The 144,179-nt window shown below is 40.3% G+C and overlaps 1 protein-coding gene across 3 annotated transcripts; it reads left to right on the top strand.

Moving 5' to 3' along the window:
- Positions 1-54,705: 54,705 nt before the first annotated feature.
- On the top strand, positions 54,706-121,227 carry SPIN1 (spindlin 1). 3 transcript variants are annotated; one of them, XM_075211117.1, is made up of 6 exons: positions 54,707-55,084; positions 76,327-76,542; positions 93,576-93,624; positions 97,503-97,756; positions 108,030-108,263; positions 118,007-121,227. In XM_075211117.1, the coding sequence occupies exons 2-6, from the start codon at positions 76,491-76,493 to the stop codon at positions 118,204-118,206; spliced, it is 789 nt and encodes a 262-aa protein (XP_075067218.1). In that variant the 5' UTR covers positions 54,707-55,084; positions 76,327-76,490; the 3' UTR covers positions 118,207-121,227. The 3 variants fall into 3 exon arrangements, with proteins under 3 accessions (XP_075067221.1, XP_075067218.1, XP_075067219.1); XM_075211118.1 differs by lacking the exon at positions 54,707-55,084 and adding an exon at positions 55,435-55,868; XM_075211120.1 differs by lacking the exon at positions 76,327-76,542 and having other exon boundaries at positions 54,706-55,084.
- The last annotated feature ends 22,952 nt before the right edge of the window (positions 121,228-144,179 follow it).

Here is a 144,179-nt window from a genome sequence, read left to right as displayed (position 1 = left end):
GAGAACTTTGCATTTTTTACACTTACTATTTTTGAATCATTTCTGCTCTAACATTTTTGGAGGTGTCCACTGAGATTTATCTGTAAATAGCGATCAGCCAACACATCTGGAGGAGGGAGACGAACTATATATTCAACTGCGGCCACAAAGGTAATATATTTTTTATTTTTCTGACTATATACTTCTGTCTCCTACTCTCTGGGTTTGCTGAAAAGGTATTTATAGTTATCTATGTAAGTGTGAAATTGCAAACATATTTTTTTGAATTGTTTATATGTTTATATGTTTGTATAGATGTATAAGTATAGATTTGGAACCAATTAGAATTTCCATTTGCTTTTTATTGCTCAGAGACTGTTTTACCTTGTTAACCATAGTATGAAAGGTTTCATGTATGTGAGTGTGAAAGGGCTTTCGTCACAAGGCTAGAGTCCGGTCAGTTACCAAATTCAAGTATTACTTCTGGTTAACGCTTGAAGGAGGTAAAGATAGCTACTAGTCACATACTGTAAAATACAAAAAAAGTACACTATAAGGCTTAAGATAGCAGTGCGTGTAACGTGTGTGTGTGTGTGTGTGATAAGACCAGGATGTATCTGAGGAGATAAAGTGTGGTTTCCCTAATAACGGTTGTAGCCGGTAAACGGGGTGATACATATTAATAGTGGTTGTAGCCCTAATACCATAACGCAGATTGATTGGAGTATAAAAGCATAAGCTGCGTGATGGGGCAATATGCAGCCACACATGAAAAGCCTAATAATAGGTTGAATATTTCCCCTGGTAACCATTACGTTCTATAAATATAGAAAAAAGTCTGTTCAATATGTGCATAAATGGTTAACAAGGTGTCCTGAATTTACAGCAAAAGGAAATTTTGATTTAAACGTCTTAGGAGAGATAGGAAAGGGTGTTTCTAAAGGTAAAGAAGTGCAAGCCTTGCAATTATGGTTAAATGAGGCTACAATTCCGCCTCCGTATATTGATCAATATATGCCAGTCAAAACTCCTAGTGCACCAGGAGAGCAAGATGACCCAATATCTGATTTGTTACCTATTGTAATGGGGCACAAAGAAGGTTGTATCCACAAGTACCTCTCCATGTGGATCATCTAATAGATGAGGACAGTAAAGAAGAAGTAAGGGGAGCAGTAGGAGGTCTAGTTACAGAGGTTAAAAAGCCCCTTATGGGTAAAAATTATGCAAATATATCTGCAAATAACATTTCCAGTATTCCAATATGGCCTGGAAAATCCTCTGAGATCCACATGCTTACTTTAAGAACTATAACTACAGACCAAGGTGTACAGTGGGTAGCTCATGTCCCTTGGACACGAACTGAGTTGAATTAAATTGTTACAGAATGTAAAGATTATAGGACTAAACCTTCAGAGGTAATGATTAAATTGCAGAAATTATACAAAAAACATAGTCCCACATTTTCAGATATACTGCAATTGTTTCATGCTCTGTTAACCTCAGATGAACTTACTACTTTAAATATTCAGTGTAAGTGGAATGAGGCTAATGTGATATTGATACACAGTGGGAACTTGCAATGGCAAAATTTAAAGAAATGTTTCCCCTGAAAGTGGATTGGTCCAAAGTTTTTTTGATTAAACAGGGTGCAACTGAGGGGGTAAGAAAATATAATGCTAGATTCAGAAGAGAAGTTGTAAATTATTCAGGTGATTCTGATGTGCTTGCAAAAGCTGATTTTAAAAGTATTTTGACTAGTGCTTTTGTGGAGGGGTTAAAAAATAATTAAAAAGTTAGAATTTAAATTCATGACCCTCTCTGGGCTATAAAAGATATAGATGCTTTAGCTACAATTGCTGCACATCATGAGGATAATATGGTAATTAAAAAAGTTCAAGCAGAAACAAAATTGATGAATTTGCAAATGGAGGCAGCTAATGCTACAATTCACGGAGTAAGACCCAAAGCAAGGGTGAATAAATATCCTGCCAGGAGTTACAGATCACAAGTGATTTGCTATAATTTCCAGGAGAGGGGGCATTTTGCCAAGTATTGCAGGAAGCCTAGAAAGCAAAGAGATAATCGGGGGAGGCCAGATCAAGTAATCACTTCTCAAGATAATAATGATTGACGGTCTCCAGCAGCTCCTGTGCACATATGTGCAGTATTAAGAACAGATGTAAAGGACCCCACTGTAAACATGACAGTTAATGGTAATAAGCATGAGTTTCTGATTGATACGGGAGCTTCAAGATCAGTGTTAAAAATGAAATTTTATTACAAATTACTGACAGAATTGTAAATGCTGTAGGAGTCGCTGGTCAAGTCATTTCTTTAAAAGAAACAGAGCCAGTTAAAGTCACTTTAGGTCCTATCACAGATAAACATTCTTTTTTATTGGCAGCAAATACTCCCAATTTATTGGGCAGAGATTTGTTGTGTAAATTAGGGTGTTAAATATTTTGTACTCCTGATGGAGTGTTTTTAGACATTCCTGAGAGAAATAGACATGAAGTGCAGATAGCTCTTGACAGCTCTTCAGTATGTGGATGATTTGTTGCTATGTTCTGATTCTTTTGAAGCACCGCTTTCAGACACTGGTGAATTGTTAGCTCATTTGGCATATTCAGGACACAAGGTGTCAAAAGGTAAAATGCAGATGTGCAGTCCACAGTTCCTATACATAGGACACTGTTTAGCTAAAGGGAATAGACATTTATCCCCAGATCGCATACAAGCTATTCATGATTTAACTTTGCCATTAAATAAAAGGAAGTTACGTGGGTTTCTTGGTTGTTGTGGATTTTGTCGCCATTTCATATCAAACTATTCAAGTTTAACTGCCCCTTTGTATGAACTTACGACTGATGGTGTAAAAGAACCTCTCATTCATACTGATATTACCAAAAGTTGTTTTGAGCAGCTTAAACAAGAACTCTTGATGGCCCCTGCATTTGGTATACCGAATTAAGAGTTATCATTCATTTTGTTTTGCCATGAACATTTAGGTCATGCTGCTGGTGTTTTAACACAGCCCCATGGGAATATCCCCAGACCTGTTGCATACTACAGTAAGCAACTTGATCCCGTGGCTAGAGGGTTTCCAAATTGTTTAAAATCTGTAGCAGCTACTGCTTTGTTAGTAGACAAATGTGCTGATATAGTTTTGGGAAATCCAGTAACAGTACAAGTCCCACATGCAGTAGCTGCACTTTTAAATTGTCAGATGACTAGACATGTTAGAAATGCCAGACTAACGCAATGGGAATTGATTCTTCTTATGGCTCCAAATATTACAATCGTCAGATGCAATGTTTTTAACCCTGCTACTCTATTGCCTATTGCTTCTGATATTGAATTTTATCAGATTCAAAGGGAGGGGAATATAGGGTAGAGGTATATTTGAATAAAGATGGTAATGATTTGGCATTAAGTGAATCAGATGAGGAGAATACAAATAAAAGTGGACGTTAGAATTTTACACATTTTGCTCTAGAACCACATGATTGCGTTGTATGCATACAGCAAACTACTGCATCACAACCAGATTTAAAAGGAATACCATTGCAAAATCCTGATTTCATGTTATATGTAGATGGGAGTTGTCATAGGGAAAATGACACAGGAGCATTACAGTCAGGATTTGCAATAGTGGATGACATATTCTGAAAGTTTATCATCTCCACATTCTGCTCAGATTGCCAATTTAAAAGCATTAATTAAAGCTTGTCAATTGTCAGAGGGTAAAACAGTAAATATTTACACTGGTAGTAAATATGGGTTCGATGTCGTTCATGATCATGCTGAAATATGGCAAAGAAATTTCATCACAGCTAATGTTACATCAGTTGCTCATCATGAAATTGTAAATTAATTATTGCATGCTATTCAGTTACCAAAACAGGTAGAAGTTATTAAATGCCAAGCGCATATGACAGGACATGATGAGGTCACAAAAGGAAATGACTTAGCTGCTAAGAAAGCAGCAGAAAGAGACATTGCACGGATTGTTGAAAATACTGAAATTCTGAATGTTGTAATACCTGATCAAACTGAACTAACTGAGATGCAAAAAGGTTGTGTTTAACAGGAAAAGGCCTGATGGGAAATGGCAGGATGTCAAATTGGTAAAGATGGACTGTGGCGTGGGAAGGGAGGTAAGCCTGTAGCTCCCAAAGCACTCTTGCCAGCATTGGCACAAATGAGTCATGGATTAACCCATGCAGGTAAGACTGCTATGAAGAATATAGTCCAAATGTATTGGTATGCACCTGGATTTTCAGCCATAGCTGCTTCATGTATTATCTGTCTCCAGAGCAATTATTATTATTATTATCCTTTATTTGTTAGGCGCCACAAGGTTTCCGCGGCGCCGTACACCATACAAACAGTACACTATACAGGGTAAGACAGCACAAAACAATAAACAAAAATACCAGTACTTCAGAAACTCCAGGCAAGTTCAGCAATAAACATGGAGCAGAAGAACAGGTGAGGAGACAGGAGGGAAGACGGCCCTGCTCATTTGAGCTTACATCCTAAGGGAGGGAAAACAGAAAGACACAAGGGGAGCCAGAAGAGGCAGAGGGGAGAGCGAGTGGAGGTGAAGGGGTTAAGTGGATGGTTGGTAGGCTTTAAGGAAGAGGTGGGTTTTCAGTGCACGTTTGAAGGAGCACAGAGTAGGAGAGAGGCGGATGGAACGAGGGAGGTCATTCCAGTGAAGGGGGCGGCACGGGAAAAGTCTTGGATTCTGGAGTGGGAAGAGGTGATAAGAGTGGAGGAGAGTCGGCGATCATTGGCTGAGCGCAGGGAGCAAGCAGGAGTGTGAATGGAGAGGAGGTTAGAGATATAGGGGGCAGTAGAGTGGGAGAGAGCCTTGTAAGTGGTGGTGAGGAGTTTGAAAAGGATTCTGTAGGGGAAGGGGAGCCAGTGTAAGGCAAGGCAGAGAGGGGAGGCAGATGAGGAGCGGCGTGAGAGAAAGATGAGTCTAGCGGCCGCGTTGAGTACAGAGCGGAGGGGGGAGAGATGGGAGTAGGGGAGGCCAGTGAGGAGGAGTTTGCAGTAATCCAGGCGGGAGATGATGAGTGCGTGTATGATGGTCTTGGTGGCATCCTGAGAGAAAGGAACGGATGCGGGCAATGTTGCGTAGTTGGAAGCGACAGGCTTGGGCAAGTGAGTGAATGTGGGGGGCGAAAGAGAGAGAGGAGTCAAGGGTGACCCCCAGGCAGCGGAGTTGGGTGCAATGCAGGGAAGGCAGTAAAAACAATACCTAATCACCTGCCACCAACTGATGGCCCGTTTCAAATAATTCATATTGATTTTATCCACCTTCCCAAGTGTAGGATGTTAGAATATGTATTAGTATGTGTTGATCAATTTTCTAGCTGGGTTGAAGGTTACGCAGTTGCAAAAGCCACCGCTAATGTTACAGCTAAAAAGATTGTACAAGAATTTGTATGTAGATATGGCATACCACAGGTAATTTCTTCTGATTGAGGTCCTCATTTTATTGGATTTGTTTTTAAGCAAATATGTGAATTGCTAGGTATAAAACAACAGTTTCATGTACCGTACCATCCACAAAGTAGTGGGAAAGTTGAGAGATACAATGGAATTATTAAAAATAAACTCTCTAAGATATTCAAGGAAACAGGAATGCAATATCCTGAAGCATTACCAATAGTTTTCAAATTAACCCCTCGAGGTCTTCTCAATTTATCACCATATGAAATTCTGTTTGGAAAAATTCCTAATTTAACTCAGAACTACAATACCAGTCAAAGCCAAGTTAATGATGTGACTGTTAACTACATTCTATAGTTTACTAAACAGTTGAGACACATTCGAGCTGCTGTGATAGGCACACAAGCAATTCCGATTAACGGAGCCTGTCATAATTTGAATCCAGGAGATTGGGTGATGATAAGAAGTTTCTTAAGATCCGGTTCGTTGACTGATCGGTGGGAGGGTCCATATCTCGTGCTATTGAGACCATAATAATGTCTCAGCCCTTACAAAGGAAAGATGGTCTCCTCTTGATGGAGTCAGGGGGTGAAAATCTTGTGAAGAGGAGAAGACAAGAGACGGAAAGAAACTGGTATTCAGAGTTGACTGGTCCTCAACCAAATTTGAAATTATGGTCATTGCTATTTGTTTTAACATTAATCATGTTTGCAATTGGTATTTTTCTTGAAACGTATGTTTACAGCCCTGTAAATGGACAACAGAACAATAATGTAATGTTTTCAGAAAGGAGAGGTAAACAAGATACATCACATGACCATAGCAAAGATTTATCTCCAACACAAGCATGTAATTGTAAAAATTGTAAAAAAAAGCGCTACGGAATATGTTGGCGCTATATAAATAAATGATGATGATGATATTGTGAGCGTCATTTAGAAAAACAATGCGTACAATGGTGCTTAGATGATCCAAACTTTTTTAGTGATAAACATCCAATAGATGTCTTTTATCAATTTATAGGGAAAAAATTTAATACCACTGAGTGTTGGGTTTGTACTCAAGTACCTCTAGACATCATAATGTTGATCTTATACTATTTCCCATAAATGAAAGTAAATTAGATGAGAAGAAAAATGGTAACACAACAAAAGGAGAGTATAGTACTACAATGCCACCACATATAAAGTTGATAAAGTATTATAATGTGATACATGAAAATGTAATATGTTATAATAAAACTGCTAATCATACAGGTCAACAGAAAGGAGTGAATTATAATGTACCGAAAATATATTTAGGAGCAATAAAAAAATGTTTGAGGATTGTACAGTTTAACAACTTAAATTTAATTGAACTAATATTTGTAACATTGAGTGGAAATGTAACTAGGTGGACGATACATTCTGTTAATCAGACCACTTGTGAATTGGGCTATGAGGCAGCTCATAGTTTAATGTCTGATATACCATATACACTCCTGAGAATTTGTATTTCATATGTGGAAGGCGAGCATATAAATGGCTACCTCCAAATTCTGAAGGTATATGTTATATTGGAGAATTAATTCCTAGTACAATTATCATGGAACATCAGGATCTGATTGACATGATCACTCAGAACATAAACCGCAGGATGAGATCTGTAAAAACTGCAAGTACTAAATATAAACATCTTTTTAAAATAGAACATTCAAAGTAAGGGTAGGTTTTGAAAATTATTTCACTCATGGACATATAGGATATTTAAACAATATTGAAGCAATTGAACAATTAGCTGATCTGTTGGTTAACATCACAGAAATTTATGATGACACTTTTAGATATGTTTCAAAAGAGCTTCAAGCTTATAAAACTGAATTAATCCAACATAGATTAATATTAGATTATTTAACTGCACAAAGTAGTGAATATTGTCACACATTAGAAACTGTTTATGGTGTCCATTATTGTACGTATATTTCGAATGTCACAAACAACCCAGAGGAAGAAATAGATAAATATATGTTATATATTTCACAACTAAAAAATGAGTTCAGAATGAGTCATAATAATATAAATACTGAAAATGATGACTGGTGGGAAAGTTCCTGGTAGAATCCTTCTACTTGGTTTACAGGTATATTTTCGGGAATATCGGGATGGTGGAAAGGATTATTCTGGACATTAGGAAAATATGTTATTATCGTTTTAATAATATGTACATTAATTTATCTCCTTTTAAAATGTGTTCCAGGTATGTTAGGAAAGCTGTGCAAGGTTGGGACAAATGCTTTACAAATAAATGTTGTCTCAGAATCACAAGGGAATGTCTCAATTGCATTGAAAAATATGAAGGAAAATAGGATATTTGTACCACAACTTAAATGAACATTTCTCTCTTGATAGTTTTTATAATGAGGATATTAATATCCCTCAGTTTTGTTTAGATTTTTTTGTAGTTGAAAAGTTTTTTTAGTTAAAGGTTATAGTGTGTGAATAGCATTCACAAAGAGGGGAATGTCATGGAATAAATTATGGTACAAATATAAGTTGGATAAAATATTGTTAATGTATTATGTTTTTAAAATGAAGTAGGTATACTGCCTGCGTTCCTATGTATTCTGTGCAAGGGTTAAATTCTTTCTGTGTGTTTCACAATAAATAGGGGTCTCATTGATCCACAGGATGTTCAAATTGATGCCAGATGTACTCTGATGATATAAGCTTAGGAATGTAAGAGGTCACATATGCCCCTTGACCTTTTGAATATAGGTTTTCTGTTTGACAAAATATCTGTCAAAAACATTATATCCAAATGGTGTTTGACACCAGACTCACCTGAGCCTCACTACTCTGTAATATTAGGGATCCCAGCTCTTTCCGTGATCCAATGCTCAGTCTGTGGATTACATTTTCACCCCTTTGCCCATGTCACACTATGACATTGCCTCTGCCTGTTCTCACTAACATAAGCACAGGAGTAAACAAGTCACTGCTTCTTACAAAATCAGCACATTCATCCATTGCTACTATCAACATTCTGATGACCTGAGTGGCAACAGATTATTCTATCGCCATCCAAATAAAAACTCTATTTTAAATATTAATTTAAATATTCCCTATAACCAATTGGGTATATGTAAATTATATGGGTGCCACTCTATCAATGCTGCCCAAACAGTCGATTCCACACAATTCTATAAGTGTCACTCACCGGACTGTGAGTGCTTCTTCCCGGACATTTAGGAACCGTGGCCGTCCTCCATCCTGAGGGACTGCGCATGCGCAGCCCTTTCCATACCTCCAGTGTATGTTCCTTTAACTAAATTGGCAGATCAGGCAACCTCCCTATATTAAGCACCTGTGGTCAACACCACGTTGCCTGATCTTGGAGTCTCATTCCCCATGAGTCTCTGAAGGTGTTCCTGTGTTTCCTCGTTTATTCAGCCCAGCTGATCCCTGTGGTTTCCAAACCACTTCTACCTCTGTGGTTTCCAAACCACTTCTACTACTGTGGTTCCCATACCACTTCTACCATCTACTGTATCATCGTGACTGTGAGCTGATTCCTATCCGCTGCCTCCGTGCACTACAGTCTTCTAACCACTTCAACTCTACCATGTATCATTGGGACTGTTAGCTGATGCCTATCCGCTGCCTCCGTGCACTACAGTCTTTCATTCACATCCACTCACCTGTTCATGATTGTGACTGCCAGCTGATTCCTATCCGCTGCCTCCGTGCACTACAGGCTTCAACCTGCAACTCGTCTGTGTTTCATCATCGTGACTGTTTGGCTGATTCCTATCCGCTGCCTCCGTGCACTACAGTCTTCAACCTGCAACTCGTCTGTGTTTCATCATCGTGACTGCTAGCTGATTCCTATCCGCTGCCTCCGTGCACTACAGTCTTCAACCTGCAACCCGTCTGTGTTTCATCGTGACTGTTTGGCTGATTCCTATCCGCTGCCTCTGTGCGCTTCAGTCTTCAGCCCTTGTCAACTCTTCCGTGTTTCCTTGAGTCTGCTGCCACTATTGCTACCCGCTACTCTCCGTGACCAACTGTTCCAGTTCAACTCTGCTCCGGTGTCCCATCGTTACTGCACCTACTGGTTGCTATTGGCTACCTCCGTGTTCCCGCAGAGACCCGCTGCTGTTACTTCTCAGCGCTACTCATCCATCTACTACTGATCCGCTCTCCACGCCTTCCTGTGTTCCCTGCTGGTCTACCTACCTGTGCGCTGCACCTGCTAGACCACCGCTTCACCCATCCAGGGACTTTGGATCCTGCCGGCCTCCTGCCCTTCAGGTATCTCTGCACTCCTGTCTGACTGCCTTCTCCTGAACCACGGTATGCATACTTCCCATTGACTGTGCTGTGTATTGCATACCTTGCTGGACTGTGTTGGTTCTCCTCTGGAGTGTACTATCCGCTGAGTCTATTGCCATCATTGACTGTGTTATCTCATGCTGGATTACTTCAAGAGACTTTCTATATTGACAGTGTTGTTCAGTCATTTATACAGTTATATTGTGCATATTACTGTGGATCAAAGTCAAGGTGCCCGTGTATATATTGTGCATATTACTGTGGATCAAAGTCAAGGTGCCCGTGTATATATTGTGTTGCAGTCTCTCCCCGTGCACCTCCTCACATATATATTCAGTGGTACAACTTGCTAGTAGCAGACCACTGACTCCTGTTTACAGTTTCACCCGTTCCAGTATCCTCTCACATAGCAGTGGTACAACTTGCTAACGCAGACCACTGACTCCCCGGATACCTCCACTTGGATTCCATTCCTTCACTCAGACAGCGGTACAACTTGCTATCCGCAGACCGCTGACTCTCATCACCTCCTCGTTTCTGTTGGACATTCCTCCTCACTATAGCAGTGGTACAACTTGCTACCGCAGACCACTGACTACCTTCACGTGTCCTTTGTCCATACAGTTCCTCGTGTATTACTACTTCCATATTGCCAGTGCTGCTAGTCATAGACTTTCCTGAGCATCTCATCATCTGCTATTTCCTGTTCCGTGATCACCCTGCTACCAGAGTACCATATTACCACCTATACTGCTCTGGTAAGCCTATCACCTGGTGATCCCTGGGTAAAGACTCCTAGTGCCCGTGACAGTAAGATCAGGCCATGACAGACCCAGATACGGAACCTACCGCTAAAGAGATGCTGCAGCATCTGGTCAGCCGTGTGGAGCAACAGGATGCTCGCCAACAGCTGTTACTTCAATGTTACCAATCTTTAACCTCCCAAGGAACATCTGGACAGACTGTTACAGCTAATGTTGAAGCTCCTGTGCTTTCCTCCGTTTCCCCAGTGCCATCCCAGGTGTCTACAGTTCCTACGCTTCACCTGCCTACTCCGTCAAAATATGACGGGGACCCCAAAACTTGTAGAGGTTTCCTTAACCAATGTTCAGTCCATTTTGAACTTCAACCTCAAAATTTTTCTACCCATCGTTCCAGAGTGGCCTATCTTATCTCATTGTTTTCTGGACAAGCCCTGGCTTGGGCCTCCCCTCTGTGGGAGAGAAACGATCCAATTCTACAAGATAGTGCCAAATTCATTTCCACGTTCCGAAGTGTGTTCGATGAACCAGGTCGTGTGACCTCCGCTGCTTCCAGCATTCTTCGTTTGCGACAAGGCTCCCATACAGTAGGACAGTATGTCATTCAATTTAGGATCTTAGCCTCTGAACTTCAGTGGAACTCTGAAGCATTAGTTGCCGCCTTCTGGCAGGGGCTTTCCGATAAAATTAAGGATGTACTGACTACCCAAGAACTTCCTTCGTCACTAGAAGATTTGATCTCTCTTTGCCATCGTGTAGATATGAGATTTCGTGAAAGAGAGTCTGAGAAAACAACGGCTGTCAAAGCACCTCTTCGTTCTAACCCTCAATTTCGTCCAGCTCCATCCTCTGCGATTCCCATGGAGATAGGACGTTCCAAATTATCTTCAGAGGAGAGGAAACGAAGAGTAAAGAATAGACTCTGTATCTATTGTGCTGATTCCACGCATATGCTCAGCTCCTGCCCTAAGAGATCGGGAAATGCCAGGCCCTAACTAGTTCTGGAGAGGTGAAGTTAGGGTCCCTGGAGTCCTCTCCATTGTCTATGAAATCTAAAGTCTGCGCTTTCGATGTTACGATTTCCTTTGCTACCAAATCCTTTGAGTCACAGGCATTGATTGATTCCGGAGCAGCAGGAAATTTCATTTCTAAATCACTAGTGAATCAATGGTCCCTACCAGTGATCACTTTAAAAACACCCATTACTGTGACGGCTATAGATGGATCACGCCTCATCAATGGTCTCATCACCCAGAGTACGTCTCCAGTAACCCTTCAGATTGGTGTACTACACCATGAAGAAATTTCGTTTTTAATTCTTCCAGTTACAACAAGTCCGATTGTCTTAGGCCTTCCATGGCTTCAGTGTCACTCTCCCCAGATTGACTGGCGCACCCCTCAAGTTACGTCTTGGGGGTCTGAATGTCACCATCGTTGCCTCTCTCAAGTTATTCCTCTTAAAGTACAGCAATCTTCCATCTCATCTTCCTCCCCGGGACTCCCTCCTCAGTATGCTTCATATGCCGATGTGTTTGATAAAGCTCAGTCTGAACGTCTTCCTCCTCATCGTTCTTGGGATTGTCCGATCGACCTTCTACCTGGCAAGACTCCTCCCAGGGGTCGGGTCTATCCTCTCTCGTTACCTGAAACTCAAGCCACATCTGAGTACATACAGGAGAATCTCCAGCGTGGGTTCATTCGACCTTCCACCTCTCCCGCTGGAGCTGGGTTCTTCTTCGTCAAAAAGAAGGATGGATCATTACGCCCTTGTATAGATTTTCATGGACTCAACGCCATTACTATCAAGAATCGGTATCCCATTCCGCTGATCACTGAGCTATTTGATCGCATCAAGGGAGCTCGGATATTTACTAAGTTGGATCTTCGTGGTGCCTACAATTTAATTAGAATCCGTTCCGGTGACGAATGGAAGACCGCGTTTAACACCAGAGATGGGCATTACGAATATTTAGTAATGCCCTTCGGGCTGTGTAATGCCCCCGCGGTTTTCCAGGGTTTCATCAATGAGATCTTTCGGGACTTATTATATGTATGTGTCGTTGTCTACTTGGACGACATATTGATCTTCTCACAGGACCTGCCTTCTCATCACCAACATGTGGCAGAGGTCCTCTCCAGACTACGGAAAAACTCGTTGTTCTGTAAATTGGAGAAATGTTCATTCGACTTACCCCAGATTCCATTCTTGGGGTATATAGTTTCCGGAGTTGGCCTGAAGATGGATCCAGACAAAGTAAATGCTGTACTACATTGGCCTCAGCCAACTACTCTTCGTGCCATCCAGCGTTTTTTAGGTTTTGCCAATTACTATAGACGCTTCATTCAAGACTTTTCATCCATTGCATCTCCCATTGTGGCCCTAACTCGGAAAGGGGCTAATACTAAGCAATGGTCATCTGAGGCTCTCCAAGCCTTTCAAATCCTCAAAGAGTCCTTCTCGTCTGCTCCCATTCTGCTACAGCCTGATGTGACACTCCCCTTCTTCCTAGAAGTAGATGCCTCTAATGTGGGCTTAGGAGCTATTCTCTCCCAACGCTCGGAGCAACAAAAATTACATCCTTGTGCCTTCTACTCTCGGGGTCTTCTGCCCGCAGAGAAAAATTATACTATCGGGGACAAGGAGTTGCTGGCCATCAAAGCTGCATTAGAGGAATGGAGATACTTGTTGGAAGGAGCTCGCCACCCGGTGACGATCTTCACGGATCATAAGAACTTGTCATATTTGCAATCTGCTCAATGCTTGAACCCTCGTCAAGCAAGATGGTCTCTTTTCTTTTCCCGTTTTGAATTAATTATAACCTTCAAACCAGCCGCTAAGAACAAGAAAGCTGATGCTCTATCTCGAGCTTTTGTGACGTCCTCTGATGTAGAAGAGGTTCCCAACCATGCTATTCTAGACCCCAAATGTATTTCTCTGGCTGTTTCATCCACCAAAATGCTACCATTTGGGAAGACCCTTGTGCCTCCTACTCTGAGGAGGAAAATCCTTTCGTGGTTCCATGCCTCTCGTTTTTCTGGACACGCCGGTGAACACAAGACCTTTGAGATTCTCTCTCGTAGTTACTGGTGGCCTTCAATGAGGAGAGACGTCAAAGAGTTTATTGCTTCCTGTGATTTATGTTCTCAGTTTAAATCCTCCCGCAGAACTCCAGCAGGGTTGCTGCGACCACTACCCATTCCGTCCAAGCCTTGGACCCATATTAGTATGGATTTCGTTACTGATTTGCCACCAAGTAAGAATCACAATACTATTTGGGTAGTGGTAGACAGATTTTCGAAGATGGCCCATTTCGTCCCTCTGTCCGGTTTACCTTCCTCGTCTACTCTGGCTGAACATTTCATTAAAGAAATCTTCCGCATCCATGGATGTCCGTCTGAGATTGTGTTGGATAGAGGAGTACAATTCGTTTCCAGATTCTGGCGGGCCCTTTGTAAAACCTTGGGCATACGATTAGCACTCTCATCTTCTTACCATCCGCAATCTAACGGACAAACGGAACGAGTCAATCAAGATCTTGAGACCTTTATTAGGATGTTCTCTTCAGCCAACCAAGACAACTGGGTAGAATTGCTCCCTTGGGCTGAATTCGCCCATAACAACATGTACCATGAGTCATCATCCAAAACTCCATTCTTTGTGGTCTACGGTCACCATCCGTCTTTTCCGGAATTTCCTGTCCTCCTGCCCACCCAAGTTCCTGCTGTGGAGACTGCTTGTCAGACCTTCAAAAATATCTGGTCTCAGGTCAAAACCTGTTTAAAGAAGACATCTAACAAATATAAGTCTTTCGCAGATAAGAAGAGGCGGGCTATTCCACCACTAAAAATTGGAGATCGTGTCTGGTTATCTACCAAAAATATTCGTTTGAAGGTTCCATCTATGAAATTCGCCCCTCGTTTTATTGGTCCATATAGGATCATTCAAGTTATCAATCCAGTATGTGTTAAACTTCTTCTTCCTAAGAATCTTCGGATCTCCAATGCCTTCCATGTGTCCTTGCTCAAACCTCTCATCATCAACCGTTTCTCGACTCCTCCCTCAGCACCGCAGCCAGTTCAAGTTCATCAGGAGGAGGATTTCGAGATTACTGAGGTATTGGATGCAAAAATTTCGCGAGGAGTCCTCCGTTTCCTCGTTCATTGGAAGGGCTTTGGTCCTGAAGAGCGTTCATGGATCAAAGCTGAAGATCTTAATGCTCCTGCCCTTCTGAAGAAGTTTTATTCCAAAAATCCGGACAAGCCCGGTTCCAGGCGTTCTGTGCCCACCTTTAAAAGGGGGGGTACTGTCACTCACCGGACTGTGAGTGCTTCTTCCCGGACATTTAGGAACCGTGGCCGTCCTCCATCCTGAGGGACTGCGCATGCGCAGCCCTTTCCATACCTCCAGTGTATGTTCCTTTAACTAAATTGGCAGATCAGGCAACCTCCCTATATTAAGCACCTGTGGTCAACACCACGTTGCCTGATCTTGGAGTCTCATTCCCCATGAGTCTCTGAAGGTGTTCCTGTGTTTCCTCGTTTATTCAGCCCAGCTGATCCCTGTGGTTTCCAAACCACTTCTACCTCTGTGGTTTCCAAACCACTTCTACTACTGTGGTTCCCATACCACTTCTACCATCTACTGTATCATCGTGACTGTGAGCTGATTCCTATCCGCTGCCTCCGTGCACTACAGTCTTCTAACCACTTCAACTCTACCATGTATCATTGGGACTGTTAGCTGATGCCTATCCGCTGCCTCCGTGCACTACAGTCTTTCATTCACATCCACTCACCTGTTCATGATTGTGACTGCCAGCTGATTCCTATCCGCTGCCTCCGTGCACTACAGGCTTCAACCTGCAACTCGTCTGTGTTTCATCATCGTGACTGTTTGGCTGATTCCTATCCGCTGCCTCCGTGCACTACAGTCTTCAACCTGCAACTCGTCTGTGTTTCATCATCGTGACTGCTAGCTGATTCCTATCCGCTGCCTCCGTGCACTACAGTCTTCAACCTGCAACCCGTCTGTGTTTCATCGTGACTGTTTGGCTGATTCCTATCCGCTGCCTCTGTGCGCTTCAGTCTTCAGCCCTTGTCAACTCTCCCGTGTTTCCTTGAGTCTGCTGCCACTATTGCTACCCGCTACTCTCCGTGACCAACTGTTCCAGTTCAACTCTGCTCCGGTGTCCCATCGTTACTGCACCTACTGGTTGCTATTGGCTACCTCCGTGTTCCCGCAGAGACCCGCTGCTGTTACTTCTCAGCGCTACTCATCCATCTACTACTGATCCGCTCTCCACGCCTTCCTGTGTTCCCTGCTGGTCTACCTACCTGTGCGCTGCACCTGCTAGACCACCGCTTCACCCATCCAGGGACTTTGGATCCTGCCGGCCTCCTGCCCTTCAGGTATCTCTGCACTCCTGTCTGACTGCCTTCTCCTGAACCACGGTATGCATACTTCCCATTGACTGTGCTGTGTATTGCATACCTTGCTGGACTGTGTTGGTTCTCCTCTGGAGTGTACTATCCGCTGAGTCTATTGCCATCATTGACTGTGTTATCTCATGCTGGATTACTTCAAGAGACTTTCTATATTGACAGTGTTGTTCAGTCATTTATACAGTTATATTGTGCATATTACTGTGGATCAAAGTCAAGGTGCCCGTGTATATATTGTGCATATTACTGTGGATCAAAGTCAAGGTGCCCGTGTATATATTGTGTTGCAGTCTCTCCCCGTGCACCTCCTCACATATATATTCAGTGGTACAACTTGCTAGTAGCAGACCACTGACTCCTGTTTACAGTTTCACCCGTTCCAGTATCCTCTCACATAGCAGTGGTACAACTTGCTAACGCAGACCACTGACTCCCCGGATACCTCCACTTGGATTCCATTCCTTCACTCAGACAGCGGTACAACTTGCTATCCGCAGACCGCTGACTCTCATCACCTCCTCGTTTCTGTTGGACATTCCTCCTCACTATAGCAGTGGTACAACTTGCTACCGCAGACCACTGACTACCTTCACGTGTCCTTTGTCCATACAGTTCCTCGTGTATTACTACTTCCATATTGCCAGTGCTGCTAGTCATAGACTTTCCTGAGCATCTCATCATCTGCTATTTCCTGTTCCGTGATCACCCTGCTACCAGAGTACCATATTACCACCTATACTGCTCTGGTAAGCCTATCACCTGGTGATCCCTGGGTAAAGACTCCTAGTGCCCGTGACAGTAAGATCAGGCCATGACAGACCCAGATACGGAACCTACCGCTAAAGAGATGCTGCAGCATCTGGTCAGCCGTGTGGAGCAACAGGATGCTCGCCAACAGCTGTTACTTCAATGTTACCAATCTTTAACCTCCCAAGGAACATCTGGACAGACTGTTACAGCTAATGTTGAAGCTCCTGTGCTTTCCTCCGTTTCCCCAGTGCCATCCCAGGTGTCTACAGTTCCTACGCTTCACCTGCCTACTCCGTCAAAATATGACGGGGACCCCAAAACTTGTAGAGGTTTCCTTAACCAATGTTCAGTCCATTTTGAACTTCAACCTCAAAATTTTTCTACCCATCGTTCCAGAGTGGCCTATCTTATCTCATTGTTTTCTGGACAAGCCCTGGCTTGGGCCTCCCCTCTGTGGGAGAGAAACGATCCAATTCTACAAGATAGTGCCAAATTCATTTCCACGTTCCGAAGTGTGTTCGATGAACCAGGTCGTGTGACCTCCGCTGCTTCCAGCATTCTTCGTTTGCGACAAGGCTCCCATACAGTAGGACAGTATGTCATTCAATTTAGGATCTTAGCCTCTGAACTTCAGTGGAACTCTGAAGCATTAGTTGCCGCCTTCTGGCAGGGGCTTTCCGATAAAATTAAGGATGTACTGACTACCCAAGAACTTCCTTCGTCACTAGAAGTTTGATCTCTCTTTGCCATCGTGTAGATATGAGATTTCGTGAAAGAGAGTCTGAGAAAACAACGGCTGTCAAAGCACCTCTTCGTTCTAACCCTCAATTTCGTCCAGCTCCATCCTCTGCGATTCCCATGGAGATAGGACGTTCCAAATTATCTTCAGAGGAGAGGAAACGAAGAGTAAAGAATAGACTCTGTATCTATTGTGCTGATTCCACGCATATGCTCAGCTCTTGCCCTAAGAGATCGGGAAATGCCAGGCCCTAACTAGTTCTGGAGAGGTGAAGTTAGGGTCCCTGGAGTCCTCTCCATTGTCTATGAAATCTAAAGTCTGCGCTTTCGATGTTACGATTTCCTTTGCTACCAAATCCTTTGAGTCACAGGCATTGATTGATTCCGGAGCAGCAGGAAATTTCATTTCTAAATCACTAGTGAATCAATGGTCCCTACCAGTGATCACTTTAAAAACACCCATTACTGTGACGGCTATAGATGGATCACGCCTCATCAATGGTCTCATCACCCAGAGTACGTCTCCAGTAACCCTTCAGATTGGTGTACTACACCATGAAGAAATTTCGTTTTTAATTCTTCCAGTTACAACAAGTCCGATTGTCTTAGGCCTTCCATGGCTTCAGTGTCACTCTCCCCAGATTGACTGGCGCACCCCTCAAGTTACGTCTTGGGGGTCTGAATGTCACCATCGTTGCCTCTCTCAAGTTATTCCTCTTAAAGTACAGCAATCTTCCATCTCATCTTCCTCCCCGGGACTCCCTCCTCAGTATGCTTCATATGCCGATGTGTTTGATAAAGCTCAGTCTGAACGTCTTCCTCCTCATCGTTCTTGGGATTGTCCGATCGACCTTCTACCTGGCAAGACTCCTCCCAGGGGTCGGGTCTATCCTCTCTCGTTACCTGAAACTCAAGCCACATCTGAGTACATACAGGAGAATCTCCAGCGTGGGTTCATTCGACCTTCCACCTCTCCCGCTGGAGCTGGGTTCTTCTTCGTCAAAAAGAAGGATGGATCATTACGCCCTTGTATAGATTTTCATGGACTCAACGCCATTACTATCAAGAATCGGTATCCCATTCCGCTGATCACTGAGCTATTTGATCGCATCAAGGGAGCTCGGATATTTACTAAGTTGGATCTTCGTGGTGCCTACAATTTAATTAGAATCCGTTCCGGTGACGAATGGAAGACCGCGTTTAACACCAGAGATGGGCATTACGAATATTTAGTAATGCCCTTCGGGCTGTGTAATGCCCCCGCGGTTTTCCAGGGTTTCATCAATGAGATCTTTCGGGACTTATTATATGTATGTGTCGTTGTCTACTTGGACGACATATTGATCTTCTCACAGGACCTGCCTTCTCATCACCAACATGTGGCAGAGGTCCTCTCCAGACTACGGAAAAACTCGTTGTTCTGTAAATTGGAGAAATGTTCATTCGACTTACCCCAGATTCCATTCTTGGGGTATATAGTTTCCGGAGTTGGCCTGAAGATGGATCCAGACAAAGTAAATGCTGTACTACATTGGCCTCAGCCAACTACTCTTCGTGCCATCCAGCGTTTTTTAGGTTTTGCCAATTACTATAGACGCTTCATTCAAGACTTTTCATCCATTGCATCTCCCATTGTGGCCCTAACTTGGAAAGGGGCTAATACTAAGCAATGGTCATCTGAGGCTCTCCAAGCCTTTCAAATCCTCAAAGAGTCCTTCTCGTCTGCTCCCATTCTGCGACAGCCTGATGTGACACTCCCCTTCTTCCTAGAAGTAGATGCCTCTAATGTGGGCTTAGGAGCTATTCTCTCCCAACGCTCGGAGCAACAAAAATTACATCCTTGTGCCTTCTACTCTCGGGGTCTTCTGCCCGCAGAGAAAAATTATACTATCGGGGACAAGGAGTTGCTGGCCATCAAAGCTGCATTAGAGGAATGGAGATACTTGTTGGAAGGAGCTCGCCACCCGGTGACGATCTTCACGGATCATAAGAACTTGTCATATTTGCAATCTGCTCAATGCTTGAACCCTCGTCAAGCAAGATGGTCTCTTTTCTTTTCCCGTTTTGAATTAATTATAACCTTCAAACCAGCCGCTAAGAACAAGAAAGCTGATGCTCTATCTCGAGCTTTTGTGACGTCCTCTGATGTAGAAGAGGTTCCCAACCATGCTATTCTAGACCCCAAATGTATTTCTCTGGCTGTTTCATCCACCAAAATGCTACCATTTGGGAAGACCCTTGTGCCTCCTACTCTGAGGAGGAAAATCCTTTCGTGGTTCCATGCCTCTCGTTTTTCTGGACACGCCGGTGAACACAAGACCTTTGAGATTCTCTCTCGTAGTTACTGGTGGCCTTCAATGAGGAGAGACGTCAAAGAGTTTATTGCTTCCTGTGATTTATGTTCTCAGTTTAAATCCTCCCGCAGAACTCCAGCAGGGTTGCTGCGACCACTACCCATTCCGTCCAAGCCTTGGACCCATATTAGTATGGATTTCGTTACTGATTTGCCACCAAGTAAGAATCACAATACTATTTGGGTAGTGGTAGACAGATTTTCGAAGATGGCCCATTTCGTCCCTCTGTCCGGTTTACCTTCCTCGTCTACTCTGGCTGAACATTTCATTAAAGAAATCTTCCGCATCCATGGATGTCCGTCTGAGATTGTGTCTGATAGAGGAGTACAATTCGTTTCCAGATTCTGGCGGGCCCTTTGTAAAACCTTGGGCATACGATTAGCACTCTCATCTTCTTACCATCCGCAATCTAACGGACAAACGTAACGAGTCAATCAAGATCTTGAGACCTTTATTAGGATGTTCTCTTCAGCCAACCAAGACAACTGGGTAGAATTGCTCCCTTGGGCTGAATTCGCCCATAACAACATGTACCATGAGTCATCATCCAAAACTCCATTCTTTGTGGTCTACGGTCACCATCCGTCTTTTCCGGAATTTCCTGTCCTCCCGCCCACCCAAGTTCCTGCTGTGGAGACTGCTTGTCAGACCTTCAAAAATATCTGGTCTCAGGTCAAAACCTGTTTAAAGAAGACATCTAACAAATATAAGTCTTTCGCAGATAAGAAGAGGCGGGCTATTCCACCACTAAAAATTGGAGATCGTGTCTGGTTATCTACCAAAAATATTCGTTTGAAGGTTCCATCTATGAAATTCGCCCCTCGTTTTATTGGTCCATATAGGATCATTCAAGTTATCAATCCAGTATGTGTTAAACTTCTTCTTCCTAAGAATCTTCGGATCTCCAATGCCTTCCATGTGTCCTTGCTCAAACCTCTCATCATCAACCGTTTCTCGACTCCTCCCTCAGCACCGCAGCCAGTTCAAGTTCATCAGGAGGAGGATTTCGAGATTACTGAGGTATTGGATGCAAAAATTTCGCGAGGAGTCCTCCGTTTCCTCGTTCATTGGAAGGGCTTTGGTCCTGAAGAGCGTTCATGGATTAAAGCTGAAGATCTTAATGCTCCTGCCCTTCTGAAGAAGTTTTATTCCAAAAATCCGGACAAGCCCGGTTCCAGGCGTTCTGTGCCCACCTTTAAAAGGGGGGGTACTGTCACTCACCGGACTGTGAGTGCTTCTTCCCGGACATTTAGGAACCGTGGCCGTCCTCCATCCTGAGGGACTGCGCATGCGCAGCCCTTTCCATACCTCCAGTGTATGTTCCTTTAACTAAATTGGCAGATCAGGCAACCTCCCTATATTAAGCACCTGTGGTCAACACCACGTTGCCTGATCTTGGAGTCTCATTCCCCATGAGTCTCTGAAGGTGTTCCTGTGTTTCCTCGTTTATTCAGCCCAGCTGATCCCTGTGGTTTCCAAACCACTTCTACCTCTGTGGTTTCCAAACCACTTCTACTACTGTGGTTCCCATACCACTTCTACCATCTACTGTATCATCGTGACTGTGAGCTGATTCCTATCCGCTGCCTCCGTGCACTACAGTCTTCTAACCACTTCAACTCTACCATGTATCATTGGGACTGTTAGCTGATGCCTATCCGCTGCCTCCGTGCACTACAGTCTTTCATTCACATCCACTCACCTGTTCATGATTGTGACTGCCAGCTGATTCCTATCCGCTGCCTCCGTGCACTACAGGCTTCAACCTGCAACTCGTCTGTGTTTCATCATCGTGACTGTTTGGCTGATTCCTATCCGCTGCCTCCGTGCACTACAGTCTTCAACCTGCAACTCGTCTGTGTTTCATCATCGTGACTGCTAGCTGATTCCTATCCGCTGCCTCCGTGCACTACAGTCTTCAACCTGCAACCCGTCTGTGTTTCATCGTGACTGTTTGGCTGATTCCTATCCGCTGCCTCTGTGCGCTTCAGTCTTCAGCCCTTGTCAACTCTCCCGTGTTTCCTTGAGTCTGCTGCCACTATTGCTACCCGCTACTCTCCGTGACCAACTGTTCCAGTTCAACTCTGCTCCGGTGTCCCATCGTTACTGCACCTACTGGTTGCTATTGGCTACCTCCGTGTTCCCGCAGAGACCCGCTGCTGTTACTTCTCAGCGCTACTCATCCATCTACTACTGATCCGCTCTCCACGCCTTCCTGTGTTCCCTGCTGGTCTACCTACCTGTGCGCTGCACCTGCTAGACCACCGCTTCACCCATCCAGGGACTTTGGATCCTGCCGGCCTCCTGCCCTTCAGGTATCTCTGCACTCCTGTCTGACTGCCTTCTCCTGAACCACGGTATGCATACTTCCCATTGACTGTGCTGTGTATTGCATACCTTGCTGGACTGTGTTGGTTCTCCTCTGGAGTGTACTATCCGCTGAGTCTATTGCCATCATTGACTGTGTTATCTCATGCTGGATTACTTCAAGAGACTTTCTATATTGACAGTGTTGTTCAGTCATTTATACAGTTATATTGTGCATATTACTGTGGATCAAAGTCAAGGTGCCCGTGTATATATTGTGCATATTACTGTGGATCAAAGTCAAGGTGCCCGTGTATATATTGTGTTGCAGTCTCTCCCCGTGCACCTCCTCACATATATATTCAGTGGTACAACTTGCTAGTAGCAGACCACTGACTCCTGTTTACAGTTTCACCCGTTCCAGTATCCTCTCACATAGCAGTGGTACAACTTGCTAACGCAGACCACTGACTCCCCGGATACCTCCACTTGGATTCCATTCCTTCACTCAGACAGCGGTACAACTTGCTATCCGCAGACCGCTGACTCTCATCACCTCCTCGTTTCTGTTGGACATTCCTCCTCACTATAGCAGTGGTACAACTTGCTACCGCAGACCACTGACTACCTTCACGTGTCCTTTGTCCATACAGTTCCTCGTGTATTACTACTTCCATATTGCCAGTGCTGCTAGTCATAGACTTTCCTGAGCATCTCATCATCTGCTATTTCCTGTTCCGTGATCACCCTGCTACCAGAGTACCATATTACCACCTATACTGCTCTGGTAAGCCTATCACCTGGTGATCCCTGGGTAAAGACTCCTAGTGCCCGTGACAGTAAGATCAGGCCATGACAGACCCAGATACGGAACCTACCGCTAAAGAGATGCTGCAGCATCTGGTCAGCCGTGTGGAGCAACAGGATGCTCGCCAACAGCTGTTACTTCAATGTTACCAATCTTTAACCTCCCAAGGAACATCTGGACAGACTGTTACAGCTAATGTTGAAGCTCCTGTGCTTTCCTCCGTTTCCCCAGTGCCATCCCAGGTGTCTACAGTTCCTACGCTTCACCTGCCTACTCCGTCAAAATATGACGGGGACCCCAAAACTTGTAGAGGTTTCCTTAACCAATGTTCAGTCCATTTTGAACTTCAACCTCAAAATTTTTCTACCCATCGTTCCAGAGTGGCCTATCTTATCTCATTGTTTTCTGGACAAGCCCTGGCTTGGGCCTCCCCTCTGTGGGAGAGAAACGATCCAATTCTACAAGATAGTGCCAAATTCATTTCCACGTTCCGAAGTGTGTTCGATGAACCAGGTCGTGTGACCTCCGCTGCTTCCAGCATTCTTCGTTTGCGACAAGGCTCCCATACAGTAGGACAGTATGTCATTCAATTTAGGATCTTAGCCTCTGAACTTCAGTGGAACTCTGAAGCATTAGTTGCCGCCTTCTGGCAGGGGCTTTCCGATAAAATTAAGGATGTACTGACTACCCAAGAACTTCCTTCGTCACTAGAAGATTTGATCTCTCTTTGCCATCGTGTAGATATGAGATTTCGTGAAAGAGAGTCTGAGAAAACAACGGCTGTCAAAGCACCTCTTCGTTCTAACCCTCAATTTCGTCCAGCTCCATCCTCTGCGATTCCCATGGAGATAGGACGTTCCAAATTATCTTCAGAGGAGAGGAAACGAAGAGTAAAGAATAGACTCTGTATCTATTGTGCTGATTCCACGCATATGCTCAGCTCTTGCCCTAAGAGATCGGGAAATGCCAGGCCCTAACTAGTTCTGGAGAGGTGAAGTTAGGGTCCCTGGAGTCCTCTCCATTGTCTATGAAATCTAAAGTCTGCGCTTTCGATGTTACGATTTCCTTTGCTACCAAATCCTTTGAGTCACAGGCATTGATTGATTCCGGAGCAGCAGGAAATTTCATTTCTAAATCACTAGTGAATCAATGGTCCCTACCAGTGATCACTTTAAAAACACCCATTACTGTGACGGCTATAGATGGATCACGCCTCATCAATGGTCTCATCACCCAGAGTACGTCTCCAGTAACCCTTCAGATTGGTGTACTACACCATGAAGAAATTTCGTTTTTAATTCTTCCAGTTACGACAAGTCCGATTGTCTTAGGCCTTCCATGGCTTCAGTGTCACTCTCCCCAGATTGACTGGCGCACCCCTCAAGTTACGTCTTGGGGGTCTGAATGTCACCATCGTTGCCTCTCTCAAGTTATTCCTCTTAAAGTACAGCAATCTTCCATCTCATCTTCCTCCCCGGGACTCCCTCCTCAGTATGCTTCATATGCCGATGTGTTTGATAAAGCTCAGTCTGAACGTCTTCCTCCTCATCGTTCTTGGGATTGTCCGATCGACCTTCTACCTGGCAAGACTCCTCCCAGGGGTCGGGTCTATCCTCTCTCGTTACCTGAAACTCAAGCCACATCTGAGTACATACAGGAGAATCTCCAGCGTGGGTTCATTCGACCTTCCACCTCTCCCGCTGGAGCTGGGTTCTTCTTCGTCAAAAAGAAGGATGGATCATTACGCCCTTGTATAGATTTTCATGGACTCAACGCCATTACTATCAAGAATCGGTATCCCATTCCGCTGATCACTGAGCTATTTGATCGCATCAAGGGAGCTCGGATATTTACTAAGTTGGATCTTCGTGGTGCCTACAATTTAATTAGAATCCGTTCCGGTGACGAATGGAAGACCGCGTTTAACACCAGAGATGGGCATTACGAATATTTAGTAATGCCCTTCGGGCTGTGTAATGCCCCCGCGGTTTTCCAGGGTTTCATCAATGAGATCTTTCGGGACTTATTATATGTATGTGTCGTTGTCTACTTGGACGACATATTGATCTTCTCACAGGACCTGCCTTCTCATCACCAACATGTGGCAGAGGTCCTCTCCAGACTACGGAAAAACTCGTTGTTCTGTAAATTGGAGAAATGTTCATTCGACTTACCCCAGATTCCATTCTTGGGGTATATAGTTTCCGGAGTTGGCCTGAAGATGGATCCAGACAAAGTAAATGCTGTACTACATTGGCCTCAGCCAACTACTCTTCGTGCCATCCAGCGTTTTTTAGGTTTTGCCAATTACTATAGACGCTTCATTCAAGACTTTTCATCCATTGCATCTCCCATTGTGGCCCTAACTCGGAAAGGGGCTAATACTAAGCAATGGTCATCTGAGGCTCTCCAAGCCTTTCAAATCCTCAAAGAGTCCTTCTCGTCTGCTCCCATTCTGCGACAGCCTGATGTGACACTCCCCTTCTTCCTAGAAGTAGATGCCTCTAATGTGGGCTTAGGAGCTATTCTCTCCCAACGCTCGGAGCAACAAAAATTACATCCTTGTGCCTTCTACTCTCGGGGTCTTCTGCCCGCAGAGAAAAATTATACTATCGGGGACAAGGAGTTGCTGGCCATCAAAGCTGCATTAGAGGAATGGAGATACTTGTTGGAAGGAGCTCGCCACCCGGTGACGATCTTCACGGATCATAAGAACTTGTCATATTTGCAATCTGCTCAATGCTTGAACCCTCGTCAAGCAAGATGGTCTCTTTTCTTTTCCCGTTTTGAATTAATTATAACCTTCAAACCAGCCGCTAAGAACAAGAAAGCTGATGCTCTATCTCGAGCTTTTGTGACGTCCTCTGATGTAGAAGAGGTTCCCAACCATGCTATTCTAGACCCCAAATGTATTTCTCTGGCTGTTTCATCCACCAAAATGCTACCATTTGGGAAGACCCTTGTGCCTCCTACTCTGAGGAGGAAAATCCTTTCGTGGTTCCATGCCTCTCGTTTTTCTGGACACGCCGGTGAACACAAGACCTTTGAGATTCTCTCTCGTAGTTACTGGTGGCCTTCAATGAGGAGAGACGTCAAAGAGTTTATTGCTTCCTGTGATTTATGTTCTCAGTTTAAATCCTCCCGCAGAACTCCAGCAGGGTTGCTGCGACCACTACCCATTCCGTCCAAGCCTTGGACCCATATTAGTATGGATTTCGTTACTGATTTGCCACCAAGTAAGAATCACAATACTATTTGGGTAGTGGTAGACAGATTTTCGAAGATGGCCCATTTCGTCCCTCTGTCCGGTTTACCTTCCTCGTCTACTCTGGCTGAACATTTCATTAAAGAAATCTTCCGCATCCATGGATGTCCGTCTGAGATTGTGTCGGATAGAGGAGTACAATTCGTTTCCAGATTCTGGCGGGCCCTTTGTAAAACCTTGGGCATACGATTAGCACTCTCATCTTCTTACCATCCGCAATCTAACGGACAAACGGAACGAGTCAATCAAGATCTTGAGACCTTTATTAGGATGTTCTCTTCAGCCAACCAAGACAACTGGGTAGAATTGCTCCCTTGGGCTGAATTCGCCCATAACAACATGTACCATGAGTCATCATCCAAAACTCCATTCTTTGTGGTCTACGGTCACCATCCGTCTTTTCCGGAATTTCCTGTCCTCCTGCCCACCCAAGTTCCTGCTGTGGAGACTGCTTGTCAGACCTTCAAAAATATCTGGTCTCAGGTCAAAACCTGTTTAAAGAAGACATCTAACAAATATAAGTCTTTCGCAGATAAGAAGAGGCGGGCTATTCCACCACTAAAAATTGGAGATCGTGTCTGGTTATCTACCAAAAATATTCGTTTGAAGGTTCCATCTATGAAATTCGCCCCTCGTTTTATTGGTCCATATAGGATCATTCAAGTTATCAATCCAGTATGTGTTAAACTTCTTCTTCCTAAGAATCTTCGGATCTCCAATGCCTTCCATGTGTCCTTGCTCAAACCTCTCATCATCAACCGTTTCTCGACTCCTCCCTCAGCACCGCAGCCAGTTCAAGTTCATCAGGAGGAGGATTTCGAGATTACTGAGGTATTGGATGCAAAAATTTCGCGAGGAGTCCTCCGTTTCCTCGTTCATTGGAAGGGCTTTGGTCCTGAAGAGCGTTCATGGATCAAAGCTGAAGATCTTAATGCTCCTGCCCTTCTGAAGAAGTTTTATTCCAAAAATCCGGACAAGCCCGGTTCCAGGCGTTCTGTGCCCACCTTTAAAAGGGGGGGTACTGTCACTCACCGGACTGTGAGTGCTTCTTCCCGGACATTTAGGAACCGTGGCCGTCCTCCATCCTGAGGGACTGCGCATGCGCAGCCCTTTCCATACCTCCAGTGTATGTTCCTTTAACTAAATTGGCAGATCAGGCAACCTCCCTATATTAAGCACCTGTGGTCAACACCACGTTGCCTGATCTTGGAGTCTCATTCCCCATGAGTCTCTGAAGGTGTTCCTGTGTTTCCTCGTTTATTCAGCCCAGCTGATCCCTGTGGTTTCCAAACCACTTCTACCTCTGTGGTTTCCAAACCACTTCTACTACTGTGGTTCCCATACCACTTCTACCATCTACTGTATCATCGTGACTGTGAGCTGATTCCTATCCGCTGCCTCCGTGCACTACAGTCTTCTAACCACTTCAACTCTACCATGTATCATTGGGACTGTTAGCTGATGCCTATCCGCTGCCTCCGTGCACTACAGTCTTTCATTCACATCCACTCACCTGTTCATGATTGTGACTGCCAGCTGATTCCTATCCGCTGCCTCCGTGCACTACAGGCTTCAACCTGCAACTCGTCTGTGTTTCATCATCGTGACTGTTTGGCTGATTCCTATCCGCTGCCTCCGTGCACTACAGTCTTCAACCTGCAACTCGTCTGTGTTTCATCATCGTGACTGCTAGCTGATTCCTATCCGCTGCCTCCGTGCACTACAGTCTTCAACCTGCAACCCGTCTGTGTTTCATCGTGACTGTTTGGCTGATTCCTATCCGCTGCCTCTGTGCGCTTCAGTCTTCAGCCCTTGTCAACTCTCCCGTGTTTCCTTGAGTCTGCTGCCACTATTGCTACCCGCTACTCTCCGTGACCAACTGTTCCAGTTCAACTCTGCTCCGGTGTCCCATCGTTACTGCACCTACTGGTTGCTATTGGCTACCTCCGTGTTCCCGCAGAGACCCGCTGCTGTTACTTCTCAGCGCTACTCATCCATCTACTACTGATCCGCTCTCCACGCCTTCCTGTGTTCCCTGCTGGTCTACCTACCTGTGCGCTGCACCTGCTAGACCACCGCTTCACCCATCCAGGGACTTTGGATCCTGCCGGCCTCCTGCCCTTCAGGTATCTCTGCACTCCTGTCTGACTGCCTTCTCCTGAACCACGGTATGCATACTTCCCATTGACTGTGCTGTGTATTGCATACCTTGCTGGACTGTGTTGGTTCTCCTCTGGAGTGTACTATCCGCCGAGTCTATTGCCATCATTGACTGTGTTATCTCATGCTGGATTACTTCAAGAGACTTTCTATATTGACAGTGTTGTTCAGTCATTTATACAGTTATATTGTGCATATTACTGTGGATCAAAGTCAAGGTGCCCGTGTATATATTGTGCATATTACTGTGGATCAAAGTCAAGGTGCCCGTGTATATATTGTGTTGCAGTCTCTCCCCGTGCACCTCCTCACATATATATTCAGTGGTACAACTTGCTAGTAGCAGACCACTGACTCCTGTTTACAGTTTCACCCGTTCCAGTATCCTCTCACATAGCAGTGGTACAACTTGCTAACGCAGACCACTGACTCCCCGGATACCTCCACTTGGATTCCATTCCTTCACTCAGACAGCGGTACAACTTGCTATCCGCAGACCGCTGACTCTCATCACCTCCTCGTTTCTGTTGGACATTCCTCCTCACTATAGCAGTGGTACAACTTGCTACCGCAGACCACTGACTACCTTCACGTGTCCTTTGTCCATACAGTTCCTCGTGTATTACTACTTCCATATTGCCAGTGCTGCTAGTCATAGACTTTCCTGAGCATCTCATCATCTGCTATTTCCTGTTCCGTGATCACCCTGCTACCAGAGTACCATATTACCACCTATACTGCTCTGGTAAGCCTATCACCTGGTGATCCCTGGGTAAAGACTCCTAGTGCCCGTGACAATAAGCTTTTTGTTTAGATACATAAAATGAATATATTAGTGATTTACTATGTAACAATTTGTCTTCGGAAGTGCATATATCTCAAATAAGAGGAGGAACTTTGTATTTAACCCCAGGTAACCAATTAATGGTGTGACAGAATGGACATAACCATTCTTTCCCAGCAGTCAACCTGAACTATAGGATTGAGTGGTCAGCTATTGTTCTTAATAAGGGCCAGTTGTAATGTTTTACTCTGGGCCAGTCACTTCCTGTAAAGACTCTAAGGACACAGCTGGCAGCAGCTGGAGCCCCTCTGACATCACAAATGACTAGAAGAGGCTAGAACTGGGAGTGAATGGTGATACGTCAGTATGAATCATATGAAATAAAAATTCTCCATGCGATCACTGTTGTTCCAAAGCACAAGAGTTTAATTCACAAAATATATTACAGGGCAATGTATCGGATGCATACACCTGCGCAGTTGGCACCATCATCAAATTTCTATCAGAATGCTCTGGATTCCAAAGCCAGAGTGGAACAGTTTAGACACTGTACATTAAAAGCAGTAACATCACAGCTACACAGTTACAATATTAAGGTCTTCATTCATAGGTCGATGGGTCAAGAACTCGATGCCCCATTGGTTGATTGCTATGGTCATCGTTCCTTGAGGTAAGGGTCATCATTCCATGTGTGGCCAGGTGTCCTTCCTCAGGCTCCCACCTCTAGACATGTATAAACTGTTTTTTTTATGACATCTCTGGAGTTGCTAGTTGTCTGAAAAGTAATATTAGTTATAACTAGCGTCCGCAATGTGCGGACACTTCATAAATATTACTGGAAATGTTCTCATGTGAATTCAAGCAGGATGAGACCAAACTCGATGCAATTAACTTGTTGAAAAAATTAATTAGCTTATTCACCACAATATATTTTATATTAACAGAAATAAATATATTAAACCTATTTCATGTTATTTGCTAAAATAACTGTTCAATTGTGTACTAATCGTATTGCAACAGATATTAGTGTACATAAATTGCTGATAACCACTTTCATCCAATTATTAAACTTCAACACTGTCTATCACTCACCAACTCCAAGGAATTAATGACAAAGATCCCATTGTTCTCCCATAGGATTGAGTTAGGCATTGTGGCATGAAAACAGCAGGGTGGGAGCTCATTTGACCCTGAGATATGACTACTCTCTTGTACAACCTGATTGAACTCTACTAATCAGGGAAGACCTTTTTCCTAAGACCTGTGAATAAACCTGAAGGGAGGAATTCCCAGTGTGGGAAACTTTGGCCCTTAAAAAAGGCCTGCAGGAGAGGCTTGTGTGTGTGTGTGACACTGATGTTGGAGTCTTGGCTGTTGTCATTGTGCTAAGGATTACTCCTGGGAGTATCAGGATTACTGCACGACAGTACACACTTGCTGGCTCTGCTGAACTGTAGCTCCTGTGGTCCTATTCCATTATACCAGAACTGGATCGGTTGGACAGTACTTACGGAGTATGGGAAAGTTCTGGGAAGTCTAGCGGTAAACTGGTGTTCATTGCGACCGGTTAGTATGGTTTATATTTTTATGGTTCATCCTTCTGCTGATTTAGAGAACTTGTATTAGTCAACTCTCTAATAAAAATATTGTTGTACCTCTTGTGAGTTTAGCATCGAATACCCTGGGTCTTCACAAATTGTTCTTCTGAAAATCTCACAGTTAAAAGGTAAGTAAATACTTGTTACATTCACATTCTAAGTGTGGAATTCAATGAACTGCAAAGTGCCAACAGAGCCTCATGCAAAGTACTCCTGCTCGCTGTTCCGGTTACTACAGTAGAGGAGTTTTCACTAATTTTTGCTCGCACCTCTATAAAATGTCAGGCTGAACACCACAGCAGAGTCTCAATACACAAGGCAGCATTTTGCTTTGAATCGAATCTCTCTAAGCCTGGTATTAGAATAAAATGTGTAATAAAAACTGTATTTGTAAAATAAGGAATAAAATATGTAATATATCAACTATTTATTAAATATAATATTTATAGAGGTAATGGGAGATTTGAAGCAGTTCAATGGTGGAGCTTATACAAATATTTGCCATCTTCCATTAGTTTGAGGAGGCCTAGCTTTATCAGTCAATGCGATTAAGGTGGAGACTGGGATCCAGCAGTCGGAGGGTTAATGATGGAGGTAGGGCTTTTCCAGTCATGGTGTTAAAGGTGGAAGATGACTTTGACAGCTGGAGGGTTAACGAGAATGAAGTGATTCTTGTCTATGATGCATCCTGATTTGAATAGACTGCTTTTCAGTCAGCCTCTCAAGGTTAGTTTTTACAGCCACACAGGGATAGCCACTTCTCCCTTCTCTGTTAAGTTATCCAGGATCCCAGGCTCTGCTCCTTGTCTGCTGCCTCTGCCTTTGCACAGTTTTGAGTCACCTACAAAGCTACAGTAGCACGTAAAGTGAATCACAGTTGATTCAAAGCGGTTTTTATTTCTTCCACTGCTTCTGCAATGTGAGTTTTGAAGACAAGTTTGCAATTGTCTGCGGGGCTAGATAGTCAGCCAGTAGCACCCGTAAAAGTGCTTGTTATATGAAACATAAAGTTAATTACAATGCTGAAATCACAGCGAATGTGAGCCAGTCTGAAGAAGTAAATATTTAACCATTGCAAGCGGCACATTCAGTGAGCAACTGTGAAGAGAGAACGTCAGGGGCAGCAAGTCAAGAGAGTAGACTGAAAGATCAAGGAAGAAGGCTGCGGGATCAAGACAGAAGAAAGCAGCTGAGTGTTGAAGTGGCCAACAAGGCAAGCAAGAAGATGCTGGGATTAAGCAAGAAGATAGCAGAGGGAAGGCAAAGAGCTCATAATCATGGCTCCCACCTGCTGACGCCAAAAGTTGTCAGAGACAGGTATGGCCACTTTCACAAGGCACATTTTCTGGCACTAGGTCCATGGGAACAGTTGGTCGAACACAAGGGCCGTGGCTCTTAGGGTCCCTTATGGTATATTAATTTTCATTTTGACACAGTTATTCAGGCTAAAGCCTGGGGGGCTACAGTAAATTAAGGCCTGTCCTGCAATTTACTAGGCTTGGAGTTATTACATCAGTCATTAGGCCTGTGGTGACAGATCAGGAACTAGGCCTGTAGACATATAAGAGGTTAGCAATAGTATGTTGAGAAATCACGCCATGTCCATTCCTGACACTTTGTGCATTTCCAGCCATAATTTCCCGCTGCCATGTTGTGTCTTGTTTGTCAGGATTCCTAGCATGAAATCCAGAGAGATGATAATGTAAAAGTAAAATGTCTTTATTAGACAGATATCCAAAGGCAGAGAATGGTGTAGTAAATAATAATGGCAACACAATTAAAGGCAGCAAATACAACAGCAGGACTGGCGATATAGCTGAATAAATCAGGAAGTCACAATTGGTAAAATAGTTCATAGAGGCAGTACTAAGCAGCCGCATAGCAGACCTAGCAGATGTGAGTACTCATTGCTTGCGCATTGCTTTTCAGTGCTTTCCTGCAGTGTATATTATATTGTATTGCCTGCATTGCTAATGTATTGTTTTGTGCTCTTGTTGTTCTGTTGGGTGTCAAATTTAGGTGGGTACACTACACCTAGCCTAGTTATTAGTTGTACTACAGTGACCACATAGTTGTTGTTAGGGTTATTTTTCTTTTGTTGACAAGTGTGGGTGGCACACTCTACTGTTAATAATTTAGCAGACTGTGGGTGGGTTTGCTGTGTGTGTGTGTCATTGGCATGTGTATCAGTATAGAATAGTGATCTACAATCAAATGAACCCTGGTAACATCCGAGTTGTGACGCTCCGGCTTGCCCTCATACCCATGCAAGTAAGGTGTCTGTGTGGGATATTTCTGAGACTAGAGTAACTGAGATGGTAGCAGCAGGGTGTGGCAAAGTTGCCTTATCACAGCTAAACATCCCGAACTCATTCAGGCAGACCATCCCAGATTTTCATTTGGTTTTTTTTCTTTGAAAGGAGGTCTTGTGTCTGTGTTCCGGTACAGGTTGGTACGTCTCTGCAGTTCGGTGCATCGAGGAAGGTAGGACCTGCTACACCAGCACCTAGCATGCCAGTGGGATATATAAAAACAGCTTTAGCAGAGCTGAAAAAATTGTGTGAAGTCAGCTGTGGTGCCCGTATATTTACAAGTACCACCAATTGTACAAGCAAAGCTGTGTATTTATGGAGACACTAATGACCAAGACACATACAAACCAGATGTTCATACTTGGGAATTAAAGAGAATAATGGGGATATTTGTCAAAAGTTTAGTTATCACAAGTCATAAATTCGTTATCATGCAACCCAAAATTTTGATGGTTCCTCCTTTCAACACCCTTTCCTGCTTTACTTTGAATGGTACAGAAAACCATTCAAAAAATCCAAAGGAATATATCCATCAAAAAAGTAAAACTAATATATATGTGTGTGTGTGTGTTTGTGTATATATATATATTATAAATAATGTAAATTATTGAAGGAATATAATGCAATAATGCAATTACTAAAGGAAAAGAGGTATAGTTCCACTCTGGCCTACTTCTACCCCCCGCTGCTGCCCTCACCACAGCGCTATTTGCCCTTACCCTCTTCTTGCCCCTTCTCTCATTCCCAGTCCACCCCTGTCTCTCACCATGCCGCCCCGCTCCTTTCCTATACCCATCCTCTCCCCTAGCCCCTTTCTCTCGCCCAACTCTCACTGCCCCACCCCTCACCCTCCCTCTCGCTCCATCAACCCTGATAATCTCATCCGCATCTCCCCACTTCCCTCCCTCCCTTTCTCTTGTGCCCTCTGGAACTCCAGGTCCATCTGCAACAAACTTTCCTCCATCCATGACCTCTTCATCTCCAACTCTCTTAATCTTCTTGCCATCACTGAAACCTGGCTTACTTCTTCTGATACCGTTTCTCCCACCGCTCTCCTACGGGGGCCTCTCCTTCACCTACTCCACCAGACCAGACGAGCGTCCAGGAGGCGGAGTGGGCCTCCTCCTATCCCCTAACTGCACTTTTCGTGTCATTCCTACTTTACCTTCCCTCTCCTTCTCCTCCTTTGAAGTACACTCCATCCGTCTCTTCTCCCCCATCCACCTCCGTGTCTCCGTCATCAACCGTCCCCCAGGCCCCTCCTCCCTTTTCCTTGACAACTTCGCTGCCTGGCTCCCCCACTACCTTTCCTCTGACCTTCCCTCCATCATACTTGGTGACTTAATATCCCTATTGACAACTGTTCTGACCCCGCCACCATTAAACTTCTCGCCCTTTCCTCCTCCCTAGGCCTTACTCAGTGGACCTCTTCCCCAACCCACTGTCTTGGTCACTCCTTTGACCTTGTCTTCTCTCATCTCTGTGATCTCTCTGACTTCTCCAACTCTCCCTTCCCACTATCTGACCACCACCTCCTCTCCTTCACTCTGTCCTCCTCCCCTGCTCCTGTCTCGCCCAAAGCCGCCCTCACTAGATGTAACCTGGAGGCTATTGACTCCACCTCCTTCTCCTTCTCTCTCAAAACTCTCCTTTCACCCCTCCACTCCCTGGCCTGTCCCGACCAGGCCTCCTCTCTCTACAATCACTCCCTCACCACTGCCCTGGACGCTGTTGCCCCGGCCTCTTCTATCCGCCGACGCCGCATTATTCCCCAACCCTGGCACTCAAAACTCACCCGCTTCCTCCAAAGATGCTCTCGCACTGCTGAACGCTCCCTGGCTGACTTCCACCACTTTAAATTCATACTCTCACCCTCTCCCTCGCTAAACAATAATTCTTTAAGTCCCTCATTTCTTCTCAGTACTCCAATCCCCGCCACCTCTTTGCCACCTTCAGCTCACTCCTCTCCCCCCTCTGTCCCGCCTTCCCTCTCCGCTTCTGCCATCGCCACTTTCTTCTCTTCCAAAATTGAGGCCATCAGACTGAACATCTCCTCCTGCCCTTCTCCCGCCACCCTCATCGCTTCACCTCCCCCCATCACCCAACTCTGGTGCTCCTTCAGCCCTACAACCGGTGAAGTTCACTCCCTTATTCTTTCCTCTCCACCCTCTACCTGCCCTCTCGATCCCATTCCCTCTCACCTCCTTCGCTCTCTTTCTCCTACTGCCTGCTCTTACCTAGCACACCTTTTCAACCTATCACTCTCCTCTGGTGTAGTACCCTCCTCTTTTAAACACGCTCTTATCTCTCCTATCCTCAAAAAACCCAATCTTGACCCCACCTCTCTTGCTAATTATTCGCCCTATCTCTCTTCTCCCCTATGCCTCCAAATTACTTGAGCGGATTGTCTGCTGCCGCCTAACCAGGCACCTCACGGACAATTCCTTCCTTGACCCTCTCCAATTTTGTTACCGCCCCCTCCATTCTACCAAAACTGCCCTGGCCAAGGTTACTAATGATCTCCTATCAGCCAAATCCAAGGGTCACTTCTCCGTTCTCATCCTCCTTGACCTCTCTGCAGCCTTTGACACCGTGGACCACCCCCTCCTACTGCAAACTCTTCTCTCTCTCGGCCTCTCTGGTTCTGTCCATGCCTGGTTCGCCTCATATCTCGCTAATCGCTCCTTCTCTGTATCCACGTCTGGTTCTTCCCCCTCCCCCTAACCTCTCCCCGTAGGAGTCCCGCAGGGCTCTGTTCTTGGCCCTCTACTCTTTTCGCTCTACACTTCCTCCCGTGGTGCTCTCATCTCCTTCTTCGGTCTTCAGTATCACCTTTATGCTGACGACATTCAACTCTATATCTCCTCTCCTGATCTTTCCTCCACCCTCCTCGCTCGGGTATCCGACTGCCTCTCCGCCATCTCCTCCTGGATGTCCAAGCGCTTTCTCAAAATCAATATCTCTAAAACTGAACTCATTGTCTTTCCTCCGCCCAGACTCCCATCCCACCATGAACTCTCTATTGTCACCATCTCCTCTGTCACCCAACTTCGCTGCCTGGGTGTCATTCTCGACTCCTCTCTCTCTTTTGCCCCCCACATTCATTCCCTTGCCCAAGCCTGTCGCTTTCAACTACGCAACATCGCCCGCATCCGTTCTTTTCTCTCTCAGGATGCCGCCAAAACTATCATCCATGCACTCATCATCTCCCGCCTCGATTGTAACTTCCTCCTCACTGGCCTCCCTCACTCCCGTCTCTCCCCCCTCCGCTCTATACTCAATGCGGCTGCAAGACTCATCTTCCTTTCACGCCGCTCCTCCTCTGCCTCGCCTTACACTGGCTTCCCTTCCCCTACAGAATCCTTTTCAAACTCCTCACCACCACTTACAAGGCTCTCTCCAGCTTTACTGCCCCTTATATCTCTAACCTCCTCTCCATTCACACTCCTGCCCGCTCCCTGCGCTCAGCCAACGACCGCCGCCTCTCCTCCACTCTTATCACCTCTTCCCACTCCAGAATCCAAGACTTCTCCCGCGCTGCCCCCCTTCTCTGGAACGACCTCCCTCGTTCCATCCGTCTCTCTCCTACTCTGTGCTCCTTCAAACGTGCACTCAAAACTCACCTCTTCCTCAAAGCCTACCAACCATCCACTTAACCCCCATCTCCCCCCTTTAGCTCGTCCTCCCTTCTCTCCTCTTGCCTCAACTGGTTCCTCTTGTGCCTGGTCTGTTTACCCTCCCTTAGGATGTAAGCTCGTATGAGCAGGGCCCCCTCCCCTCCTGTCTCCATACCTGTTCTTCCGCTCCATCTTTACTGCATATGACTGGCCGGAGTTTCTGAAGTATTGGTACTTTTTGTTCATTGTTCTGTATGGTTTCACCCTGTATAGTCTACTGTTAGTACTCTGTGTGACGCTGCGAATACCTTGTGGCGCCTAACAAATAAATGATAATAATAATAATAATAATAATAATAATAGTAGGAGAACCAAAAGAAATATTCAGGATATTAATTTAGGTTTATGGAATTTACCTAACCCTGATTGGAGTACATTATAAGTCCAATATTTTAGATGATATAAGTTTTAGATCATATAGTTAAATACCTAAAGTAAAAAGTATTTTTAAAAGTGGGAGTTTGGTCATTCTGATGTAAAATCAGGTAGTGGTTAAAAACAAAATGAGTAGTGGATACATGGTTCTGACGCTAAGCAAGAATTGTATTGTAAAAAATTATTTTAAAAGGGGGTATGGCCTAGAAGCAGAACATGGTGGACGTGCTCTCTTTAGGCTCCATCCCTAGCACTTACCATCTCCTCTCATCTGGGGACAAAATCGAAGGGCAACTCTCCAGGTTGCTTCCCCAGCTAAAAAGCAGCCCTGACAGCCTTTCAATTGAAGATTACCCGCTGAATTTTTTTTGCGGCTTAACGTCTGACATCTTGTCTGTGAGCCCTGCTTGTCGGCACCAACAGACTTCTAGTTGCCTCTTTCCTTTCTGGTTCTAGTGGTGCTTTCCTGTGCCCAATCCACTGCGGACCAACGACAGTCACCCAGGAAGCATCACATGTGGCTTATCTCCATTATCAGAGCTGTGTTCTGTGTCTATCTAAGCTGTCACTTAAGTTGGCTATCCTGTGAAAGTAGGGCAGGATTTCAGAGTTTGCCTGGAGGCTGTGTATACCACTTTATTCCCACTAATTTGCCAATTCTTTTGGACTTCTATTTACTGCAAGCTGCTGCATCTTTTATCATGCTACTGGTGCTCTCTGGAAGTGATCTGCCACCTAGTGCCCACACTTCACTATTTCACTATCCACGCTAAACTTCACTATTTCTGATAACTAATATCATTACAGCAACCTGCACCTCTTTTACCATTACTCGAGCAGTCCCCCGGAGACGACTCACTCATCCAATTCTCCACCTCCTAAAGTTGCTATGAAAGCTTAAATACCATTGTGCCCACCCACTGGGCATTAATCCTAATGATTTAATCTATAGTTTGCATCATTTCATACACTATGTGATCTTACCTTCACAAACTTTACAATGCCCAAATCAAAAAAGTCAGAGGCCTCTTAGGACATTTCTAAGCTACTTCTTAAAGAAGGGAAAAGGTCTGGCCTGCTGATTCTTCACAAATGAGATCACACTGGGAGCTGAAGAAAGACTCCCTGGAACATCCACTATGGGTGGCATTGCCAGAATTCTTAACAAGAGGTCTCTGAAGCATATTTTAAAGTCTGATTTCAAAAAATCAGTGATGGACCTGCCTCCTGAAACAGCTGAAGTAGGTGATAGGGCTGATACTCTTGAAAAAAAGTTTGACGAAATGGTCAACTTTCACCAGGAAATGGGGGAATCAGTACAAACCCTTCACTCTGATTACCAATTGCTTAAAGAAAGACAGGAAGATTTGGACAATAGAGCATGTAGAAACAATTTGCAAATTAAAAACATCCCCGACACCATTGACTCAAAGGTGTGCCCTGATAGGAGATGTCTTGCAGATGCATTATTATAAATCTAAGGACTTGGTACTGTCTGCTTCCAGACAAAGAGAGAAGTGCTTCTTTGAAGACCTTCAGCTTACAGTTTTTCAGTACTGCCCCCAGTACTTTGTGGAGGTGATATGAACTGAGAGAGTTCACTAAAATTCTCAGAGACAAAGAAGTTAAATATAGATGGGTGTTTCCCTTTAATCTCATGCTGTCTCACGACCATAAGATTCTTTCTGCCAAGATTCTGGAGGAAATGTTGAACCTTTTGCTGCATTGAATATTTCACCTCTACTCTCTACCTCTCTCTTCACATCTTCATACCATGCTGCGCCTGCACACTACCTTTGATTCCGTGCACCCTTAGATGGATTTAGTCGGTCACGCCTGAAACACAAGGACCCCGCTTATCATCTTCATCAGTGGCCACTTGAACTTAGCCTCTGGACTACTGGATATAATTTCACTCTTGGGGACCCTGAACTTTGGCATGTGACTGGAGGAGGACCCATACTTTATAGGTACGCGAGTCTTGGATTTCTTTCTCTGGACTTCATCTCATTGTCATTTCTGTCACAAGCTGCGGCTTCACTGATAGCCGCCGTGGCTCGCTGTCTGCTAGGGCCTCGCGACCTCTGCTGTCACCAGGGCAACAGATGGGACGTTTCTAACATCTACCAACTAGCTAGCTTGACGGTTAAGCGCACGTGCGCATCCTGGATCTGATTACAGCCTCTTGAGGCTGATTGTCACCACTATGGCTTCCTCTGCTCATTGGCTCCCTCATATTTATAAGGCAGGGAGGGCTTAGTCTCCCTGCAGGTTATAGTGTGGATTCATGTCTGTTGCTGACCTGCTCCTCTGTTCCTGCCTGTGCTCCTGTGGAAACTCTGGTTCACTGCTGTTTGATATATCATTGTAACCTTTCGCCTGTTTACTGGATTCTGCTTGTTTTCCTGTTGCCCTGACCTCAGCCTGATTACTAGATTCTGCCTATTTGCTTCTGACTCTGACCACTTCCTGACTTCTGGATACTGCTTGTTTACATGTGACCCGGACCTCTGCCTTGGTACCGCTCTCTGTTAGCCTATGTTGCCTTGATCGCTGTCTGGTCACTGGACTTTGTTTGTCTGCCTGTTTCCCAGGATTACTTGGGATTCTGTCCTGTCTTCAGGTATCCTCCTACCACCTGCTCTACGCTTTCCAAACATAAGCTGTTACTATTCAGAGTTTAAGTTCTGTGGGCATCTGAATACCTGTGAGCAAGACTCGCTCTAAGGCGGCTACTCTAGGCAAAGACCTCTAAATACCTGTTCTAAGAGTTTGTTTGGAGTGCTGGCCTAATAGTTTTACACTGATATCTTGACTAATTTTTTTTACCATTTTTCAGGAACTGCTACTTTTGGCAAATACTTTACTTTTTTATTTTACAATGTTTGATGCGTCTTTTATTATGTTTACCTTGTTTTCCTACTTCTCATTGAGAACATGTATGTTTCTCTGTAATCCTTTTGGCCAGTTATATTTCTCTATATGAGAGAAATGTCCCTTTCTTCTCTCCCTTTAGGATGTAAGCTTTTACGAGCTGGGCCCTCTTTCCTCCTGTTTCTATACCTATTCCTCTGCTCCAAGTTCACTTCAATAGCCATGGCTGGAGTTTCTGAAGTCTTGGTATTATTCATTTATTGTTCTGTACTGTTTTAACCTGTATGGTCTACTGTTTGTATTGTGTCCTGCAATGCGAAAACCTTTTGGCGCCTTATAAAGGATGATAATAATAATAATAATAATAATAATAATAATTCCCTCTCTCTTTTTCTTCATCCTTCTCAAACGTTACCTATTTTAATATTGTATTGGTATATACGTCTTGCTCTCTACTTAAAGTTTTTATATTTTATCACTGTTTATATTTAATTCAGTTTGATTGTGCCTGCCGGGTGCTATTTTGTAGGACCCCCTCTATCCTTAGGAGCTGGGCCCATACCCCAGCCCCCCATCACCACACGCTTGTGCAACTTCAGTTGAGCCTATAGCCTTTTTTGCCCATTCTTGCTCTGCAACTAATGCTGCAACCTTGATTGTTCCTAGCCACTGCCCCCATTCCTTACCTAGACGTATTTTTCCCATGCTCCCTCCCATGCAGGGTGTTTTCATTTATTTATCTGTCTCTGTTTGGATTTATTTTGCTGCTCCATTGTAAATTTGTAAATGTTCACTAAAAGTCTCCTTTACTGTGATGGGCTCAATAATCTGCAGAAATGATTTAGCTTTTCATTTCCTTAAAGCAGCTGTGAGCAGATCTTGTCTTTCTCCAGGAAACCCATTTCATGGGAAAGAAACATTTGGAGCTGCAGTTGAAGAGGTATGGCACTATTTTTCAAGCATGCGATACTAAACAGAAGAGAAGGGTAGCTATCCTGCCACTCAGGGAAAATTAGGGACCCGTTTGCCAATGACTTTTTTTTTTACTCCTGTGTTCATGACCTGTACACTTGAATAGACATGATATTGCTGGGTCAATTTGATAGCTGTAATGTCCTACAGGCCCACATATAATTTTTTACTTGGTCTGATCACACCTTTCTCCTGGAGATTTAATGAATCCCTTTTGCAAGATCCTGATATTAAGCTTCAGATCACCCATCTTTTAGCAGAATATTTTTATTTAATCAAGACCTGCATATTAATATTATGACTCTCTGAGATGTACATAAAGCGGTTATTAAAGGCCATTTAATTCAACTAGCCTCCTGTCACAAACTCAAGCATAACAAGAAAATTAATGACCTAAACATTCACCGTCAAAAACTTGAACTGTTACACAAATCCACTGACTCTAATTGAATCCTCTCCTGCTTGGAAGTGGTTACAGACGAGTTAAATGTCCTCTTGTCATCACTTTGAATTAAAAATTTTATGATAACGGGGATAAGACTGATTGATTATTGACGTACAAACTGAGGTCTAAGATTGCCCAACGCAATATTCTCATGATTAAAGATACCCATGGGTCCAATCTCCATGACCCTTCCAAAATTATGTAAGAACTTAAAAATGTTATTTAAATTTATATAACCTTCCAACAAATTTGGTTCCTAACCCCGATTTATTCTAGAATGCTTAGACCCACGGTGGTCCATCTATGTAGGGAGATTACCATGGAGGATATCAGCCAGTCCATAAAGGAACAGAAATCTGGCAAGTTCCTGATCCAGATGGCTTTTCTGCGGCCTACTATAACTAATTTCAGCAGGTTTTGCTCCCTCATCTCCATACAATGTTCAATGCAGTTTTACAAGGAAAACCTTTTCTTCCCTAGCTCGAGAGCCTAAAATATCCTTGATGCACAAATCTGGCAAAGACCTTAATCTTTGTAGTAGTTATCGCCCAATCACTCTTATTAATAATTATATTGAATTATTCTCTAAAGTTCTAGACACTAGATTGATCCAAATATTCCCATCTCTGATACAAACAGACAAAGTTGGTTTTGCAGCTGGCAGACAAGCTGGGGACAAAACTGGAAGGACTATTGATCTTGTTCAATTACTTAAATAAATTAAAATCATCCTCCTTGCTTATTGTCCCTAGAAGCAGAAAAAGCTTTCGACCGGATTCTCTGTCCTCTTTATGTTTGCCACTTTCGGAAGAATTGGGGTAGGAGGGGATTTTCTTGGAGGCATCAAGGCACTGTACAATAATCAATCGGCCAGGTTAAAAATTAATGGTATTCTCCTGGTTTAGTACCATCCACCATGGAGGTGCAAAGTCTAACATGGTGAAGTTTTTCGCCAGGGCCCTCTAAAAGGAGGTTTGGTCATCACTGCTTACATCATGCAGGGCTTGGTTCTCCGAATGAGTACCAGGGGAGACTGGCTGGAGAAGAGGATGTTAATCGACAAGGGGAGACCAGAATTGGAAAGCCAGGTGTGACAAGAGGGGCCTCCTATGCCACACTGTCTGTTTCTGGGGACCGGCTGGGCTTGCCTTGCTACTGTCTCCTTTTCTTTATCCCAAATTCACCCTCTAACCACAGAGGATGAGCTCTTGCTGCTGCCACACCTAGAACAGCGTCCTTCTTGGTAACTCTTGCTGTTAGTGTACTCACTTGCTGGTACACCTGGGCTGGTACCCCTGATCTCTTGCCTTCAGATCAGGGTTGCTGTGGATGGTTCCCCCTGACCCATCACAATGGCCAGAGGTGCAGGGTAGTGGACAGAGCATTGGTACTAAACGTCGGGTCCCTGCCTCAGAACAAGTGGATAACGGATTAGATTGGGTCTAATATGTAGGTCACAGGAATTACAGTAGACGTCAAAGTGAGTTCTTTAAGCAGTCATGTTTATTGGCTCAGGAAGTCCTGAAAAGGACAGTTATATACACTAGTTTGAGGTTCTAGTGATATCCAGAAAGAATAGATGGTATATTATTACGTGGTGAAACTTGCTTATTTTTAGAGTTTTGGACACTAGCTTGGCAGGAAGTTATCCAGCCTCCTGCTCCTTTAACCAATCCAGACTGTTTCATGCAGCCTGCACATAAATCAGCCTTGAGGGGTTGAACACATTTTTACATTGCTACTAGCAACATCTGAGGTTTTCTATTAAACGTTTACCATCAGGATATAACATTTTTATAATCTTACTTTGAACGCAATTAAACTTGCAAAATTCACATTTATCTGTGATCACTTGCATAGGAAGTCTACCAACAAGTATAATTACCTCCTCCTGTCTTTCAGGCTCAATAGACATTTTGTTCACTTGAGCGATGAAAAGGTCTAGTTAACAAAACATTACCTGTCTCTAGACAATTGCAAAATACAAACATAACATACTGTCTCAGAAGTCCATACATTTCCATACAAAGCATATCCCAATATAAAAGGATAAGTACATTTGCAAAGATATACAGAAGTGCATTGCAATCCTAATTAAAATAAAAATCATCAATAAGTTATTTCTATCTGATCCAGCCACAAAAAAGTTATTTATATGTGATCCAGCCACACCAGGATACAAGGATTGCTCAAAGAGCAACTGATACCGGATACCAGGATTAGCTGAGAAGCAGATATTGATGGATAAAAGGATCTGCTGAATAGGAATGGCTACAGGATACCAAGTGAAAAAGATTAAATGTGATCTATTATTACATATCCCATTTTCCATCAGGAGTAGTCATTATCAAAATGAACTGATTTCCCTGTCCACCTCCCCACCCTAACTACAGAAACCAGTTTTGGCTTTTGAAGCCTGCCTATATTTACATAACAAAGACATGGAGGCAATATCCTGAGTGCTCATCCCCTTAGATTGGTGGCTCTATTCATTCACCCACTGCCTGCAGACTGCTCACACATAGGATCTTTCTCCCTATCTGGACACAGGAAAAAAAAAAAAAAAAAAAAGAGTACTTCATAGGCCCTTTCGAGCTGTGGTGATATGAACATAAGGGAATAGAAGTTGGTTGAATATGAGTAATATGTTCAGTGCTTAATACCATAGTGTTTAATGTGTTTAGCAATAGGAGTTGTACAATGTTGGTTAAAGTGCATAGCAATAGGAGTTTCTGCAGACACACCCTTTTAGCTTGCTGCATGGGAAAAGACACTTTCAAAGAAAGTAAGTTAATCAGACTCTAAACTTTTATTTTGCCCCACATGTTCTCCTCCTGTTTATGTTTAAACTAGGTGCACTGCTGCACAAATGTGTAACACGGTTTTGCATCCTTTCTTTGCAGACTGCCAGCTAAATACCTCCCTTTGTTACATATACCTCTCCCTAGCGTCACCAAGTAGGGGGATGTGGACTTCCAAAGGAGTGCTTATTTCCGTAACAACGCATCTGCATTTTTATGCAAAATTTCAGGTCTATGTTCTAATGCGAACTTGAAAGTTTGCAGGGGCAAAAACAGTAGATTTACATTGGCATTTACATCCTGGTTGTTCTGCATCCACCGCAATGGTGCATGATCTGTTATTAATGTGAACTCTCTGTCTAGGAGATAATAGCCCATTTTATGGCGAGACATTCCCTCTCCACAGTGGCATATTATTGTTCCCTTGAAAGTAACTTTTGACTTAGTTACAGGACAGGGTTTTCTCCTGCGATTAGACAGCATCTAAGCCGACACTGTAGGCATCAGTTTGAAAGAAGAACTGCCAGGTAAAGTCTGGTGCTTGTAGTACTTGAGAGGAACAGAGGACTAAGCGAAGTTCTGTCCAAGAGGCTTCTGCAGAGTCAGACCAGACTAATCTATTTGGACAACTTTATTTTTAAACATGTTGGTAAGTGGAGCAGCCCTAGTGGTTACATTGCTTACGAATTGCCTGTAGTAACCTACTAAGCCTGGGAAGGTTCTTAACTGTGATTTCTTTCCCGGTCTTGGTCAATTTTTAACTGCCTCCATTTTGTCTGGTTGGGATTTTACTCTCACTTGCCTGACAACATACCCCAAATACTTGGCTTCTCTCATGCCTATGGCACATTTTTCTGGATTAGCTGTTAGTCCTGAAGACGATAATTAAGCTAAGACCGGCTCAACTTTGGCCAGGTGTGATTCCACTCAGGTGTATAAATCACTATATTGTCACGGCAATAGAGTTTCTGGGATCCGTCTCGGGACCCCAGGGACTAGCTGTGGCAGGAGTGTAATGGAAACTGGGGGGCTGGATGAATGTCTTGTTCATAGAGCTCGCTTGCAGGTACAAAGAAGGTGAATCCACACGAGGAATAACAAACCAAGGAATTTATTTCAGCGGTAGAATGAAGCTGAATTCTCACAACTGGTTAATAATTGATATTCAGATAACAACAGATGAAGTTGAATTCACACAAATGGTTAATGTTGCAGTTCATATAGTGGCAGCAGAAGTAGTTGAACTCACTGAGAGATGTCCATAACATAACAGCAGGTTGAGGCTGAATACACTCAGAGGTAACGATGAGGATCTGTACACGGCGGGAGGAGAAACAGTAATCAGGATGAGGCTGAGTACACACGAAGGGTAGAGCTCTGTATACAGCAGATAGTCTGGAGCAGTCAAAACAGCAACTTTTAGATCTGGAACCAAGAACTAGGAAGTGTTGCACTGGCAACTTGCTGAGTGCAGGAGGGGACTCGAATAGTCTGCAGAGGAAGCCAATTGGGGAATGGGATCAGGTGTTCAGACTCAGCAGGAAGCTTAGCAAATGTCTCACCCAAGATGGCAGCCTCTGGTGCTGCAGACAGAAGTCACGCTTGTCCCAAGTTAAAATGCTGCATACGACCAGGAGGAAGATGTACGGTAATATGGTACTGCGGAGTGGTGTAAATAGTGATAAGACCCCGATTTGTGACATATATCATCTAAATAAGCAGCTGCATAAACTATATAAGGTAGTAGCAACTTATTCATGGCCCATTGGAAGGTGGCATGGGCCCCATGCAACCCAAAGGGAAGGATTTTATATTGGAAGAGACAACCAGGGGTGGAAAATATAGTATTTGGTTTGGTGGTTTGGCTGAGGAAGTAAGGGGAACTTGCCAATACCCCTTGGTTAAGTCAAGAGTAGTTAGATAGTTACTGCCCGCTAGATTTTCTACCAGTTCGTCCACACGTGGTATCGGGTAGGCATTGAACTGGGACACACTGTTTAGCAACCTAAAGTCAGTGCAGAACCTAATACTCCCATTGGACTTTGGAGCTAGTACAATAGGGCTGTTCCACTCACTAGTGGATTCCTCAATTACGTCCAGATGGATTATCTTCACAATTTCTTTTTTCATGTCAGCCCGTCTGACTTCTGGAATGTGGTATGGCTCCTGCTTTATGACAACTTCTGGCGGGGTGACAATGTGGGTTCAATTAAGTTCACCCAGGATTGGAAGAGAAGATGTCCCTATTCTGCTATTACTCAGTTGTTGTTTCTGCTTAATATACAAACCTGGCTCTATGGACACTTCAGACGTTTCTATGACAGTACTCACTACCCAAGGAGAGGTGTCCTCATCATACCAAGGTTAAAGGAGATTGACATAGTATATTTGACTCTCCCTTCACCTTTTTAACTGTAATTGGCCTGTAATTGACAGGACCTACAGCTTCCAGGACTTCATATGGACCTGTCACAAGCTGTAATGCTACTCACGGCGGTTTGGCTGCTCCTCCTTCCTGCTTGAGTCCCGGCTACCTGTTTGACAGATGGGACTTCACTTCTGACCAGGGCTTCCCGGTCGCCTAGCAAGAGGCTGGGACACTCTTGTCCATTCGCCGCATTCCAGCACTGCAGCAGACTGGTGGGGAGTTAATTTATTAATTGCCTGGCGAAATTAGGATCATCCCTGGCTTCCATCCGATTGGTCACCAGCACTATTTAAGGCAGGGAGAGCTTATCCTCCCTGACGGTTATGGCTTCTGTGGTCCACATTTCTGACCTGCTCCAGGGTTTACCTGTGTATATTCTGCTGATTTTTGGATTGACTTCTGTTGTGACGTCTGCCTTAATACTGAGCTTTGCCTGGTTGCTTGTTGTCCTGACCACTGCCTGAATATTGGACATTGCCTCAGACCCACGACCTATTGGTCCGTTCTTGGATTGGCTCCTGTCTCCTGGTACTCCTCCTACCGCCGGTGCTACAGTCTCTAAAACTAAGCTCCTACTACTTTAAAGTTAAGACCTGGAGGTATCCGTGTACCTGTGAGCAATACTAGCTCTACGGTAGAGTCCTCTACTGCCAGTTCTAGGAGTTCATGTTTGAGACGCTTGCCGTAACAGGTCCCGGAGAAGTACCGGGAAACAGGAGCCAATCCAGGAATGGCCAGTGGGCAAAAAGTTTGCTTTCTTGGGTTGGAAGCAGGACTAGGACCTGTCCCCAGGCTTGAAAGACTGAACCACAGCACTTTTATCATAACTTCTGTTATGTCATTCCTGAGCCTCTTTTACATGCTATTGTTCAATGGCCCCTCTATTTCCTAGCCTCTTAATACATTTGGGACACAAACTCCACCAGATTTGGATCCCTCGGGACTTGCTGCTCCCACCCTTCCATTAACATAACCAAGATACCCCTGGTCTGTCTCCTGAACAATAATTCAAAAAGAAAAACCCCTGTTGAGGCTTGAGGTACCTCATGGATGGCATCCAAATAGGGAATAAGAGTGTCCCAATCTTTTTGTTCCTGTGCCATGGCTCTCCTGAGCATATTTTAATATGCAGTTAAAGCGCTTCACTAAGCCATCTGTTTGTGGATGGTACAGTGAGGTGTGAAGAGCCATCACCCCTAACAACTGGCACACGTCCTTCAGCTTGGACATAAATGGGGTGCCCTAGTCTGTGAGAATTTCCTTGGTTATTCCCAAGTGTGTGAACATCAACACACGCTCTTTAGCTATTGGGAAACTGCCTCTGTATATGTGGTAACATATTCAAGCAGCACTAGTATATATTGGAGTCCACAAGCGGATTTCTCCAGTGGCCCCACAGGGTCCAAGCTATGCATTCAAAGGGAACTTGTACTCTTGGTTTTAGAATGAAGTGCCCTGTACATGGGTCTGGGATAGGTTCTCTGATAAATGGGACAGGACTGTCCCATTTATCACACTGTCATTTGTACACCAAGCCACTAAAACCTGAGCAGAACACGGTCCCATGTTTTATCCTCCCCCAGTGTCCCCCACAGACATGTGTATGTGCTGATTTTAAACTAGGAGTATGTAGAGCTGAGGACCCATTAATCATTTTAATTTTACCCCCTGTACGATAGCAACTCTATACAGAAAGTTATTTTTGACAACAAAATATGGTATACCAATTGCAGGCTGGGTGGTTTTTGCTACACCACTCACCTCAGGCACACTTTCAAAAGCATGTTCTAATGTTACATCATTAAATTGAACACGAGCAAAGTCCTGCACAGGAAACAAAATTTGTATTGCGGACCAGTCTGTATCCTCACCAACAGGCAGGATGAACTCATCCGCAACATCTCCATCCAATGCTAGTTTGGACTTTCCATGCTTTCGTGCAGGTGGATGCTTTTGTGGAATGTCTGCTGTGACCCCCAGAATAGCATTCCAGTTTGGCAGTTCCCAAAGATCAAGGTCCAGAAGTTGTGGATTCTTAGGTGGCTCGTTTAAGACCAGGCTTCTGACTGTTACATCAGTTGCCAGCATGTCCGGCCAGCCCCGCTCACCAAGGACCTCTTTTATCAGTGGGAAGTCTTGCACCAAAATGAGTGCATAAAATAGAGTTTAAGCGCTATGGCAGCCACCAACATAGCTGTTTGGTTTTTAAGTGTGACTGGCAGAAGTGTTCTCTCATACTCCACAGTCGTCCCATGTACGCACAGAACTTTCACCTTGAGCAACAGAGTAGTTATGGTTTTGGGCAAGGCAGAGCTGAAAACCAATGTAAATTCACTCCCAGAGTAACCCAATGCCAAGACAAGGTTTTGGTTGATAAGCACAGTCACCTGTATTAAACAAGGGCTTCTTGAAGTGGGACTCATGCTTGGGAAAGCAGGCCCAAGATTTGCAACAGAACAGTCTATGGATTCTGGTAGTATAGGGCACTCAGCTCTAAAGTGGTCAAGCCCCCGGATGCAGTGATCTATCGGCAGAACTTAAATAATCCAGGCAGGTGTATTCTCCTAAGGGTGCAGCCATTTTTTTTTCCTCCAAATTTTAAAAGTTTACCTAATTGTAATCCGATTGGCTTGTCTTTATCATAGCGCCATTCATGATGGCGCTGGGCCCTGCCTGGACCCGAAACCCCAAATGCAAACCAATCTCACAGTCTTTAGACACAGATAATTAGAGGCCCAGGCCTCATCCAGATACATAAACTCGCAGGGCTTTGCCAGTCAGACATGGCGCAAACCTCAGTCCAAACTTCAGGAGGCCATTTAGCAGCTCTTTCGAAGGACACAGAAATACTTCTATGTCATCAGCTGGCAACATGTTCTGCAAAACTGGACCAGCTGATACATTTCTGGCATGCCTTATCTGGACTAACTCTTCCCTTAAGAGCCTGGTATTTTTTTCCTGTGCTTTTGCAACTCGTAACACATGAGCTTTCTGCTCTTGCTGTGCAGCAGCCACATTCACAAGGGGTTCTCAAAACTTCCTCCAGGTTAACATCTACGCGAGTTGGGTAGTGGAAACTTGCTTCTCTGAGCGTCCGCACTTCTGTCACCACTTGTGGCAAGAGCGCTCTTCTGGTGAAACACACATGAACAAATTCTTGCTTTTTACTTTGCTTTAATGTCAAGATGGTAAAGTATTTGACACCATAAAGAGTCCACACAGTTTCTTGTGCTCCTAAACACTAAGGGCCTAATCCATTAAGGAAAGGAAGGAAAAAAAAAAAAAAAAACAGGAGTAAGTTTTCTCCTGGACAAACTATGTTACAATGCAAGGGGTGCAAATTGGTTTATTATATTGCAGATAAGATAAATACCAGCTGTTGTTTTTTCATGTTGCACACAAATACTTGATAGCTTTATTTTTACACTTAATTTTAAAGTTGATCTAGGACATGTCCTACCTCAAAAATATATCTGTCCCCACATTTTAAATTTACATCGCGTTCCAATGCAACATGGTTTTGCAAAGGTGCAAAGTTATAATTTTGTTTGGTTTACTTTCCTTACTGAATCAGGCCATAAATAAACAGAGACCAACTCTTAGTCATCAGTCAGCTTTTCTAGCATTGGTCACCCTGAGCAATGAAACAAACAGGTTTTATACCTCTCCTTCCACGGGTAGCCTGGTGGGCAGGTGACACTCCCACCTTCCTGTTAAAAGGGAGTTATCATCTGTTTCTTTTTAATTGGTATTACTGCAGGCACACTCTGAGCTTGCTGCATGGGAAAGAACACTTCCAAAGAATGTAAGTTGATCAGACTCTATACTGTGCCACACAAATGTCCTCCTCCTGTTTATCTTTAAACGAGGTGCATTGCTGCACAAATATGTACCACTGTTTACATCCTTTCTCTGCAGATTGTCAGTTAAATACCTACCATTATTACAATAGTGATACTATATTGGTGCAATTAGGATTTATGGATATTGCTGCACTATATGTAAGATGGAGATAATGCAGCTAACATGTTAATTGTAATGAATTGAGATACATACACAAGTAGCAAGAAATTAATAAGTTACTTTACCTACACACAGATTGTAATCTATTATATGGACCCTGTGTAAAATTATGTTATTGAAATTATGATTACATTATTGTACAAGTAAAGATTCTATTTCATACATATACAATACTGTGCAAATGTTTTAGGCAGGTGTGGAAAAAATGCTGGAAAGTAAGAATGCTTTCAAAGATAGAAGTGTGAATAGTTTATTTTTATCAATTAACAAAATGCAACGAGAATGAACAGAAGAGAAATCTAAATAAAATCAATATTTGGTGTGACCACCCTTTGCATTCAAAACAGCATCAATTCTTCTAGGTATACTTGCACACAGTTTTTGAAGGAACTCAGCAGGAAAGTTTTTCCAAATATCGTGCAGAACTAACCACAAATCTTCTGTGGATGTAGGCTTACTCAAATCCTTCTGTCTTTGATCACTTGCAGGACTTCTTGTTCTTCTTTTATGTTGAAAATAGTCCTTCATTACATTGGCTGTATGTTTAGGGTCATTTTCCCGCTGCAGAATATAGTTAGAGCCAATGCGATGCCTCCTTGATGGTATTGCATGATGGATAAGTACCTGCCTGTATTTCTCAGCATTGAGGACACCATTAATTCTGAACAAACAATCCAGCAGCCTACAAGACATGAAGATCTGGCACCTTATTGGCAGAACAGAAGCCACAAATAGTCAGGAGAATGAGAAGGAGTGAGATGTAATCAGTCAATAGCTAGAAAGAGAAAATTATAAAAGACAGGAGTGCGCATATAGACTCCTGAAATCCAAGATAGTAGAAACCAGCACAGACCGCAGTGAGAAGGAGCCAGTTGAAGGATGCCAGGCCTGCACACTGGACCCTGGTAAGTCACCTGGAGGGTCTGGTGTGTGACACAGCCTGTATTGGTATGCATATGGTAGCCTCCATATGCCTTCCTGTCATGACCTTGGAAGCAAAACGTTTGCAGAGGGTTATGTTTGTATTGTTCAGTCACCATGTTGGAGGTGAAAATTAAGGCCCGATGTTCCAACAGTAAGAATAAACACATTGTAGAAAATATTGTTAAAATGTATAAAAACATGTAATCCAGAGTACCCAAAGAACAATTCCAAACCATAAAAATGTCATCAATATACTGTATAACATAGTCACATAATTACACCTGGCCCATAAATGAGTCTTCAATATCCAAGAAATCTAAGGGTATGACGCTATCATGACAGAATCCTGGTTGCCAATGCTATGAAAGGATGTGGATACCTTAGGAAAAACTGTTAAATGCTGTCAAAATTTCCCACATATTTACCAAGGTTATCTTCCAAATGTATGGATTTCCCATGGATATCATCTCAGATTGGGGAACTCAGTTTTGGGAAAATTTTGGTATGTTGGGCTGGGGATCTCCTTGTATTTCAGTTCCATATACCACACCCAATCTGATGGATAAGCATGTGTGCTATCTAGCCTATCAAGCAGTTCCTTCGATTCTCTGACACCCACAACAAGTGGTTTGACTACACCCATGGCAGAACTTTCAAGTAACAACCTGGTTGAAGAACTACATGTTGGATAATAGGAAACTGAGATGCGCACAGTGGGTCGGGTAGGACAGGGCTGGGGTAAATCTAGGATTCAGCAGTTGAAATAAGGACGTTCTAGTTCATAAAAGTAGATATAAGAAAATTCAGCACTCAAATCCAATGTATATTGTGTACCTCTGTATGAATATGGGCTTAATTGCAATATTTTATCTATCATACACTGAGTAAGCCCATATTCATACAGAGATATACAATATACATTGGATTTTAGCGCTGAATTTTCTCATATGAACTACATGTTAATTGCCTCCATTCACTGTGGAATACAGAACACAAGAAGACTGCAGATGGTAATTATCAACCACAAGTGGATTCAGAACTAGAAGAGATGGAATGACCCAAGGTATTCAGTGATTGATAAGGGGAGTTAGTACCAAGGTGCATTGAGCTGTGGCCAACCATTAGGAAGATCAGTCCAGTAGCATTCACATTATACAAATTCTAGATACACCTGGTGGTCCATGTGTCTCTTGTAAAACCAGTTGGCCTCAATCCCTTACCAGAGTGGGTTGTGGTACCTCCCCCTGTAATGAATGCCACAGGCTACCAAAATGATATCATTCAGCTGACTATCAGCTCCTGCAGAGCTGGAAGTCAGGTTCAGTATTTGATGCATTGGAAGGTTTTCAGACCCAAAGACCAAAGTTGGATCAATTTATTCACATATTCGCTCTTCAAGTATTTTTTTTGGTGCTATTACAAGAAAGACACAAGTTCACATCTGGGATCTTAGGGTTCTTAGAAACAAGTCTAGGAGGAATCATTGCTATACCAGCAGTTCTTGACAGGTGGCAGCACTGCACAGACCAGAAACACAAGTGTTATCTGCTGGCACAAGCAATCAGAGCCAATAAGCAAAACCTGACTGCAAACAGTAACTAGTGCTGAAGAACCAACATTTGGTTGCAGCCCATATATACCCTGCAGTTTAATTTTATTTTTAGGACAGTCAAATTTGGATTACTGTGCTACTTTCTTTAGAGACTAGCATTGCATTGGCTTGTTTTGATCTCTACTTTTCTTCTTATCGACATTTAAAATTACCACAGCTTATGTCTCCCAAAATACTACGCTTTCCAACCCTTTAACCACGGAACTGTCCCAAACCATTTGTCCTCCTGTCAAAAAAGAAAGGGATACTTTCGTTATTAAATCTGTAGTGATGTCAGATGAAATAATATCAGTGAATCATTCAATAATCACAATGCAAGTTACAGAATTCACCTAAGAATAAATACAGGAATTTTTCACATAAATCAATAATCACATTTGTTTTCATATAGTACATGCACAGTAACACAGATTAAATGAGAAAGCAGCTACTCTTTTAAATATTATATACATTACTATATTTTTAGTAATTTCTATCTAGTATCTTGAATACTGAAGCCTATTCTCATCCGCACAACATAAAAGTGTCTAATTAACGACAATCCCTTAGGCAGCTATTTAATCTGTCACAAAAGCAAGTACTGATGTCCCCTACATTCCTTTAACTCATGAAGGGCTGGTCATTAAGGGCTTCTCCCACATATCACTAATTGATAAACAGGAACCCCTTTTATTCTATGAATATGACTGTATACTGCTTTGAAACTTCCAAAAGTATGAAATAATTAAAAGGTGGAAAAAAGGTTTTTTATAAAAAAAATAAAAATATTATATTATATATTATTATATTAATATTATATATTATATTAATATTATATATATTAATATTATATATATTATATTAATATTATATATTATATAATATAAAAGATTCCATTGACTTGCCATGAAGAACATTTAAGCATACTCACAAATTTGCAAGTACACTGGCCAACATGATCCATGTCAGAGTTTTCCAATGCAATGTCAGGTTTTTATAGTTGGAAAATGAATTGAAAAAGCACTATAACACTATGAAAAGGTGGCAGGATGGTAGTTTAGATAATAGGATACAACTGAGCAGTTCATCAGCTCATTGCGGTACATTATGTGAGCGATTTCGCAATAGTGTAACTGACTTTAGTAAGACCAGAAACTTAGATCCCACGTTTATGCCCAGCAATAACACAAAGCGCTTACTTGGAAAAAATATCCAAAAACAAATGTTACTAACCAAAACATTGATTGTAAACACAGCACAACGAGGAATACAGTTTACTGTATTTGTTTAAAAATAATTACAAACATTTTAAAAACAAATACTAAAAACATAAAACCTCTAAAATGAAGAGATGCAGTGGGTCATCTCACCTGAACGGGATAAAGCATTTATGTAATTATTATTAATAATAATTGCAGACGCCTGATGAGGATCATTGAAAAATATGCCTATCAAAACCTGAACTAGCAACAGAGAAGTCACGCACATGCGCATTTCAGTCCTACCGCGGCGAAGATCGGGCTCCATGTGCGCATGCGTGCATCTCAGTCCTGCACCAACAGAGGGAGGAGGGGTCCAGCTTTGGAAGGATCATTATTTGGCAGGAAGGCGAGGCCTTATCCTGGCAGAAGAGTGATAGTGAACTGTATAGTAACAGCCAGCTCCAAATCTGTCAGTATGTGAAAGGGGGAGGGGGTGAGTGAAGAGTTCGGAAAACGAGAACTGGAGTGTGTGAGTGAAGGACTTGGAAGTTCAGGGGAGAGGAGATTGAGGCGGGAGCTGCTCCTACAGAACACACTGGTGACGGAATCTGACAAAAGAGGGAGGAGGATTGGGGTAACTGGCCGCAGGGGATCAGTGTCGCAGCCATCACCTGGAAGACAGTGGGATTGAGCTCCTCGGGAGAAAGTGGAGGGAAACATATCCCACCCACAGCCTCACAGGTAAGAGGAGTCTTCCTGATCTGGAGTGTCTGCTCACTGGCCTGTGTGCTCAACCCTTTGTTCTCATGCACAAGCTGGAGCCTGGTAACACTATATCATGTCTCCATCAACTCCCTGCACACTCCTACAATCCTCCTGTTGCTCTAAGCTCCGCACACAACTCCTAGCTCTCCCCTGGCGCGCAGCGACGCCCCCTTGTGTTCCCCTTCAGGCCGTGACGTCACAATACCTTTAGAATGTATGACGTAACACAGATGTCTCCCTTTTCTATTGTTCCACCTGGGCTGTGGAATCTTCCCAGTGTCAGGGGTTAGTCTGTGTAGACAGTGGCCCCAGAGCACAGCCAGTGTTGTGTGTTAAACATGTACACTCTACAAGTGCGTGACATGCAAGTGTCATGGTGAGAAAGGCTGGAGCTGCCTTTTCCATGCCAGTGACATAAGGCGGGGATAGAGGCAGGCTGGAGCAGCCTTGTGTGTGTGTGTCTTGTCTGTGTCTCAGGCTTTGGGTTCCTTTGTCTGCTGCCTTCCGCCCCCTCCCCCTCTCGTCTCTCTCACTGAGACTGAATCGCTCGCTGCTGCAGGTTTGTAAATACTGGACCAACACACAACATGGCTGACATCCTCGGTGCCTGCTAGGGCTAATTGTTTTTGTTTTTTTGCCTCCGATTTCCTTGCTGTGTTACCCCGGTGGCTGTATTCCCCAAGTACACTACTCCCTAATAACCTCAGGTAGACGAGTCCCCCAGGACCTTGCGCCCCACTCCTAGTGTGGCACGTCAAGGGTAAGAACCCGCATATTACTAGCTGTGTTTTGCATGTATCGTTCAGTCAGGCATAGGCATGCCAAGTTTGGAGTGTGATCTGCAGTAGGCCTCGGTACCCAGCAGAGTATCTGTTACTGCTGTGTTCTTCTTAATGTTTTGGTATTTGGGGAGGGGAGTGATGCACCAAAAAATGTTGGCATAGACAACCTACTTCAGCTTTTTCAGATGGTGGTTATTTTAGTTTTTGAGATGTTTCCTTTGATGTGTAATCTTCAGTGTTTGAGAATGAAAAAAACAAGACTTATACTATAGCTGGAATTATTTATTCTGTGCAGTGAGCATTGTGTTCCTTTCCTCCAGCTTCAAAGATTGTATCAGCTATCACATTTACTGCTCAGGTGTGTGCTCTGGAAGAGATTTCTATTCTTAATGATTTTAGTGACTGTTCTACATATAAAATCTTGCAATTGTGGTTTATAATTTCTGTGTAGGGAAAAAGTGATTATTAAAGAATTGCATTTAAAGGGGATAATGTTGCTATGATTTTGACCTTGCCACTGTCTCTCTTCTCATTGTAATGGCAGCATCACTTACACTATTGAATCATCTGCCTGATTCTTTTTTTTTTTTTTTTTTTCATTTTTAGACTATGTATTTAATCTTTAATCTTTGCTGTAGAGGCATGTGATATCTTGCACTAGCTATTTATTATTTGCCTTTCAATAAACTTTAAGTTTTAGAACTTTGAAGCGCAGTTCTCTCAAATGTCAATGACCCCCAAAATTATTCAACTATTTGACAGTTGTTAAATCAAAAAGTAATTTTTATTCATTCTCTTATGGCTTGTCAATCAGTTATGGCTTTGTTTATTGTTAATTGGCATGTCTGTTTATCAATTGTGAATGCTTTGCTTGATTTATTACTTATAAATTAAATGCTTCAGTAAATTTACAGTTGAACAGAGAATGGACAAAGCACATGAGGCATGATTTGTAATATTGCCTTTCACTTTTATTGTTTGCCTGTGTTTCACAAATAGCATTACATATGTAACACCTTTTGAGTGTGAATAAATAAGCTCACTAGTTAGTGTTGATATTCAGTAATAATGGCTATTGTTTCTAATGGGCCTTTTGTTTTTATTTTTCTCACAATCTGAAATCATCTATGGCAGTGATAGGCAACCTGGTACACTTTAGGGGCTGCAGCACGGTGGCTAAGTGGTTAGCACTTATGCCTTACAGCACTGGGGTCATGAGTTCAATTCCTGACCATGGCCTTATATGTGACGAGTTTGTATGTTCTTCCCGTGTTTGCTTGGGTTTCTCCCACACCAAAAAACATACTGGTAGGTTAATTGGCTGCTAACAAAATGGCCCTAGTCTGTGTGTCTGTGTTTGTATGTGTGTTAGGGAATTTAGACTCTAAACCCCGATGGGGCAGAGACTGATGTGAGTGAGTTCTCTGTACAGCGCTGCGGACTTAGTGGCGCTCTATAAATAAATGTTGATGATGGGGCGACCCTCTAACCTACAAAAGAGCCACACATCACCTTTAATCTCAGCAATAAGTAAAACTATAAATGTAATCAAAGAAAGAGACCCCTATCTATAATAACAGATCATCAGACCTAAATGTAACAAGCTATCGCAAACAAATCTAACCTCAAAGCGTAAAGGGCCAAAGGGCCGCTCTTTGTCCATCATCATCAGCTATTTCTATAGCACCACTAATTCTGCAGCCCTGTACAGAGAACTCACTCACATCAGACCCTGCCCCATTGGAGCTTACATTGTAAATTCCCTAACATACACAGACAGATAGAGTAGGGTGTATTTTTGATAGCAGCCAATTAACCTACCAGTATGTTTTTTGGAGTGCAGGGGGAAACTGGAGCACCCGGAGGGAACCTATGTAAACACAAGCAGACCAACACTGATTTATTGGTTGTTATTGCATTCAATAGTACTATAAAATGGTACCATTTCTAAATCCTTAATAGATCTGACAAACAGTTACCCAAAGTATTGCCATTGAGCTGTTATAAGCCATTTACAGAGTAGTACTTGTTCTACAGTGTTTCAGGCCCCAGATTTTGACAAGAGATTCTGAGTGCAGACTAACATCTCAAACTATGGATTAGTTGCTATGCTAAGCTAGGTAAACTCCAAAAGGGAATAATATCCCATTTTCTACTCAATGTAGCAATTTTTAAGTCTGAGAGACAGTTTATGCAGTGGTAAAAAAGGAATATCTTGCGGTCGTATGACCCTTACAGAAAGCAGCTTTATATGTATGAACATGAATTCAGTTATCACAACCATTTATATTAGTAAATGGAGATGTGGAATATATACGTTTTGTACTTGCAAACAATGTGCTCAAAATACTGGCCTTTATTCTGGTCCTGGGCTTATGGCCCTATTATGTTGTGTGCACAGAACATTTTGCTAAATAGTGTGCTTCAAAGGGGTTTGTAAAAGCTATACCACTCCAATAATGCCGTGAAACCGAAAGCAAGAAAGAGACTTTTCATTGGGACAGATTTTTATTTTTTTTCGCTTAAACTGCTTCAATTTGGAGGGTACAAGATAATATCCCTTGTTGTGAAAGAAACTGTTTTCATTTTCCAAAATGCCAGGAGTCCTATCTGTACCTTACCGTTTTAATACCATTTTGTTTCTCTATGTAAAACACTAATTGTCATTTTATTATATTTTATAGTGCCTAAGTGCTGTGGCCATATTTTCTCAGAATTAATATAACATTTAGTCAATAGTATTGTGTTGCTGAAACCAATTACATTTATTTTATGAAGAGTATCCAATTTTGATTATATTAGTTATATTATCATGTATGGCAAAATTACATTGGCTGTGGGTTAGAAGTGTGCGGTATACTAGGGACATAGTGGGGGCTATACATAGTCATTTTGTGCCCTTCGTGAATTGGCCAACATAAAGTGTCTGAGTACCTATAACTTTGCAGACTTGAACAGGTCATGGGTGGCATGGTACTGTGACGTTTGCAGTTTTGCTTTATGCTAGACATGTGTGACCACCACCCTTTTTTGTAAAGCAAATTTTACTCCAACTCTGATAGTGAACTTGATTGTCTATCATTCTAGTTTGCTTCTTATGACATGCCGTAGGGCACACATCAACACATGAAATGTTTATGTATATCTTGCATTCAGGCTTTTTAATAATTTCTTCTTAAAACTTTATTTTTCTAAGCGATTCAATCTTGAAATATATAATGGCACATCTGTATTCAGTGTAAACCCATAGTTTGCCATGTTATTAGTTGAGTGTTTGGCATCTTGGCTCTTGGAATTTGCCCAATCCAGCTTTAACAAATGAGCCTAAAAGGTTACTTTTGGCTTCTTTAAGTTTTGAAGTCTTTTAGTTGATGTCAATGAATGCTTAAATGGTTAGTTAGCTTTGTCACTTTAAAATGGTTGTATGGACTCCTGCCTACACCCATTCAGAAGTCGCAATATCCGTGATTGCAGTTTTTGATTGGTCCTCTGCAGCATCACATCCCTGTTTTCAGCTGGGGCTGTGAGGTTAACTATGGGAAAAATGGCTGTATATAGTGGCCTCTTGGCTACCAATGAGGAGAAGAACCAGGTCATTCATATGTGGTGATACAGCCTTTATATATCCTACCAGATTTAACTAACTGGCCACTGATTTTTTTTTTTTTTTTTTTAACATATGTGCTTGTGGGTTAAAGTTCTCTCTAACTTCAATTTTTTTTTATGTTCCTGTTTTTACATTTTCTAAATGTAAACATCAAGAGTTGAAAGTTTCAAAAAGTAAATTTTTTAAAAAAAAAATTCCCCAAAGGTGGTGATAACTCTAGGCGAGTTAAAGTCTTCAAAGTGCAATTGTTTTTGTCACAAAATTTCCCAATCTCATTCCAAATTGCTCCTGTCCATTTTATACATATGGCAATAATCCGACAGTGCACCAGCTTGAAGACCTTAGCCCATTGACTCCAGGCAAAGTAGAGACTGTCAAACCCCTGACTTTACTATCCCAAAAAGAGGAATAAAATGAAAATATGATTAGTATCTAATTTTCCCTGACTTAAGCGCAATTAAGCAAAGTACATATAAGGTTCCAAGTGCCTTTTTGATTTTTACAGCTGTAATAAGCTTTATGATGGGAGGTGGTGAACATGGTTGGACTGTTTCTTACTATGAAATAGGACTTGTACCTTTTCTGTTATTCATTGATGTATTTAGAATATAAATTTGCAACAATGTGAAAACCTCTGTGTGTATTGTTTATGAATAAAATCTATTAAATACTATATTGTACCTTTAACTTCATGCAAGCTGGTTTGGTACGCCTAATTGACTGACCTTTAATATAAATGTGCAAATATTGAGCTTTGTCCAGAAAAACCTATGTTATTACCAAGCTTCAATGTGCTATGCAATTGTTTAGACCATTTTAACGGTTATTTTCTGCATAAACATTGTGCTGGTCTTGCAGGCTTTGAGCAAACAATAATCTAGCATCCACTAAACTTAAACCTTCTTCACACTACGGCCTGAGACACCAGAGCCACATACATACTGGAGCCTGACTTTGCACTTGTGTATAGAGAATGTTCCTACCTGTAGCTGGCAACTAGTCATATTGAGCTGGGAGTGAGCGGATAATGCATCATCACAGAAGAGTGGCCAGATAAAGGCTCATTCATGGGACCAGACGATAAAGCAGATGTGTCCTGTACCCCTCATAATGGCTTGTTTGTTGTTATATGCCTATCTAGTACCTCATTCTTTATCATGATTACTAATAGGAGAGGTTCCTGTAAAGTTACTGGCCCGCTGGGTGTACGGTCAAGTCAATAAATATTGGGACATCAACACAATTCTCATATTTTGGGCTCTATACACCACCACAATGGATTTGAAATGAAACAAACAAGATGTGCTTTAACTGCAGACTTTCAGCTTTAATTTGAGGGTATTTACATCCAAATCAGGTGAACAGTGTAGGAATTACAACGGTTTCTATATGTGCCTCCCACTTTTTAAGGGACCAAAAGTAATGGGACAAACTAAACAATCCTACATCAAACTTTCACTTTTTAATACTTTGTTGCAAATCCTTTGCAGTCCATTACAGCCTGAAGTCTGGAAGGCATAGACATCACCAAACGCTGGGTTTCATCCCTGGTGATGCTCTGCCAGGCCTCTACTGCAAATGTCTTCAGTTTCTGATTGTTCTTGAGGCATTTTTCCTTCAGTTTTGTCTTCATCAAGTGAAATGCATGTTCAATCGGATTCAGGTCAGGTGATTGACTTGGCCATTGCATAACATTCCACTTGTTAGCCTTAAAAAAACTCTTTGGTTGCTTTTGCAGTATGATTCGGGTCATTGTCCATCTGCACTGTAAAGTGCCGTCCAATGAGTTCTGAAGCATTTGACTGAATATGAGCAGATAATATTGCCTGAAACACTTCAGAATTCATCTTGCTGCTTTTGTCAGCAGTCACTTCATCAATAAATACAAGGGAACTAGTTCCATTAGCAGCCATACATGCCCACACCATGACACTACCACCACCATGCTTCACTGATGAGGTGGTATGTTTTGAATCATGAGCAGTTCCTTTCCTTCTCCATACGCTTTTCTTCCCATCACTCTGGTACAAGTTGATCTTTCTTATTTGTCCATAGGATGTTGTTCCAGAACTGTAATGGCTTTTTTTTAGATGTTGTTTGCCAAACTCTAATCTGGTCTTCCTATTTTTGTGGCTCACAAAGGGTTTAAATCTTGTGGTGAACCCTCTATATTCAGTCTTGTGAAGTCTTCTCTTGATTGTTGACACATATACACCTACCTCCTGGAGAGTGTTCTAGATTTGGCCAACTGTTGTGAAGGGGTTTTTCTTCACCAGGGAAAAAATTATTTTGTCATCCACTACAGTTGTTTAACGTGGTCTTCCGGGTCTTCCGGTCTTTTGGTGTTGCTGAGCTCTCAGGTGCATTCTTTCTTTTTAAGAATGTTCCAAACAGTTGATTTGGCCACACCTAATGTTTTTGCGATCTCTCTGATGGGTTTGTTTTGATTCTTCAGCCTAATTATGGCTTGCTTCACTGATGGTGACAGCTCTTTGGATCTCATATTGAGAGTCGACAGCAACAGATTCCAAATGCAAATGTCACACCTAGAATCAACTCCAGACCTTTTACTTGCTTAATTGATGATGAAATAACGAGGGAATAGCCCACACATGTCCATGAAATAGCTTTTGAGTCGTTTGTCCCATTACTTTTGATCCCTTAAAAAGTGGGAGGCACATATAGAACCCGTTGTAATTCCTACACTGTTCACCTGATTTGGATGTAAATTCCCTCAAATTAAAGCTGAAAGTCTGCAGTTAAAGCACATCTTGTTTGTTTCATTTCAAATCCATTGTGGTGGTGTATAGAGCCCTAAATATGAGAATTGTGTAGATGTCCCAATATTTATGGACTCGACTGTACTTGCCCTGCACAATGCTATTGCTGCCATTAACTGAAATCTTTCCGGTAGTTGAGATCTTCTTAAGAACCTGTCTGCTCTGATAGTAATGTGTTCTCCCTTGTGATTTTATTTCTTGTTGTGTCAGTCCAGAGCCACTGGACTCCTCTGCACCCCCTCATCTCTCCCTGGCTGCGGGTAATGGCGGGCTCAGGCTGCTGCTATTTTCTACTTCAATTTTCAAGTGAAACATCTTTGGTAACACCTAGTCAAAAACCTTTGTGGAGATGAAAATGTGTAACTGAAGTGACGTAATGAACTTTACCCGCTCGCTATGCCTGAATCATCTGAGCTGTGTGATCTGCGCTGTCGCACGATTATCTGCCATCCTGTCCCTCCTGTTGCCTTCCTTGTCCTTAGTTCTCATGCCCTTCCTCTCACTTTCTTTGCATCCACCACATAGTCCTTGGTAGCATTGAATTCCACCACCTCAGGACTACAGTGACAGAGCGTGATGTAACATGGCTACAGATTCCCTTTCTACAGACAAATTGAACTTGGTGCAGCAGCGCCAGACACTACCTGTTTTAATTTTTCAATTTAAAAATCCATAATTAAAAACATTTAAAAATAAGGTGTTTATGTGAGTATCATGAATTTCATGAGAAGGATTCTTTTTGGGTGTGTAGGGTTTTTTTTTTTTTTTTTTTTTTTTTTTTTTTTATATTCTGGTTTTCGGTTGTAACTTTCAGGAACGTGATACTTATCGCTTTTGTTACTGCTTGATAGATGGATTTAATTTCATGTGGGATATTATTATTAGTGCTTTGGGAACTGTTTGCGATGCATGTAACTATTTCTATTTTAATAACTATATTTTATGTGGTGGGCATGGATTCCTTGAACAGTTGAATTTGTAATCTAGATTTTGGTGCCTGGGATACCAGGAGACAAGTTTGCTTGGAGCTGACAATCAGATTTGCACCTGTATGACAGCAGTAAGTCTCATCATGTCATTTTTATACAGGCAGCACCCATAACCACTGAACTATTCGTCCATTCTAAAATACAAAATCAATGTGTTTGGCTATTCTTGACAAATGTCTGTTTATACAAGTTTGTGTTCTAACAGAAGAACCAGCAAACTATTTTTCTATTGTGCTTTTTCATCATCTGCATTTGTGATATATACCTGAATCTATAAATAATTTGCCTTTCACACTGAAAGCAGGTAAATGAGAAAACTGTTTATTTTTCCTTCAGAATCCATTCCTTGTTTTAGTGTCCATGCTTGGGTAGTCATGTGTTGCAATAACATTATATAAACAAGAAAATTCCAATGAGCGCTCACTGTTATTGGGAAATAACATGCTCATTTTATTCCTTGAGCAAGTTTAATTCATGAGCTGTACACATTCAATTTCTACAGATCCATAAGTTAGACTAAAGCTCACATTCATTAGATTACCTCTGCCCAGGAGATCTCCTAGGAAAACAGTATGTGCTGTGTGCAAAAGCCCTGACCTGGTAGGAGCTGGCCAGCTTAGGCTTTCTCCTATGCAGCAAGCTGCCTATTAGTGCAACCTACCTCCAGCGCTCTTAAAGGCAGAGGAAATATGCAAATAAAGCCGCATGGGTGCAAGTAGAGCAAGTATAACTGTCTTTCTATGGTTTCTGCTGGGCACAAATATAGGGCAACAGGTACTAGGTAAAAACGTTTTTGCCGAAGTGACCTGTCCCTTATCCCAATTATTCTGGTTTGTCGTCTTGTGATATTTCAACTTAAACAACATGCTTTTAACCTTTTTCATACACTCAAAAAGGCCCATGCCAGACAATTTTTTTTTTAATGTTTATTAAACGTATTACAATATTCAACCTTTAACATTTTGTTGATGACCATACCTTCAGGACCAAGTATAACATGCAGGTTTTGATTATATTTATATATATATATATATATATATATATATATATATATATATATATATATATATATATATATATATATATATATATATATATATATATATATATATCTATCATTTGGAATGAAATGTATGCTGGAGTAAACAAAGCAATTTACCTTCTGCTTCCCTGTTTCACCTTGGAGTGGGTCTTCAAATGATATGCTAATTGTTCCACAAGGACTATTGCCTATAGCACAGCCCAATCTCTTAAGCTGGCCCCCATATCATATGTCAACTCCCAGAGCTTCAAGCAAAGGATGTTATGTAAAGTTGTGTGGCTCACTATAATATGGATTTCGGTGCTGGGAGGCTGTGATGTGTGAAGTTGTGTATAGTAGAATATCAACATTTTTTTACTTAGGTTTACAAGCCTCTAATTTTTTGTTTTGTTTTTTGCTGTTGTTGTAATAATGCTCTTAATTCTGAGTTGGATCGTCTGGTGCGTCTGAGTTGCGAGTTATTTATCAACATGTTTTGCAGATGTATTAAGCAGTAAAACTAATTGCATCTTTCTTCACAAGACACAGATGACTGTCCTCTCCATTTAATAGTTTAGCAGTGCTTTTCACTGTTGACTATAGGAGAAGGTATTTGATGATAAACTTGATATCAAGGAGGGGGAGGGGGGTATGTACAAAGTACCCAGTGGTGACTGCATCGACCAAGGCTATTGGTGTGCATAGTCACTTTTCCCTTTCTCTCCTATAGTCTGGCTCACATGGGGAACTGGATTGTAGGTAATGGAGAAATGAACTTCAAAACCCTCTATTTCCACACCCAGTCACAATCTTTCTAGGCTGTGTGCAGTCTAAGGAAGGAGGGTGCAACAAGCGGCTACATCGGGGCCTGAGCATCCTCTTGGTATGTATTGATAACTTTTGCATTAAGGCTGTTGGATTGATTTAATTTATGAAATTTGTTCTACAGTTAACTGTAGAAAATATAGGCAATCGGGACATTTCGGTTTTTCTAAGCTACTAGTAAAATTAGAAATGCCACCTTTTTAGATCAGTTTCCATAAGTATTACTTGCTTGGAATTCCACCAAATTCAACAGGTATCCTACGTCCTTTGAGTCTGATGCTATCCTTAGGCATACTTTTCTATACAGAGAGCATGATGTTGATCAACACATTTCAGGAGCGAGAAGAGCATCGCTGGGTTGCAGCACATGTTTGGGAGCCATTGGATTCAGTAGAACACTGCTCCTCAGGTAAGTAATACACTGGGTTAATGTTTTTAATCTCTGTTGGAGGTATGCTTTGAAGCAGCATTAAGAGCAGAATTTTTTTACAATCACTATTTTGTGGTATGTTATGTGTGTGGTGTGTGTGTTTTTTTTTTTTCTCCCCCCTTTCTAAATAGATTATATCTAATCACATGATAATTTGTTTATCAAGTGTACAATGGCAGGTGAAATCTATTCAGTACCACATCTTCAGAAATGTACGTAGTCTGCCACCTGCCGATTCCCTTTAAAACCTTTCTTGTAAAGCACTTGAGTTACATATCTATATTTCTAACATGTAATATGTGACATTTAATACTGAGGGGCAGTCAGATATTCCCCTCATCACATTTCCCTGGACAATATTTTGTTCCAGTGTTCAGAGAAAAACATAGCTATTTGCAGGCTGATGTAGTTTTAGTTATTTTTGCTGAACCATTGTCTGGCGTTTAATGTGATGACTGCTTGCTTATTTTGAGGTATCTTTGTGTTGAATGTAGATCTTGGGAGAATGTTATACATTTCCCTGTATTAGTCCAATTGTTTTGCATAATAAAATGTTTAGATAATAATGTTGCTTCAACTTTACAACTTTAACCTTAATTTAAGAAGTAACATTTTAATGTTGGTAATCTTTGGCTATATTCAATTGATTGTGATGTCCCTCCAAATTTGTAAGATTCTTTCTTATTTTTATTGTTGGAACTGTGGGGTGTGGGGTGGTGTCCCTGGATGGGGTTGTTCTTTACCACTGAAGCTCCAGATTGGAGTATGACTTTTGAAGTTCATTCAACTCTCAGGTTTCTGCTGTGACTCTAAGTGGAACAGAGGAGCCCTGGGAAGAACTGCTGCATGGAGATAGTCTCCAGTGCTCCTATGTTTTCAGTTGATAAATAAATGGGTGAATGAGGCCAAAATGAGGTTGCAGGTTGTAAATAACAGTTCTTCAGATTAATCTTAGTGTAAATCTTAGTGTAAGTCCAGGGCTGTTTATATTTAGCTTCTGTTGATCTTTTAACTCTGCTACTACAGGTTGTAAGCATGTGAGCGAGGCCCGGCCCTCTTTTCTATTTGTCAAACAATGATTTAGATCTCGGATAACTTAATGGACTTAACATTTAGTTACCCAGAAAACTTCACCAGACAGAGAACACACCTACTGCTATAACAAATATTGATTAGAAGAAGTTTTACAATACAAAAGCTCAAAAATTGCAGTCAAACCAGTAACAGAAGAAAGTCAAGACCTTGTCCATACACATAACAGTGGATAGAGGTAAAATACTTGGTGCCACAGACATTGTAGGCACAGTGGCACACCTTTGGTAAGATTAAGTAATGCTTTGCTCATGGAAAAGTGTTATACATCTCCCTCATGCCATAATTGTTACCTGTAATCTTTTACTATTGTGTGTATAAAGTTTATATTGTTGGGCCAGGAAATTTAAGGGGTGACTGGATATTTTTGTAGGCAGGAGCTATGTACCATGCTCTACAGATCCAGAATTGAATGTAATAAAAAGTCAGAGATAATTCCCGTGAATTGGCAGAATTCATGTAACCCATACAAGAGAGGAGAGAAGTAATAATATGATTTTTTTTTTTTTGTAGGGTTGGAAGGGGGATGGCAGAGATTGTGGTATTGTGTATTTTTGTTTTCAGTTAGCGCATTCATCACGTTTTGAATAGCTGCAGAAACCACTAACTAAATAGAATATACGTTTTTAATCTCTCTGATATTAAAATATATATGCTAATCAAAGAAGTTTGAGCACAGTGCATGCATAGTAAATACCAATAGAACATCTAACACTTATAAATAACTGGAATTTTTATGTAAAGTGAGGTATTGCATGAGGGAAAAAAAATGTGTAAAAGGATTGGGCAAATTGGATATCTGTGTCGGCACTATACCTTTGAACCCCTTCTCCAGGTCTCGGCCATTAACCCAGGGTCTCGCCTATGATCAGGAGCTGGTCATAGGCAAGCCCACAGTGATGTGAGCTGTAATCCTTTACTGGAAAGCGAAGTAGTGCTATTACTAACTGAAGCTGATTCATTTATTGCATTATATAATTTATTTTATGCTAATAGACACAGGCAGTTTCACAACTAGTTTGTCTCCCGTTGTTGAGTCTAAAGCCAATTTAACCCAATTTTGACACCTTTTGTACCATGTAAGTCAGTAGATTTACTTCTGTGTCATGTTGTCTGCACCTTCTTCGCCAGTCTTGTTTGTTCTGTATTTGTAGGTGGGATATTTTTTTTTAAATGGTTTGTTATATCCACTTACTGGTGCTGAAGAGTTTTATGGAGCTTTCAATAAATGGTAAGCAAAACAGTATACTGTTGTCAAAGAAAAAAATTGAACATGCCATCACTTATTTATTCATCTTTATTTTTTTGCCTTTTAACACGCGATCTGCAAGTTTCCTGGACTCTATGTTCCTTTATCAGGTAAACAAACGCCAAAAGTTGGGTGCACCCTAAAGGGTTTTTGTCCAATAATCTGGTCAACCAGCCGACATACAACCTCTTGTTCAAATGTCTGGTTAGTGTGTGTAGTGACACGATGGTCGAAAGTCTACCCAAATGGATGATTGTTGCCTCATTTGGTTGGTTGTACCGTTCAGTATTTTCGTTCCAATCTCCTTTCCGTTGTGTAGTGTGTATAAATTTCAGACCAATCCGACCGATGTTGCTTCAGAGTGTACGAAATTAAAATCATTGCTCACGACAACATGGCTGTAAAAAGTTGCTGACGGGACGGCCGCTCTTCCCTTTATCATCTAAAACAAGGCTAGTGTGTATGCAGTCCATGGACCGAGCGATCGGACCATTGATCGGATGTAAAATCTATCGGTATAAAAAGTTGGTGGAAAATTCTGCAGTGTGTACCCAGCTTTACTAATGATGCTGAAAATACAAAATATATTGAGTGTGCGTACACAGTCAAGAATGGACATACACTTCTTTGCTTACACAGTTCAATCCAGAATGTGCCAAATGATTGATCAAAGCAGTGATGTTGAGGATTGTGTTTCAGATAAGGAGTGTGAAAGCCTATAGCCCTACAATTAGGGTTTGGTCCACAGAGGCCATAACCTCAGAAGATCTGTGTAGGAAGATTTGCAAAGCATCATAAAATGGTATAAATAGACTAAATTGATGCCTGTCCTTGGTGTGTCCAATATAGTCATACGTTTTTATTCCCATATCGTTCTGAGTTTTGAAGATCTTTTAGGTATTTTCCTATCAATCTGTGAGCTGGACTACAAAAGAGGATTGCAACAAATATCTTAATTTTTTCTTAGTTATTGATCAATAAAAGGTAACGCCTACATAAGGGTTTTGCTACTTATGTAGGTGTTACCATATCTAATTGCAGTTCTTCCCATCGATTTATAATGCTATTTTCCTTTTTTGTACACAATACTTATTACTTAAGTAATATAGTATGTAAATAAAATGCAGAAGTCTTAGATACACATGGCTACAAATATATTACAAGCCTCCCAGCATGGCCCTTCTGCTAATAGGATTGTCACGAATGCCCAGCATGTCCCAGATACAGCAATCTGAACAGCTGGCCGTGACTGGCGTCACCTTAGTTAATTTAATTTACAATGAATACACTTTTTCTGCCACTACAAAGGTTTTATTATGGGGTCCTTACGTTCACCAGAACCGCTTATTAATGTTTCACACTTAAATACCATACATATGTAGCATGAGCCTCCCTGGGCTTCGTAAGTTCACAAAAAATCATGGAGACTACAGCTAGATAAGATATGTTTAGTCTGGAAGGCTTTTTCAAAGGCTTATTTACAAAAAGGTAATAAACAGACATCCAAAAGTTTGCAAAAATGTGTCTCAGAAAATAAAATGGGAAATAAAACCAGAATCCCTACTTACAAGTTCAGGAACTGGCGTGTGAGGAGTACACATTGAAAAGAATGACACATGTCAGTCGTGGTAGATCCTCCTCAAAGAAATGGACACTGTACTATTGATACAAGGGATTTTTAAACTATTTCTTGCTGGCTCTTCACCCTCCACCATGGGAATTAAATTTTTCACCTAAGTTAGATCGATGACCAAAATGACACGGGGCTTTCAAAGTAAATTATGGATGTCCGAGACCTGGCATTTTCACATGACCTGAGTGCTCACCTCTGCTCGTTTGGCCTGACTAACTCATCTGCATACACAAACTACTCAGAGATTTTATCTGTTGGCCTGGCTACTTTCGCAAGACCATTGACACTTGCCTAGGGCAGACTCAGGTCAGTTAGCAAAATACACTTTGAAAGGTTACATAAAATATTCAGAGTGTTATACATAAATTCAACAGAAAATAACAGTTAGTCATTAGATATACTACATAATCGCCACAAAGATGATCCTAAACAATGAAAGTATACAAAATAGAATTCAATTCCCCCCAGAATAGCACCGCGATAAATGTACTACCGGTATTACGGTAATGTTGACCTGGATTTCTGCTCAGGGAGCCACAAGCAAAAAGCCGGTGTCGAAGTTACTGTCATAACGGTAATTAAGCGCACTATTACCGTAATAACTGTAATGGTGCACGGGCCGTGTTACTTTTTATAGTAATGCGGCCAATTGAATCTGCCCCATAGTGTAATTTTTGTTAAATTGAGAGCAAAAAGCAGGCACAAGTAGTACCAGCACTCCTTGTCAGCTACTCACCTCATATAGGTCTCGCCAACAACAATCCAGAAATAGAAGATGTATAAAAATGCTTTTAGAAGATATTAGATTTGGTGTGAGTGGTAGTGGCAACTAGCTGGTGTGATGTCACTGGGGGTAGGGTTGTTTACTTATGTACCGAATATAAGAGGGCAGAAACAGGTAGCAGATGTTACTGTCTAGAATTGCTCATAACCAACACAGAAAGATTTCATTACACTATACCTATCATATAGACATGCTTTCCCTGCAACAGGCACAATTAATGATTTAAAAAAAATAAAGGTGTCATTTTTTTCAAGTTTACCTGAACTGCTCCTTCCTGTAGCTCTGTGAATTGTAAGCTGAAATGATTTTACCTAGCTTCTTAACTGGCTTATTCAGCCGGTCGAAAGTGTTAACCAGCAGAATGTCTTCCAGAAAACACAAACATAGGTGGCAGACAGAAATGTAAAAGGAATTGAAAATTTCATTCAAATCTTATGTTTTTATGTATAACCTCCGTATTCATAGCCTTTGTTGACTCTCCGCTACCTATTATCGTCATATATTTATATAGCGCCACTAATTCCGCAGAGCTGTACAGCGAGCGCACTCACATCAGTCCCTGCCCCAATTGAGCTTACAGTCTAAATTTCCTAACCAACACACACAGACTAAGGTCAGTTTGATGGCATTCAGTTAACCTACTATGCTGTTTAGTGCCTAGCATACATTATAATTTATAGATGCCAGGATAGAGAGAAGGGTAAACCTGGGTGCACAGGGAAGCTGAAACCAGGAAACTTGGCCAAATACTGTATTTGTAACGCTTGCTGCTCAAATTGAAGTACAGAGCCTCCGCATTTTACCATATTAATAAGGTAGGAATGGCTGGTATTATTTCAATTAAATGTTTTGACAGGGTCTAAAACAGTGTTGGCTAACCTGTGATGCTCCAGGTGTTCTTTAGTTTCACAACGCCTGGTGTGTCACAGGTTAGCCAACACTGGTTTAAAATGTTGTTGTTAAAGCATCAATCCCACATAGGTTTTTTTAATTTAAATAGTACCTTTTTTACGCTTGCATTGTTATTTTTCTTAGCTATCTTTCCACAATTCACCATGTCCTTTTCAAAATCTCTCTGGATGACGTATTGCAAACAGAGCTCAGAAGGGTGTTCCAAAACGGTTTACACCTATGGTGGTTTTTTTTATAAAGAATGTCTGGTACACTGACCATATAGTCTTATAAGTTAGTGTGAGTTCTGTGGAGTTTTATTGGTTGTATTAATAGTGCGTTGTGCTTATGTTTAACACTGTCTTCAGCTTCAAAACTTAAATTATTTAGGAAAAAACGTGGAATATAATAATGTTTTACAGAATTCTATAGACTAATCCTAGCTTGTTTCCTTGAAGTGGGTGATGAACTGTTCCCTCAAATTTATATTACCTGTTTTATATAGGTATGTAAGCTTTTTATCTGGCATGTCATACTCTTTAACATGATTAGGTTTCTCTTTTTACAATCACTGTGTGGAGCCCTGCTAAACAATTTAAAGAGTGTTGAATACCAGGGAAAGGCAGGGAAATGAGCTATTTTAAATGTAGTTTGGTGTATTATGAGAAGTCCTTGGGGGCTATTCATGACCCTTCACATTTTCTAACAGTTAATTTCCATTTCTTATTGCAGTTCTAAGAATTTAATTAACGTATCGCTTTATCAAAATTGTTCAGCCACAAAGCTAAGCTTTTCAAGCTTGAGAAATTGGTCCATATTGAAGTCCTCATTGAGAATAATGGGGACTGCGTTAGTTTGCCTAATGCAGGAGAGATCTTTTGCACATAACTTAATTTTGCTTAACCCATGGGGAAGGAGGCATTTCCGCAGGATTTTAAAATAGGCCCCTCAGTCCCTAGCATTCTGGGTAAGAGAGCCCATACCTGCAAACTGTGTAATGTTAGCAGTGGGGATACCTCCATTATTTGTCCATTCTTCTTACTAACCTGCTCTGAAAGATCTTCTGCTTAAGACTTTATTTTCCACTCTATGGGATTTCTGCTCACAGAGCTGCGAGCAAAAATCAGCATTGAAAATACAGTAGTAACGGAAGTAGTGCACAGTGAAAAAAACCTGTAATGGTGCGCAGCCCGTGTTGTTCTTTAGAACAATGCGGGGTATTGAATCTGCCCCTATATATTGGGGGGGGGACTTAAAATCTCGTAAATATCTGACTCTGCAACTGCATCTCTGGCAAGGTTTTATCTTACATTTTGCATCTTTGGGGGTGCTTTGGGTTGTGTTGCTTAATTTGCTAAGTAGTTATTTGCAATTGAATGTTTGTTTCATTTGTTGGTTAGAACTATAGAGGCGCAAGATATTTATGATTGCCAATACGGAGACAAAATATACACATGTTTGAGGACCCTTGGAATTTAAGTGTTCTAGAAAACAATGGAATATGGTTAATACAAGGTATACTATTCAATAGTGTATCAGACTACACACAAAGTATACTTCTTGCTGAATAAATACCTTGAATTTTGTTTTTCAGTTTTATTTTTGTTTTTATCATAGTGCATGCTAATCAAACTAAAGTTTTATAAAACCACCCAAAAATTATAGTTCTCAATGTATACTGGATGGTCAAAAAAGAACGGATACCAACATTAGAGTTTAGCCATTACTGGGGAATGTTTGGTTGAAATCTGGTCACAAACAATAATGAATGGTAGTTGTTGCTTATCTCCTCTCTAAATATAAACGTAAAATAATCTGATGGCATAGGAAGTACCAGTCTAGTGGGCAGGTATTTTGTTTGTTTGCTTTTCTTTCCACTTTTCTTTATTCTAAAGGGGATGTCTGTTGTTGAGCAACACCTCTTAATTATACCTTAATTCATCCCCAGGTGGGGCCTACTATAACTTGAAAGCGGGTCAAGCTGCAGTTTGCTGACGGTGTTGATAGTTGGAGTACTGAAATCCATCCAGCCCTCTTCAGTAGGGCCCTACCTACCTGTGTTGTAAATAAATGGATGTAGAGTACTCAGGTGTTAGCCACCAGCCTGCAGCAAGCCCCAGGACAATTAGTGCCTTTTATTGCCTTAAGCATAATAATGGCCCAATCCTACAATTTTTTTTTTTTTTTTTTTTTTTTTTTTTTTTTTTCTTCGTGTTGTGGAAGCTAATGGCTCTTTTAATATAGCATCATATCGGAAAGCTTTGTTCATCAATTCAGTTAACCCTTACTACCATCGGTGATGCAAATGCTTGTCAATCATTAGGTCTAACTTTGCTTTTGTGCAGCAGTGGACTGTCTGTGCAATTGTTAACCCCTGTAATGTTTTACAGTCGCTGTCCAAGAACGTCGCATGCAGATAAAGCCTTTAGACTTTCCAGGCCTATGAGGGCATACTATTTAATAGAAGCCATGTTTATGAATGTCTTCTAAAAATACATAGCTGTTCCATTTAATGTCCCAAAGAAATATATCAAAGGATTTATGATCTTATAAGACATAAACTCCCTGTGTCCTAAACACATTGAAATATTTTTCATATTTAGGAAATCGTGTTATCTATAGAAAAAAAAAACATTCAAATGTAATTTATTAAGTACAATAATATGAGAAAGATTTTTGACTATAACAGGCTGAAGTGTAATAGAGTACCTGCCTGACATTCATGGTATGGCATATGCATATCCTATTGTCAACGCAATGTTGGCTGAAAGCCGTATGGTTCAGGAAAGTTCATGATTCAGCCATCATAACACCTCTTGGGGTTTGGTGAGATACTATGTCTATACCTATATGTTTGTATATAAGGAGGGGGGAGAGCAGTTAAAATAAATGGAAGAAAGGGTGTAGAAGGAATTGTAGTAAATACATTTGAAGGTGAAGAGATGTACAAGAGGAACAGATAGGGTATAGACAGGAATGTATTCAAGTTGGTAGTGGGTCTTGGTCTTTTGGGTACTTCGACTGTCCTGATGAATATCTAATGTTACGCTGACTCTGTTTGGTCGCAGCAGTCTGTGTAAACATGAGAGATTGGTCATAAGTGCTTATCTAGTGTGACACTTCTCCTTTGTTCATCTATACATATAGGGCCTGAGTCATTAAGGAAAGTAAGGCACAAAAAAGGAGTAAATGTTCTCCAGGGCAAACCATGTTACAATGCAAGGGGTGCAAAATGTAAGGTAAATACTGGCTGTTTTTTCAACTAGCAAATACTTGATAGTTTTATTTTTACACTGAAATTTAAAGTTGATCTAGGACATGCCCTACCCCAAATATAAATATGTCCCCACATTTTACATTTACCTCCCCCTCCATTGCAACATGGTTTTGCCCAGGTGCAAAGTTACTCCTTTTTATGCTTTGCTCTCCTTAATGACTCTGGCTCATAGTATCTATACTGTCCATCTCTATAACATGCATAGGTGGTATACATTGTATTGCACTTTAGTGGCCACCTACTTTAGAAGAGATGAGTAAGTCGAAATTGGCCACACAATATTCTTTGGGCCAGTTGATTATCAAAATATTCACAGGGGCAGAGTATATTCCAAGAGACAAATGTGCCAATCACATGGAAGTCATTACCTTTGCACTCATGTGATTCTTAGGACAGGGCTGCATTGTGACAGAGAACGTTTAATAACATTGGGGGGATCACATCAAGTAGAGCCATAGCCTTCTTGTTACCACAGAACTTTTTGTATTTCTTTTTTGTCACATCTGTCTTGAAAATTACAGTTTTGCTGCCCCCCTCTCCTTTCCTTCATCTTATCTTTAGACCTTTTTATCCTGCTATGTCAAGAATTCAATAACTGTATCTTTGCAAGCCCCATACATTGTCTGAACTTCTGTGTGTTTTCTCTTGGTGTAGTTACATAAAATATGAGCAATACATTTTTATTATATATTTTCCTAGCCTTAAGCTAGCCACATATTGTGATCGCTGATAAATTTAGCTCCAACTTTAAGCCTGTTACTGTGAACTGAAGAGAAGCACACACAGGTCAATTTCTGATTTAATTTATGGACCTGCCCAATAATGATCCTAACTAACTTCGTAGAATACTTTATTGGGCATTTTGCTTGTTTGTGGCTATACAAGTAGTAAGGCAAGGTACACACTACAGGAAAAGTCTAACAATGTGATCGATAGTTTTTGCACTTTTACCAACGACAGTAAAAAATAAAAGAACCTTCCGAACAGCATACCAATTCATTTGTACACACCATACACAATTACATTCCGATCTGTGCTCTACATTTGTCATAAACATCAGCTGAAAAGTTTGGGACTCTGCAAATTTCTCTTGAGCAGTGCACCTGTTCTCTAGCATTAACTCCCAGATCTCATACAAGGTGAGGGGACTGAAGAGCACGGAACAGAGGAGCCTTTGTGTCATTCTCAATGTATGGTACTAATTCACTACAAACTTCATACATAATGTTCAGAACTTCCAGAGAGGAGGATGTGATAGAGATATAGAGCTTCCTCGGAGGAGATATGAGGGCTTTTAGCCTTAGGCCATGGAGAGATGCAGAACTACCTCAGTGCGTCTATTTCCAGCCGTTGCAGAGAGCAGGCCTGCAGGGCTTGTGATGTCTCCTCTCATTAACCTGCTTGAGCACACTGGTAATGGGAAAGGTGTAAACCAGCTAAACTGCTTCGGTCTGCCGGTCACATTTAGTTCAGTTTAAAAAATCTGGTTCAGCAATATTATGTGCTTTAGATCAATAATGGTTCTTCTTTAAAGCGTATACACTACTGCGATATAAGTAAAGTCAACCAGTCGTTAATCGTCTGATTGGCTCGATAATCAGCTGAAAACACAGTAATGTGTGCCCAGCCTAATATGGGGCTATTTGCCGAATTTTGCGGTGTGTGTGTGACAGCACTATTTTAACATGACCATCAGGTTGTTGGAAAACTGTCTTGTGCATGACTTTATATTGGGCTCTTAAAAATGTAGGGACCTTATTTGAAAACAATCCATTTCATAAATGTTCATTCATGCTGCAATAACTGAAATAGCCCTATTATTTTAGTGAAGTATTCACTTTTGTTTTGTTTTTTGCAGATAAACATCTGATAAGAGCATTTGAGGGTCGAAGAGTTCTTCCTCTGAAAGGTGGAAAGGAAGGGGTTCATTTTCATGTAGACTGTAACGACTACGGATAACTTGGAGTGACTACAATTTTCGCCCTAGTTAGGCAGCCCTGCTGCCCTTTAATTTACAGATGAATGAAGACTCCATTTGGAAAGGCGGCCGCTCAGCGATCAAGAGCTGATGCAGGTAAAGGCTTTGTATTTGTGTTTTGCAAAGGTAACTTGGAATAGATGTCAGAGTGGATGCAGGCATTTGGGTTGTACCATACAGACATTGGTGAAATCGGCCAGACAACAGGTTATTGACTCTCACATTCTAAAGGATGCCACCAGGAAAATTCCTTCCTAGAGTTGCAGTAATTATTGATCTGCCCAATTAGAAAAATATGCACACTTCAGGATGACGTTGAAGCAGTTCTTCCCAATTTACCATAATTTTAAAGCTAGTAAGTAAGATGGGGGGGAAGGGGAGTAAAATCACAGTGAACATCATTTGGAAAGCACACTAGATGTGCACCACAGAACACCGTGGTTTTGTATCTGTGCCCCTAGATGACCAGACAGTCATTGTGTCGCTGTGCTCTCAGGAGACGCTTCCTCAAACCATTAGTCCAACTTACTACCTTTACTGACTCTTTTTAAAAAAAAAAAAAAAAGAAAATACTACTTGTATTATCATAAAATAAAAAAGACCTTGGATGCTTAAACCCCACACAGAGAAGCAATCTGTTTGACCATAATATAAGAACTAGCAGTTGTAAAAGGAAAGTGTACATATGTGAGTGACTGACAGCCCAGGAGAGGACCTGATGGGTTGTTTTGTTTAGCCGTGTGTGTGTGTGTGTGTGTATGTATGTATGTATGTATGTATGTATATATATATATGTATGTGTATATATATATATATGTATGTATATATATATATATATATGTATGTGTATATATATATATATATATATATATGTGTATATATATGTGTATATATATATATATATATATATATATATATATATATATATATATATATATATATATATATATTCTAATGTTTACGTTTGGATTGTTTTGAAGATCTGGTCTGCACAGCAGATAATGCACGCACCTTATTGATGTCTCTCCCTGTTTCCCATGCAGATTGGAGAGTATCTGAATCTAATCCTATTAAGTTCCCTCAAAATGCTACAGTGTATTAGATGACATGTAATAACATTACCAAAAAAGTCAGACATCAAAGATCATGTTAATACATTAAAATGCTACTGTACAAATATACTTCTATTGGTCTCCTTATAAAGGATGGAAGTTTAAAATAATAATTCAAAATCCTGGTTAATTCCAAATAATTTAATTAGGGGCATTGTTCCCTTGTTATCGGTCATACATTTTCTTTCTATAATCCAAATAAAAATATTCCAGTATTCTACAAATAAAAAGTTTGTGGGAAAAGGGAGAAGACTTCCGGTAGGCGTGTCCAGCTGGACGGACGCGCCGAGACTGAGCTTCTGGCAGCGGGGCTGAGAACGCAGAGTCTCTGTGAAATACAGAGAAAGCAGCTGCAGGAACGCTATCTGGAGGGATAAGAGGCCGGCAAAGGTGGGAGAGCGCTTTGTTAGCTCTGTTGGCTCCCCAGGTTTTATTACCGGATTTCAGCCCTAAATATAGTTGGCAAGGAGAGAAAGGAGGAACTCCGTCGCCATACTAGATAAGTGGATGGAAATAAGAGAAATAAGTAATATCACTGAAACCTAGGAGGTTAGTGATACTCCAGCTACAAGTGTCCAGAAGGAAATGTAAGCAGAAAGGAGGGGGGTATCTAATTTAATCAGAGAGTATGGTTATAATATCTCTCTACTTATCGGAGACCTTGTAAGATATTGAACTGGGACAATGATGAAAAGGTCATATGACTCTATATAAAAGATGTCATTAATAAATACTGAGACTCCTGAAGCCACGATAATAGAGAAAAATGTCAGAATTTGTAAAGAAGGAAATGTACTATTCAATTGAATTTGGGAATCGAAGCATGGATAAATATGCCAGCAACCACTAAAACACAAAGTTCTAAGAATGAGAAAGATCAGAAAAAAGTAAATTCTAGTGAAAATCATGTAAAGGAAGAGTCTCGGAGGCACATCATACAAGTGCTATGTCGGAGTCATTGTTATCTGTTACAGATCAGGTGCCAGTGGCTGTAACACCACATCTTTATTATGCAGAGTTAGTTTGTGCAATAAAAGAACTGATGGAACCGTTGATGCAAGACCAGGCCTGTAAATTTACAGCAGCTATTCAGTCATTGACGGAACAGATGGCTCAAATGTCTCAAGTGCAAGTTAGTGCACAAAATATTGGGTGAACTTTCAAGATACTGTAAGCTTAAAAGCTCAAGTCACTTCTTTACAAATTTTACAACAGCAAAAGCTAAATAAAATAGAGGATTTAGAAAATAGGTTCAAGAGAAACAATCTGCGTTTAGTAAGTTTACCAGAAAAGATAAAAGGACCTACATTGGACCATTTCCTATCAATTACCCTCCCAACCCTATTGCAGATACCTGAATATCAAAATGGAGTAATAATTGAAGGAGCACATCGTTTGGGCCCGCCAAGGGATAATGAGAAGCAAAGGCCAAGAACAGTTATCTTTAAGTGCCTTGATTATACACAAAAAATGTTGCTCTTGTCTGCGGCTAAGAAAGTGGGCAGTATTATTTGGGAAAATGATAGGTTATTATTGTTTAAAGATTACTTAGCAGAAGTCTACGTATTTTTGATGGGAGAGATTTTAGGATGGCTGAAGATGCAAAAACATTTCTGGATAAAGAGGCAAGGTTATCACCAGCTTTCGGTGGGCATCGAATCTAAGGACTGATTTATAAATGTGTGTTGGGATTTATTTATTTTTTTCACTTTTAATGGTGTCTTAAGATATAGCGCCTAATGATGGTTGTTGTATAATTGTTTTATTAGAATTCCTATTCCATTTTTGATAGCACATATGATTTAGCAAATAAGGTTGTATTAATTTAAGGAACAATATTTTTATAGAGTATTATATAACAGTAATAAGTTGAGAGGATAAATAATTGCATTATATTTTTGAAGGTTGACTTTTTTTTTTTGATGGAGGAATACAATGTATAACACAAAATATTAAAATGTACTTAGTATGGATTTGAACTTATCAGTTGAATAGGAATGGTATACTTGAGATAATACACATCGGTGAAAGGGATGAATACAAGATTAGTAGAGGGTTAGTGGAATATAATTAATGTGAAATCAGTGGAAATTGGTGGGGAAAAAAAAAGTTAAGTGAGACCATGAAGATGTAATGTATGCATTTATCTTATTGCATTGTGGTGAATATAAAATAGATTGGGAAGAAATATAGATGTTATAGCTGGATATAGGAATATAATCTAAGCGCTAAGGAAGATTGAACCATATCCGGTTATGTTTTTGGAAAGGATAATCCTAGTGTTAGGGGAGTTATTAATGACTGAATCAGATACTGATTAGAATTAATAATACAGATTAGATATTTATTGACACTTTATAGAAAAATAAGAATTATAGTGGAATGGAGTGATTAGTTTTATAAATATGAGAATTATACTATTGAAATCTTTCAGTAGGTTATTTGAGTTATGTAATAATTTTGTATGTGTGTTTGGTTTTTTTTGTGGTGGAGCTTACAGAAATGGATTAACTTAATCATGAATAAGGAAAAGAGTTATGTAAGAAATTTAAAGGGGGTAAGAGAGGGGGTCCTGGTTCACTGGTTTGTAGAAAAGGTAGTGTTCAGAGAGAGCCTTTTTTATTTAAGTTGCCTAGTAAAATGATGTATAAATATGAATAAGCTTAAGTTTTGTTCATGGAATGTAGGAGAAATTAATTCTCCCATAAAACGAAGAAAAATAACGTATGTGAACAAAATAAAAGCGTATGTTACTTTTTTGCAAGAGACACACTTAACAAAATTGGACATGATAAACTTAATATACTTCGTCAGAAGGTAATAGTATCTGCATCTTACAACTCTAAATCTAGAGGAGTGGCTATATTTATTCGAAAGGGATTACAGATTGATATACACTGTAAATTTCTGGACCCATCTGGGAGAATTATGTTAGTAGATGCCTCCATTGAAGGGGAACGGTATACTTTGTGCAATCTATACGCTTTGAATGACTATAGTAAGCCTTTTTACCAATGTGTTTTTTAAATCTTTTATATAATTATGTGGACACGAATATAATTTTAGGGGGTGATTTTTAATATAGTGGCTTCCCAGCAATTAGATAGAACAGGAAAGCAAAGTAGAATTTGTAAATACCCATTGGGGATATATCACTTTATTCAACATAAAGTAGAAGATATTTGGAGAGTGAGGAATCCGATAACTCTAGGCTATACCTGTTTATCACAGCTCACTCTACATTTTTACGTATAGATTATTTTTTAATCTACAAATCATTATTGACTAGGGTACAAGTGGCTCAGATAGAAACAATTTGTATTTCAGATCATGCCCCCATATGGATTGAAGCTGATAAACTTCAAGTAAAAGGAGATTATCCTCACTGGCGTTTCCCAACATATTTAACGAATTCAACAAAATTTTGTAGTATGATGGAAAAAACATGGGCGACCTATCAGCAAAATAATATAGATCATCGGACAAACCCAGCACTCTTTTGGCAAACGGCTAAGGCAGTTTTAAAAGGAGATAATTTCCTTTACAAAATGATTTAAGAGGGAACAATCAAGGGTTTATTTAGAAGCACAGAAAGAGTTAACGGAAGCGCTTCAGAAATGAAAAGTTGTTGCAGACAAAATAAACAGGCGTATCAACAGAAAAAAGAAACTTTTGATAAAATAGTATCACAGATGGGGACAAATTATGCGAATAGAAATACATTTCAATTTTATAAATATGTGAACAAGTCAGGAAAACTTTTATCGAATCTACTTAGAGGAGACAGGTTGAGTACTAATATTGCAGCCTTAATAAATGAGAATGGAGAATTACAACATACTGGGGAAGCTATCATTGAGATCTTAAAGAACTTTTATCAAGAACCATATAATAATCCAGTAATTGATATAGAAGCTAAAAGAACCTTTTGGGGAAAAAAAAAAATCAAAGTCCCACAAGTTAATAGTACTCAAATGGAGACTTTTTATTAGCTCCAATTACAGTTAGTGACGTTACAAATGTAATTGGACAATTACGAACCTTTAAATCCCCAGGGCCAGCGGATTAAGTGGGTAATTTTATAGGATACTGCAACCATATATCACTGAATCATCAGTGAATTTATATAACTATAATGCAGAGACATCCTATCCCTATTTATTTTAATAGTGCCATTATAAAGGTTCTTCCAAAACAAGGAAAAGATCTAACAGACTCAGGTTCTTATCGACCGATTTCTCTATTAGATGTAGACTATAAGATCTTTACTAAGATTATACCTGAACAATTGAAAACTATTTTACCTTCTTTAATACATGGAGATCAAATAGGATTCATTGCGAATAGGTATTCAGTGACTAATGTGAGGAAAGTTTTTGCAATAATACAGGCTATTGAGAGATCTGGTAATAAGGAACCAAATTTATTGATATCAGTGGATGCTGAGAAGGCGTTTGATATGGTGACCTGGGACCACTTGTATGAGTCACTATATATAGATTTGGTTTTTCAGATGATTTTGTACAGATTCTTAAGATTTTATATGACAAACCATCTACAAGGATAATGACTAATGGGTATATATGACCTGTAATTAAGGTTCAAAGAGGGACAAGACAGAGTTGTCCTCTTTCCCCATTGTTATTTAATCTTGCACTGGAACCCTTAGCAATAGCTCTAAGGGAAAGTAGAGAATTTCATGATATATTAAAGTGGGTAATAAGGAATGTAAATTGGCATTGTTTGCCGATGATATGTTATTGATGGTAGTTATACCTGAAGTCTCTATCCCATGTATTCTGGATATTATTCATACGTTTGGAGGTTTTGCTGGATAGAAGATAAATATCCAGAAATCTGAACTGATTCCATTATCTGTGTCACAATATATTCTTAATGTTTAAGTGGCGGTAGCTCAATTCAAAATTGTGAAAATCTCAAATATTTGGGTATATACATAACATCACAATTGGAGAAGTTATACAAGGAATTTTGCGCTAATGATAAAACATAAAGCAAAAAAAATTAATAATTGGAAACATTTACATCTATCTTTATTAGGGCGGAGTAATTAAAAATGTTATGTTTCCTAAATTAGCATATGTTCTTCAAATGTTAACAGTTAGCATTACTAAAAAAGATGCTTAGATTTATGAAATTACTTTTGTAATTTCTTTGGCAATATAAGAAGCCAAGAATTGTTAGGGCCTAGATAGAAAACATGGAGGTATTGGATTTCCAGATATATATTGGCTTTTTCTAGGTCAATTATGTTTAGATATGCTCTAGATTGGCTTTTAGATGAGGAACATTATACAGATAAAGAACTTGAAGAGGAAATATTGGCTCCATATTCAAGAGCAACCTTACTACATTTAGCAAAGGCATTCATTCCAATAAATGTACAACAGAACATATTATTTAAACACACTTATAAAGCCTGGGCGGTAATAACAAACTCATACCATTGCGATACTGTGTATACTAAGTATATAACGCTCGGGTAATCCTGATTTTAGCCCGGGTCTAGATACGGTTATTTTGCTTACGTGGTAGTAAAAAAAAAAAGGAATTGCAGCCATTAAAGATATTTTTGACCCTGGAGGTACTTTTACATACATTTCAACATCTTAGAGAAATGAAAAATCTGTTGAATTTGCAATTTTATATGTATTTACAAGCCAGAGATTATGCAATAACCGTTATGAATGTGGTTCTGAACTACAATCGCTAGATGAATTCGAAAGTTTAATACAATGTTTAATGAAAAGTAAATACGTGACTTGTTTTAATTATGGAAAATTGGTAACAAAGGATCCAAAATTAATATGGTCTAAAACTGTAAGGACATGGCAAAGAGATTTACCCGAGTTGAGAAAAATGAGATCTCTTTTGGACCATTTGGAGCAAAAAATTAAAACGCTTTAATCGGCTAATTTACAAGAAATACATTATAAAACGATTAATAGGGAATATATATCAACATCAGAGGAAATATGATATCTACTGAAACTGGATGTTGCCCTAAATGTAGACCTGATGATGCAACATTAATACATAATGTTGGGTTTGTAGAAAGATAGCTAGATTTTGACATATGTTTATGATGGTCATAAATGGCAGTTTTCATACTTCATTCTGTAAAAATTATAAGGCTTTATTTGCAGATTTTCAGGAGTGCCTAGTGTATTTCCCTATAAGGGATATTAAACGGATATTGACAATAATAGTTACAATAGCAAAGAAAATTATACTTAGAAACTGGATCACGGCCTCCTCTCCATTACTTAAGGAGTTGAAATCGGAGTTGTTAGAAGTGCTTTATTTTGATAGCAGGACAACATTATTAGATATAAAAAGAGGAATGGATGTTTTTTTTATAATAAATGGGGATTATACATAGAATCTCTAACAGAAGAATCGTAAATTACTATTATGAAAGTATTTGATTTAGATAAGTTTAAGTAGGAAAAATATAAGAAGAGTCACGAGAGATAAGCTGAGGTTTTGAGAAAATATGTCTATAATGGTATATTAGAAGATTGGAGTTGTTAACAAACTTAAATAAGTAGACTGAGATGGATTAGGATTAAAAAGAAGTGACCCGGGAACGCCCCTTTTTTCCCCCTGTTCTATCTCTCTTGTTTCTTGTAGGCTCCTAAATTTTTAGGGGAAGGGATGTTAAGGTACAGAAAGTGGAGATGATAAATGTATAGCAAAAATAATATATCAAGACAATTTAACACTAGATAGGTGAAACGAATGTCTTAATGAATTGGAATAATTTATATTGATTTCTTAAAGTATAAGTGGGATTACAATTTATATGTGTTGTATTAATAAAGATTATGAACAAAAACAAAACATGTTTCACAAATGTCAAACTTGCTTTGGTAAATTGTTTTTAGTTTAACTAGTGGGTTACATAAATGGGTGTAATCAAGACAGGGTTTCTTCAATTTGTAAGTCTTTTATTGGCTCCACATATTTGTTTCAATCCATAGTTAAAAGCAATCAATTTTATACCCTCAATAAATGCAACTAGTTTAAGTTGACTATAAAATGAAGGAATGCATATTTGGGAAGAAGTAAATTAAACAAAATTTCCTGTTTTTGTAAACTTGTTGCTCTGCTACTTGTATATGTTTAGGATTGAGTTGTTGTGATTTCCTCTTGTATTTTGTGGTTCTGAGGAAGAAGGCTTAAATCATGTAGCAAAACTGTTATATCCTGAATCTAACATGGGTCCAACTGTAAGAAACATACAGCAGAGTTAAAGATTTGCTACTGGTGTGACGTAGCGGTCCTTGTATATTACACACGTGCCACATTGAATAGAGATAGTGACTGAGTGGCATATCTAACACCTGAACTACTCTGTTCAGTAAACAGATGAGAACGATGGTCTGAAAGTTTACCAGGGAATTGCCGATATTACAAAGACTGTAAATATACTGACTGAATTCTACTGGTCCACCAACTTTCTTCTGTGTTCTGTAGGAGGCTCTGGTTTCAACATTATGCATTCTCATGATCATGTCTCCCATGATTTTTGCTTCCTTTATTTATAATTTGGCCTCAAAGATGGGTCAGTAAAGACAGCTCAGCCATATGTAGCTACTTTACATAGTTTATCACAGACACCACTGCTTTACTCAGAAGTACAGAAGTAGATATATAAATATAAATTAGAAGTACATTCAGCCATGTGCACTACCACTTTGCCTACTGTAGCTCAGGGAGATGTTTTGTTCAGCAGGTTTTCCCAGGGCTCTGTCTGTCTGTTCTGTAATGCAGACCGGGTAAATAAATTCAGCTCACCTCTTTAAAATGGTGACAGAGGGGGATGGGGTATGAGCCAGTGAAGTGAGAACAACCAGAGGATTGTGGGGAAAATAGATGGTAGTGCAGCTTGAAAGGAATTGTATACCTTTTTTATGATTTTAATTTTCTGGATTTTACGACAATAATGTTGTTGTTCTTTATAGCATTCTTTTGTGCTTTTAGCACATGTAGTTTTCCATTGTCCTGGGATATATGCCACAGCTGAAAGGAGTTCGCTCTCTTTAAGAAAAGATGTAGTAGGAAGGAATATACAAGCCATCCAAAACTTATATTCTTGTAGTACAAGGTATTCTGTATAACAGTACACAGTCCTACACCTCATGCACTGTATTTGTAAGTTGACTGCTGACCTTTTGAAAACCTGCTTGATTTATACTCACTAGAACAAAGGAAAACACATTTTGCTTTCTGGTATGTTCTTCTAGTGTCTTATTTTAACATTTTGAATTATTAGATTTGTATAAATCAGAGCTCATACATCACCATTATGACATCAGTTATGTGTAAATGACTTTTGATTGTTGGAATTGTTAATTTCTTCAGTCTGGTGCTTGTAGTTACTGTGAAAATATGGACTACTACCCTAGCAATAATTATGGATATATTTAACAGGTAATATTATTTAAGGTTTCAGTAGTTGAAATACTTCCTGCAGTCTGGAGGAAAGAAGCCATTACAAGTTTTATATATTTTTATATTTGTGTGTATACTATAGATAGATATTTTATAGAAAGTTTGGGATTTCAGAATACTTGGGCAAGTAAATGAAAATCTAATCCTCTACATATTGTTTTACAAGTATCTGATAACTTTCAGAATTGCTGTTTTTTGTGCAAACATGTACACTAGATCTGAAAAGTATAAACACCCTTATTGAAATTGCAGGTGTTTGTCAAACCCTTTCCACCTTTTTAATACAACCAAAAAAATTCAAGTGAAAAACAAATAGACCATTTTTAGGAAAAGAAGTCGCCATAAAAAAAAAATCTAGAATACCCAGTGCTTGCGGTTGAGATGAATCATGGAAAGGCTGTGTTTGTCAATGTGATGAAATGTAGTATATCTAATGACTGACTGTTATTTTTTGTATGACAATGTATATCTTATGTAACCTCTCAAAGTATGCTTTGCTGACTGACCTAGGTGACCTGTGCAATTAATAGAATTTTTTGAAACTAGCCAGTTAAGGATCTCGGGGGAGTTTGACGCCCCCATCTAGCCACTCGAGCAGAGATGAGATTCTCTGAGGTGCCCAAACAGATAGATAATTTACTTTTGGAAAGCTCTGTAATTTTGGGAATCAATCTGACTTAATTGAAAGTGTAGATTCCTAAGGTGGGGGGGGAAGAGCCTGTAAAAAGGGTTTAAAAATCTTCTGCCTTTAGACATCAAATTGTGTATTTCATGAGGGGTCTATCAAAACTGAAATGTCCCATACTTTTTCTATTGTGTTCCCTCACACAAGGCAAGACTACCTCGCAAGTAGTACTCTGATTTTATTTCCTATTTTATTTTTTGAAACTTGTTATTGTATATCTGTTTATTACCTTTTTGTAACTAAGCCTTGGAAATATTTTTTCAGATTAAACATATTTAATCTAGCGTATTTCTCCGTGATTCTTTGAACTTATTAAGCCCAGGGAGACTCATGCTACATGTGTGTGTGTGTGTGATTTAAGTGTGAAACTTTAATAAGTGGTTTTGGGGAACGTAAGGACACCATAAAAAATCCTTTGTGGTGACAGAAAAGGTGTATTCATTGTTAATTAACAAAGGTGATGCCAGTCACGGCCAACTGTTCAGATTGCTGTATCTGGGACAGGCTGGGCGTTCTTGACAGTCAACTCCTTTTTAAAACCTAAATGCAGGTCCAGGTGTGCAATATGACATTTTTAATAAGAATACGTAGGATTTAAAAAAATAAGGGATTTTCTGTATGTTGGAGCACAAAGTATTTTCTCATCGCACTCTACATAGTGACTATTAGAGGAGGTAAACTGTGATTGTGTGGGTGTATTGCATGATCACCAAGAGGCAGCAATTAATTTTTTATTTTTTGTTTTGGGTACCTGAATGTCTATAGCAGTGGTGCCCAAACTTTTGCAGTTCGCGGCACCCTAAGGGGGGTATTCAATTGTTCCTCCGGGCGCCGCCGGAACGAGCGCGTTAAAACTATTACCGTTTATACGGTAATATTGCGTGTAATTACCGTTCGTATGGTAATTTACTCGCTCAATTTCAGCTCGCTGCTCAGGGAGCTGCGAGCTGAAATTGAGCGAGTAATTACCGTATAAACGGTAATAGTGTTAACGCGCTCGTTCCGGCGGCGCCCGGAGGAACAATTGAATACCCCCCATAGAGTCTTCAATTTTTTTCAAGGCACCCCTCCAAAATAATTATTGAGCAGTTCTGTTTTAGAAGTAGTTGGGTCAAAAAAATGTAATAAGTATTTAGGTTAGGACAGAAATACTTATTTAGTTGTATGCAAAAATGCCCCCTCTGCATCCAGACACGCTGCCCCCTCTGCATCCAGACACGCTGTGTCCCCCTCTGCATCCAGACACGCTGTGTCCCCCTCTGCATCCAGACACGCTGTGTCCCCCTCTGCATCCAGACACGCTGTGTCCCCCTCTGCATCCAGACACGCTGTGTCCCCCTCTGCATCCAGACACGCTGTGTCCCCCTCTGCATCCAGACACGCTGTGTCCCCCTCTGCATCCAGACACGCTGTGTCCCCCTCTGCATCCAGACTCGCTGTGTCCCCCTCTGCATCCAGACTCGCTGCCCCCGCTCACGCTGTGTCCCCCTCTGCATCCAGACTCGCTGCCCCCGCTCACGCTGTGTCCCCCTCTGCATCCAGACTCGCTGCCCCCGCTCACGCTGTGTCCCCCTCTGCATCCAGACTCGCTGCCCCCGCTCACGCTGTCACACTCCCTCTCACTCCTCTGCCGCGAGCCAGCCATAGAAAAAACCAAAGAGCACATAAACTTACCAATCAGTGCGGCGCCGGGACCCAGCAGACTCCTCTCTCCCGCAGCTGTCACTGACACTGACGTCGATATTCAGTGACAGCTGCGGGAGAGAGGAGTCTGCTGGGTACCGGCGCCGCGCGGATTGGTAAGTTTATGTGCTCTTTGATTTTTTTCTATGGCTGGCTGGCGCCACCCCAGTGACAGCGACGCGGCACCCCTGGGAGCCGCGGCGCACACTTTGGGAACCGCCGATCTATAGATAAAATATCTCATAAGCTGTATTATATAGCAGCAAATGAAATGAAGAAGATAAGATAAATCAGTGTGGCAGGCTTTAAGGAGAATGTTGATCTTTGTTAGTGAGTGCTATTTCTCCTCTTCTGGCACTGAATGTCTAATAGTAAGACAAATGTATTTAATGACCATTTTAATAACTATGTATAACTGACATATTTATAAACCACTTGCACAGGTATATTCCAGATCATAATAAGAAATAAAATTCATTTTCTGCTCTAAATTTGCAGGAGCAGTGAAGCTTCTACTTATTGCAAGAAAGACTGCGTGCGAAGTGTAGCTTCATTTAAATTAATTTGTAATTCTCAATAACATTTTGTGTTCATTAACAAATCCTTATTGTATCCCAAATAGTATAATACAATCCATTCTATACAATTTATCCTCCCAGAACACATTAGGGGATGTATGTGGGTAACAGAGTCCAATACAATTCTCATTCACACCACTACTACAATCCTCATCATTGGATGCTAAAAATCGCAACATTAACCTTATGTTCTCACAATATTTCATGAACGCCATTGACTATATGCTCCAAGCACACTCCCATTCCTACATATTGCCACTCAATTCATATTCCATTAGACATAGCCCTCCCACAATTATTAACCATTATTGGTAAAATTATAACTTACATTCCAAACTGTCATGCTATATGTAAACGCGCTACTATGCCATCTCATGACTGTGTGTGTGTGTGTGTGTATGTGTGTGTGTATATATATATATATATAATTCTCACACTACAAAACGCCATTAACGCTTGCTCCATTTAGGTCACATAAGTCACCCTGCAGTCTCATCACATATATTATACATTTACTCCATTTGAACACAGTACAAACTTTGCGTTACCAACTCACTGCCTTCGCTTTCCATATCACATGTAACCCTGCCCCATTTATTTTGCTGCTTCCAGCATTATTTAATAGTAACAAGATCTCAGAGTTTCATTATTTTTATCTCGGCAATGTATTCTGTCATCCTTGTTTTGGAAAGTCCATCATGGGAAGAGGCAGGAGTAGAGGAAGGAAATGGGGATGAGGAACTCGATGTTCCGTTTTCTATTGTCCATGAGGATTGGGCTCCTCCTGTGGGAGGAGCCCAGTACAAGAAGTGGTCAGCAATATATTACTTGAAGATGTGTGTTCCTGTAGCCAAGAAAGGCTATCTCTATATAGGACATTGCTATGTAGATGGAGGGTGTGTAAATTAAATCTTGCAAAACCGTTTCAAACTAAAACTGGTATAACCGCTTGTGTAAATGCAGAATCTAAATTTCTGAAGGGGGATGGGCAGATCCACAAACTTTAGCAGTATTTACCATTCTCTTGTGTTTGTGGGTTTTTTTTTCTTTCTTTCTTCAGGCTGCTATTAATGATTTATGATATTTGGACTACCATGGCAACCAGTCACATGACACACAATGAATACTGACTACAGAGAGGCTTTGGCATGCCCTTCTGAGCTCTGTCTGCACTGTGACATCTTCCTTCACCTATCACATGACTGTTTCTGTATGTAGCCACCATTTTTGTTTGCCAAACAGATATTTTAAAAAGTAGATAAGGATTTGTATTAGGATTGCTGCTTGCTATTTTAGAAGGAAACAAAAAATATAGCCGTGTAATATGGCCAGTTCAATTAAACTTTCAAGCAATCTTTCACAGAATAATCTATAGTCTACCTACCTTGAAACTTCACATTTTTATATTTCAACAGAATTTCCTTTAGAAAAGATTATTTTTAAAATCTATTTATATAACAAAGTATGTTGGTACTTAGTTATACCCATCTTAAAAGCAAACCACTTGAATAATGTTTATACAGGTAGGTCTTCATTTATTTTATTTTTTTTCGATCTCCTAAATATGAGAGCAAGCATTCTGTTTACTATCCTTGTACATTCTGCATTAGCTAAAGGAGTTTCCTGTAAAAGTTTTAGGCAGGTGTGAAACAAAAGCTGCAAAGTAAGAATGCTTTCAAAAATAGAAGTGTTAATGGTTTATTTTATCAATTAACAAATTTCAAAGTGAATGAACAGAAGCGAAATCTAAATCAAATATTTGGTGTGACCACCCTTTGCAAATGTACCTAGAAGAATTGATGCTGTTTTCAAGGCATACAGTTTTTGAAGGAACTCAGCAGGGAGGTTGTTCTAAACATCTTTGAGAACTAACCACAGATCTTCTGTGGATGTTGGCTTGCTCAAATCCTTCTGTCTCCATGTAATCCCAGGCAGACTCGATGTTGAGATCAGGGTTTTGTGGGGGCCATATAATCACTTCCAGGACTCCTTGTTCTTTACGATCAATATAGTTTTTAATGACATTGGCTGTATGTTTGGGGTCCTTGTCCTGCTGCAGAATAACTTTGGAGCCAATCAGACGCCTCCCTGATGGTATTGCATGATGGATAAGTACCTGCTTTTATTTCTCTGCAATGAGGATACCATTATCCTGACTAAATCCCCAACTTTTTTGCTAAAATGCAGCCCCAAACTTGCAAGGAACCTCCACCATGCTTCACTGTTGCCTGCAGACACTCACTAGTGTACCGCTCTCCAGCCCATCAGCCTAAAACTCTTGCACATTACTGTGTGCGTGCATTCATTCATTCATTCATTCATTCATTCATTCTGTGATCTTAGCTGATTATTTGAACAAATTCCTGCAACTATCTCCACACTGCTCTTTCACTACAATCTGATCAGCACAGGGTGCTGAACACTTTTTAATAGAAAGGTGTCGGACACCATTATCTCATGATTTGCACTGAGCTTGGGTCTGCAAAGCATATGTGCAGATTGATGGTTTTGAACCTATTGCATTCTCTCAGAGAAAGTAAATCAAGTTTGTACTATATTTTGTTATAACTAGTAGTGTACACGTAGTTTAATAATATACATAAAAAGCTGGTGTATTTATGGTTGAATATCTCCATCACCAATTGACCGATTTTGCAGGCTTGCTTTGCAGAATTGCGTATTGGATTTGTTTATTCATTCACAGGGCAAGGCTAGTGAAGTAACTGGCCCGACTGCATTCTCTGCTTTCAGACTCCTTTTTAACAGAGCTGTAGTACACTGTCTGGTTAACATTGAACGGTTGATCTGCTTTCCTCCTGATGCGTCTACTCTGTTCTCAAAAGCACAGAGCAGGAGGCCTGAGAGGCTAGAACAGTCCAGCGCCTAGCTGGCAATGTATTGTTCCTGTAAAGATGATGATGATGTTTTGACAGTTGCATTTACAGTTTTAAAATTGACAATCAGATGGTGAGGTGATTTACGTTAACTATACTAAACTATGCTCATGTTAATGTAAATAGTGGCACTTTCTTGCAGTCCTGATCACAAATTTTCTTGCCCATATTTTATTAAGAATTGGCAATCATTTTGTGCCCACAGTGTTGTTATTTTTGGCTAATTAGCTTTAAAGTGAGCACTTTCATGTTGTCGTCCTTTTAAGTAATTGGTACGGGCTTGGTTGTATGAGCAGGTGTTCAAAATCCCTCCCACCTGTTTGTGTTCTAAATGTTTATCATTGAATCAACACACTTCCTCTGTTTTACATGGGCCAAAACAACATTTTAATAGAAATGTAAGCTATTTCAAATTTTTCATGGTTTGGTCTGTAGTTAAGTTTTCTGTTTACACAGAACAGACATGTTAATTAGAAATCTGTGACAGGATGCACCAGAACCCTGTCTGCTGTTGCTGGGAACCGTCTGGGCTTACTTTGCCACTGTTCCCTTTTATCCCATTTGCACCCTCAATGTAGTAGAAGGGGCTTACACTGCTGCCACCACTGGACTCCTTAACGGCATTCAGAACTGCGGTCCTTCTGGGTACCCCGCTGCTAGAGTACCACTCTGCTGGTATACCTTCATGTCGGGATTGCTGTGGATGGTTTCCCCGTGGCTATCGCACAGAGCTACAGGTAGCGGGTAAACCGTTGGTACTAGAATGCTGGGTCCACCTCAAAACAACCAGAAAATGGATTAGATTTTGGTGTAATCTGCAGGTCACAGGAATTTACAGCAGGTTAAGTAGTCGTCAAAGTAGGTTCTTGAAGCAAAAGATGGTTTATTAGTTCAAGTAGTCCTAACAAGAATAGTTCATACGCCAGTCTGTGGTACTAGCGATCTCTCCACAAGTATAGATGATTCAATAATGATGCATTTCGGTACAAACCAGTGCTGTTTTATGCAATGTTGGACACAGCCTAGCAGGGGGTAAGCCAGCCTCCTGAACTCTTTGTTAGCCCCAAGAAGTCTTGAGATATCAGGATGCAATATGTTTCCGAAAACATGGATTTAAATGCAATGCAAAGTTAACAAGATTTACACTAATTTGCTATATACCCAAACCTTCTGTGTGCATTATACAGAGAGGATCTGATATGCAGGATACAAGCCACACAGACAGAGGCAGCACTCCATTTCCCCCCTGCTGTGTATACAAGCTGACCAGACTTGTTGGCCACTGAGAAGAAAAGGTCTAACATGAGGGACTTTCTTTAGATAAGTTATACAAATCTAATTGTGCCATCCTGTGTCAGAATTTACAAATCAATATCTCACAAATTGAATGCATTTCCTATAGAAAGTGCCACATGGTATAATATCAGTACAGTTGCAATGATATAAATAAGCACCCTGCTCTGTTTCCTTTAAATACATTTATACAATGAGTTATTTATAAGGAATCCAACCACAGTAATCATTGGTCCCTACAGTCTGAATCTTCTAAGCAGTCTCAATAGGTTAATCAGAGTACACAAGAGCGAAATGTAAAAAAAGCATTGAATATATGTACATCTTGTGCTGTGCCTGGTGTTCTCTGCCTACATTGAAAACCTTTAATATATATATATTTTTTTTTTCTATCTTTTTCTACCAGCACATGCAGGTGTTTCTGCAAATATGATGAAGAAAAGGACCTCTCACAAGTAAGTATAGGAAGATAATACATTCTGCAGAAAGAGAAAAGATATATGTACCATTGCAAAAACAATAAGCCTGTACTTGAAGTCTCCAGCTCGGCTTCCGTACTTGAAAGTTTCTGCTGTGAGTGATTAGACAAAGTAATGTTTGTGTAAAATGAATAGACTCGTGTGAGGATATCACCCTTAGCTGGGATGGCAGTTGCCCTCTGGTCAACCCGAGTGAGTTGAATCCCACAAAGTATATCAAAAATTAGGCTTTATTACAACAGTACAAGACGTTCACAAGATACAGGGTTATGGTAGCATGTATCCTCCAGCAGCCTCGTGCAGTCAGCACTCCAAAGTAATAATCTCAGTCTCTTTCAGAGTCTTATCCTCCCTCAATATTGCCTCTACCTTTTAGCTAGAAAGTTACTATGTCGCCCAGCTTGGGAAACTGGCTCACACAGACTGTGTCCTGGTAGGGTTTCCTCCAGCGGCACTGCGATGGCTGGCCCACAGTCCTTTTTGCTGATGTCCTATACATCCGGATCCTCCAAGCTACAATAGCTCTCTTGGCATTCTGCTCTCCCTCTATTCTTGGTTGAATAGCCAGGGAGTAGGGTCAAATGTCTCAATCCTCCCTCTTACAGCAGGGGGTCTATCAGTAGACACTAAATGTTAGACATAGTCTGTTACCTTGATTATAAAGTGGAATGGCTTGACTCAATTAGTTATTTGGCTGGATGACCTAAACAAAGAGTTACAATATAACCTCAAGAAATGACACTTCACACTTGCGTGGAACAACAAGACATTTGACACATTGGGACATATTCAATTATGGTTGCGCGTTACCGCGGAAAGTGCGCGTCATTGCTGGTATTACGGTACCGCAATAACGTGGATTTTTGTACGCAACCCGAATCCACGTTATTGCGATAACGTAGATTGAGTTCGCGCCCCGTTCCGGCGCGATCCCGCAGACCTGAATTGTAATTGAATATGCCCCATTGTGTCTGCAACGTTACACAATCTGAGATACATTTTGATACAATAACATTTATATTGACATATTAATACATTTCACAATGGTATTTCAGCCAGTATATTACTGTGGATGCACATTGCATATCATCTAGAAGTTCTAATCTAATTATCTCTCAGATTACCTGTTGACCTAGCTAATTAACATGGGCTGCCAGATAGCTATGTCTAATTACTCAGACATTATTCTGATTACAAACCAGGTGTACGCCACACCTCATAACAATGTGTATTTGAGACAAATGGTAATTACCTTAGCTAACACTGCTGTCCTGTTATTTTCACACAATATGGCAATATTATTTCTATTTCTACTACATACAATATTGCAGGTAATGGCAAGGGCAAAATGTACCTAATAACATGAAATGCTAATACACATAACACCGATGCTCTGGTGTATGTACTTAGACTGGGCCAAGGATTAAAAAGTACATTAAACTTTGAGAGCGGGTAATGATTAAAAAGTTCTCGATCCAGTAGAACCCCGTTTCGTGACCACTTGTGATCGAGATAAACTTGTATTTTCCTGCCTGGATCAGGGCTCAAAAGCTGCGTCCATTATTTCATTATGACCCTATGACTCATATCTAAGCAAAAATCACAAAAGTGTTGACCGAAACATTCTGAGATTTGCTCTAAGTATTTCCTAGACTTTTTGTGCCTAAAAAAAAAAAAAAAAAAGGGGACGTTTAAAATAAGATCTTCACACCTTAACATTTGGTATAGTTTTAGTTTAATTATAGCATTAACTAAAGTTTAATTCTCCACTTTGTGTAGATAGATCTTCTCGATGGTGTATTGCCATCTACATACTTGTGTGACCCCATAAACATAAAATTCTGTCTCTATCAAATGATCGAGGGTGTGTAAGATCCTGTGGACTTCTGGATTAAACTTTTTTGCTACTTTTGATCCTGTCAATTGGCCAACATATGGATCTGTGACATCGTGGCCCTTATGCATGCAATCAAATTGTAAGCCATTCTGCAGTAGACACGCTGATTGGCTGGAGCACATGGGCCGCTAAAAAGCGTTTACTGCTGCATTGTTGCACTGTTGGCCTTTTTATACACGTTTAGCCTGAGCCTTACTAGCTTAACTTTTTCTTTTTTTCCTCTGTGCTGCTGTACAGTAAGGCTGGAAACACACTACAGAATTTTCCAACCAATGTGTTATCTACAATGATTTTACGAACGACTGGAAAAAAGAGATAAAAGTGGCGATTAATGCATACACTCTAAATATATTTTAAAAGATTTACCCTCAGATCTGTGCTCTTCAACGGTCATAACCATCAGCTGAAAAGATCATGACTCTGTTCGCTCTATGGAGATCCTGATCGTGAGTGCATACACACTGCATGATTGGAAGGATGTTCTATAGCTGAACGTGATTTATAGTTCTGCTGAATCAAAACGATGGTCGGTGCTTTGGAATGACTATCATTCGTCATCTAATGCAAAATCGGGCTGAACAGTCGTTTTATCGGGTGATTGGCCCAATAATTGGCTGAAAATACTGTAGTATGTACCCAGCCTAAATCACTGCATTATCACTAATTAGCAGATAGTGTTATCTGTAACCTGGTCCAGTCTACTTGAGTCAATGGAGATATCGTCAAATGATACCTAGCTCTCGGACAAGGCCCTTTTGTAGATAAACTGTGGTCATGCACACAGCGATTCCAAATCCTGGAAATATAAAATGTTATTGTTTCGCCAACATTTATATAAAGGGCTGTGACAGATTACAGAATGCTATGTTTTAGAATCCCTTTTAAATATTGGGTACCCTATTTCTAAAGATTCCATTCCAAGGCTTCAGAAACCTCTAATATAGTTGGTATAAAATACTCGGCCACGTTTTTCATATACAGATGCATACCTTCATTGTAATTGCATGTAAAATTAACCCAGTTGCAAATAAAAACTTTATTTACGGATTGTAAGGTGTACATGCCCAAAGTTCCAATATCGAACTCGCGGCTGAGCTGTGTGTTCTAGATGTTTCCACTTCACAATAACCGTAGTTACAATTGACCGGGTGAGCTTTACAGGGCAGAAATTTGACAAACCGACCTGTTGGAAAGGTGTCCAATAATCGTGCAATGCTGAAAGTCACTGAACTCTTCAGTACGACCCATTCTACTCTGTAGATTGCATGGCTGTATGCCTTATTTTATACACCTGCTAGCAATGGCCAAACACTAATTAGGAGTGTCACCATACTTTTGACAATTATAGTATATGTAAAACATTATGTAGTCTCTGACATATGATTGAATAGTTTATTTGGCTGCTTTGAGGCTCTTCCATTTCTGAATGTTACTGGTCCTTTCAATCTTATCTGATGAAGTTCTGGTATGCAATGAAGTGCTATACCAACAGCCTCAAACGTCTGTTATACCTTGCAATAAGGGGTTAAAATAAAGGCAAAACTACAATTGTGTGTGTTTTTCTACACCATGCATGATATATTTTTACATGTCCACATTAGAGACATAACTTTTAAAACATTCCTGTAGTAGGTAAAGGGAAATTATTGGGTTCTAACGAGGAATGGTGCTTTTTAAATATATTAAAGCAATTTTAATCCCTTGACGGCTGACCCTGATCTTGAAGATGTCTACCAGTCCAATCACTTGATTTTTGTGGTGCCTAAAAGGTAAAGCATGTGAGGAACAGAACAGTATGAGACAGTTTTCTGTTTAAAACAAATGTTCTAGGAACCTCCATGATTGATGCCTCTTAGACATTTGCAATGTTTCTGAGCAGCCCCTGCATTTCAGTCTGTCTGTCAGTATTGATCGTTTACTGTGTGCTATGTTTGAATTGGACTTTTATTGTTTTCAGGAAACATCGAAGCAATATGGGACCAAGTAAACCAATTTCCCAGCCAAGACGAAATATCGTAGGCTGTAGAATACAGCACGGGTGGAAAGAGGGTAGCGGGCCAATAACCCAGTGGAAAGGAACTGTTCTGGATCAAGTACCAGTTAATCCCTCCCTCTATCTTATAAAGTATGATGGATTTGATTGTGTCTATGGACTTGAACTTCACAAGGATGAACGGGTGTCTGCTCTCGAAGTTCTTCCAGACAGAGTTGGTAAGTGCACAGTGCTGCTTAATTATAAAAAATTAAATGTCCTTGTTGATTGAGGTGAACAAGCACCTTTTTTCTTTTCCTTTTAAATGCTGTGCCTTAATAGCGCCACCATCAGAAATTGTGGGGCCCAGTACTAATGACACAGGCAGGCCCCCCCTCCCCACAGCCAACATGCATATTGCAGTCTGCTGTCTTTCTGTATGTTTTGGTTTTAATTTTATTCTTTAGAAAATGTATGCTATTCAAAAACTGTATTTATATGTTACTGAAATCTGCTGTAATTAAAAAAAAAAAAAAAAAGAGGGAGATGGTTATATTAATGTCCTTGTTAAAGAGTGATGTAGCACATTTATGGTGACCATGAGGCTTTCATGCTGTTGAGGCTTATGCTGGGCATGTTAAGGTTGAGGTGGGCATGAGGCTATTATGTGGGACATATAGCTGTATATGGAGGGCATTTGAATTTGTTATGAGCTGTGGTGCTGTGTGGGGTGGGCAAGGGTTTTCTATGCACAGTATTTCGTTTTTTACTTTCTCTGTTATGCTGGACACAGTACACAATATGGGTTTCCTTACAGACTTGCCCTTAGTTTACTCTATCCTCCCCGTCCCCACCTCCACACTGTGCTTGTTGAAAATCCTACAAGTAATAGTTACTTACACAGTCCAGAATGGTTGACCATCCAGAATGAAAAATAAGTTGATTGTTGCAGTCCCTCTGTGTGATGTGAGGTCACGCCATCATCTGACAGGAAGAGGGAGCTGATCACATGGTCAAATGGGCGGAGCCAGCTTTCCCCTGTAGTTCCGATCACTGCTGTGTCCTCCCCGGCGTCCCTGCTGCCAGGGATGCCTTGGAGGACACAGCAGTGAGGAACAGCTCATTAGTGGCCAGAGAGCCCCCTGGTGAGCCCGGGCCCCATACATCAGTACCCCCCTGATGTCGGCCCTGGTGCTTAACCCGGTATATGTGCAGGGCTCATGCAACTGAGCCAAGGTATCTTCCTTCAACGATTAGAGAAAACATGTGGTTAATGTACACAGAATTTATTTTATTGACTTGTGTTAAAGAAAACTGTGCATGTTGTCTTCAACAGTTATATAAATATCAATGCACATTAAACATCTGTTTATTTTTTTACTAAATGTATGATTTGAGTCAAAAGCTTTTATATCTGATTTCTTAATGCTTTGTATGTGTGTATGTATATGTGTGTATGTGTATATATATATGTATGTATGTATGTATGTATATGTATGTATATGTGTGTGTGTATATAAAATATAATTTTAATATATTAATATAGTTGCACCCTAACATATTAACTTCTCATCTACTATGACTCACATCTGAGGAACTTAGCGTGCATGAATTGCCCCCTGCATGTATTATGGTGTCAGTTCTTGGTGATATACCTCAACTTCTGTGTTGTATTATGAAAAAAATACATGATTGTGGATAGGTCATAAAAGTTTTATGCCTAGAAAGGCAGAAGTACATGCTGATCAACCATAAGATTAAAACCAATGACAAGTGAAGTGCATAACATCTCGTTACAATGGCACCTGTCAAGGGTTGGGTTATATTAAGCAGCAAGTGAACAGTCTGTTCTTGAAATTGTTGTGTTGGAAGCAGAAAAATGGACAGGTGTAAGGATCTGATAATTTGTGGGGTAATACCTGCGCAAACAACCAGTATAGATAGGAGATGGCTGCCAAAAACGGGGACACTGTAAAGGGGGGGACCCCTCCCCCTGGTTGTAATATAGAGAACCACAAGAAAAGACTTGGGGTAATCCCCAGGCGCCTGTAGTGATGGACCAATAAAGGGATATGTAATAGATGTTTATTTGAAATAAAGATGTGTATTGTATCTCACAATGTTTCACTGATAATAAAACAACAAGCACATATCAATCATGCTGACATATGTAATGCTGAATGGACACCCATTCTGCTCAGTAGGTTTGTTGGCAGCAATGGTAGCAAAGTCCAATGTATTGGTGCAATCACCATAAAAACAAGGCCCCAAACAATAGTGGGTGATGAGTCACATGTGCTGCAAAGAGTTTCCGTGCTGATTGCACAAAAAACAGTCAAATAGTAAAATGGATATAAAAGTCAGTGTACAATGATCTTGTGATAGCAGCTCCGGTACATCACAGGAGGGGAAAAGAGATGGTAGACTCACCCCGCTCCTAGAAGATCCACTTCTCAGATGTCCGTTCGGGGAAGCCGCTGTAGATGCCTTGTTCCACGCTGCTTGGCATCCAGCTGCCAAAGTGAAAGTCCGTAGTTCACGCATGCGCATGCGGTGAAGTATGTCCGGTCCGTGCAGCCGGCTTGAAAGTGTAAAGTTGAAGATGCTAGTGAATGTTGGTTAATCCGTTTGGGATCGATATCCTACGCGTTTCACCCAATGATGGGCTTCCTCAGGGATGTGTAGAGGGCTAGAGCCACTATGCCTCTTTTTGTAGTTGTTTTAAAACGGATGGACCAATGAAAGCCATTTTATGACCAGATGTGCCAATTAAGGCTATACAGGTTGCAGCAGTTTTTACTGAATCTGTTTGAGTGTATATGCTGTTCCTTATGGGGGACGAAGAATGTTATAAATCGCAGGAAGAACCTTATATTGAATTAATAACCATCTGAATCAGAAAAAAAGGAAAAATTTAGTATGTTACAGAAAACTATTAAGTTCAAAGTCGATGTTTAGACCTCGCGGTGTTAGTGTCTTCAAAGTGTAGATCCATTTGCTTTCTTCACGTGACATGGATCGAATGAAATCTCTCCCTCTCCATGATTTCTTCACTTTGCAAATGCCCAAAAACTTTAGCAATGAAGGATCTTTATTATGGAAGAGAGAGAAGTGGTTTGAGACACTGTGTGCCTCAAACCCCTTTTTTATATTCCTATGATGTTCACTAATGCGGATGTGTAGTTCTCTTGCAGTCCTTCCCACGTACTGCTTGCCACAAGGACACTCTATCAAATATATCACCCCCTTCATGTCACAGGTGATTTTTTCTCTGATTGTGTGGGTGGCACCAGTAACAGTAGAGGTGAATGTGCTGATGGGCTTAGTGCCCCTCATATGGCTAATCTTACAGGCATGACGGATTAACCAACATTCACTAGCATCTTCAACTTTACACTTTCAAGCCGGCTGCACGGACCGGACATACTTCACCGCATGCGTGAACTACGGACTTTCACTTTGGCAGCTGGATGCCAAGCAGCGTGGAACAAGGCTTCTACAGCGGCTTCCCCGAACGGACATCTGAGAAGTGGATCTTCTAGGAGCGGGGTGAGTCTACTATCTCTTTTCCCCTCCTGTGATGTACCGGAGCTGCTATCACAAGATCATTGTACACTGACTTTTATATCCATTTTACTATTTGACTGTTTTTTGTGCAATCAGCACGGAAACTCTTTGCAGCACATGTGACTCATCACCCACTATTGTTTGGGGCCTTGTTTTTATGGTGATTGCACCAATACATTGGACTTTGCTACCATTGCTGCCAACAAACCTACTGAGCAGAATGGGTGTCCATTCAGCATTACATATGTCAGCATGATTGATATGTGCTTGTTGTTTTATTATCAGTGAAACATTGTGAGATACAATACACATCTTTATTTCAAATAAACATCTATTACATATCCCTTTATTGGTCCATCACTACAGGCGCCTGGGGATTACCCCAAGTCTTTTCTTGTGGTTCTCTATATTACAACCAGGGGGAGGGGTCCCCCCCTTTACAGTGTCCCCGTTTTTGGCAGCCATCTCCTATCTATACTGGTTGTTTGCGCAGGTATTACCCCACAAATTATCTGATCTACTTAGACCCCATTTATATCAGCTGCATCCCAGTTTCACATTACATCACCATAAGTATGATACACTGCCAAAGGGAGCAGAGACTTCTTAGGATAGGGGACATCTTCTCTACTAAAGAAAGAGTCTTAGAACCATTGGTAAATGAGGACACATTTTGTGACACATATTTACGGTACGAAAAACTCCTAACCTTAGAACTTAAACAATGGTGGGAAACCACCACACTTAACCAATATATTCTCCACAAAATTGTACCAAGGGGTCTTAGGATTCCTAAACGACCCACATACAATTTGGAGAATGAATCGTTTATGAATAAATGGAACTCAATTCTCGAGAACTGTTCAGTAGAACTGATGAAACTCTTAATAGAAGATAGAGAAAGTTCACTGAAGAGAATTGAAGAGGAAATTTCACTTATACAGGTGAAACTAGACCCTCTTAAACATCTAGAAGACTATAAAAATCTAGAAACACTGACTCTTAACAAAATCAATAAAATAGAGGAAGACATCCTTAAAGTCAAAGAGAGGAAGTTTTTAAGAGATCTAAAGGACTACAAACTTAACTCTCAATATATACAAAATGAACCTAGACCAATAAGTCACAAGGTGGAGACCGCAAAAAGGTTAGATAGGGGTGGTCAAAGACCCGTCCGCATGAGAAGCAAAACAAGACCTGTGAGGCAAAAAACAGGAACATTGTACTCAAATAAGGAGTCCACGTACAGATCGCCTCTCATCAAGGAACTACCTCATAAGAGTTCCCTGAATAGGATTTACAAACCCCTAGATCCAAGGAACGTAAACAATTCCTTGGGATATACTTCCCCTTCCAACAACTATATCCAACTAGCAAAAGGTGGATTTGGGAGGGGAAAAGCCACAGCCTATAAGGAAATATCGCAGGTACAGATTGATATATTGAAGAAATTAGAAAAAGCACAGGCACCCATCTCCCAAAATACAGAACATCTGAGCAGACCATGGGATCAGGACCCAGAAAAAAATTTGGATCTTTTTTTAGATCTAGCGAAGGATCCCGGGTTCCTTACCGAGATAGTCCATGTGGACACGAACCTGTTAGGATCAACCCCTCCATCCCCCAGGAGGAGAAAAAGGCGCATACCCTCAGAGGAAAGAGAGGAGGAAGAATATGCAGGAGCAAGGCCCAAAATAAAAAAGTAAGCCAGTCTACTAATGAAGGAATCTTCAATCTCAGTAACATCCACCTTACCAAGGCCCAAAATGAGGTTTTGGGAAGAGGACTAAAGTTTGCTCCTAATACATCAATGGACAAATTTGAAACTTACATAGACATTCATAGGTTCATTCGTAAACTTACCCTGAAAAGATATTTCATTAAAGATCAAAGAGACATTGCCTCCACTCCAACTAGCGAGATTGAGAGAGGGCGTTCAGACAAATATACCCATACAACTTTAAAAAATAAGTCTACTTTCTACCCTAACTGTATGAAAGGATCCTTCTTGACTACATTCCAGAAACTAGTTGAGAATGACCTAGAACATCTAAAAATAGAGAAAAAAGGTACTCAATGTAACATTAGTAAGGCAGAAATGAAAGCCATCAGAGAACTCAAAAGCAATCGTGAAATTGTTATAAAACCAGCGGATAAAGGAGGGGGAATCACTGTCCTGAATACCACTGATTATCTAATAGAGCTAGAGAGGCAATTAAAGGACTCCAACACCTATGAGCACCTTAAGAGCGATCCCCTGACCAATTATCAACGGGACTTAGTTAAATTACTTAAAAGTGCATCAGAAGAAGGGATACTTAACAAAGCGGAACTAGAGTTTCTTAAAATCAAGGACCCTAGATTACCGGTTATATACCATCTCCCAAAAGTGCACAAGTCCCGTACCAACCCACCAGGGAGACCTATTGTTTCTGGGATAAATTCCCTTACTACCAACCTGTCAAGCTACATAGACTTTTTCTTGCAGCCACTTGTTACTCAACAAAAAAGCTATTTAAGGGATACTAGCCATGCATTGGAGATCCTACAGGAGGTTCAGTGGGAAGAGGGCTTTATCCTTCTCACATGTGATGTAACCTCACTTTATACGATAATTGATCACGACAAGGGGTGCCACCATGTGAGCTCCATTCTGAGAGAGGAATCTCACCTCCAAATGGAACAGATAGAATTTCTTCTGCAGAGTATAAAATTTGTCCTGCACCATAACTATTTTTGGACTAACAGTGGGTACTACAGACAGATTCGCGGGACAGCTATGGGCGCGAAATTCGCGCCCAGTTATGCGAATTTGTTTGTGGCCCACTGGGAGAATCTAAATATATGGAATAACAATCCATTTGCAGAATATGTACACAAATGGTACAGGTTCATAGATGATGTCCTGTGCATATGGACAGGGACTATAGAAAAGCTAGAGGAATTTCTACTGTACATCAATACCAATGACCTCAATATGAGGTTTACAGCCAACTTTAGTAAAGAGAAGGTTGTCTTTTTAGACTTAGAGATATACATTGAAAACAATAAGGTTGCAACTAAAACACATCTGAAGGAAGTGGACTGTAATTCTTATATTCCGGCCTGTAGCAGCCACCATACCAACTGGCTGCGTAACATCCCCAAAGGCCAGTTCACTAGAATTAGGAGGAACTGCTCCACTATAGAACAATACGACATCCAGGCCGATCTGATTAGGGACAGGTTTCTGCAAAGAGGCTACGATAGCACCTCTGTAGAAAGAGCCCTTGTAGAGGTCAGAAAAGAAGACAGAGAAAATCTCTTAACTAAGAAAGCAACAAAGTCCTTTGAACAGTTTGATGCCCCCTCTTTCATCACCAGATATAGTAGGGATTCCAAAAAGATAGAGAAAATCATCTGTAAACATTGGAACATCCTTTTGGGAGATGAGAGATTGAGGGAGATCTTACCTAACAAACCAAGGTTCATTTACAAAAAAGCCAACAACTTAAAGAATGCCCTTGTGACAAGTAGTATTCCAACCACTGTACCAACGCCTAGTACTACATGGTTAGGAGAGGCCAAAAAAGGTTTTTTTCATTGTACAAGATGTCATGCCTGTAAGATTAGCCATATGAGGGGCACTAAGCCCATCAGCACATTCACCTCTACTGTTACTGGTGCCACCCACACAATCAGAGAAAAAATCACCTGTGACATGAAGGGGGTGATATATTTGATAGAGTGTCCTTGTGGCAAGCAGTACGTGGGAAGGACTGCAAGAGAACTACACATCCGCATTAGTGAACATCATAGGAATATAAAAAAGGGGTTTGAGGCACACAGTGTCTCAAACCACTTCTCTCTCTTCCATAATAAAGATCCTTCATTGCTAAAGTTTTTGGGCATTTGCAAAGTGAAGAAATCATGGAGAGGGAGAGATTTCATTCGATCCATGTCACGTGAAGAAAGCAAATGGATCTACACTTTGAAGACACTAACACCGCGAGGTCTAAACATCGACTTTGAACTTAATAGTTTTCTGTAACATACTAAATTTTTCCTTTTTTTCTGATTCAGATGGTTATTAATTCAATATAAGGTTCTTCCTGCGATTTATAACATTCTTCGTCCCCCATAAGGAACAGCATATACACTCAAACAGATTCAGTAAAAACTGCTGCAACCTGTATAGCCTTAATTGGCACATCTGGTCATAAAATGGCTTTCATTGGTCCATCCGTTTTAAAACAACTACAAAAAGAGGCATAGTGGCTCTAGCCCTCTACACATCCCTGAGGAAGCCCATCATTGGGTGAAACGCGTAGGATATCGATCCCAAACGGATTAACCAACATTCACTAGCATCTTCAACTTTACACTTTCAAGCCGGCTGCACGGACCGGACATACTTCACCGCATGCGCATGCGTGAACTACGGACTTTCACTTTGGCAGCTGGATGCCAAGCAGCGTGGAACAAGGCTTCTACAGCGGCTTCCCCGAACGGACATCTGAGAAGTGGATCTTCTAGGAGCGGGGTGAGTCTACCATCTCTTTTCCCCTCCTGTGATGTACCGGAGCTGCTATCACAAGATCATTGTACACTGACTTTTATATCCATTTTACTATTTGACTGTTTTTTGTGCAATCAGCACGGAAACTCTTTGCAGCACATGTGACTCATCACCCACTATTGTTTGGGGCCTTGTTTTTATGGTGATTGCACCAATACATTGGACTTTGCTACCATTGCTGCCAACAAACCTACTGAGCAGAATGGGTGTCCATTCAGCATTACATATGTCAGCATGATTGATATGTGCTTGTTGTTTTATTATCAGTGAAACATTGTGAGATACAATACACATCTTTATTTCAAATAAACATCTATTACATATCCCTTTATTGGTCCATCACTACAGGCGCCTGGGGATTACCCCAAGTCTTTTCTTGTGGTTCTCTAGGTGTAAGGATCTGAGTATCTTTGACAAGGGCCCATTTGTGATGGTTAGACGACTTGGCTAGAGCATCTCCAAAAAGGCAAGTCTTGTTGGGGTGTTCCCGCTATGCAATGGTTAGTACCTACCAAAAGTGGTGCAAGGAAGGACAACTGGTGAACCAGAAACTGTGTTGCAGGCAATGAAGGCTAGTCCCTCTGTGCTACAGTAGCTCTTATGTGGGATTGGACCAAAGTGCTGAAAAAGTTGTTGCTGGCTTTGATAAAAAGGTGTCGGGACACATAGTCCATCGCAGCTTGCTGTGTAGCCGCAGACCCGTCAGAGTACCCATGCTGACCCCTGTCCACCACAAAAAGTGCAATGGTCATGTGAGCACCAGCACTGGACCATGGAGCAATGGAAGAAGGTGGTCTGGTCTGTATCACATTTTCTTTTAAATCATGTGGACAGCCAGGTACGTGTGCGTCATTCGCCTGGGGAAGAGATGACACCAGGATGCACTATTGGTAGAAGGCAAGCCGATGTAGACAGTGTGATGCTCTGAGCGATGTTCTGCTAAGAAACCTTGGTTCTTGGCATTCATGTAGATATTACTTTTGACACGTACCACCTACCTAAATATTGTTGCTGACAATGTACACCCCTTCATGGCAACAGTATTCCCTGATGGCAGTGGCCTCTTTCAGCAGGATAATGCGCCTGCAAAATGTGCACTGCAAAAATTGTTCAGGAATGGTTTGAGGAACATGACAAATAGTGCAAGGTGTTGACTTGGCTTCCAAATTCCCCAGGTCTCAGTCTGAAAGAGCATCTGTGGGATGTGTTGGTCGGAGCCATGAAGACCCCACCTAGCAGCAGATCCTTTAAGTCAGGGGTGTCCAACCTTTTAGCTTCCCTGGGCCACATTGGAAGACGACAAGTTGGTTTGGGCCGCACATAAAATACACTAACACTAACGATAGCTGATAATCGAAAAAACCATAGAAAACATAGTTAACATATCAAACTTACTTGGAAATGAAGTTAGTAAGAGTTAGGAAACCTGTTGCAAAATCATGATTAAAGCAGTAGTCCCATTACCAGCTACAATTGAACTTACCTGCATCTGTCCCTTAGTGGGGTTTGTGGAATTAAATGCTAAAAACTTTTTTTTCCTCTCTTTCTGCACCCATGAATCATTTTTTTTATTGACCAGTTTGAAATAATCACCGATATAGGTAGCATCAGGGGGACAAATAGAAATCTACAGAGATTTAAAGATAAGGTGGCAGGAAAAATGGCTCATGGAGCAGCCTCCGATGAGGGTAACAGTGGGTGATATTTTCACCCTACTCAGCACTGCACATTTAAAATGGTTTAAAACATAAAAATACAATCATCTCTTAATATTTATATTAGATACATACAGAGAACACAGCTAGTTCATAATTGCATGGTGCAGAAAGTCCAAATTCAGATTAACAACAATAAGATACTGGATAATCTTTCACTGCTGCTGATAGTTCGTGAGGGTGACGCCTCTGTGCTGCGCTACGCAATGGATGTCTGGTGTGATGATGTCACCCCCGACATTCACTGCGAGCGCCACACAGAGGAGGAGATCAGGGAGGGAGGCGGAGCGCCAGCTGACGTGACCGCAAGGTAAATATATTCTTTTTTTTTTTTTTTTTTTTTTTGCAGGATTTTTTTTTTCAACGCGCCCCCTTGCCACAACCAAAACTCCTGCTGGGCCACATTTACAGGCATGCTGGGCCGCGGGTTGGACAACCATGCTTTAAGTCTTGTAATTTGCGAAAATCTTCATGGCAGGTACCATAGAACACCTTCAGAGGTCTTGTGGAGTTCCTGCTTCAATGGGTCAGAGCTGTTTTGATGGCACAAGGGGGACCTACACAATATTGGTTTTGTTGTTGTGGCTGATCTGTTTTTTTTCCTTTAATACTTACAGATGCATTTGATTTGTTGCTATGTCTGTGTTGACAATTTTGTCTTTGTCTTTAAAGCCTCATCCCGAATTAGTGATGCACATTTGGCTGACACGATGATTGGTAAAGCAGTGGAGCATATGTTTGAAACAGAAGATGGTTCCAAGGATGAATGGCGAGGGATGGTTTTAGCACGAGCACCTATTATGAACACATGGTTTTATATAACCTATGAAAAGGACCCAGTCTTGTATATGTATCAACTTTTAGATGACTATAAAGAAGGAGATCTTCGGATCATGCCTGACTCAAGTAAGTATTTTCAAGGAATAAATTGGCATAAAAATTATATGAAAGGATGGGGAAAATGCGCGTGCGCACATAAAAAAAATAAAAATAATCTGAAATATACCTGTTTCATTCCAGTGTTCCAGAAATTGCACAGTTCTTATTTAAAGGTTAGAAAACATTACATAAACCTTAGAATAATTAAAACAAGATTTTTAGAAATACAAAGTTTTTATATCTGTGCTCTGATAGGGGTATGAATTTATTAAAATTGAGTATTTGTATAATGTGATAAGTTTAGTGGTGTTATACGATTTTAATGTAGTTTGTTTTTTTTCACAATAAGAATAGTTGTTATAAATACAATTAAAAAAAAAAAATCAATTAATTATAACTAGTGGAATTAGAAGGGAAGGCTGCCTCAGCGTGGTAGTTCATTGCTTTATATATTTTCAAAAGAGCACACTATCCTCTGACAATGAGTGCATATCATACATAATGCATTATGGGTAAACTTCCTTTTAAGGGCTTTGTATTGTATGTTCATATTATATACATTTCTGAAAAGGCTTTTGATTAAGTGTGTATTTGTTTTTAGTTTGTCTTGCAAATAATGGTTAAGGAATAGCCTTGCTTTTGGCAGAGCTCTTATGATCAGGTGGAAAAAGGGCAGCTGAATTTTGGATGATATGGGGAGCCAGTGTGGCATTTGTAGTGTCGTGCAGTTTGGTTGCATTTTGTGTAAAAAGTGTATATTGTAGAAATATTTTGAAGGTGGAGGTGAAATGTACTGTCTGACCCAGATAGTATATGCCACTAGTCCAACTTAATTATGTGTTGCTTGTTAGACTATGTTGGATATGGATCTTGATAGAGTAATGTGGATGTAAAACATCTTTGCTGTTAAATCAAGCTTTACAGGTAATGTTGTTTTAGTAGTGGATGTTCCAGGCTGTAGGAGAGGTATTCATGTTGATCCCAGCCATACTGTAATTTTGTAAAACTAATTTTAGGGATGTAAATGTAAAAGATTTGCTGTGTCTGTTTTGGGTTTTTTCAATGGTGAAGACTGGCCAGTTCTTTTTTACAGACTATGGCTTTTAGGTGAAAAGCTTGTGCAAAAACAAAACCTTTTTACGAAGTGTCCACGTGCATTATCGTGGTTTAAAACGCTCTATAATTGCCTGTCTATCAAATAAGTTCCATAACCCCTGAGTTGGTATTTATTTATCATCTCCAACAATGGTCCATCACTTATAGCTTGGATTGTGTCTTTGCAAATAGTCTTCAAAAATTGGGGTTTAGGAATCCTTCCTTTTTAACACTGGTGGATGATAGCTTGTTGTGTATTGGGGATGATCTCCTAGGGGTGTATTTACTAAATTGCAGGTTTTAAAAATTGGAGATATCGCCCATAGTAATCAGATGCTAGCTGTCATTTTGTAGAATGCACTAAATAAATGGAAGCTATAATCTGGTTGCTATAGGCAACACCTTCACATTTTCAAACCCTCAATTTAGTAAATATATGCCCTAATCTGTTGGTCCCCAGTTGTTCATGAACATGAAAAAACAGCATTAAGCAAGGCAATGGATTTCTATTTAATGTTGTTGAATTGAGTAGTAAACTGGTTTATATACTGGTGTCATAGGAAGTGCTGTTCAAATAAGAGATATAAGATTTTATTTTATAGGAGATTGTGAGCAAACTGTCTACCGAGGCTGAACAGCTTACAGAATTTCCTTGTACGTGGGCAATACTTACACCCAGGCAGATATCCAACTTAACTAATGGTAGTTTTTATTAATGAAACAGGCACAAAACCAGCATATGTACAGGAGTAATAGTTACAGGTATATACAATGGACATGTGGGTAGTATTTATGCTACGATACCAGTCCTATTATGGCCACTTTGGGAAATCCGACAATAGGCTTATGGTTTTTTTTACCAGTTCCTTCTACACACCTTAGCACAAGTCCTGGGATTGCTGAGCCTTAGTGGACTGCGAGCAAGGCAGCGGTCCTGCTTCATTGTCACCTCACTTTTGGCGAGAGCACAGTTTCACAAGACCTGGGGTAACTTCTCCAAAGGAAGAGGGACAAGGGTCCTCGCACTCCTTTTCCCAACCTCCATCAGCTGGCAGAAACCACTATTTCCTCTATCAGCCTGATCAGTTTACACTAAGCTACTGCTTAGACCAAGCATAGGAATACAATACATATTTTTTCTAATTAAGGTGATTAACTCAGGCTCAGAGAGTCACCATGTCTGGCTTGTGAATACACTCCTAAACCTTATCTAATTTGCATATAGAAGTAGCGAAAAGCACAATCTTAGTCTCTCAATATTGGCCTATAACATGTGGTTGAATAGCAGGGCAGAATATTTACAATCTATATAAATGTTGCAGCATAATGTAATGTTGGCTATTCACTCCACTGTGCTTTAAACATAACACTTGTCTGGCTAGATTTGGAATGGGGGGGGGGGGGCACTACCTTTTTAGCTATATCTCCTCTTGTGGTTTAGGTAAACAAATATAGATTCTGTTAAACAATAAACTGGTCAACCTGATATTATGTATTGTTTCTACAGATCTAGAATACACATAGACTTACTCCTTTGTCATAAGTAAACAATAAGTAGCACTAGTTCTAATATGAATACCTCACCTACAATGTAATGGATAACATAATCTCATATATTAACAATCTTAAGGCTGATGTTCAAACTGTATGGGAGTGAGCTGAGATGTGCAATGGGAATTGTTAAAGCACTCTTGAAGCAGTAGTGTGTAAAAGCACAGTTTCTTTACTTCCCAAATATACATTGCATAGAGCTTTGCTTTTGTATAGAACAAGACTGATTTACAGATTGCAAAGACAAACAATTTAAGCATGGAAACCTATCCCTCTAACAGGCATTACTATCAATATCACATCCTTTGAAATGGTACACAACAGGTGACAAGAAATCAAACCAATACTTTTGACAGACATTTCATCAGAAAGAGATCCTATATGACTAGAAGCATTTGTGACCTATACATTCCTTAGTCTTATGTCCACCTAAATCACCTGACATCAATTGGCAAATCATGTAACATAATACCCCTATACAGGCACAAAGAAGCATTTAACCCTACACGCGAAATACAAGAAATACAGACTTTGAATATTTTCTATCTGAATACATATACATTAATAATATACATCCAACTTATGAATTTAATTTTTGGTACAACTAGATAACATTCTTCTCTAGCTGGATGAAATTAGCACACATTAATCTTTTAACTAAAAAAAAAAAAACACTACAAGAAAAAAACAAAGTAAAAAGGACAGAAATGTCCCTATTCTAAATATATAAAACCCTAATTATCAAGAGAGAAATTTTCATTAAAGCTGTGGTACAAATACTCTGTGTTTCCTTGATATTATTCAATGTAATGGATACTTTTCCTCGTGATTATGACACATTTAATCTGTAAGGCTTTTGTTCCAACCTTGCTCAAATTTCTGAATATACCTGGTACACATTTTAAAAGTAAATAAATAAATAAACAGATATATTAATAAAAGATATTTTCCTAATGTCCAGAATAAACCTTTCCACAATCCTGACTCTCCTGGAAATATACCTTTAAACCAAGTAAAAGGATTCCACCAGGAACTTTTCCACCAGTCATCATTTTCAGAGTCTAGATCATTATGTTTTATTTTAAACATATCCTTTATTTGTGCAATATTTAACATATATTTATCTATTTCTTCATCAGTATTAGTCGTGTTAGTGATATATACCTGCAGCACTGAGTCTAATGAGTTTCTAATGTGTGACCGTATCCACTACTTTGTGCAGTTAAATAATCCAATAACCTATGCTGAATTAACTCAGTTTTTATAAGACCAATTGCAAATGTCATTAGTGTTAAAACAAGTAACAATGACCATAATTTCAAACTTTGTTGAGGACTTATTAACTCTGAATACCAGTTTCTTCTGTCTCCTTATATTTTCCTCTTCACAAGACTTCCATCCCCTGACTTTCAGGAAGATAGTGTATTGCCTTTGCAAGGGCTGAGACATTATTATGGTCTCAGAAATATCCCTTACTTATAGAATAATACAGGTGATAATTATCATCTTACTTGATCAGGATCTGTTGCCTTTTTACAATGGGAAACCTGTATCCAAGTGCTTTTCTCCTATCGCAGTTGGCGTTGTCAGTAACACAAGATATGGACCTTCCCACCGATCAGTCATCGTACCAGATCTCAAGAAACTTATCACCCAATCTCCAGGATGCAGGTTATGACAGGCTCCGTTAATTGGAATTTGTGGTGTGCCTCACAGCAGCTTGAATCTGTACCAAATGTTTAGTAAAAGATAGAATGTAGTTAAAAGTCACATCATTAATTTGGCTTTGACTGGTATTGCAATTCAGAGTCAAATTAGGATTTTTCCAGAATTTGATATGGCGACAAATTAAGAGGCCCTTGAGGGGTTAATCTGTATACCATGTAAAACTAATGGTAATGCGTCAGGCCATTTCATTCCTGATTCCTTAGCTATTTTAGACAGTTTACTTTTAATAATTCCATTGTATCTTTCAGCTTTCCCACTAATTTGCGGACAGTATGGCGTATGTAACTTTTAGACCCAACAATTCACACACTTGCTTTAAAATAAGTCCAGTAAGATGAGTACCTCGATCAGAAGAAATTACCTGTGGTATACCATATTTACATACAAATTCTTGTTTAATCTTTTTAGCTGTAACATTAGCAGTGGCTCTCGCAACCATGTAACCCTCAAGCCAACCAGAAAATTGATCAATGCCCACTGTTACATATTCTAACATAGGAAGTTGGATGAAATCAATTTGAATTATTTGAAACGGGCCGTCAGTTGGTGACAGGTGATTAAGTATTGTTTTTACTGCCTTCCCTGCATTTCTGTGTAGACAGATAATACATAAAGCACGGTACCTAGCAGCTATGGCTGAAAATCCAGGTGTATGCTAATACATTTGGATTATATTCTACATAGCCATGTTACCTGCATGGGTCAATCCATGACTTATTTGTGCCAATGAGGAGTGCTCTGGGAGCTACAGGCTTTCCTCCCTCCCCATGCCAAAGTCCATCTTTATCAATTTGACATCCTGCCACTTTCCATTTGGCCTTTTCCGCCAAATAACAACTTTTTTGTATCTCAATTAGTTCAGTTTGATCAGTGTGACAGGATGGACTGCCTATGCCACCCTGTCTGTTGTTGCTGGGAACCGGCTGGGCTTACTTTGCCACCGTTCCCTTTCGTTATCCAAAAAGTGCCCTCTTGCCGCAGTAGGATGGGCTTACAAAGACTGCCACCACTGGACTCCTTACCGGCATCAAGTACTGGGTTTCTTCTGGGAAAATGACGCTGCTAGCGTGTTTCGTTGCTGGTGTACCTGGGCTATTCCTCCTGACCTCTTACTATGGATCAGGGATGCTGTGAATGGATCCCCCCTGGCCGATCACATGGACCATTGGCGCTTAGATGTTTTATACCGGGTTGGATATAAACTATATCATTTCACTATTATCCATATTGATTTTATGAGAGATCCCTGTGTTTTACAGGTATAATTATATACCTTGGAATATGTTTATTGTCTTTGATTGTCCACATGCTTGATGCTTCTTGTGATACCATCTAGGATAGAGTTTATTTTGTATTATTTTATTTTAATTGATTTCTATATAACACTAGTAAATGTATATGGTTTTATATATGCCGGCCATCTGAATTTTTTGAAGTCATTGAATCTTTTGGTAAATTATTATTTGCATGACTTCTTCCAGTGGGTTTCTGCGCTGGTAATACCTGTTTTTAACATGGACCAGGGCTGCTGGGTAGCGGGCAGAGCGTTGGTACTAGAAACGCTTGGGTCCAAACCTCAGAGACAGCCGGAGAATGGATTAGATTTTGGGTCTAATCTGTAGATCACAGGAATACAACGATATTGAAGATGGTTCCAAGCAGGTCTTTGAAGCAAGATGGTTTATTTGCTCACACACCCTGGTGGAAGATGCCAGTGTGATCAGGTCAGATGAAAAATCAGAAGAACTCTTACATGCTCACAGAGCTCATCTTTTATACAGTTCAGCAATAGTCTATTTTTAGAAACGGGATATACTCTATAGACACAACCATGAATTTACATGCATTTCAAGGCTAACAAAATCTACACTTATCTATGAAATTCACTCTGGCAAAAGGCCACACAGTAACGACCCCCTGCTGGGCCTTTGGCCAGAGCAGGCATGACACTTGATCACAAAACTTCATTAGCACTTTCTGCTATCAGACTTCCTTGCACATGCCTAATTGGAGGTTTCCACTAGCAACCTTACAAATCCTAAACAATGACACTTCCATACTAGATACAGCCCAATACACACAAGACCTCTATCCACAAAGGCCTATTGTATCAGATAGATGCATCAGAAATAAGGCATATCCTTTAGGAAGGTGAAAACGGGAAAGACCAACTTTTCTACCCTGGTCTCAGAGATGACGATTTCCTATATTACAAAAAAAATAAATAAGTGCCTATGCAGTTATGTAAATATGCACCGTGCGCTATTTGCCTTCAATAAATTGATACCATAAGTTATTTGTAAATTGATCCAGTCACAATCAGGAATTACAATATTTAGTATTTCAGTACTTTCAACAATCTCTGCATTGTCTGTTGGGTGCTGCCTTCTTAGCAGCTAAGTCAGCTCTATGATTTCCTTATGTTACATCATCATGTCCTGTCATATGCGCTTGGCATTTAATAACCGCTACCTGTTTTGGTAACTGAATAGCATGCAATAATTCATTCACAATTTTATGATGAGCAACAGGTGTACCATTAGCTGTGACAATTATGTTGTCATGTTTTGGCATAATCATGGACGACTCCAAACCCATGTTTACTATCTGTGTAAATATTTACTGTTTTGTCCTCTGCTGAATTAAAACAATTAAAGCTTGTCAACTGGCAATCTGGGCAGAATATGGAGATGGTAAACTTTCAGAATATACAGTCCTATTATCTACTATTTCAAATCCTGACTGTAATGCTCCTGAATCATTCTTCCTATGGCAACTCCCATCTACATAGAAAACCAAATCCGGATTCTGCAATGGTACTTCTTTTAAATCTGGTCGTAATGCAGTAGTTTGCGGAATGTGCATAACTAAATCATATGGCTCATGAACAAAAAAAATTAAACTGGGTAAAATTCTGATTTTCACTCCAAATGTGTATTCTCCTCCTTTTGATTCACTTGATGACAAATCATTATCATCTCTGTCCAAATATACCTCCCCCTCTCTCTGCACCGTACAAGATTCAATATCCGAAGTAGTAGGCAACAAGGTTGAAGGGTTTAAAACCTTGCATCTGGCAAGTGTAATATTTGGAGCCTTAAGATGAATCAATTCCCATTTTGTTAGTCTGGCATTTGTAACATGTCTAGTAATCTGGCAATTTAAAAGTGCAACTACTGCATGTGGGACCTGTACTGTAAGTGGGTTTTCCAAAACTATATCGGCACATTTTTCTACTAACAAAACAGTGGCTGCCACAGATTTTAAACAATTAGGAATTTTGGTAATATCAGAGTGAATGTACTTCTGTAATTTTAGAAACACATTTTCCTATTTCCCCTAAACCATTTAAATCAAAATTTTCCTTTGCTGTAAATTCAGGACACATTGTTAACCATTTATGCACATGTTGACCAGATTTATTTCCATATTTATGAAACATAATGGCTGCTGGACTCCCAGGGGAGATATCCAACCATTTAGGTTCCTCCTGTTTGGCTACATTCTGTCCCATGGTGCAGCTTAATCTTTTCTTTTGTAGTCCGACTTGCTCAATATCTCCACGATGGTAATAGGGCAACAACCACTATTAGAATGCATTGCCCCTTTATAGGCTATGACCCTGGACTTCGACCCTTAGGGAACCACACTATCTCGTCAGATATACCTGGTATTCTCACACAAACATGTTACATACACTGCTATCTAAGGCCTTATTGTGTACTTTTTCTGTGTTTTTACAGTACTTTTATGTGACTTGGAACTGTCTATTCCTCCTTCAAGCGTTAACCAGAAATGATACTTGAAATCAGAATCTTTACCGGACACAGGCCCTGTGAAGGAAGCCCAATCATACACACATACATGCAAATGTTCATACTATGGTTAGCAAGGTTAAACAGTCTCTCTGATAAAAACAAAAAAAAAAACAGCCAATGTAAATTGTAATTGGTACCAAATCTATACATATACATCTATATAAACAATTGAAAAAAAATACATTTGCAATTTCACACTTGCATAGATAACTATAAATACCTTTTCAGTAAACTCAGATTAGGAGACAAACATATATAATCAGAAAAGATAAAATAGTACCTTTGTGGCCATAGTTTCTGTAGTGCTTCTGTACAGAACAAGACTGATTACAGATTACAAACACAGACAATTGAGATCCAGCTTAGTGCATTTGTACCGCCTATAAAAGAAAAACATAGGTTTCCTAGGTGCCAGCTGAATTTTTTGATCAATCAGTAGCCACTTCCGGTAGGCATATCTTGGAAAGTGTGGGTATTTAAAAAAACGTTTTGATGTTCCCTTTATAGTCTATGCGCTGTCCTGAAAATACTCGCTTACTCTACTTAAGCATTGCCTTTTTTTGTTTTGTTTATTATCATTATTTTAAATAACCCACAGTAGTCGGCCTTACTATATGGTTTTTGATATCTGTGGTGGATGTCATCTGCTGCATCGTTGTGATATTTTTGTTTTTGTTTCATTATTCTCACTATAGACAAATACACTTGTTGGCGCATATTTAATTAGCTTTCCGGTCTGCAATTACGCTCGGCTGCGCACATACAGTGACAATACAGTATAGCAACATTGCGGATTTCCCTTCGCAACTTTTTGGGGAGGGCACAGAAATCCGCAATGTTGCAGTATCGGGATTCGTGCTGCAACGCGTAATCGCGCACAGAAAAGCTAAATGAATATGCTGTTATAGCAAGTGCTTGTCATCAGGACAACACATTGGAGATATATAATTACAGAGAGAGATATAAAATACAGATGATGGGAGACGGGATGAACTATTGATTCACTGTACGTACAATATTCTATTGTGCTAAATAAAGTATAATAGGTCTACATTTCTAGAAAGTTATGATCAATTTGACCTGATTTGTCTTCTTGATTAGATCCAGTCATACATTTCTATATACAGTAAGATTTCAATGATTTGTGGCAGTGAACATAAGAAAACAAGTATTCCAGTTACATGTTTAGTATAGATAAGAGATACAATATTTAAATTGGTAATTTTTCACTAAAACATATTCTTGGTTATGTATTTACTGTCATTCTTTCAACATTTATGGTTTAAATACTGTTTCTACTGTATTATATGAAGTCCTAGATATCTGCATGAGCCTTTTTGCTGTAAGTCTTGAAAAAATAATGCCGTGTATAAAAGACAAAAATGCATTGTGAATTCACCTGTGAAATACACAGTTTGCTTTGGGAGGGAGCTGCATATATGTAGTTGGAGATCTACATTTGTATAAACTCTACTATTGAGGGGAAAAAAACATTGCTTTTGTTCTAATATGTGTTGTGTTTTTTTGTTAATTTTGTTTTTTGTTTTTTTTTCCTGCCTCTTTTTATGCTTCTGATAGATGATTCCCCTCCAGCTGAAAGAGAACCAGGGGAAGTTGTTGATAGCCTGGTGGGGAAGCAAGTGGAATATGCCAAAGAAGATGGCTCAAAAAGGACTGGCATGGTTATTCATCAAGTTGAAGCCAAACCTTCTGTGTACTTCATTAAGTTTGATGACGATTTCCATATTTATGTCTACGATTTGGTGAAGACATCTTAAGTGGAGTTCTGGACTCTTTTTTTTGCCAAACTTGAGAATCTAATAAATGTAAAAATTTGTAGAAAGTCGCTGCTTTCTGATTGCAGAAAAGCTCAGATATTCCTGCGAATCCACAATCCCTTCCTAGAGGACAAAAAGAAATTGAGAAAACATTTCGTTTGAGGACATCATTCTCTTTCTCTTACAAAGGAGCAAACCACTTTCCAAGATTGACCTGTTTGGGGTTAAAGGGACATGATCTTTTTGAAAAGAAATCTTAAAGCAGGTGGTGTATTAGAGCAAAAGAGTGCAAGAGACCAGCCATGCAGATTCTGAAATATCATGATAACATGTTGTATTTCTTAAGCACTCATTCCTTACTCTGCAAAGTAATGTTTGGTATATCTGGCTTCCATAAAGTAGTTGTCCATTATTTTAGCTTCCAGCGTCCTTGTTGAAAGCAGTAGAGGTGAACAGTAGTTTTCAATACTTTTTTTTTTTTTTCTTTTCTTTTCTTTAGCAGTAAGGCCCAGTAAAATGTTGCAATGTAAAGTATTGACTTGTGCCTTCTAAGGGTCATGCCAACCTTTGCAAAACATCTTGCACAATTCAGTTGAACGTATGGGGTGTCCATTAGCTGTAATATGTTCTGCAGCTCAACATCAAATATATGTAAAAATCAATGCAGCTATCTGAATAAAAGCAAAAATGTATTGATACAAATAAAGACATGACATTTCCTAACTGGTTTGAACCTAGTCATGTCTTAAACATGGCGCAGAATTGCCCTATAACTTAACTGTGCTGAAAGTATTTTTCCAGTGTTACATGTGTCTTGTAATGTGAGAAGTGGTCATGCTTCCCATGTTTAGAATTTCTGTTTTTGTCTTTTTGTGTCACTTACATTTGGTTAACTTGTACTTCAAGTTCTAAAGAAAAATGTATAACTGTTTAAATTCCTCAGTGATAAAATACTTTTCAAATAAAATTAGTGGCTGAGTGAAGAGAAGTATTTTCTACCATACGAGATCAATATGAAGACTGAATGACAGCTCAAATTTTGACTGCAATTTTTTCACACTACTAAGCAAAATTCTACAGCATCAGAGGAACATGTTCTGTTTCCAGCAAAAGCAGCACATTTTTCTTTGTCGCTGTGTTGGGCAAAAACATGTTTAAACTGTTGGAGAGCTCAGTTCTGTTGCATGCAACTGAAGATCTTTAAAAGTATCTGGGGAAACTTTAAAATGTCTTGAGATAAATCTTGCACAATAAAGTTAAGCATTTTGTATGTTGAAGCAGAGAGAATGTTCAAATGAAATGCAGGCTAACTTAACACATGTCAATAGTAGGACTGGGAATCAGTTGTTCAATTTTTTCTTTAGCCTACTATGTTTGTGTGTTTGGGGTTTTATTTGTGTGTTTTTTTTGTATATTTCCTTCCTGCGTTGGATGTATCGTGTTTAGGACAGACATTCTTTGGCATGTAACATTTTTCTTATTACATGTGTTAAACTGTAAAAAGTATAATCATTGCCTAGTCAAAGTTGATCTTTTTACACTCCACAAAATGTTATGCGTATTATGTCTAAAATACTATGCACAATATCTCCCATCACTTGCTACTAGTTTGGGGGATGTGAATCGTGGCAGTCATTAAACACAATAAATAACAGTTTAGACACTTGGATTAAGCTTAGTTGTATGTTGCCAATATGTTACATTTTTAATAGTGGTGTAAAGGACATTTACTTTCATTTAAAATTAAATACCTGCATAAAAAAAAATCTTAATGGCATTAACCTCTGAGCCATGGCATGAAAGATAATTAGGTGTACTATATACTTCAGATGCATAGTGTCACTATGGAGTACAGGACAACGTGTTTTTAAGTCTATTTTGCCTTGGATGTTGAAAGTGGAATGTATGCTTAAATTTAATTGATGTAAGGTTTTTTTGAGGGATCAGGTACTTTTTTTTTTTTGTTTTTTTTTTAATTTGGAGATTTATTTTGGTTTTTGTTCCGCTGCGCTGTTTTAGCACTTAACCTCCTATTGATGCACGAGAGTGCTAAACTGTTAATACTTTATACCTAAAATTTGTGGCTTTAAATTTCTCCTTAGCTGATTTATGCCACATTTCATATGTAGCCTTATGACATATCCTTCATTTAGTGTTTTTGTTTCCTACTGTTCCAAATTAATGTTAATTTAATTGCCATTGCTACTGTATAAGTTTGCAATGTTACCTTGGGCAGTTCAAAAGGAGGGTATTCAGCAAACAGATTCTCTATTTGTCTTTTTTGTGTTGCACACGAATAAGGTCTTGAAGCATATATGTTTCTTGTGTATTGAACAAAGTATGTAGATTTGCAACAGTGTTTTTATTCTGCAGATCTCTAAAGTGATTTTTATTGACTCTGAAGAGTCCTGCATGTAAATCTCAAAGCAGAGCCTGGCTCCGTGAGCCCCAACCATAGTTTGTAACACTTAATAAATGTGTGTGCAATCCAGTAAAGCACACAATGTATAAGCAAATTTTGGCTACAATGTGTCCTTGGTTTTGTTTTTGCTGTTAACCTTTTTGAAGCTGTGATGAATGCTACATTTCATCTTTGACTGTCAGGGGTTACTTGTTACACATTTTTTTTTTTTTCTTTTTCTTTCTTTTCTTTTTTCTGTACATTTTATTTTTATGCTTTTTGTTACATTTTGAATTTCACCTGTTATTTCAGGTGCATGTATGTTGAAGACTTTTTTTTTTTTTTTTTTTTATACCATTCATCTACTTTTGAGTTTTTGTTAGGGCTCATGTTTCAGATCTGCATGCAGTGCTTACATTTACTCTTTGAAAGTACAAGTCAGTACCCGTATAAAAGGGGGTTGACATTACTGTCCAGAAATTTCACCAGACTCAGAACTGCAAGCTGTTTCTTTGTAAACCAATTTTTAGCCTTTCATTTTTCTGCTGTACAATTGTATTGTGTATGCGTGATGTCAGGCTGCCATGTAATATTACATAAAATATATATAAAGAATATAATTGAGCAGACCATTCTTTTTTTGCATGCTTAGGTAGTATGTTAACTGAAACAAAATAAAGTTGCATGTTTAAATGGTTTAATATATATATATATATATATATATATATATATATATATATATATATATATATATATAATATATATATATATATATAATGAGCGTTTTTATTCTTTCCGACTTGTACATTTGTTTGACATGTTTTGATGGATGATTGTAGTATAACAGGCTTTATTGAAGCAAACTGACCGTAAGATTCCATTTTATGTATGTGGCAGCATTTACAGGGACCACAGTTTATATAAAGAAATACAATGTAAAATTTAATTAGTTATATTTTTTTGTCATTGAAATATGCCAAACATTAAAAATTGATTTATTTTCCTTTTTTTCCCCCAATTTCTTTCCTCACTATTGACAATGCAACGTTGTAGTTCTAAATTAACCGTACATTAAACATTTTAGTTATCAACCATATTCTCTCAAGAAGATAGTGTTTGAAGACCATTTATATTCACGTTTGAAGAGAGCACCAGCACATCAGAGGTGCTAAGAAAAATAAGAAAACCGTTAAATTAAATGAAATGTTTGCACATAGTTAAAAGGGCCAGTAAAGTTTTCAGCATTTTAAATTTATATTTTTACATCTGTATTTACGAAATGTGAAATCTGTCCACATAAAATGTTCAGTTTTGTATAAAAAAAAGTCAACCTTAATGTTATTGACAATCATGGCTTATAGGAAAACTAATGAAGGAATCTAGTTTCAGAACAAAGGGAGAATTAATCTCAATGTTAAATTATGGTACTTAAACATGGATCTAATTGACATTCTTATTTTAATTTAAATAAGATTTATTATCTTATGTTAAGCAGTACCTTTCTGCAAATTTATAAATAGTACTGTTTTGTTTAGCTGGAAATGAGGTTTAAGGCTTGTTCAGATCACTCCATTAATATGTGCTCTGCAGGTGTCATGCACTTGGAAAATGCTGGTGGCTTTAGGTTCACTGATCCCAATAAGACTGCAGGTCCGCAAGTCTGATCTCGATGCACAATGAGCAGGGAATAATGCATTAGTCTTTCCTGACATGTTAGACTATAAAGAAGATTGCGATGTGGAGAAAAAACATGTAGAGATGCTGTCAAAGCTGTGTTAGTGTGGCATTGCTGTATAACATTCAGAGCACATATCAAGAGGTCTGAACAATCCCTAAGCCCATGACATGCCTAAATGCTTGCCATAGATCACAACATACTTAAGAGGAGCACATTAATGTGCCACCTACTTCCTCCCAAAATTAACTTTTTAATGTTGGGTGGTGGTTTTCTTTAAACAAGAAAGGCCCTGTACTACCTCCTAAAGAGCTTTGACAGTCCTGCTAGAATTTTGAAAAAGGCTTTTATAATCCCTGATCTGGACCCACCGTATCTAAGGAGTACAGATAAATAACCTTTTCCTGTTTTATCTGACCCAGTTCCACCCTAAATTAAATTTATAGTATAAATGTTTTGATTTTGGGTTCAATTATCCTTTAAATGGACATACAGCTTTAAAAATGTTATATACTGAACACAATTTTATGTCTACTTGTGTACAGCCTATGAGCAAACTTTGCAGTGTCTGCTGCCTGCTTTCTGGGAGTGTGGCTATGCAGATTCCAGGGTAATGGTTGGCCATGTTCGCCCTGCTAACCTACTGGTCTTTCGTAGATCAACCCTGGCCTTTTTTCGATACCTCCAACATTGGTTAAATCAACTAGGCAAAAAGTGGATAAAATACACCCTTTTTTCCTTCTAATAAATACACAGCACGCACAACAATGGCAAATATTTGAGAATACCAGTGGGTTCACCACACTGAAATCTACACACTTCTATAACTCTGTAATCTCAGTAACAGCATCTTGTCTCGTTAATTTCAATGTGCATTCTTCACTCATCTACCCACATGGAAGGGACTGAGCTCAATGTTGTCCTACTTTTGACAGGTCCACAAAGAAAGCAGTCAGTGCTTCAATGTTCACACAGGCATAATCCTTGACTCCTGTGTGTATATATGCAGCCACCAGGAGGCATATTAGAGTTTACAAACAAAAGGCAGGTTTATACAATGGTAGTATTTATGAATATACAATAGACCTAAAATGCATACAGGAATTATGGGAGAAGGAATGCAAACAATGGGACTATGCTAAATGGATGCAATCCAAGCAATGTTAAACACAGTGTGGATGACACGGTGTGACATCCCTAACTTGTCAAATGCCTTATTCTAAAATCTGGCCAAAAGTTGATTACCTTTCCTTTAAGCATCTGTCATAAACTGTGCCAGGTGAGGATTCCAAAGTATTTTGCATATATAGTGTCTGATATGCGGCTATTTGCTGGCACAAAATAACTGGCCTGTCCAACCTTAACACAATGTCCTTAGGAAGTTCATTCAGTACTCCTACCGCCACCATCCCTCTGCACATGACCCAGCTGGTCGCATAAGTGTCTTGGGTTAGGCAGCTGTGGGTATCTTTCTCTCAATGAAATGTTTGGGTGCATTCCTTCTAACAGGTACATTCAGTGTCATATTGGGGGGCGGGAGGTCGATCCTGATGTCTCCTATGTCCACTCTCCCCATCAATGGACCCCATAGTGGCCGATTTCTGACATATTCGTCTGATAATTTAGCTGCATCTTTTGGGTACTGTGGGATGTGGTCACTCATCCATTCACAGATCTCTGGAACCCATTTCAGCAGTAACTACTCCAACATGATCGGAACTCTTTATTTCAACCACAGTAACTGCCTTTTTTTTTTCTCCTCCATTGGCCAGTGTTCTATGAGGCCCCAATATGGTGTATTGTCCTGTGGGTCATTATAGTTCTCCTTCAGCCTCGTGTTTGTTATCCCATTCCTCTAGGTGGCCGAGCAGCATCTCCTTTGTGTCTGCCATACCATATATTAACCTACGTTGTTTCACAGAATCCTTTGTTTGCCCAGCCCTTGATAGGCCTCCTCAGTGCTCCTTACTGTGCCCCTTTCTGCATCTGTTACAGCGCTTTCTGCAATGTTGTGACTCTTCCATTATTACAAATAGCATATGAGAATCAAGCACAGTGCCACCAGGGTTTGTACCCAGGACTTGGTGATCTCACTGTTGCCACCAAATATGAGTATCCTGGGTTGTTTATCCTTGTTCGCCCTACAACCCAACTGGTCTGCCAAAGGTGAAACCTGGTCTTCCCAGTATCTCGGCTTGGTTAAATAAATTGCCTAGGGTGAAATACATAACCTTTTATTAGATCTAGGAAAAACACAGCACACACAACAATGGAAAATATGGGACAATACCAGGGGGTTTACCGCACTGTGAACTAAATCGTTCTATGAGTCGCCATGCTCTTATCTCCTCAAGCATTGTGGTAAGGACTGAGCGTAATGTCCTCCAGCTTTTTTTTGCAGGTCCACAAAGAAAGCACGGATGCTTCTGCATGATCTTGGACTAATCTGACTGGAGTAGTGACTCCTAGTTGGCACTGTCCTGATGAGAACCCCTCTGCCCTGCATCAGTCTTTTTAAACCCACTCACCAGGGGCTGCACTTGGACTTCCTGCAGTTCTCTGCTCACTTGCAAGTACCCTGGGGTGTGTAAGTCCAGCTTGTTTGCTAAGCAGGATGCATCTCTGGATCAGCAGCAGCTTGCATCTAGATGCAAAGGCTAGGTGGCTCATCATCATGATCATCAGCTTTTTATATAGCGCCACTAGTTCTGCAGTGCTGTACAGAGAGCTCACATCAGCAGCCAATTAACCTACTAGTATGTTTTTGGAGTGTGGGAGGAAAACCATGCAAATATGTAAAGAATATACAAACTCCACACAAATAAGGCCATGGTCAGGAATCAAACATTTGACCCCAGTTCTGTGAGGCAGATGTGCTAACCACTTGGATATTACTGTACACAGAGAGGTTTATGCAATAGTAGCAGTGGGTACAACCTCAACTGTCAACATTTTAAGAACATGCAGTAAACATAAAATACACATGTTAATGCACTACAATTCAAGCAATATTGTGCACGGTTTGAATGAGAGAGTATCCAACAGGCCAAACCCATATTTTCAAGGAACCTACTCTCTTGTGTCACTGGAAACATCCCAAAATAATACAGTGATAACGTATCTCTCCCCAATGATGACATTAAGCCATGACTCCAAGCTTATTCTTTGTGAAAGGATTCACACCTTTGTTAGTCTGAAAAGTGTTCCAGGAGGAGGTTAAGGAATTATGGGAGAAGGAATGCAAACAATGGGACTATGCTAAATGGATGCAATCAGTCTCACTACTACAGTCATAGAAACAAGGTAAAGTGATGGAACTAATAATTTTATCAATTTATCCAACTGGACAAATAAAAATATACGTATTTTCTGCATTTGTTTTTACATTACATTGAAAACTGTTAGATTTAGTGGTCTGGGGTTTTTTTTCTTTCTTTTTTTTTTTTTTTTTTTTTAGAACGTGTACCCTTTGATTTATTATCTGGACACCAAGGGATCTTTATAAAAGATGACGTTGCATAATAAAGTTTTCCTGAGTTTTGTATCTATCTGGCAACATTCACTCACTCCAAAAGGAACTCTAATCGCAATGTGCCTGGTTTTTAGACATAAGTGTTGTTTTTGCTTAAAATTATTAGAAGAAAGCGCCAGATACATATACCTCCAACCTTTTGGAAGCGGAAAAGGTAGGTAATATTAAATATTATTGAAGCTTAAATGTAGCAGTGTGCAAATATCTACACTATATGGTTACTTTATATTAATTTATACAAGTTTTACAAATGCATAGCAGAATTGTGCATTTTTCTTGAACAGTGTGAACTTTGCAGTCTCCACTCCAGTATTGGGGATTTGTTTTATAAATGTTTTGGACTCTTGGATAATTATAGTCTGAAGGCAATTGCATGCCATGTAACAGGTGCTTCTTAGAGTCTTGCGGTCGAGTCTACATGTATATTTGATCTGTTTGAGGTTTTACAGAAACCCAGTGTCAAAGACATTAAGTTAGGAAATTAGGAGGCAAAATTCTAAGCACACAGCATAGTTTGTTACAGTCCTAATGATTTGGGGGTAGGGTACATAATTGCGACAGAGCTAATATCTGCACTTAACCTGACGACATGAAAATGTCGGAAGGCTAAATGCTGACACTTTATATTGTGCAGACAGCTTGACAATGTAGTCAGTGTGATTGGCAACAAAGACCAATGCCAGCATGTCTTACTTGCTATACACTGGACCCAGCTACATTGCTCTTTTAATGTCTGTTATGACCGCCAATGAAGATTTGTTCCTCTTATAGATGATCTTTGTCGAAAACGGCTCAAAAATTATCTTAGATTATCGAAGTGGGCCAGGGGATCTAATATATTCAAAATGTTCACAATAACTACATTTCTGATGTAATCTGTCTTTTATGACAATCTACACTATATACAGTATGCTTTGTGTTTTAGCAAAGCACTTTAGTGGATGATCTTTCTCTATAATCTGTTATCACAAATACTGAAGACATGTACATGTTATGTTTTGGGTTTTTTTGTTTTGATTTTTTAAATGCAAACTGGTTTGTCCCCTGTATGGCAACCACCCTTTTTGCCTAAAGTCTATTCTTTGTTCTTATTTTCCATGCAGAGTTACAGGATCTTTATTGCAATTTGGAGTTAGCCAGCTATCCCCTACAGATAACATTGGGGGACTATAGCTTGTACACTTGGGAGTGGGAGCACATTTATATTGAAGAAGAGGTTGTACACTTTTGTACATCCACAGTGCTTATAAAGAGTAAGTCATATTGGGATGTTGGATTCCTGGAACTCATGAATGGTTCTCAATTAGCCACTCTTCATTTACTTTATGGATCCTATTTTCTTAGTAGCAGAGGTAAACCTGAAGCAAAATGTAGCAAGAAGCTTTTTGTTTTGCATATATAAATGTGGCATAATTTCTCTGTTTGTGTATTCGATAACTTACCTAGCAAACACATACTGTGTACAGCACTATATTAAATGGCTTATTTTCTTTTGTTGTGTGACGAGAACATTTTGAACTGGCAAACTATACCATGCTGTATTGAATTTCTAGAAATGTAGTTTGCTTTATCAAAAGAAATTGGTTAGAATGCATTTCTATTACTAGAGCTGTTAATTTAAAGCTTGTGGTTCCGTCCCATTCCCCCCCCCCTCCCCAATTGGGCAGACTGTGGTGTGTAAAATGTCTTTTGTATGCCAATAAAACAAGTAGTTATGACTTAATTTTTTTATTTCCTGTTCTACAGTGTAAATTGTTCCATGCATTTACAAGTATAACCCCTTCCATTATATGAGTTCTGTACATATTTTTAAACACAGTTCTGGTGTGACTCTATCCTGGAAATGTTTAAATAAATCCTTTACATGGAACCTTTGTTTGTAAATCTTTGCTTCACCTCAGCCAACTCCTGAGATTTTGAACCCATCTGAGCATGCAACTCTAACAGTGGATTATTCTAAGACCCAACATAGCACTTTAGTTGGAAGGACAAATGTTTGTTCAGATATAGATTAAAGTATTGGCTTGTACGTGCCCTTCATCAGTCCGGATTTCATTGCTTTCTCTTGTGTTTTTCAGCCATGTACTTATACTACTGGTGTGAGGTGTGTCCTATCCCAACAATACAAAAATGCCTTGTAAATATATGGCAGGGGAAAATGGGGGAGTTACAAAATGATCAGTCAGACCCCCATTTTACATCTACTGATTTTACACTGTCAGAGTTGTGTGGCTCCTTTTTTTTATGATGCTGGCTGGGTCTCTCCCAGCATCCTCTTTCTGCTTCCTCTTTTATATAAGTCACATGTCTGTCCTCTGTGATGACCACTTAGATACACTACCATGCTGCAATAGACTACAGCTAAATTTCCCTCTTCTTTTTTTTTTTTTTTTTTTTTTGAAGGTCCTAATGCATTTCAATGTGTCCATTTCCCTAACTATATACATCCTTTCCTGCCCTTTACCACACAAATCACTGCAAAATTGTCATGTCGCTGTGCAGTAATTTTTTGTTGCGTGTCATTGCTAGTGTTCAGTATAGTAGTATAAGTTTTAGTCATGCAAAGGTTTCACAATGCTATTGTGACAAGATTAGCTTGGACTGGGTACACACTATCCAAAATTTCTCCTGATGCGATATCTTTGTTATTTTTAATAATTGGTAAAATCGCTAAAGTCCCGATCAGTAAGTCGATTCATGTGTTCACACCATACACATTTTACACTGTTTACCTTCAGATCTTTGCTCTTCATCTGTCATAACCATGAAAAGATGGTGACTCTGCACACTCCATAGAGATCTATGGACACTGACTGTCCTGAGTGCATACACACTGCAAAATTGGAACAACATTTTAACATTGTTTAAAGTGATTTTTAGTCTGGTTTAAAAATCAAATGAAACGATGTGATGAGCTTTGGAGCGATAATTGTTTATCTTTATAGCATACACACCAATGCAATATCGGGCCGAACAGTCATTTTATTGTTTGAATTGGTCTGATAATTGGCTGAAAACACTGTAGTGTGTACCCAGCCTTTCTCTACTCCCCTGTCCTTTTGCTGTTTACATTTGTTTTGATCATTTCATTCTTGGGTTCCTTTACCATTAGTAACCTGCTTACTGACCACTCCTACTGAGGTTCCTCAGTCACCAGACACGATCTGTAAATGCTAACTGCAGTACATTTAGGAGAGTAGTTGCTACCACTACCAGGCTCTGCACCAGCACCTGGAACCTCTTCCTTCTGGGTCAGAGTATAGCTGTTGCATTACCAGTTTTCTGGTAAATGTGGTTGGTTCCTCCTACCCGCTTACTTAGGATCAGGATTGTAGGGTAGCAGACAGTGTGTTAATTCTGGTCACTAGATTCAACACAGGACAGCTATAAACAGATTAGAGGGCTAGCTGTTATCTGTATTTCACAGTATTAAAGTAGATAGTAAGTATTGTGCAGGATCTTGTAGGAAAAGTAGTGTTTGTTGCACTTTACAAGTTGTACCCATCGATACTGTGGTCCTACCCACAGCACACTGCCTCTGTTAAGCATTTCCATCAGCCAAGAGGGACCCTACTCCCAGGAAAGTGAGCAGATGTCATCCAGGACAACTGCTTGCTTCTGAACCCAAAGCATACTGCCAGATGGCTGTGCCAATGTGCAGCGATAAGCACTGGAATTTACCATTGGAAAGTGATCCTGGGCCTTGCAAGATCACACATCCCTCTTTTTTTAAACCAAAAAATTATATTTTTATTTAGTGTAGTGAAGCATAGTACAATTTGGGGGGGGGGGGCTTAAAAAGAACCCTGTATCTGTGTGCACTGTATAAATGATATGCTTTTCTGTGTGTATGTGAACACTTCTACTAGTGCAATCAGAAGATATCTACATGCACAGACTGATAACATTCTCCTCTGGCCTTTATGATCCTTCCCGGTAATGATCTTAATTATTTATCTAGGAACAGACATTGAATATAATGTTCAACCCTAATATATGCGCAATTTCCAAATCTTGTATTTGTTAGGAAACCAGGTAATCCGAAGTTTAGTATTATTATTATTATTATTATTATTATTATTATTATTATTATTATTATTATTAATTTTTTATTTATAGGGCGCCACTAGGTGTCCGTAGCGCCGTACAGGGACAAACAAGTACAATACAAGGTGGGTACTCAGAGCACAGCTAGAGAGAGGGGGAGGGAAGACCAGCAAGCGCTGGAGCCCAAGAGGAAGGGCGCGGATGACGGGGAGACCCCCAGGGGGGTGGGGGGAAAGGTAGCTGGAGAGCAGAGTTAGAAGTGTAGGAAACAGGAGGAGAGATGGCCCTGCTCAAGGGAGCGTACAATCTAAGGGGAGGGGTAGACAGACAGAGAGACACAGGGATGAGAGGGAGAGAAGGGGGAACGGGGGCAGAGTCAGGGGAGGGGGGAGAGGCAGAAAAAGGTAGGAAGTTAAGTGGGAGACTGAAAGGCTTTGAGAAAGAGGTGGGTTTTTAGAGCCCGTTTGAAACTGGACAGATTAGGGGATGTTCTGATGGAGGGAGGGAGCTTGTTCCAGTGGAGGGGGGCTGCGCGGGAGAAGTCTTGGACACGCGCATGGGAGGAGGTGATCAGAGGGGAGGAGAGGCGACGGTCATTTGCAGATCGGAGAGGGCGGGATGGAGCGTGAATAGAGATGAGGTTGGAGATGTAGGGAGCAGTGGAGTTGGCAAGGGCCTTGTGAGAGTGAGGAGCTTGAACAGGATTCTGTAGGGGAAGGGGAGCCGGTGAAGGGCTAGGTAGAGGGGGGAGACAGAAGAGGAGCGGCGAGAAAGGTAACTTTGAAGGTAGATTTATTGCCAAGACTATATAACAAAGCGTGTATACAGGCAGATTGTTCAAAACAAAGTTCTCAGATGGTAGCAAACTTATTCGGAAACTCTGAGATTCATACTACCCTATTTCAGTGTATTTCTATATAAAACTCACAGTAACAATATTCTTTCCCACATAACAAAATTTATAATTCACATCTCTAAAACTAAAGGTTGTTTTTTTCCGGTGTATAAGCAAGCCTGGTCAGATCTCATTAATAGGTTTCCCCAAAAATACAGTAAGCGCGTCTTGATATTTTACAGAAATTTATTTATTGGTTAATCATGGAAGAACAGTGACAAAATACTAATGCAAGTGTATATTTCTCACACTGTCATGACCAGCATTACATTTAGAGTGTGAAATGCTGTGTAATTATTTAATGTCTTACATTTTCAATGTATACATGGACACCAAAGAGCAATCAGGATGGTAAATTCAGTTTAGTAGTCATTAAACTCACTCCAATTATTTTGCTTTTTAAGTATGATCCATGAAATATTTTATCCAGGAATATTTGGTTTAAATCACTTGCAAAATCACCCTATGCAGTATTTTAGTAAAATTGCATTGGTAAAATCCACAAGTATGCTTTTGAGATTCATCTGATGCTCAGTGAAAAGAATATTATAGGAAAACGCACTGTATGCTAGGTAAAAAAATAGTTTAATACTTTACTATGTTTAAACTTAATCAAGTAAATAACAGAATTGGTTATGAGTAAATACAGAAAAATAATAATCCTCAAATACAGATGAGCAATTTTGTAGCAGAGAAGGACATACACTGTCAATACAATTAACTACTGCATGACATTGGTGGAGTACCCTATTATGTCTGTAAGTAATTGGAATAGGTTTTTTTTCTTCATTCTTTATCAGTACAGCGAACTGTTATTTTAAGTTAAATTTAATAAGCTGCACTACTTGAAGCTCTCTGAGGGTAGATGTGTCTTAGGAGCTAATGATTTCTAACATATACATTGTTCAATGTTTTCCATCCCACTGCAGCTCTATTAAAAAGTAAAGTATTAGACAGGGTATACACTATAAAAAATTTCTCCCAATGCGACATCTTAAGATTTTACCAACGACGGAAAAAAACAAAGTACCGATCAGCATGTTGATTCATGTGTACAGACTACACACGATTTACCTTCAGATCTACGCTTTTCATCTGTCATGAGCATCGGCTGAAAAGATGGTGACTCTGCACACTCCATAGAGATCTATGGACACTGCTGGTTGTACGCGCATACATACTGCAGATATGAAATGACCTTGTTTCATCAGGGAACAACATTTTTAGTCTGGTTTAAAAATCAAATGAAATGATACAATGTGCTTTGGAATGATAATCGTGCATTGGTGCAGCGTACATGCTAATGTGATATCAGGCCGAACGCTTATCTATCATTTGATTGGCCCGATAATTAACTGAAAATACTGTAGTGTGTACCCAGCCTTACCTTCTAACTTCATTACAGACAGCGGCAACCCTGCCTAGATCTTTAGGGTAATGCCCTGATGGGATCTGAGACAGTTGCTGTGACCCTCACCCTATGTATGAATCGACCAAATCTTATTTTCTAAATAGCATTTTCTGTATATTTACCAAATAATTTGCTAATATATTGAAACTCCCATATATGACAAATTGGACACATACAATGCTGGGTGACCCTTTTAGTGTGTTATATAGTGGTATCATCCATTTCTGTGCTACATAAAATCTAATCTGACACTATATGAGCTCATCTTTCTCTCCTGTCACTCCTCTTCTGCTACTCCCACTGCATAAATCCCTTTATTGTCTCCCCATCTGTTTCAGAATTCAAGCTCCTTACTCTCACTTACAAAGCCCTTACCAACACTTCACCCCCTTACATTTCTGACCCTGTCTCAAGGTACATACCTAGCCGAACACTCTGCTCCACCTCTGACCTTCACCTCAATTCACCTCTCATTACCTCCTCCCATGCTCGCCTCCAGTACTTCTGCCGTGCTGCCCCCATTCTTTGGAACTCCTAACCCCACCTCACTCAACTCTCCCCCAACCTTCAGTCCTTCAAACACTCACTCAAAGCTCACCTTTCAAGGCTTGCCTATCCTACCACCTCCTGACCATCTTATCCATCACCTCCTCTTCTTTCGCCTGCCATCTCCATTTTCTCCCAGCTAGTCCTACTGTCTCTCACCCCCCCCCCCACCACCACCTTTACCTAGAATGTAAGCTCTCACAGGCATTGTTCTCTCTACTTATAGTCCCACGTCTGTACACTGTCTGACTCTTGTACGTCCAGTCGTATATTTTGATTCACTCCGTGTGAGTCCCCATAGCATTACTCGCCGTCATCTGTGCTACCTATGTGTATTACCCCATCTATTTGTTACTTGCTTTTGTATCCGGTGCTACGGAACCTGTGGCCCCTTTATAAATAATAATAATTTTGAAAAAAAAAATTGTGTGTTTTTGTTTGCAAAAATCTATGTTTCTAAGTTTTTGTTTTTAAACTAAAATACATCATGCACCTACTACCATAGACTTCTGGTTTCACATATAGTGGGATTCTTCACCAGTAGAGATTCTTCCCTTTCCATTAATAAAGATTATCTTAGACGGAATGTAAAAATATCATGGGGGTGATAAATAGTATTTTCATAGTACAGCTGAAGCAATTACATTTGATTGCTTGTAAGGAGATAAGTAATTATACAGGTTATGCTGGTATGAATAATGTATATTGTATCAATTGAATAAGTAATTCAATGCACAGTTTGTTACTAACGGTATTCACCAGAGACCTTCGCAAAGCGGGATGGATTTGACAGCCTGTAGTAACCAGGTCATGGTACATCAAACTGACCCTTGGTGTGGTCCGTGGAGTACTACAAGTATGTAACTCTGAAGGTAGAATATTCAGACTAGCCAAGGTCAGCAGGCTGTAGGTTAAACGAACAGAATCAGCAAGCATAGAAATAGTCAGGAAAAAACAAAAGTCTAAGCTAATCTAGTGCAGTACAAAATCAAACTTTAAGTACCACGAAGACAGGAGCAAACCGGGTTAATAATCAGGAATCAAGCAGTAAACAGGATAATGCGCTCAGGAACTCGGAACAGCAAAGCTGATACTCTGGCAGGGAATGACAAACAGAGCAGGTTTAAATTCTGTTCAACTCCCCGCCAGCGTTCACCTGATTGCATCTCAGTGAACTGGATTAGCTGTGCTTGCCACACTGAGAAGGGAAAGATAGATACTGAGAAACTGCAGGATTCCTGACTGTATTCACCTCCTAATGGTGGACTACGCACACACAATAAAAGGTTTTTCTGGATTATTGTTATGAAATGTTTTCAAGGCTTTTGGTCAGGGGTGGCCAACCAGTCAGAGACTAAGAGCCCAAAAATATTGATAGATTCCGCAAAGAGACAACTTTACCTTTTTCATGTGTATGCATACACATATAAACACACACATACATACCGTACACACACATTGAAAATATAGCATAATTTATAATATCTTGCTAAATTTAAAAGAAAATATTGGAGACTGCCAAAATGTGCACTATCAAATTAGCATATCTCTTACTTCGCTGCTGTGTCTGCTGGAGAGTTCAAAGGGGCACTATTAGTCTGACTCTTCACAGTACCTCACGCTGCTATTGCATGGCTGTAGAGAGAACTATTGAAGTGAGACAAAAAAAAAAGTCCTGAATGGCCAACATGCCCCTTACAAGTCATCAGACCTCACCACATGCCTAACAAACCTCCTTGTATGTCCTTTACATGCCCATTAGCAGCCCCACATTCCATTAGACCTCCCCATATGTCCCTTACATGCTTCTTACATGCCTATCAGCCTTCATACATGCCCTCAGTCTCTCCACATGCAATCATATTACCTCATGCCCCTCACAGACATCTTACACCTCCTCCACTTACCTTTACTGCTGGAGTCTGTGCTAAGGAAGTAGAGAGCAGAGAGATCACGCTACACTCTCTCCTCCCCCTCTACCACTGAATGGTTAAGTTGTTATAGTATGACCTCCCTGCGTTGTGCAGAGGAGGTCACGTGATGCAGACTGACAACTGCTCCCATACAATGTTCACTTCTGTCAAATTGGGAGCAGCCGACTGGGTTCCACTGCCGCTATCTCCTCCTGGCCTGTAACTTTACAATCTACATGACTCCACTCTAGTGATGCAGGAATCCAGCATTTGCTAACCTCATACTCCTCCAGTTGCTGAATAATTTCTAGAGGGGGGTTTTAATATTGGAGTTGCAGAGATAACCTGTTGCTTGACCAAAGCAGTAGAAATAAATTTTCCTGCTTACCCAGAATTGAGAAAGGCAGGGAGCTCAAATACCCCCTTAGGGGTATTAATTGAGTGAGTTTGGTTTTTTCGGACCTGGCTTCCTTTTGTAGACTGATGAGCATCTACAGCCCACAACAAAAGAAAATAACTTGCAATCAATATACCTCCCGCTAATATCATTGAACACCACTCTCTGGTTTTCCTTGGACCTTTAAGTAACTTGTACTTACACATTTTACTCAGACTCCCCTTGTCTGAAGATCTTGCAGTGCGAAGCGTGTATCCAGGTGTCTGTTTCTTGCACCTTTACTGCCGTGGGAGTCGTCAATTATATCTGGTATGTTCCTTCAAACCTGTGTTCAAGAACTTTTCTCACATGTTTTCTTTATAACAACCCAATCTCCAGGTTCCTATAGATGAGTGTTAGTATCCTGGTTTGGATCTGGCCTGGAAGAGAACACCTTGCGGTGAATGTTAGTCAATTGTTTCCTGTTTATGCCATTAGTTTCTGCATTTTTAATTGTAATGTACCATTCAGCCTTTCTAACCGCCCACTACTCTGGGGCTGTGTAGTGCTGATGTGATACCCACTTCTTCTAGAACCTGCTGTAGTTCCTTCCTATAAAATGGGTACCTCTGTCACTCTCAAACACTTCTGGAACCCCATATCGACATACTACTTTGAAATTTGTTTCTTTGCCATTGCTTTAATGGTTACTGTTCTACAAGCATCACTGGGTACAATGCTTTTGGCAAACAATAACGATCCTGCAAACACCATTCATTGCCTTGTTCCTCTGCCCCCATCCTTTTCCAGGCCTGTATAACAACATTTGGGGGTAAATATATCAAGCTGAGGGTTTTCCGGCAGGTTTGAAAAACCAATCAGATTATAGCATTCATTTATTTAGTACATTCTACAAAATGATAGCTAGAATCTGATTGGTTGCTATAGGCAACATCTCCACTTTTCAAACCTGTCGGAAAACTCTCAGCTTGATACATTTACCCTTTGGAGCTTGTTCTCTTGCGTCTCTTAAGTCTAGGATTTGGGGTAGGGCCACAACATTTATGCTCACAGGGTTCAGTGGCATTACAGCAGCTTGCTATGCAGTGGCTTCTGCTAGGGCATTACCTTTTGCTTCTGAGGTTTGTTCCCTAGTGTGTGCCTGTACCTTTATTACCGCTAGTTGCTTAGGCAGTTGAAGAGCAGCAAACAGAGACCTATTGAGTTCTGCACACCCTGTGTAAGGTGTGCCATCAACATAATATCAGGAACCATGTACAAACAATTCTAAATCAGCATTTTGTATAGGGATTTTAGATATGTCAGGTATAGCAGCACTTTCTAATCACATTAGTTCAATGCAATAATGCACGGGAGAAAAAGAAAGTTTATTTTCTGTGTCTTGCTGCTGCTGTATCTGAATGTCACTTTCACTATGTGTCTTATCAATATCTGCTTCTTGTGTCAGTATGCACCTCTTCTTTCCCCTCTCTTGAATACAGCAGCAATAGAATAATGTTACTGGGTTCAAAGTTGCACACCTTTTAAATTTGACATTTAGAGGGGGTAAGCAAAGCCACCTCATACTTAGTGAGCCTGGCTGAGGACAAGTGTTTTGTCTGTGCCTGATTGAGAATTTCTGTTACTGAATGTGGTACCTGTATAATAAGTTCATGCCCCAACACTATGGGGGCTGGTCTATATATAAATTAGTAAAGAGTATCCTGCCTTTTTAGGAACATTTGTGTGGTTCCTTTAAGAGAAAATAGCAGCAACTGAGAATAGAGCAGTCCACCATCTTTTATATATTTTTCCATATATATTATGGGGGCTGGTTTTTCCATCAGTAGTGCAGCCAGGGGTACTGATTTAATGCACGTAGGTGCTGCCCTTATTTCAGGGTCTAACTGTATAGAGTAATATGCTAAGGAGGTTTCTTTCCCTCCATGTGCTTGTGTGATCACTCTTTGGGCATTTCCCTGTGTTTCATGACAAAACAGATCAACCAACTTGTTAAAATTTGGCAAAGCCAGTGCTGACGCTCAGGTTACATCAGCTTTCAATTGGTTTGTTCCTACTCAGGGGAGTGTGCAAATGACTTGCTATCTTCCAGAAATGCCAATGCAGGAGCACGGATAATAGTTCATAAAGTCTTAAGTCTCTTTTCTAAAACACAATAGTCATACTCAGCGGAATCTAGATCACATAAACCTTTTCTAGTGTTTACTTATGTTTGCTGTGGACTCACACAACCCAAAACATATTGCATCCTTCTACTCATTGAGAGTTGGATAAATTCAATCTGGATTATCTAAAGGGTCTCTCTCTGTAGCTGGGAGGTGTGTTGGTTCTGTGAGAACAGTGTGTCCAAGATGTGCCTGCAAACAGGTTAAAAAGCTAGCAGAAATTTGCAGCTAGTGTAAAGAATCTCGGAGCATACCAATAAGCCATAATTAATTGAGCTATAGCAGTCCTTGTGTGTTAAACCACGACTGAGCTGTACCAAAACAGGCTACAAACCTTTTTTTTTTTCCCTTGGTGCAACAAGCTTACCATCATTACTGTGCCACAAACCTGTGTGGGCAGGTTCACATCATCCCTGCTTGCCAGCTGAAGAACTTCTGTGAAGAACAAACTTTTTGTGTAGAGATTAACATTTGTTCATTAGGGATTACAGTAACTGTCATTAATTTATATTTTCAATCCTTTTTCTGCTGCTGACTTCACTACTTTGTCAGCTCTGGTATTAAACAATTTGCCAATCAGTGTGTATCCACCCCCTATCACTGTGTTTCCCTCACTCTCCTGTAAACATTCAGGTAACCAGTGAACATTTTGTACAGTAAGTGGCTGCTCATTGAATACTTATTTACGTGTTTCTCTCTGTAGCTTAACCGTGACGCTATGCATTCCATGTCATGAAAAAATGCTTTCCTCAAAGGGGCAGTGGCTAATCTCACAAACAGGGGATGTCAGAGTGACGTGACCTGGGTGCATGCTCAAAATCTCCTCATCCCCTAGCACAGCCCCCTTGAATAACTCTGATGTCTCTTTCTGGATTTCTAATAATTCCATAACACACAGCCCTCTCAAAAGGTTCCAGACATTCAGCCATTTTAAAAGCAAAACTGTTTCACAAATCAGAGTACTCTCATTAGACACCTGCAAATCACTCAGCATTTTCTCAACAGAATATCCCAATTACCAAACATTCACACATATTTTCAGATTCTGTGTTTTTCCTATTGAAACTACAAATGTATTCGCTTCAAAAGTCTCGCTCACAAACGGGATTTTACCTTGTAACATTTCTTTATGTTCATAACAAATCCCCCTAATTTCTGAGAAGCATTTATCAGTGACATTTTCGCATAGATTAAAACTGCTTGTAATATCTACATGTAAAAACTCACTCCCACCTTACTCTTTCACAGAGATAATTATTTTTCTCTACATCAAAAACAGAAACGTCTTTTTGGACCCCGGCCAGCTGGAGGTCAGTGTTTTCTCTTGACACTATTTGAACATTATTTACAGTCTTGTCCATCCGTTGATTTGTGCATCTCTTCAAAAGCTTACAATTAAACAATACAGGCATTACATTTACAAATGTACAACTTAAAACAAAAGAAAAACAAAACAATACTCACTCCCAAACTTATAGAGGAATAAAAATTAAATGATATCTCCCAGCCTACCGTTGTGGAACTACAAGTCCCAGCATTAAACTAAATAATATGCTTCACTGTCTTGTTACCACTCTGGAAACATTTAAATTACTCTTGAATTATTGACACATACTGAAGAACCTTTTTATCAATTTTACATACATTGTCAGATAGCCAAAACCACAAACCCCCTTCCTTTTTTCACACACTGAAGTCTTTTACACAGAATAAGGGGGAGAGTCCATTCTCTCAGCTGCGCAGCATCACACATACACTACAATGTTTCTCCTATATACATACATTTACAGTGCACAAATTATATGACTTTGAATTTCAACATCAAAGTACCTGTTACAGGGAAAGTAATTTTGTTAGAAGTCTGCCTTATGCAAATGCTCAAGTTACTTAACAACCATTAAACTATTTTCCCTATACATGTGACTAGCAACTAACCCTTCAGTAAAACTTGTTTTTAACTCATTTTAATGACAGATTCACAACACAAATAATGCTAGTCACAATATTTACACCTTCTGTCTGGGTCCTTCATTTTGTAGCATTCCACATTTTACACATTTCTTTACTCTCCAATAATTCAATCCTGTCTTACATTTACATCTCCACATATATTTTGGTTTTCCAGATCTCTTAACTTCCCTGTGCCACCTCAAACAAACTCTTGGGGTTTGAGCTCAATACCCCTTTTGGTATTGTCACATTACCACTTGCAACACACTAGTTACTCCATCCACACATGTCAATTCCTTCTCTTACATCTGCCATTTCTGTACATTCATGTTCATAAATCAATTCCTCCATGGTTTACAGTTACATTTCACATTTTTCTCTTAAGTCATGTGTTGTATCTTAATTGGATCAAAACTACCATCTTTGGTCAAACCAAACTACTTAAACAATTCACCCATTCCTACACAAAATTCTTTGCCATGGATATATTCCATTATGTCCATAGGCGTTCCTGGAACATTAGATTCTTTACCATTGTCATTACCCATGATCAAAATACCTTATGATCTTGTCAAAATACCTTATGACTTTTAGTAATAACTATTGTTATTTCCCCTGGTCAAAATACCTTATGACCTAGTCAAAATTCCTTATATGACTTGAAAGAATCAAAGAATAAAATTCCTTATCAAAATGTGTATCTTATGGATTCCAATGCAATGACATTAAACTTTGACCAGCAAATTTTCAAAGAACAACAGATAATATGCAAAACATACCTTAGAGGAAAACTGTAATATTCGTTTTAGTTGATTTGTTTTTATGGTCAAGACACAGCGACACACAGAACAGGCTGAACTGTAAAAAGAGACAAAGGCAAAGCAAAAAATTACTGACCACATGGATTTATACATCTGTGTCCCTCTCTGATCCGACAATCGTTCCGTGGTTCACTGGGTTGCTGACCATCTTGCTGGGGCCTCCAAACAATGGCAAATCCTGTCAAGCCTGCGGTTGTACTTATGGTGCAATTTTCTAAGAAGTTTGAAGGTAACATGTTATTTGTAATAAGCTACTTCTACAAATGCCATCTTTACTTCTGCTTCTAACATCCTCTGCAAAACTTCTTACAATTTCTAAAATATATACTTATGTCACTGAGCATATTAAAATGTGAAGCATTCTTAAAGGTACATTTCATATAAAATACATTGTCAAGACCAACTATGAGCAAACAATATATTATGTTGAATGTTGGGGGGAATTAATGTCTTCGTAAATGAAGCAATTCTGTATGTTTTATAAATGATTTGTTTGTTATAATTAGAACCTGGTACTTTAAGTTATTTGGTTATATTTTATTCCCCTTTGATTTATTATATTTGACTATACTGTAAACACTTCTTTCTTTCTGTTTTTGGGAGGTACAGATTCACATTTTAAGCCAATATAGATTATTTAAATTAGCGCTTTTTAGGTTTTTATTTAATTCCTTACAAATTTGTATATGATCTTAACACTATCAATAACATAGTCTTATCTAGGTTTCCTGTGATACCCACTAGAAACAATGTATTTTCTAATAGTAGATCTTTGTTCTGCATTTTTTTTAGTATTTCTGTACATCCACAAAGCTGTATTTTTTTGCATTTCCATATAAATGGCAACACTATAACTGGACCAGAATGCTGCAGTAGTATGTTAAAAGGTATTGTGTACATATTCCTCAAACAATATGAATTCATCCCCGCTGGAATCCACCATCACACAAGTCTGTGTACTTTGATATAATTGCCAATAATGACCTTCCTCATGGAATTTGTAGTTCATTTTATGGCAGAGCTGTCTCGATTTTTGGGCAATTCTTTTAGAGCAGAGCAAATGTCAAAATGTTGTGCTAACTCATCTACATCTCCACTGGGTGTCTTGGGAAAGCTAAGTTTTTTTCCGAGAAGCAGGTGCCAGAGAAACTGAAGGAGGATACATCATTACAAGATGTTGATAGCTCTTGGATCTTGGTGAAGCGATTTAAGTCCTAGATCTACAATTACAAAATAGTTAGCAGATTTGCTTAGTTTTATTTCATCCTTCAATTTCTGTAGCTGCTTCTCAAAAGGTATAATTAAGGCAATCACTTGACTTAAGCTTACTGTGTCTGCACTCTCTTCACAGGTGACTACTTCGCTGGACTAAAGTACATTCCCCTTAAATTTTAGTCTTCTTGCAGCTGCTGCATTCTCCTACATGCTGTTGCAGAATCCCGAAAATGATCCTAAATTTTTCGGGACACAGACAATATCTTCTGCATGTCATTGTCATTTTTTAAAATGTTCTGTACCACAAAGTTGATTGTGTGAGCAAAACAGAAATTTCAATGGAATTCCCCCCCGCTGTAATGCTCTAACAATATTGGTGGCGTTATCAGAAATCACATATCCTCAGGAGAGTCCAAGCAGGATTAGCCATGTTGCAATGACATCCCTTACTTTTTGAAACAGATTGTCAGGTGTATGCCTCTTAATGAAGCCGCTGATACACAGAGTAGCCTACTTCTGAAAAATGTGATGTACTTGGGTACATGCTGCTGCTGTTTCTGCTGGTGAAGGCGAATCACCAACCCAGTGGGCTGTCAGTCATATAATCTTTAGTTTGCCCAGTTCCGCTTGTCCCCATATCTGTGGTTAAGTGTACAGTGGGTAGAATGGCATTTTGCAGCCAATAATTACATTTTTACGAACTTTCTGGTAGACGTGAGGAATAGCTTTTCTAGTAAAATGGTGTAGTGATAGAATTTGATAATAGGGACAGAAGACCTCAATTAACTGTCTAAAACCAGCAGCATTAATAGTGGACATTGTATGCAGATCTAATACTAGCATAGTCCCCATGGCGTATGTGATCCGCTTTGCGACTGGGTGACAGCTTTCTTACTTTCTTCCTGTAGCAAAAGATTGTTTAACAGTCAATTGTTGTAAACTACTAGTAGTATTCTTCTGGGTTGATCGACCTCCAGCAGCAGCAGCAGCAGCGGGACTAACGCTTAATAATTCTTTAGAGGAATCATGGTTAGTGGAGGAGTCATCTATCCTTAGCAACTTGGATGCAGGACTAACTCCCATCACTTGTGAGGATATTGATGATGAAGGTGTTGGGGGTGTAGATTGCAGGTGCTGGGATTTAGATGAGAGAAGGGAGGTAGATGATGCTGGACTGCTTGTTGTTATTTTTTTATCATAAGTTTTTAATTTTCCCAACAGCTTTCCATAAACTTGCTTCAAATGCCGTAACACGGATGAAGATCCTAGATGATTAAGGTCCCTACCTCTACTGAGTGTGGCTTTAAAATGTTACAAATGACTAGACAACTTTTTGTCAGGATTTGTGCAAAAATAATTCCACACATAAGAGGTGGATTTTTGGTCTTATGCCCAGGGATGACAATGGCCTTTTTCTTATCACTGTCAAGAACTGCTGCAATCTTTGTTTTAAAGTGTATGGAAATAATATTGTGACCTGTGAGGTGATCAATATTGAATGAAAATGACTTAAAATTAGTGTTAGTTAGTTTAATAATAATGTAGGATCAAAAAAAGAGCAAAATTATTTGATTTTAGCATATTTTAGCGATTTTTCAAAAAAAAAAAATACAGATCCAAAACCAAAACACACGAGGGTGGTTTTGCCAAAACCAAAACGCAAAGCTAATCCAGATCCAAAACCACTTCACGGGAGTCAGTGAGCATCTCTAATATATATATATATATATATATATATATATATATATATATATATATATATATATATAAAAACAACCATAGATCCTCTGCACTCACCATGTACAGACTGGGGTGCAAGAGGGGGTTGCCCACATTTTATAGACAAGAAAACAGGGATACTCTGCACGCTCCAAACACATGATTAATGCTGTACCGAGTACTGTTCTATATTAAAGACGGGGAATGTTAGTTCCACATATTGCACTATATGTTAAGCTGACCAACTGTTGCCAAAGTCTTCCCATTCTGGCCAGTCCTAACATGATCAAATGCTATTCTATTTTATCTGGGCTTAAGGCTTACCTGCACACAGCTTTAAAAGGCAAGACTTTCCCAAGCACTAGCAGCCAAGGGACACCTAGGACTCACCTGACACAAGTTGGAATTAATAAATGTAAAGAATGTAGAAAATGGGGTGCAAGAGTCATGGGACTTACATTGTATAAACAAAAACAGACATAGATCCTCTGCACTCACCATGTACAGACTGGGGTGCAAGAGGAGGTTGCCCACATTGCATAGACAAGAAAACAGGGATACTCTGCACTCTCCAAACACATGATTAATGCTATACCAAGTACTGTTCTATATTAAAAACAGGGAATGTTAGTTCCACATATTGCAATATATGTTAATATGGTGAGTGCAGAGGATCTATGTCTGTTTTTGTTTCTGGTAGTCATGGGCATGCTAGCTCTTGTAGCCACACAAGTGCTAGCATCTCCAAGCAATCAATGGCTGCTAGGGATTGCTGGAAATTGCAGTTCCAGAACATTGCTTAATGATTATAGGACATTACACTTTTACCCTGACACTCACCAACCCAGGGATACTAGAATATGCTATTCAGCACAGGGCTGTTTTGCCCTGTTGGCAACACACAGTTTCTGGGTACCTGATTCCCCAAGGGAATTCTGACTCGTGCTGTCCCAGCTTTCATATTTTGACATGGCACCCTATGTTGTGGGCCTCCTTGTTATAGTGTCACTATCCTGGCCTAAATAACATGGTTCTTGTCGCCTCTTTTGCCATGGAAACGTGTGCTGGTTGTTCACCTGCTTTAACAGTAACCAGGCCTGACTATGTCATTGGCACTGGTTATTCATTTGGGAATTGGGGAAGTGTATGTTGCCCATTTTATTTATTTTTGTGGAATTACATATAGTGTCAATGGGAATTCCAATGCTTCGACATCTGGTGGTAGAAAACAGTACTGCATATAAAAGGAAGAGTAACAGACACATTCATTTTTTAAGTGTAAAAAT

Source organism: Mixophyes fleayi, chromosome 1, assembly GCF_038048845.1.
Source record: "Mixophyes fleayi isolate aMixFle1 chromosome 1, aMixFle1.hap1, whole genome shotgun sequence".
Lineage (NCBI taxonomy): Eukaryota > Metazoa > Chordata > Amphibia > Anura > Limnodynastidae > Mixophyes > Mixophyes fleayi.
The sequence above is the reverse complement of the archived record's forward strand: the minus strand, read 5'-3'. Positions and strand labels throughout refer to the sequence as shown.

Bases quoted from the DNA above. Each gene is read 5' to 3' on its own strand.
- SPIN1 (XM_075211117.1), top strand. From the start codon at position 76,491: ATGAAGACTCCATTTGGAAAGGCGGCCGCTCAGCGATCAAGAGCTGAT. The intron at 93,625-97,502 runs GTAAGTATAGGA...TATTGTTTTCAG, and splicing joins AAGAAAAGGACCTCTCACAA to GAAACATCGAAGCAATATGG. The intron at 97,757-108,029 runs GTAAGTGCACAG...TTGTCTTTAAAG, and splicing joins AGTTCTTCCAGACAGAGTTG to CCTCATCCCGAATTAGTGAT.